The sequence below is a fragment of the Vicia villosa genome, unplaced genomic scaffold (assembly GCF_029867415.1).
Source record: "Vicia villosa cultivar HV-30 ecotype Madison, WI unplaced genomic scaffold, Vvil1.0 ctg.000262F_1_1_1, whole genome shotgun sequence".
NCBI classification, from domain to species: Eukaryota; Viridiplantae; Streptophyta; class Magnoliopsida; order Fabales; family Fabaceae; genus Vicia; species Vicia villosa.
Window position 1 is genome coordinate 400,222 of NW_026705111.1, and position 143,229 is coordinate 543,450.

At 33.4% G+C, this 143,229-nt stretch overlaps 12 protein-coding genes, 4 long non-coding RNA genes and 1 other non-coding gene across 28 annotated transcripts; 7 read left to right on the top strand and 10 right to left on the bottom strand.

The window, feature by feature from the left end:
* Nucleotides 1–5,650: 5,650 nt before the first annotated feature.
* On the top strand, nt 5,651–6,885 carry LOC131626098 (uncharacterized). Of its 2 annotated transcripts, XR_009291042.1 has the most exons (5): nt 5,651–6,021; nt 6,163–6,293; nt 6,390–6,436; nt 6,534–6,602; nt 6,760–6,885. It is a non-coding gene; the product is annotated as an uncharacterized LOC131626098 (long non-coding RNA). The 2 variants fall into 2 exon arrangements; XR_009291041.1 differs by having other exon boundaries at nt 5,651–6,293.
* Nucleotides 6,886–8,502: 1,617 nt separating this feature from the next.
* On the top strand, nt 8,503–9,338 carry LOC131626099 (uncharacterized). The gene is made up of 3 exons (XR_009291043.1): nt 8,503–8,694; nt 8,792–8,889; nt 9,036–9,338. It is a non-coding gene; the product is annotated as an uncharacterized LOC131626099 (long non-coding RNA).
* Nucleotides 9,339–12,128: 2,790 nt separating this feature from the next.
* On the bottom strand, nt 12,129–18,607 carry LOC131626131 (probable protein S-acyltransferase 17). 2 transcript variants are annotated; one of them, XM_058896957.1, is made up of 10 exons: nt 18,400–18,607; nt 18,212–18,305; nt 16,974–17,068; nt 16,717–16,884; nt 16,569–16,641; nt 16,439–16,491; nt 13,742–13,833; nt 13,597–13,649; nt 13,399–13,497; nt 12,129–13,124 (listed from the first exon to the last, which is right to left on the bottom strand). In XM_058896957.1, exons 1-10 carry the CDS (start codon nt 18,546–18,548, stop codon nt 12,843–12,845), a joined length of 1,158 nt encoding a protein of 385 aa, XP_058752940.1. In that variant the 5' UTR covers nt 18,549–18,607; the 3' UTR covers nt 12,129–12,842. The 2 variants fall into 2 exon arrangements, with proteins under 2 accessions (XP_058752940.1, XP_058752939.1); XM_058896956.1 differs by having other exon boundaries at nt 12,131–13,124; nt 13,399–13,524; nt 18,400–18,606.
* Nucleotides 18,608–20,486: 1,879 nt separating this feature from the next.
* On the bottom strand, nt 20,487–23,034 carry LOC131626100 (uncharacterized). 2 transcript variants are annotated; one of them, XM_058896921.1, is made up of 7 exons: nt 22,694–23,033; nt 22,298–22,516; nt 22,143–22,229; nt 21,898–22,044; nt 21,345–21,371; nt 21,147–21,242; nt 20,487–21,053 (listed from the first exon to the last, which is right to left on the bottom strand). In XM_058896921.1, the coding sequence occupies exons 1-7, from the start codon at nt 22,943–22,945 to the stop codon at nt 20,853–20,855; spliced, it is 1,029 nt and encodes a 342-aa protein (XP_058752904.1). In that variant the 5' UTR covers nt 22,946–23,033; the 3' UTR covers nt 20,487–20,852. The 2 variants fall into 2 exon arrangements, with proteins under 2 accessions (XP_058752904.1, XP_058752905.1); XM_058896922.1 differs by having other exon boundaries at nt 20,899–21,049; nt 22,694–23,034.
* A 5,133-nt stretch (nt 23,035–28,167) lies between these two features.
* LOC131626133 (histone H2AX-like) lies at nt 28,168–28,966 on the bottom strand. Its single transcript, XM_058896959.1, has 2 exons — nt 28,667–28,966; nt 28,168–28,564 (listed from the first exon to the last, which is right to left on the bottom strand). Exons 1-2 carry the CDS (start codon nt 28,856–28,858, stop codon nt 28,343–28,345), a joined length of 414 nt encoding a protein of 137 aa, XP_058752942.1. The 5' UTR covers nt 28,859–28,966; the 3' UTR covers nt 28,168–28,342.
* A 2,475-nt stretch (nt 28,967–31,441) lies between these two features.
* Nucleotides 31,442–32,068, top strand: LOC131626114 (uncharacterized). The gene has a single exon (XM_058896933.1). The coding sequence runs from the start codon at nt 31,442–31,444 to the stop codon at nt 32,066–32,068; it is 627 nt and encodes a 208-aa protein (XP_058752916.1).
* A 6,108-nt stretch (nt 32,069–38,176) lies between these two features.
* Nucleotides 38,177–38,902, bottom strand: LOC131626132 (histone H2AX-like). Its single transcript, XM_058896958.1, has 2 exons — nt 38,627–38,902; nt 38,177–38,509 (listed from the first exon to the last, which is right to left on the bottom strand). The coding sequence occupies exons 1-2, from the start codon at nt 38,822–38,824 to the stop codon at nt 38,288–38,290; spliced, it is 420 nt and encodes a 139-aa protein (XP_058752941.1). The 5' UTR covers nt 38,825–38,902; the 3' UTR covers nt 38,177–38,287.
* Nucleotides 38,903–42,398: 3,496 nt separating this feature from the next.
* LOC131626134 (sugar transporter ERD6-like 5) lies at nt 42,399–65,808 on the top strand. 4 transcript variants are annotated; one of them, XM_058896962.1, is made up of 18 exons: nt 42,399–42,508; nt 43,622–43,813; nt 61,254–61,406; nt 61,494–61,553; nt 62,537–62,602; nt 62,697–62,762; nt 62,886–62,961; nt 63,046–63,110; nt 63,247–63,339; nt 63,442–63,522; nt 63,600–63,684; nt 63,819–63,862; nt 63,987–64,049; nt 64,127–64,186; nt 64,651–64,704; nt 65,025–65,084; nt 65,181–65,295; nt 65,408–65,808. In XM_058896962.1, the coding sequence occupies exons 2-18, from the start codon at nt 43,781–43,783 to the stop codon at nt 65,536–65,538; spliced, it is 1,305 nt and encodes a 434-aa protein (XP_058752945.1). In that variant the 5' UTR covers nt 42,399–42,508; nt 43,622–43,780; the 3' UTR covers nt 65,539–65,808. The 4 variants fall into 4 exon arrangements, 2 of the variants coding, with proteins under 2 accessions (XP_058752945.1, XP_058752943.1); XM_058896960.1 differs by lacking the exons at nt 42,399–42,508; nt 43,622–43,813 and adding exons at nt 60,401–60,842; nt 61,003–61,177; XR_009291049.1 differs by lacking the exons at nt 42,399–42,508; nt 43,622–43,813; nt 65,181–65,295; nt 65,408–65,808 and adding exons at nt 60,387–60,842; nt 61,003–61,177 and having other exon boundaries at nt 64,137–64,186.
* Nucleotides 56,138–57,065, bottom strand: LOC131626136 (histone H2AX). Its single transcript, XM_058896964.1, has 2 exons — nt 56,776–57,065; nt 56,138–56,659 (listed from the first exon to the last, which is right to left on the bottom strand). Exons 1-2 carry the CDS (start codon nt 56,965–56,967, stop codon nt 56,438–56,440), a joined length of 414 nt encoding a protein of 137 aa, XP_058752947.1. The 5' UTR covers nt 56,968–57,065; the 3' UTR covers nt 56,138–56,437.
* Nucleotides 65,809–65,984: 176 nt separating the features above from the next.
* LOC131626135 (sugar transporter ERD6-like 5) lies at nt 65,985–69,690 on the top strand. Of its 2 annotated transcripts, none has more exons than XR_009291051.1 (16): nt 65,985–66,344; nt 66,424–66,486; nt 66,610–66,699; nt 66,795–66,920; nt 67,019–67,084; nt 67,189–67,264; nt 67,349–67,413; nt 67,612–67,704; nt 67,813–67,893; nt 67,971–68,055; nt 68,305–68,348; nt 68,481–68,543; nt 68,625–68,738; nt 68,963–69,012; nt 69,104–69,218; nt 69,307–69,330. XR_009291051.1 is itself a non-coding variant. In XM_058896963.1 (16 exons), the coding sequence occupies exons 1-16, from the start codon at nt 66,201–66,203 to the stop codon at nt 69,435–69,437; spliced, it is 1,416 nt and encodes a 471-aa protein (XP_058752946.1). In that variant the 5' UTR covers nt 66,005–66,200; the 3' UTR covers nt 69,438–69,690. The 2 variants fall into 2 exon arrangements, 1 of the variants encoding a protein (XP_058752946.1); XM_058896963.1 differs by having other exon boundaries at nt 66,005–66,344; nt 68,953–69,012; nt 69,307–69,690.
* Nucleotides 69,691–79,088: 9,398 nt separating this feature from the next.
* On the top strand, nt 79,089–81,736 carry LOC131626101 (importin subunit alpha-like). 2 transcript variants are annotated; one of them, XM_058896923.1, is made up of 5 exons: nt 79,089–79,349; nt 79,894–80,448; nt 80,532–80,698; nt 80,822–81,160; nt 81,252–81,736. In XM_058896923.1, exons 1-5 carry the CDS (start codon nt 79,251–79,253, stop codon nt 81,517–81,519), a joined length of 1,428 nt encoding a protein of 475 aa, XP_058752906.1. In that variant the 5' UTR covers nt 79,089–79,250; the 3' UTR covers nt 81,520–81,736. The 2 variants fall into 2 exon arrangements, with proteins under 2 accessions (XP_058752906.1, XP_058752907.1); XM_058896924.1 differs by having other exon boundaries at nt 79,130–79,290.
* Nucleotides 81,737–88,267: 6,531 nt separating this feature from the next.
* LOC131626103 (protein FANTASTIC FOUR 1-like) lies at nt 88,268–89,295 on the bottom strand. Its single transcript, XM_058896925.1, has one exon. It carries the CDS (start codon nt 89,251–89,253, stop codon nt 88,375–88,377), a length of 879 nt encoding a protein of 292 aa, XP_058752908.1. The 5' UTR covers nt 89,254–89,295; the 3' UTR covers nt 88,268–88,374.
* Nucleotides 89,296–91,400: 2,105 nt separating this feature from the next.
* On the bottom strand, nt 91,401–94,894 carry LOC131626104 (uncharacterized). 2 transcript variants are annotated; one of them, XR_009291045.1, is made up of 5 exons: nt 94,721–94,894; nt 94,223–94,347; nt 94,051–94,088; nt 93,432–93,553; nt 91,401–92,604 (listed from the first exon to the last, which is right to left on the bottom strand). It is a non-coding gene; the product is annotated as an uncharacterized LOC131626104 (long non-coding RNA). The 2 variants fall into 2 exon arrangements; XR_009291044.1 differs by lacking the exon at nt 91,401–92,604 and having other exon boundaries at nt 92,620–93,553.
* A 679-nt stretch (nt 94,895–95,573) lies between these two features.
* On the top strand, nt 95,574–98,679 carry LOC131626105 (uncharacterized). Its single transcript, XR_009291046.1, has 4 exons — nt 95,574–96,119; nt 96,363–96,487; nt 96,622–96,659; nt 97,157–98,679. It is a non-coding gene; the product is annotated as an uncharacterized LOC131626105 (long non-coding RNA).
* An 11,459-nt stretch (nt 98,680–110,138) lies between these two features.
* TRNAS-UGA (transfer RNA serine (anticodon UGA)) lies at nt 110,139–110,220 on the bottom strand. The gene has a single exon. It is a non-coding gene; the product is annotated as a tRNA-Ser (tRNA).
* A 5,348-nt stretch (nt 110,221–115,568) lies between these two features.
* LOC131626137 (piezo-type mechanosensitive ion channel homolog) lies at nt 115,569–136,442 on the bottom strand. Of its 3 annotated transcripts, none has more exons than XM_058896966.1 (21): nt 136,055–136,442; nt 135,099–135,179; nt 134,707–134,866; nt 134,438–134,595; nt 133,794–133,950; nt 133,493–133,679; nt 131,957–132,072; nt 131,390–131,474; nt 130,267–130,482; nt 130,007–130,181; nt 127,695–127,823; nt 127,053–127,226; nt 126,647–126,871; nt 124,993–126,474; nt 122,304–124,783; nt 121,001–121,396; nt 119,012–119,170; nt 117,977–118,480; nt 117,687–117,828; nt 117,407–117,551; nt 115,569–117,289 (listed from the first exon to the last, which is right to left on the bottom strand). In XM_058896966.1, exons 1-21 carry the CDS (start codon nt 136,101–136,103, stop codon nt 117,154–117,156), a joined length of 7,356 nt encoding a protein of 2,451 aa, XP_058752949.1. In that variant the 5' UTR covers nt 136,104–136,442; the 3' UTR covers nt 115,569–117,153. The 3 variants fall into 3 exon arrangements, with proteins under 3 accessions (XP_058752949.1, XP_058752948.1, XP_058752950.1); XM_058896965.1 differs by having other exon boundaries at nt 130,007–130,187; nt 136,055–136,441; XM_058896967.1 differs by lacking the exons at nt 115,569–117,289; nt 117,407–117,551; nt 117,687–117,828; nt 117,977–118,480; nt 119,012–119,170 and adding an exon at nt 119,754–120,872 and having other exon boundaries at nt 130,007–130,187.
* Nucleotides 136,443–141,052: 4,610 nt separating this feature from the next.
* LOC131626115 (uncharacterized) lies at nt 141,053–141,874 on the bottom strand. Its single transcript, XM_058896934.1, has one exon. The coding sequence runs from the start codon at nt 141,872–141,874 to the stop codon at nt 141,053–141,055; it is 822 nt and encodes a 273-aa protein (XP_058752917.1).
* Between the last annotated feature and the right edge of the window lie 1,355 nt (nt 141,875–143,229).

The following is a 143,229-nucleotide window of genomic DNA, read 5'->3' on the forward strand; positions in this document are numbered from 1 at the left end:
GAAACCAAGAAAATCACATTTTCGGCCCGTATCTGATGCCAAAAAGAGAATTCCCCAACCAAGAGTTCCTTTAACATATCTAAGGATTCTCTTAACTGTTGCCATATGAGACACCTTGGGTCTCTCCATGAATCTACTAGCAATACCGACACTAAATGCCAAGTTCGGTCGCATATTGCACAAATACTACAATGATCCAATCAATCTCCGATATTGAGTTGGATCCACATCTTGCTCATCCCCACTCTTGGACAGTTGTAGCCTTGCTTCACATGGTGTAATGGCAGCATTACAACGCTCCATTTCACACCTCTTCAAGATCTCAAGATCATACCTCCTTTGGTGCATGAGCAGTCCCATTTTTTACCGTTGGAACTCTATGCCAAGAAAGTATCTCATAATCCCAAGGTCCGTCATCTCAAACTCATTCATGATTTCCTTCTTGAACCTTGAGATACTCTTCTCACAGCTGCCGGTAATCAAGAGATCGTCCATATATAAGCAAAGAATTATCACACCATCAATAGCATCCGATCTCACATAAACACCATGTTCGAACACACACCGCTTGAAACCAATATCAACAAGAAAGCCATATATGTGTTTGTTCCAAGCTCTTGGAGCTTGTTTCAAACCATACAAAGCTTTATGCAACTTGTAGTACCTCATCTCTTGATTCTTCACTACAAATCCGGGGGGCTGCTCAACATAAACCTCCTCATCAAGTGGACCATTTAAAAAGTCATATTTGACGTTCGTTTGATAAATGCCCCAATTTTCGTTGTTCGTTATTCCAGCAACCAAACGGATGGTCTCAAGCCTAGTCACAGGTGCAAACATCTCCTCAAAGTCTATATTTTCACGTTGCAAGAACCCTTTCGCTACCAATCGAGCCTTATACTTGATTATCTCACCTTTCAGCTTTGCTTTCACTTTATAGACCCAACGCACACCAATCGGCTTCTTACCATAAGGTAGATCAACCAACTCCCAAGTGCCATTCTTCTTAACTGATTCCAGCTCCTTTTTCATTGCACAAATCCATCTTGGATCGCTTAGAGCCTCCTCCGTATTCACCGGTTCAGATTTGGCCATAAGCGCAAAATCAACGAAATCACCTTCATTATTGACTTCGTTATCTTGGAATCTCTCGCATTCTTGGAGTCTCAAAGGCAACATCCATTGCCTTGTTGATCTTCTACGATTTTCCTCAATTTGAACTTCAGTTGAGGGATGCGGAACAGTTTCAGGACTGACTGGATCATCAAAAAACAGTGCTGCTGAAATTTCACTTTGCTGTAATCGGTTACTGTAACCGGTTACAGCCTGCTCTGCAGCATTCTTACTCTGTTTTTCCTGCATGTAATCGGTTACGCCAGATTGCACTGTCTGGCTGTAATCGGTTACACTGGGACTGCTGCTGCTATTTTCATCAAAAATAATGTCGCGACTAATTACAATATTCCGATTTCTCGCATCAAACAGTTTGTAACCACCTGTAGAATGATATCCAACAAAAACCATTTCCTCTCCCTTGTCGTTCAACTTCTTTCTAAGTTGACCCGACACATGTCTATAAGCTACCGAACCAAAAACACGCAAATGGCTTAGATTCGTTTTGAATCCACACCAAACCTCTTCTGGTGTAAGCTTCTCAAGCTTCTTCGTAGGACATTTATTCAACAAGTAGAGACCGCTTCTCCCCTTAGTTCCTTCGGTAAGCTTTTACCGCTTAGCATGCTTCGAACCATATTCATAATTGAGCGATTTTTCCTCTCGACAATACCATTTTGTTGTGGCGTATAGGGTGGTACAATTTGACGCACTATACCCTTATCATCACAATACTTCCCAAACACAACCGAGGTATACTCACCTCCACCATCTATTTTGAGAATCTTCAACTTGTGACCACATTGCCTCTGCGCCATGGACTTAAATCTCTTGAATACATCAAACACTTCATCTTTTCTTTTGATGATATAAGTCCACAACTTCCTACTAAAATCGTCAATGAACGTGACAAAGTACCTATTGCCACCAAATGTGTCGACTTGCATAGGCCCATAAACGTCGGAGTACACCACCTCAAGATGTGCTTTGGTCCTATGACTCACATCCTTGCTAAAACTCCTTTTGTGTTGCTTTCCCTTCACTCATTCCTCACACAACTCAGCTGGAATGTTAATGTGTGGCAGCCCGGTAACCATACCGTCTTGTTGCAATAATTTGAGATCACGGAAATTCAAGTGACCGAGACGATAGTGCCATAACCACTCCTCTCTACTTGCAGTTGTAGATAAACACCTATACTCCAATACTCTCAACTCAACTTTAAAAGTCCTATTAGAAGCCATAGGAGCCTTAAGGATCAACACACCACTAGCATCGACAACCCGCAAGATCTTATTTTCCAAACGTATGTTGTAAACTTTTTCAAGCAATTGTCCAATACTTAAAAGATTGCACTTAATACCTGGAATATATAACACATCTTTGATAATAGAATGTCCACCATTCTTCTTCTCGATCAAAACATCACTGACACCTTCAGCCATGAGAGTGGAATCGTCCATAAACTTTACTTTATTTTTCGTCACTTGATTGATTTGCATAAACCAATCTTTTCTCCCCGTCATATGCATCGAACAACCGGAGTCCAAATACCATTCATCTCTGCCTTGGGTTTCATCTCAAACCGAAATCATCACATTTTGCTCCGAGCACAAATTGGTCTCGTTTTCTGCACTACTGCAGATGATGTCCCGTGACTTGCAGCTGTTGTCCAGCACCTATGTATTGCCACCAAACTCCTTAGTAATCATCATTAAGAGTGTGGCTTCATCATCCACCTCTTGTCTTGCAACCTTGGCTTCATCCCCTTTAGATTCCCACTGTTTAGCACCACACTTTGCTTGGAAATGCCCAAGTTTCTTACATTTCCAGCAATGTGTTTTGCTCATGTCTCTCGATTTTCCACCTTTCGCGTTGCTCCGATCACCATAACCATTGGAGTTGCTGCTCTCACCCTTTTTTCCCATCGAAACCTTCCAATTTTGTGAATCTCCTCCACCAAAACTCGGACCACCTTGCTTCCCTTTCGAAACCCATTTTCCTTTCGAACCTTTACTCTTCTCATTGAAACGAGCTTGCAAAGTTATCTCCGCCTTTGCCTTATTGCTTCCGCTCTCGTCCATTCTTTGTTCATGTGCTTTTAAAGAACTTTGAAGTTCATCTTTGTTCAACGCCGCAAGATCCTTCGACTCTTCAATAGCCACTACAATGTTTTCGAATCTTGACATCAAAGAACGTAAGATTTTTGACACAACATTCTGCTCTAAAATAGTTTCTCCACACGACTTAATTTGATTTATCATACACGTAATGCGCATCACATAATCGTTGATCGTTTCCTTCTCTTCCATTTGCATTAACTCAAATTGCCTCTTGTGAGTTTGTAACCTCACCACATTCGCCTCGCAGAATCGCAATCACCGACCTTTTCGAAATTATCACCATCACACAAGAGTGTATCAAGAAGAGAGCTTTGTAGTCTTTCTTCTTCTCTTCTTTGAGTGTAGCTTGATGTGCAGTTGTGGGTTCAGCCCCAAGAGGTGTGACCCCATTGTTGACGATATCGACAACTTCTTGATATCCAAACAAAACCTTCATTTGTTTTGACCACTTATCGTAATTCTTCGAATCAAGAATCATTAGGTTGATAGGGATTCGATCATTGGTACGCATTGTCGCGGCGGAATTGGATCAGAACCAGAGCTCTTGATGCCAAATGTTAGAACATACAAAACAATTAAAGTGTATCAATGGAGAAAATGTTCAATTGAAGAAGATGAATATTAAGAAATTTGAGAGAAAATAAGGGGGAGAGAGAGAGAGAGAGAGAGAGAGAGGGTGAGTGAACAAATTGACATTAACAACAATGAGGAGTAGTGAGCCCCTTTTATAGTACAAAATTACAAGTGATCACAATCACCAAAAGCACTTAAAAACAGAAATAAAACAATTCAGCTTCAGTGTAACCGGTTACGGCAAACAACGTAACCGGTTACGCCACTACAATGTCACTTCTTTTTTCTGGTATCGGGGCTGTAACCGGTTACGCCAACTGAAATGCTAAAAACCAATAGTTTCAACATTATTGACGATGCAGATGAAGTGATAAAAACCTTTGTGTATTAGGACAATTAGATTAGCTTTCAATTTTTTTCACCATAGGAGGGCTGAAGAGATTCATGGACCAGTGACTCTCCATCGTAGAGGTGAAAGAGGGACTCTCCATACACGATGATGACGAGGCACTTATTGAGGTGATTCATTATATTTATATAGAGACATGTGTTGAGGTGTCTAACCGTACGGTATTTCTTGAGCACGATAGAAGTCACGGTCATCATCGTCTCGCATTAAAGAAGGTGGTCTAAGAGTTCTCAAAAGGGTCATTTGACCTGAAAGTACTAGTATGCTACACTGATCTCTTTGCATTTTGATTATGGAATTGAAAAGTATAAATATTTTAATTTGATTTAGTTGTATGTATTAGTTGTTAATTAAAATAACTGATAATTTATGATTTTATTATTACATGATCAAATTCCATCTTAGAAAATGTATCTAGCCTCTTTCATTTGCCCCTTGTTGGTAACATATTTAGCCCTCATCAATTATTCTTTATCTATCTTCCATGAGTGCATAAACATATTTGGAGGTAACACATGGAAACTGGTTGCGGACTTGCGGTTTAGCAAGGATACTAAATCTTCAAAAGTTGTAAAATCAGGAAATCCTAGTGTCGAATTCAAATACTAAAGGTGAACAAATAAAATATTATGGGTTCGAATTTGCGACACTGCACCTGATGTCTCTGAACAAATAACGAGTTTGTTATTTAGTTATAGTTGAACAAAAAGTTATGTGGATTTTGAATTAGGTTTGTCCTAGATTTTAAACTATAGCCAAATTTTAATTGATTTTTAAATTAATATGATAAAAGATGTCAAGGATGAGTCTCGTCTTGATTCCCTTATGTGTCATAAATTGACCTTAATATTGATATAAGTTATTTGATATGATTATTGGTTCTCTAAATTGTTTACCCTTAATTCCTTAGTGTATAAATCGTTAGCTTTAGATTAACTTCCTATTACTATTGTTATTGATACAATGATTATTGATTTCCTAAATTGTTTATCCTTAATTCCTTGGTGAATAAATCATTAGTTTTAAATTGATTTCCTATGACCCAAGAGCACTTGGGTGAGATGGCAAGGATCTCTTCCAGCTTAACCAGAGGTCCTGGGTTCGATCCCGGCCCTGGGTACGCTTCAATTCTAATTGACTATGCATAAATGTCTATCTGATAACAATCATAGATAATAATATTTCTAAAGGAGTTCTTTGGCAAGTGAGACATGTGGCACTCTCTGGTGCTTTGTTACACTTTTTCAAATTTTCTAAACATTCTATTAATGGAAAGTTATTCTCAATTCAATTAATATTATTATTTTTTATTCAATTAATTATTTTATTAAATGAATAAATGCATTTGTCTTAATGAGTGAGAAGCTGAAACATCATTTTTTCTTTCAAGGGTTACACGATAAACATGAATATTTGGGGAAGAGCAAATAAATTGATAAGAAAGTGAAACGCTCGAGGTATCGTATCTCAATACAAATTCAAAACTCAAAACGCTTTCACTCCAACTTCAATTTCATCATGTTCGGAAACAACACATGCAGCGGCGGCGCTCCATTTTCTCTCTCAGTCGTGTTCTCTGCCGTCTCAACCTCGCGTCCATTACAAACCCGACGGCCGAAGAACTCATACGAGTTCTCTTCTCCGACGAACTCTCGGTCTCAATATCTTCTTCTCCTCTTTTCGATTTCTAATTCGTTGTTTGTTGGTTTGATGATGATGGTGATACGGAATCGGTGATTTGTGTTGTTGTATTGTGTGTTTCTGTCCAAGCTTGATTCGGTGAAAGTGCAATGATGATGATGGGTAATGTTTGTTTTAGGGTTAGATCTGTGTATTTGTTCATCTCCATGGTTGTTTTCATAAATCTAATTAGTTTATTGTTATGTTTGAGGGTTTATTTCTGATTTTTATTCTTTTGTTACTTATGGTTAATGTTTGTTTCAGGTTTAGATCTGTGTATTTGTTCATCTCCACGACTGTTTTTATAAATCAAATTATTTCATCCCTTTTCTCTGCTATATATTGAATCAAATTAAGGCTACATCATATAGGATTTCATCTCAGTAGCCAGAAAGGTTTGTGAATGGTAAAATTAAATTATGTGGTTTTTGACATTTGACAAAGGGTTTGGGTTTGTGGTTGATTTGATGATTTGGAGGTTTGTTTTTCAGGATTTAGACTTGATCGGGTTTTACCGCTGACTTTTGAATCTAACAGGGTATGACCGAGTTTTTCTTATCTAAATATGATCATTTGAAATTTGAATTCGGTTTATTGTTTTCTCTTTTAATTCTTATGTTTGCTGATATTTGCAGAGGATGAAGTGAAAGAAAGAGCAAAAAGAGATGCAGCTGCTAGCAAATGAAGGGAATACTCATGGAAAGGTGATTGGAACCGGCACTGTGTTTGAAATTTTGAATTTGTGCATACAAATATATGGTGATATCGGTTTTTAAATGCACTAAATTGAATTAGATGTATGTACATACCTTTGTTTTTCTCTAATTTGGCTTGAACTGGATTTTGTGTGTGTGTGTGTAGGATTGTGTATGAAGTGATGGCTTCTTATTGTATTGGAAGAGAATTTTAATTGTGACATGGATAAGCAGTGACTTGGTTCTGAAATTGCATATGTGCTATGACTGTTTTGGGTTGTATAATTATGCAGTCTATAGGGCTGAATTAGTTCTCACTGCATTTGCAATAAAAGTGTTGCAACCCTGTGCAGCTCAAGGATGGTTGCAATTTCAACCAAGGTATGCAAATTATTGAATTAAATTAAATATTATTTAAATGAATCAATTAATTATTATTTGACATTTTATTCATGTAGATTGAAGTTGTGATAAGCATATGGCATCCAAACATGGTTCTTCTATTTGAAACGTGTCCGGGGTTCGGTTGCTTACCGTATGAGCACATGAGTAATGGAATGTTGACGTGCTATCTAGATTTAGACATTAGCATATAGGGCAATATAAATTCGTTTTCAGGGTTTTCATGTGTTCCATATAAATATTTGAAACACTATATTTCTAGGTGGATGCAGAAAGTGTGTACTGAACTTTTATGTTTGTTGCATTTTAATAATGATTAAAGCTGAGAAAATAATTTAGCAGCAAAGTTGAGTCAACAATTGCAGCAATGCGAGGGCTTTCGGCTACTACGGCTAGAAATCAACCACAACTTACTACTTTGTTTTAACTGGCTGCTCATGAAGCTAAAAAATCAAGTACTCAGGGTTGCATTTAACAGTGGTGAGTGTTGGCTGCCATCGGTGGTTTTTTAAATCACTTCATGTATCTTGATTTATGTAAATCTATTCTTGCGTGCTTGGTTTGAAGTTTTTCAAATTTATTTTTTAATGACATACTCATGGATCATAATATGTTGTTTGCTATTCCTTTCTAGATTTTATTCTACTGCAGATCGATAGGGTGCCCACAACATCAGTGGCCCGTGAACCAGAGGCTTTTCACTATGGATATCATGTACTATAGGTAATGTTGTAGATATTGGTAACACATTGGGCTAGATGCATTGGATTTATCAAAGCCATTGAACTGCCACTTCTGTCGCCGCTGGTAAAGTAAAATCAACCAGAACCACCAATAACATGTTGCAATAATTTTTTATTCGAAAAAGCTTAAGATATAGTTGTTTACCAATATACTTATTGAACGTGTGGTATGCGGTAGAGTATCAGTACTCAAGTGGTCTTTTTGTAAAATGCAGAAAAAGTCAGTTGAACGGAAAGTAGTGCTTGGAAACAATTGGACCTGGTTGTTGCAACTGGTGGTGATGGAACTCTTCCGCTGGCCCGCCATTTAATGGATGGCAAAATTCCTGTCCTTTGATTGAACTCAGATCCTACTTGGATTGATGAGGTATATGATATACATGTAGTATTTGTTTAAATATTGATATATTGGCTTCTGAATTTAGACATTTTGTTTGAATTAATGAATTTATATCTTATTTGTAATAGGTGGAAAAACTAAGTGGTGAGTTTTGATGCTTCTAGAAGTACCGGTCATCTTTCTGCTGCAACTATTGAAAACTTCGAACCAATATTCTTTCAGTTTTGATTCCATGGAGTAGCTAAAACTATTTATGTTTTATGATGCTTTAGTTCTTTCGTTTATGTACAACTTAATGAATTAATATCTTTACTATTATAGATTATATTCTTTGGAATAAGATTATGAAATTTTATATTTGCATCATTCTTTTTTGCCATTGATTTGTGTTATTGATTTGTGCTTTGGTTTGGGGATTAATAGTAGTTACCTTTTTTTGTTGTTTAATGTGGAGACACCACCTCTCATTTTATTAATTTCAGAGACACTGCCCTTGAAAGTGTCAAGCAGCTGATAATGAGTTTAGAAATAAAGCTTGACTCACTTACTGCTTAGCACCATAAAGAGAAAGAGAAATAGAGACTATGCCTTTAAAATGTAGAAGAAACATGGAGAAGTAATACACACTGATAGCGGGTTAAAAGTTGTTTAAGATTTCAATTTCTTTGATATGAATTTAACATTAAAATGCTAACTTAGATTGAACTTTGCAGTCAGATACAAGACAATGAAGGTCGAAAATGATGCAGCTGCTGCAGAAGATATGCAAAAGAATTTGCAAGATCTTAAACAGAGATGTAGAATATTGAAGGTAATGTGTAAATTGTTAAACTTGTGCTTGGACTTGATTTATGCTTCTGTTAGTGTTTTTGCCCATCTTTTTTATTTGGTCGCTAAGTAATTCATCATATGTTGTTTTGATGACTTTTTTATCAACATTGATATATTATTTTGTAGACATTGATTGAAGAAGAACCATAAAAATATCATACTCACTTCATCAATATATCAAGAAAGGGATAGAAGCTGACGGAAATCACGGAATTGAGGAACCTTACAAGAAGGTTCATGCTGCTATTCGTGCAGAATGAAAAAGTCTGGGAAGCAGCCACAAAGGAACACAAGAGATATATGATTTTGATGTTTGTTACTAATCTATTGATGATATGAAAATTCATTTGAATTAGTGGCAGCATATGTGCCATGTTTTCGTGATTATTATATAATAAATATATTTATTTTATTTTGTTTACTGGCTTATTTTATTTCGTTTAGGCACTGAAGAAGTTCACTTATGAAATTTTTATTAGAAAAAGGCGGTAGGTTGGCAGCCATGACTAGAAGTAATGGCAAAACAGTTTTGCATTTTACTGCCAGAAGTTATGAGTTGTTGTGACTTCTATACTATCAGCTTTTTTAATTCTATTAATTTTTTTATAAAAAGACTTTTGACAGTTGTAACATCAATTTATGCATAATTTATAGGTCTGATGATATTCTCCATCAATTCGTTACATAGGTCTACTATATTATCTTTTATACGTATTGAATGAAATTTATTTATTTATTTTCTTCTTAAAATATAAGTTACTAAGATTATTTGAAATGAATTTGGTTTAAATTCTGTATTTGTTAATATATTATATGTTTAATACCATTATTAAATGATTTAAGTATTAAAAATATTAGAGTTATAGTAAAAATATTGGAGTTATAAATAGTATGATTTTCTTTTTAATATTTCACAAAAGCTAAATTTAGAAGTAAAAAATAATAAAGTTGGATCATTTGGTTTATAGAAAGAAATCATTAAATAGAGTTGGATTATTTAGTTTCTATAAAAAAATTATTAAATGAAGGAATTCCAAGTAGAATTGATTCTATAATTTTATATATTTTTTTTAATTCTATATTTTTATTTATTTCTTATTCATTTGATTTAGTTTTGTTAATAAATTGTAATTATTAAAAAAATAAACATAATAGATGTGTATTTGGTCTTTTGTTTTCTTTTAAAAAAAATAACCAAACATTTTCGAAATTATATCAAATTGTTTTTTAGTTATAACAATCAAATATTTAATTTAACACGTTTGAATTATGTCTTGCTATTTTTCTTTCGTCTTTTAATTTAACACGTCTGAATTATGTCTTGCTATTTTTCTTTTGTCTTTTAACTCATATAAATACTAATTTTTTATAGCATTAATATTTTTATGATAATTAATCATTAGTATAATTTTAAAAATATTTGCTTACTATAAATTTTATATTAGTTTCATAAATTTTAAATAAATAATAATAAATAATAAATTTCAATTTTAAGTATTTTTTAAATATTCTAAAACATTTAACCCGTGCCTCGCACGGGTCTAAATACTAGTAACTAGTAAGAATATTCCTATCAAATTGAAATTCCTTTCTAATTGTAAATCAATTTATAGTTGGTTAGAACGTAAAAAAAACATGGAGTGTTTGAAAAAAAATTAAAAATAATTAAGTTGTGAAGTTTTATTATCAAACTAACCAACCTTCCATAATAATTCTCAATCTAAATAATGTTTAAAAAAAGTGAATTAAAGAGGAGACGTCACTTAAATTGACGTCTTCTATATTGTTTTCAATTTTTTCTATATACCTACGAATTTTTCTGCGGATTTGATGTTTCCTGCGCATTAACTCGCGGATTTACCTGCGGATTATTTTACCGCAGGAAAACCCGCAGGTAATGTAACAGGAAAATTCGATAGTAACTAAAATATATAGGAGACGCCAATTCAAGTGGCGCCTCATTTTTAATTCACTTTTTTGTTGAAAAATGGTTAATATTGAGAATTATTGGTTAATTCACTTTTTTTGTTGAAACATGGTTAAAATGAGAAAATATTTTTGTATAACAAATTCTCTATAAGAGTAATGCTATGTTGACAATTACTCCTACTCACAATATTTACAACCCTATATATTTTTCACCGTATTTATCTGCACGTCTTCTATAATGTTTTTAACTTTTTCTATTTACTTACGGATTTTTCTGCAGATTTGATGTTTCTTACGCATTAACTCGCGGATTTACCTGCGGGTTATTTTACCGCAGGAAAACCCGCAGGTAATATAACAGGAAAATTCAATAGTAACTAAAATATATAGGAGACGCCAATTCAAGTGTCGCCTCCTTTTTAATTCACTTTTTTGTTGAAAAATGGTTAATATTGAGAATTATTGGTTAATTCACTTTTTTTGTTGAAACATGGTTATATTGAGAATTATTGGAGAAGGTTAGTTAGTTTGGCGATAAAACTTTAAAACTTGGTTATTTTTTTAAAAAAATAGTTGAAAGATTTTTGTATAACGAATTTTCTATAAGAGTAATGCTATGTTGACAATTACTCCTACTCACAATATTTACAACCGTATATATTTTTCACCGTATTTATACGGTGAACAGTATTTTTTTAATAAAATACAATTATTTTTTAAAAATTTTTAAAAATTTATCAAACTATTTTATAACAAAAATATAAGATTATGTCATTAATCAACTTCACAATTGTATTAATTATAAAAATGTATGTTTTTAATCTATTATTTTATTTATAATTTATTAACCAATAAATTACTTACTATTAATTAATTATATTCTCACACTAACTTATAAATGTATTAACCAATTTTTACACTATATTAATCAATTTTATTTTACTCTTTAATTTTTTTTATGTTTGAGAACTCATTAACCAAATTATAAATTTTATTAATCAACTTTATACATATTATTAACCAAAGTTGATTTACCGCGTAAGATTTAATTTTTGATGTCAGAACACTCAATAACCAAACTATGAACTATATTAACCAATATATATCACTAAATTAACCAAGTTTATTTATAACTTAAAACTAGTTTTTTATGTCAAGATATATATTAACCAAAGTTTTAATATTTCATTGTTTTAATATTTCATTGAAATATTTAGTTATAGAGAAAAATACATTAATATTTCATTAACTAAATTAATTTTAGAAAAACATACATTAAAAAATCAAAATAATAGTATATGTGTTGGTGTCAATATAAATCTAAACCCTATAAGGTAGGATTAAAATTGAAATTGTATGGAAAAGTATATTAAAGAAGGATTAAAATTGAATTTTTTTAAAATTGTAGGAGTGTGGGATGCCCCTTATGGGTGCCTGGTAAAATCCTTGAAATAAAGTTAACTTTGTTGATGGTCTATTTAGAAACTCTATTTGGAAAATAAGCAACATCGTGCGTTCTTGACTCGATCATTCTAGGCGTTCACGTTCATCTTTAACTCCGCAAGAAAGACAATTACAAATCAGAGACTCCTTCATGATCCTACCATTCTAGCTTAAAAATAAGTAAATATCAATTGACCATGCATAGCTCCACTGACATTATCAGTTATTCTCTATAGTATACTGTATACCTTAAGTTTGAAATGAGCAATACCCCTAGTTACCAATATAAAATGTAGTGTGTATACATTTCTACTTCTGTTAATATGAAACAGTACAACGCAATCAACACATCCACAGACACAAGAACTATCAAATAATCAACTTTCAATCTAAAACTAGACCTGAACTCCTTCAACACAATTAATACCATATTTCTGGCTTTCACATTGAATTATGGGGTAGTCTAAAGAACTGTATAGACATACCCATTTAAAATCATGTGCAACTAGCCACCGAGACCTTCAATAGCGCTATAAAAGGAAATGTGTGTTAGGAGCATACTCACCTAGACTTAAACTTTGTTTGTGTAAAGGACTGCCTTGTAGAGAGAGGTGAAATAACCTCGTGAATATTGTGAAGGAAACCTTTATTATAAACATTATTCTTAACAACTACCACATCTTCTAGAGGTGATCTTCGAAAGAATGCTCTCCATTTGCTGCTTGATTTGGGCTGTTTTTTTTCACTGTTTATTCCACTGATACTTTGTCTTAGCGCTGCAGCACTGGCCTGCGCTTCTTTAAACTTTCTCTGCCAGTCCATGTACTCTTGCCACTTAAAGGTCTGAGATATAGAAAGAAATCGTTAGTGGCATTGAATTCCAATGTCACCAGTGCCTCTGATAAGTGAATGTGGACAATTTCCAGCTAAATAATGGTCATAGTGGTAACCATACGCCTTTAACTCGACAAAATATAGGAATAATAATGAGATCCCTACTGTATGAGGCTTTATGTTTTACATGAACAAAAGAAAGTATAGCTTGCTATTTTCGGGCTCCTCGTAAATTACTAGAATTTAGTTACACAGTTATTTAAAGGCCATATGTTGAAAGTACCTCATTAGTGGTAGTGTTGCTAAGGCAAAGCTTTGCATGGTAACCAAAGAATCCAGCTAACAGCATCCCAACAATTGCAAGGAACACTATAAGAAGAATCTGTGTGTTGTAGGATCCCAACAACCACTAAAATTGAAAATAGGAAGTCAAAATAGAAATAGAAATAAATGACAATCAAAAAGTATTAAAAAAACTCACCTGTGCAACATGGGGAGCTAAATCCCAAAAAGAATTTTCTATTCCATAATAGACTGCAAAGTTCAGATAAGAAAAGAAGTTTCAAAAACAGTAAGAGAAACAATATGATCTTGGAATAAATATTTTACCTGTAAATCTATATTACCTGTTAGAATATAAACAACTTTCAATTCTTTTAGTCTTCCTGCGAGTATTAAACAAACAGCAACTGTTCCATACATACATAAAAGGAAATGCCTACAAGACATGAAAGAATCACAAATAAGAACTTAAAATGAAGAATGCATAATGTATTGCATATCAATGCCAGAAAGGAAATCAGGCACTAAAATTTGTAGTGCTATGAGAAACTAGAAATGAATTTAGACTTTTAATATCTATTTTACCTATTACACAGAAGGAAACAACTTAAGTGAAAAACATTTGACTGTGCAAAAATAACGAGTAAAGATCCTCTCCATTTCTCAAAAGAAATGGAGATGTCCATTACTATAATTTTAATGTATAAATGTGTAATTAATGTCACAACTTTTAGAAATGCGTGCAAATATATCTTTTATTTACACTAAAACTATAGTAATTGACACCTCCATTTCTTTTGAGAAATGGAGAGGATCCTTACTCACTGGTACAGGACATGTAAGTGGCATGAGTTGAAACCACATTGAAGATAAAACAAAAGAATTATTCAACCCACGGCAGTTTCAATGGGAAAGAAACACTATTGAAGATGTGTGTGTTCTTCTCTAACAAAGTGCAACCAGGCGCTATCCCGGGATTCTCTCCCGGTGCGGCAACCCTCCGCTACAGAGGAGCGGCTCCCATCCCAGTTTTGGATAGCGGCCGGGAAAGCTGGGATAGCGGGTTGCCGGAGCAGAGACGAAAAAAACCTTTTTACCCTTATAAAATTTTAAATTTGGAAAATTTATTATAGTCGTTCGTGTTTTCTCCTCTCATTCGCGTTTTCACCTTTCTCCATTGCATTTTTTCTGTTTGCTGCTTCTCGCATTTTTCGCCCACTGCTTCTCTTGCCCTTACTCCTCTGCCCAAAAAATTTTGAATCTACATTAAATATATAGGTATATTATTCATATAATTAGTCCAAAAAGTTATCCTGATAACCGTTATCCCATTTTTCGGATCGGTCACTCCGCTCTGCTATCCGGGATTAATAACACTGAGTGCAACTAAGGATTGCAAAAATTTTGCATATTTCTAGCCATAGCAATAACACCGGTGGCCCGAGTAAAATTTTTGTCCAGATGTTCATAAAATTTTCGTCGTCTAGTTTGAATAAATCCAGTGATTGAAAAGAACCGAGTCACAAAAAAATGAAGCATCCCATTCACTCCAGCATAAATATGCTTGCTCTAAGTAACTCAATGCATAATAAAATAGTCTCTGATGGAACACATCACAACCATATAGCCATCAAGGCTATAGTTTTAAACACAAGATTTACCAAGCGGAAGACCCAAATTATGAAAATGTCCAGAACCCAGCATAAATAAGAAAATAAGATGGAAGAATTAGTAACACGGCAGTTATATGTTGTCTAATGGAGCAGTTATATGGACTTCTTAAATCCATTATTAGTGATCGAGAATCGAGATCCGGCATTCTTCGGGTATTTCTAGAAAAAGCTTTTCATATTGCAGGAGGATACTGTCATTAAAATGATTTCTTTCCACCACCCATAAAACTGATGGGCAGACTGAGGTCTAGAATAGGTATTTAGAGATTTACTTGAGACATTTGACCGCTAAACAACATAGATGTTGGGCTTATTGGATGCCGTGGATTGGATTTCGATACAATACTTCATTTTCATTAGAAGTTTCCACTAGCAAAAAACCCTTTTGTAGTCTATGAAAGGAAGCCTCCTACCTGTCACTGGTTTTTCGAAGAATGAGACTGAGTTGAAGTATTGTCAAGGGAGTTATTTGAAAAGGATGAAACTCTAGTTCAATGGAAATATAATCTACCTAGGGCACAATATCAAATGAAGAAATGTGAGAACTAGAAAAGAAGACTAGTACAATTCAATGGGAGAACGGGTCTTTCTAAAATTGTGGCTCAAGAGACAGAATGCATTTCTAGAAGGACCCACCAGAAATTGGCAGAAAAACTGTTATGGTCCTTCACAAAAAATAGCCAAATATTGTGAGGTTGCATACAAACATCTGCATTCACCTCATTCCTTCCTAGGTACATCGTATTCTTCAAGTCTCACTCCTTAAAGAGGCTATCAGAGACAAGGATGTGCATTCAAGAGAAACTGATCCAATTCGAAGGTGTTGATATTTATACTGATCAATCATAGAACAAAATTTCCAAATTCCAATTCAGTCCAATTAAACTTCCTTCCATGTGACTTGTCGAGTGGTATCTGGTGTTTCTCAAGATGGGGAGGTGATTCGCAATTCGGGGTTAGTCGGGGAGAAAGGCAAGGACATGAATAATACCACTTTGGACTTTGGAAGATGACCACACTCTACTGGCTCAATTTCCTAATCTTAGCTTTGTAGACAAGGCTACAGGCGTAGTGTTAGAGTCCAAAGTAAAAATGTGGACCAGGTTCAGGATCATGCAGAATACAAGCCTAAAATGTCCCTTGTGTACTCTAGGAGAAATCAGAAAATAATAAGGGCACAAGTAATAAGGCAGTTATATGACAGAACAGTTATTTAGTAGTTATTTAATTGTGTATTAGCGTGAGTAGGACTAGGACAGGTATGTGTGTGTGTGTGTGCTTTTTTTGTATGGAGTTCTATAAAGTTTCTGCTATAACATAAACTCTATCAATAACAAGCAGATGCACCACATATAGAATAGAACTCACCATAAAAGAAAAGCCATGAAATATCGGGTGTTTCTCTCCCCAATGCAATTGTTCTGCAAGCAAAACAAATTATTAAATAAGAGCCACTTAAGTAATCTTATAAAGATGGGAAATTTCAAGGATTTCTAACCATCCATCCACAGTGGTGATCAAATCGTGCAACACAGCGATTACAAATGCTGCAGTGCTTTGATCTAGCAGGTCTGCAAACAAAATTAAGACAATATTATAGATATGTTCCAATATTTCACCAAATTCAAAACTAGCAACGAACTCACTTTGGAATTTTGCAAGTTGAACATTCTTTTTCTGAAAAAATGATGTTATCATACGGATAAGCAGCGAGATATTGAGAAACATTCTCAGCCTTTATTGTCCCAGGATCACAAAAGCTGGTCAAGAGAAAAAGCAGGATTCCAACAGCAGCTGCATAGAAGCTTGTGTACCTATGGTCTAACAAAATTCAGAATAGAATAATGGCGAAGAAAACATAAAGCAAGAAAAGAGTACAATTACGGCGTTCCGGAAACCCTACTTGTGAGTTGCACTTAAATAGTATCCAGGGATATACACAAAGGAAGAGCTGGCAACGAAATAATATGTAAAGCTGATTATCACAAGATATATAATCTGCAATAAACACAAATTTGTTTAACAAACCAACACAGATAAACATAACACAAAAAATTGATGTTTCAATAAATATTTTAATATTTTCTTAGAACAAAATCATTTGGTATAATGCCACTGCTGTTTCTTAGAGTCCGTTTGTTACACTTTTTTTCTAACAGAATCACTTTTTTAAACAAATAATCACTTTTGAAAATTTATATGTTAGTTACAACTTACAACTTTTTAAAATCTGAAGAAAAAAAAACTCTAAAAGAAGCTTCGGTTGAGAAACTGTTTAAAAATAACTCTAAAGGAAGCTGTTTAAAATATAGTAGCTTCTCTTCAAAATCAGTTTATATAACTGATTTTTTTTAACTAATTTTTATTCTGAAGTACAAACATAAAACAGCTTCTGGTTTTCTTAAAATTCTTTAAAAAAGAATCTCTAAACTATTGAATACCAACCAAAATCATTTTTTGTATGATCTGTAAGAAACAGAATTAAATCATATAAGTGCTTATTATTTATATTAGTGCCGATGTAAAAAAAAAAACTAAATCATATAATTGCTTATGTAAAAGTTATTTTTAGAAAAAAATTAAATCAAGTCTAATTGATTTCAAACACTAACTCTAAGCTATTTTCATAAACTACCCTATAGAGCTTATGAAAATAAGTTGAAAATAGTCTAACAGTATGTCATAAGATCTTTCTATAAGCTCTTGGAAAGAATTGTGTGTGTCGATTCAAACATGTACTTCGGATCTGTTCAAATGGACTTATTTGAGCTTGTCTACTGTCATAAGTCCTGTGACACTGGTTGAGAGACTTAAATCAAAACAGCTTATGACATTTTTCATAAAAATAATTTTAACTTATTTTTATAATAAATTCTACAAGATAACTAATGAAAACAACTTATAACATATATAAAAACAGATTAAATTTAATTTATCTTTTGTTATAAAAATAGCTTGTTCGTAAGCACTTATCAAAATAAGCACTTGTGCTGTAAGCTGCAAAATAAGATGTTTATCCAAACATGACCTTAATTTACACAATTTGGTGTGATTGAATGTCAATTTAGATTTACAATACATAACAAGAGAATGAACATGATGAATCTAACATCACAATCAACAATTAAACAAATCAGAAACCTGCAACAGAGGATTAGGACGATCGCAGCAGTAATATTCAACAGAAAGCACCGCATCCGTACACTTAGAGCCAAAAACAGCGCCAACAAAACGCCTGAAAACGAAAGCGAAAAAGTGAGATTCAGAAATCATGAAAACACGAAAACTAAAGATTGATAGAAAGAGAGAGAAAGTTAGTTATAGATTACAGGAAGTAATCGTAAGCACCGAAAGTGAGAAAGTAGTTAATGCGTTGAATGAAAGTTCCATCGAAAATAGGCCATCGACCGCATAGGAAAGAAACAACCACCAACGCAGTCACCAATCCATGGCATGCCAATAACAACCCTACCCCCATTACTCAATTTTACACTACCCGATTTCGTTTCTTCGCCATTTTTAACTTGGTTTTATTTTATTCATTTTATTATTTAATTTTACTAATATAATATTATTTCCTCTTCTTCGCTTGGGTAATTTAATAGTATTTGTCTTTTAACGTGTACTAGTACTGCTGAAGGAAAAGAAAAACCTCCATACACAGTGTTTTTGATTTTTTATTTATTTATTTGAAAAGTTCAAATTAAACTCAGTTTATTCAATGGAGTGGAATAATCATAAATAAGATACTCACGTCTTTGATTAATTTTATAATTTACTTGAAAAAACAACTTCAACAAGATATGGTGCTTTTCTTAAACTGAGGGCTTTCTTAAATTGAGGGTTAGTAAAATTCTTTGATACATGTATATAAAGTTCGATATATCCACAACATAGATATCAGTTTTTGTTTGTTACAAATAGTACATGTTCAAGATTTTTTTATCTTTATTGAATGTATTTTACGAACTTTAAATATCGGCTTATGATTTTCTTATTTTATTTTGATAAGGTTTGTTATATTAGTCGTAAAGCGTGTTTGGATATATTTTGGGAACAGATCATTTATTGTAAGGAGCTTTCAAAATTCAAATTCTGACATAATTTTGTTATAGATGTCTTATTTGATATATTTATATGTGTCAAGATATCTGTCGAGATATCTGTGAAAAAAGAGTCATGTGTGAATTTCTTGACTGACCCCCTATATGAAAGGAGATTGACACTTAGACTAACAAATGTTCTTATATACGGGTGAATAGGAAGGGAAAACATGCATGTATAGACTTGATTAGGATTTCCCTACTAATGGGAATGGAGACTATAGGTTTTATTGTGAAACATGTAATTATCAAAGCCACCTCAAATAGAGTGGTCAAGTAGGAGAAAGTGTATTCCTACAATTAACACCTTTTTATATCATTTATCTATGGCATTTTAATTTTTTCATGTAAATCATTTATAGAAAGTGCAAAGGTTAATACATAACAATGTAACAATATTGTATCTCCTAAAATAACAAAAAAAAGTTTTTAAAAAAGATTAGTTTAGTTTATAGTGGCACGGCGTCTTATATATAATATAAATTATTATCAGAATAATTCTTTAGATAAACTATACCTGCAGTTAAATTATTGCTACTATTGATATTAAAATAAGAGTTTGAGAGCTAAAATATAATAAACAAGAATTCAGAGTTTAATATCTAAAATATAGGAAAATATAGTAAATAAGAATTCATATTCTAAAGGAGTTATCAATTATTAAACTAAGAGTTTAATTGTCATGTATTATTAATGTAAAAAAAATTATATTATCATCAAACTACATTTATTCATAAGTATAATTTTTGAGATGGTTAAGAAAAAATTCTTATATTAGCGTAAATATAAAAAATATTAACTGATATTATTATGAAATATTGTTCAATTCAGAATTAAAAATATCGATAAAATTAAGATATAATGTTTTGATGTGGTGGATTTGTGCTTCTGATACGTGAGAGAGGAGGGTGACAATAAAATTAGCACTTCAACACTCAAAGATTAATGTATAACTGAGTGAATTTGAATCATACATTTTTCTTCACATGAAATCTCTTATATAAGGAGATTAGCATAGTTGTTCAAAATCTAGATTAGATGTGGACTTTCTTTTATTGAACCTTTACCTAATACAGAACAGTTGCTTGTCGTGGCGTGGTAGCGAGAAGCGGGTCGCAAGGAAATAGAAGAAACATTTCATTCTAATTGTGATAAGAGTAGATATCATACAACAGTTCTTTTAAAAATAAAAAGAATGCTTTATTTCTTGTTACCATTGATTAACTTCTCAGTCAAGTAGGATACACCAAATAGCCTCAAGACTAAGATACGTATCTAACAGGTGAGCTTAATGCCAGTGACAATGCCTCAGCTACACGATCAAAGACTGAATTTCTTTGGTTAAAATGTTCAGACAATAGTCAAGCCCTTTCTAATGCATAACCATACATGTGTTTAAAAATGTTAACAATAATGAGTTATTTAAGTATACCTCATATATATACAAGTTTATTTATATTCATGAAAACTAGGCCTACTTAGCAGGGTTACATCATAAAAGAACTGCACTTATATACTTCTTTCCGTAGTAACAAAAGCTATTCACATCCCTCTTGCAGAAGATTTTAGCAGCCTAAAACCGAATGGAAGCTTTTCGAAATTTTAATCAATAAACTAGGAGACGAGAGAGCAATATCAAGAGGGTGAAGGAAACTGTCGACAGGATCCAGTAGCTTCAGTTATAGATTTGAAACATCGATACAATTCTCTATAATATCAATGCAGGATCCTACCGAACTTCCTGCAGACATCGCCTCAGCAAGCTTAGCTCGAGCTACTTCATGTCGACGCAAGAGTAACACCGTGTTTAGCACAGACCATCTAACTTGAGAATCCGCCTTCTTCTGCGTGAAGCCTAGCCCGTTGAGCAAAGAATCTAACTATTCACAATCAAGAAAATTATAACCATTAATCTCAACTCCCTCGACACATTCCATCTGTGATCTCATGACAAAAAATCGTAAATTACAAACCTTTCTTATGTCATCTAGACCTCCCTCAGAAAATCCGTATATAAGATACTCGGTGCATACCCCGGCCAGGGCTATACATGAAAACTTGTTCAATGTCTAATAACACAAAACAAAGGTTTTTTCACATTGTTAAGCTTCACATCATTGATTAAAGCAAACAAACCATTGTAAATAAATGTCTGTAAGATAGAAACATACCGTAGCTGATACTTTCCCCGCATTAACCTGCATGACAAGAAAAGTACAAGTCATCAATATCTATAGTTTCAACTATCACAATTGACAGTCTACTCAGTAAGCAAACAGTTCAAATCAAGTTAAAGCAAGTATTCTTTCAATCAAGGTCGTCTTTGAGGGCGTGTAAGACGGGCTACAGCACAGGGTCCAAAAATGTTCACAATTAAACTGTGGTTAAAAAGGCCTTACAAAATACTTGTTATGATTAAACCATAACCAAATAGGCCCGTATTTGTTTTTCCAAAGTTAAAATATGATAAACTTACACAGGACCTCCGAAACCTTAAGATGGACTTGTTTCCATTTACACAAATATTACGGAGTCACGCGATTGAAATAGCATGCATCGTAAAGACATGGTTTTGCTGCTAAAATGTGACAAGGGTCAAACCCGGTGGACTAGAAAAACCATTCATGCAGACGATGCGACCCTAATAGATACTTTCTCTATATTTCTAGTACCTTGAAAGTAAAATTAGTGCATTAAATATACAGAACAAATAAAGCAACCAACTTCTTCAACAAACTCGAAATCCACAAACGCCGTGCCTGCTTGAATATTGAGAGAACCCTCCTTCTTCAGAGCATCCAAACTAGAAACTGAATATCCTTTAGGAAGTATTCCAACTAGATACGCGATTAAAAAATGGCCAGCTTCATGCTGCATTATCAAATTTTGTTATGGTTAGTTACTTCATGATGCAATTGATAAGAAATAAAATTAGTTTAATTTCAAGCAATAAATAACATGAATCTGACTTGAATAACTCTGTTATGGTATTTCTGACTGAAGTTGTGACCAATTGTATCAACAACCAAACTACCGATACCTCCACCAAAAGAAACCTGCAAACAATCAATTCGATGAGCATAGAGTATCATCGTCGATAACTCGAAAGGAATCAAATGCTTACCAAGTCAAAAGTCCAGAGAAACAACAATCCCAATGATATATAGAAGATTTGTTGTTTGGAAATTCCAAGGATATTCCAAGCAGCAAAAGCTCCAAGAATAGAAACAATAAGCAAGTTTCTCTCAATGGAACCAAGAGTTGTATCCACCGGAGATAGAAGAGACGCAGTTTCTATTCCATTTAACTTTAATTCATCCAATGTGTAAAGCCTTTGAGGAACCTGCACATGAATTCATACAACTAATGAAGCAAACCACAAAGACTAACCATAATTTTGAATTGGATCCCCTCTGGCACAACAAGGTGCAAGAGGGGATTCAATTCCAAATAACTTGGATTCTCTACGGCTGCTGCAGTATCTGCAATAGCTGTAGAGGTCCAATTATGAATAACCAACCTGCCTGGCCGCGCCGAAAGCTCGAAGCCCGTTGGGATTGCCTTGAAAATCCTTGACAAGTGCAAGAGCAGCTCTATCATCCCCTTTGGTTAGCTCCTTGTCTACACTTTCCAGTAATTGTTGTCTAGAGCTATAAGATCCAACTTTGGTAGAGCATTTGATTGTCAACCTTGCAACAAGTTTTGGTTGCCCGGAGCATGATGGGAGAGCCACGCCCATACAGACTCTATGCATCAAACCAAGACCAATCATTTAATCAAATTCTTGAATGAAATAAACTACTTCTTAGTTTTTATTTTATTATTTTGATTTCCAGTCCGCGTGTTGTGTTTGCATTGAGTGTGTTCTCCATCACATAAAAATAAGATAAATAAGCCATTTCTTAAATTAAAGAAAAACAAGTTGCTTGTCCTTCGTGTTAAATCCAACAATTACTGTTGTTCTTTTTCATTTTTATTGTGACTTCTATTATATTTTAATAATAATTATGGTATTAAATATTTTTTAGTGTAAATTTTTAGCGAAGGACGTGGTGGTCCAATATAAAGTAAGAGAAACTTTGACACCATTTAGGTGTCCAACATCCTATGTATACTGTGTCAAAAAAAACATCCGTATTTATATACTTTGTAGTTACAATTTCAATTTTTAATTAGTTTTTTTCGTGTAAAATTAATAGTTATAGAAGATATACTTTAATACCGTGTTTGTAGAGTTTAATTTTGGTGTTACTATAACACAACTCAAACGATTTACTTCCTCCCTTTAAACCACACGTGTTTTCAAGGTCATACCGCCTTTTCACTTACAAATCAATGTTAGAAAATAATCCCTGTAATTTTCCTCATCCGTGAACTCAAAAATAGGCATTAGCGAAAACGAAAAATATAAGCTTAAAGACATAAATAAATCTTAACGTGGAAAACCGTCTCAATATAAGAAAAGAAAAATCACAGAACTCTTAGAGCATAATTATCGGTGGTTGCTTAATAAAATAAGGTCACCCAATGTCAGAAAATAATAATATTTAAATAAAATGGTTATGATATCATTAAACCATGTTTCCTTCTGCCGCACCGTGGCATTGACAGGTTTTTGCAAACTTTTTTTCTTTTAACCAATCACAAATTGAATTGGAGTATATTGTAGTATTAGTGAGACCCAATTTAAAATTTTAAATGAGTGTTATGGATATATGAAAGATGTATTTTAATCAATTAAATAATTAAAAACTATAAAATAATATAATCTATTGAGTGGGATCCATTTATACCACCAAATTGAGTGGAATGGTTGTGGATGCTCTTAGGCCTCTTAAACTTCCACTATAATGATAATGGGAATACAACAACTTCACCCTTAGGTGGAACTCACTACAGTGTATCTCCCAATTTACAATAAACACTCACAAAGAAACTCTCTATGAAGAACAATTTTCTCTCTCGAGCAAGGCTCTCTTTTTCTCTTGCTTCTTGTTCTTCTCTTTTGGGTTGTGATTTGAATGCTTTGCTTATGGTCCTATTTATATGAGAAGCAAGCCAGAGGTACCTTACATGCATTAAAACACTTGTCTTTTGCCTTCCATGCAAAACACCAAGTGTTCTTAGCAAAACATGCACCATAACAAGTGTTCTTTGCAAAGCATGCACCATAACATGTGTACACCATAAACCTTTCTACTTGCCATCACATGAACCTTCCATTGTATCAAATGTATGTTGGTCATGTGGAAATGGTTGGATCCCACAATCAAGTGATGTTTAATTAAGTTAACCTCACTCATTATATATTTTATGTTCGCACCTGAGATATCTCAACAAATTGTATAAGAAAAGTTTTAAAAAATATTTTTTAAAAATAAAATATCTAGTATGTTAGAATTTCTATTTTGTCATAAATGTGATGAGGAATGTGAATAGGTTAGATCGGCCTACATAGGCCTATAGCTTGACCTATTTAACGACATGTCTAATCTATTTACTAAAAAGGTTATGTGTCTTTTTTAAAAGTCTATTGTTTTACACTATTAAATAAGCATATGAAGCCTTGTAATTCGGTATATAATTCATATATATCAAAAATATAAAAATAGCACAAACATTTCAAAATGTAGATGCTAACCCTCAAAAGTCTTCTCCTTCCCTCCAAAATCAAACTCCCAAACGGATCCTTAGAAAAGTGATTGAATCCAAATGAGCTCTGAAGTTGCAAGAACTACGCTACAATATTCAAGCTTTAGTGTTAGAGTGAGAGATAATCGGTTGCTTCTTCGTCCACCAAGAAATGAGTGTGTGACCTAGAAACAAACAAACTCTAGAAGTGCAATGTCTATCACCAGGTTCAAACCCCTAATAAATATCACTGAGATGTGAGGATGTGTTGTAGGTGCTAGATGAAAACTCTAAGATATGGCGACCTTAAGAAATTTGAGGATGTGTTTGACAACATCCTAATGAGGGTGTTGTCATGAACGGACATACTTTGTTAACAGCAAAGAAAATGTCAAGTCTAGTGATGGTAGCATATTCTAAGGCTCCAACCACAGACCTCTTTTTTTAGACAAAATTAACAGTAGGAAAACCAACATATGTGAGACATGAGGAAGCTTGGGGTTGAGGTGACAAACTTGGAAACTTTTAAAGGCCATCATTGCCCAAACCCACCAAGAAGTGGGACTTCTTTAGTGGCGTGTGATTTAAGAAGGCATGTGGCGGGATGAAATTTCAATAAGGCTTTGTTGTCATTTGTAAATTTGCTAACGCTCATTAAATTTCTTGTGATAGTAGGTACATGGAGTAAATTATGTAAAATGAGTGTAAAGGATGTGTGGAGTGGTGAGGTAAACTTACAAGTGTCAATCGAAGATATAGAACAAATTATGTCCATTGCCAACATAGATTTGATCTAGGCCTTCAAAATGAGAGAGTTGTTGAATGTTGCCACCATTAGTAGTTACATGGTTAGAAGCACCATAATCTGGATACTTATTGGTAGCAGAAGTAAGATCTGAGTTGAGATACAGTGCTTGAGGAGCTGATGTGAAAGCCATAGGATTTGTGTAAACATGTGAGAGAGGTATGGGTTGCACTTGATGTGAATTTAAATGGGAAAACCAGACTGTTGAACTAAGTTTTATGCAGGAATCATGTAAAATGGATGAGGTGTAGAGTTTTGTGTAGTGTTGTGAGGCATCATCAATTAAGGCATAGCTAGAAGTGACATAAAGGGATATGGCATGTGGAATAAGGCCATGGAGGTGGCTTAGAGTGAGCATGTGGAGTAGGAATTTGTGTGTTATCTATATTACAATGAGATCTTGGGGTGACATATGCTTGTGACTTATCTTTAAGAGTTGGTAGGGAAGAAGTCTCTCTTGAAGCGATGATAGCATATGGATGTTTCATGGCCAAAATTTCTGCATACTTGACACTGAATTGTGCCACCTCTACCATGGCAACCTCGATCACCGCTGCCTTCACGTGATTCATTGATGTCATGGTTGGTTTAGTTCGCATGATCAAAGGAATTAGAGTTTGTCGTAATGAAGTAAATTTGAGGATCAACTAATTGAGGTGTGTCATTTGGAGTAGATGACTTAGATTCGCATTCGCAGTCGTAGTTGTGTTCTTGTGAAACTGATTCAGTCATGACTCATGACAATGAGTTTCAACTTCTTCGAGGGAAACAAAATTGAATTTTATTATGATGAAGTTGATAATATATTTGAAATCTTGAGGTAATCCTTCGAGGATAGCATCAAGGTGTTTATGTGATGAAATCACTTCACCAATTGCATTGGTATATCCAATCAATGTTAAACACAATGGAAGAACTCAAAAATTGTGTTTTTTCAGTTTTCTAGCTTCGTGTGTCTAAGTTCAAATCGAAGTTGGTTGAGCTACGTCGTTGTGTGTTGTTGAAAGTATGCATGAATGTTGTCCCAAAGCATCAATGAACTCTTGCATCCATTGACATGATGAAGTATATCACAAGAAATAGCTGATTGCAGTGTTTAAAAAATTGGACCGAACCAATCAGACCAGACCGATCAGATCGGGAACCAAAGGGGTCATCAGTTTAGTTTGATTGTTGGACCGAGTATGCTATTGAACCGGTGAGAAACAGCCAAAATCGGTCGAAATCAGGAAAAATATCGGTGAACCGGCATTTTTAGAAAACCGACCGTTCAAATGCATGTTATTTTTTCAACACAAAACGACGTCGTTTTCATAATTTTTATTAAAAAATATAATTAAAATATAATTAGACTTTATTCAAAATGTATATGAAACAACTTTTCCCTCTTTTGCGATTAGACTTAGTTTAAAATTTATTTTAAATTTATATTTTGTATTATTTTATTGTGAGGGATGATTATATTTAGAATTTGGATGTAAAGAATAGACATGTGAAATTATAATATTTTGAAATTTTAAAATTTTGTAGGTGTCGTGACATTTGTTAGAGATCAAGACATCTGATTCAATTGATTTAATAAATATATAGTTTTAGGGTTTAATATACGTACCTCCTGCCAAATAGGCGAGATTTGATATTCCCCTTAAAAAAAATTATGATCTCCCCCTTAACAAACCAAGATTCTCTCACTATAGTCCTCTTAGTCCACTGTTTAAGATAGAATAAGATAGAATCTTACTACATGGCATTTGTGTGGCTTTTTCTTTAATATTTTTAAATCCACGTGGCGCTTGTGTGGCTTTTTTTTAATATTTTTTAATAAATATATAATTTTACAATAGAGATCGGTTTATTCAACCGAGTTATTCAGTTTAATCCAATTTAGTTATGTGATTCGACCAATGACCTAGTGGTTCAACCAATGATCCAACCGATCCGATTTTTAAAACACTGATGAATTGCATTCATGCAAGTAGTTGATCTTATTGTTCCCATAGCTCAAATTTAGGAGAATTTCGATTCTGAGTCATATCATCAAATGAATCAAACTTGATTGGAATTGTTGGATTCAGCAAGAATCTTACCGAGATTGTGAGCTTTTGATTACATGTTTTACCCGTTGACACTACATTAGATAGTTCTCTAAATCAAGCTTTTAAGAGATGGTGAAAACTGAGTGTTAGGGAAGAAGGTGCAATATGTTACACTAGCGTGGGACGACCAGAAACCTCGGGATCGGAGGGAGCTTCCACTAATACCAAGTTAGAATTTCTTTGTTGACATGAATAGAAAGGGATATACCCTTTCCTTTCTATCTATCTCACACACAAACACACCCCATGCTCACCCTAACTTTCTTCCCCTTCTCACTTCTCTCAATAAAAATCGCCTAAAGAGAGGTGATTGAAAGATAAAGGATTCATTTCACATCTACATGCAATGGGATAATTGCAAAGCCAACATAAGGTTATGTGCCATGGTCTTGTACAGCTTAGCAGGGCAAGATACTAAAAGCGTTTGCAAAAAGAATTATATAGAACAAAATCGTAATTCAATTATATTTGATGAAACAATGTTCTCCATTAATCTCCTTGAAAGGCTATAGTACAGAAACTACCAACTTCATAGAGAAACTGGATTCCTTTGTTATCAGAAACATAAACCCAAAAATTGTATATTACAACTACACGACAAATTTAAACTACAACTACTCAATAACAAAAAGAAACCCTAAAATTCTTGAGAAGCAGATCCAATTTCTCCTTTGCCCTTTCCAACCTTCTTAGGTAGTAAAGTCGAGTGAATATTAGGCAAAACACCACCATTAGCAATGGTTACAGCCCCCAAAAGCTTGCTGAGTTCCTCATCGTTCCTTACAGCAAGCTGAATGTGCCTTGGTACAATTCGATTCTTCTTGTTGTCCCTAGCAGCATTCCCAGCCAATTCCAAAACCTAAATCACACATAATTGAAAATTTCAGATTCCGATTATCATAAAACCTAAAATTCAAAACACAGATCCATCAAAGTAAAATGAAACCAGAAAGAAGCATACCTCAGCAGCGAGATATTCGAGAACGGCAGAGAGGTAGACAGGAGCGCCAGCACCAACACGTTCGGCGTACTTTCCAGCCTTCAAGAATCTTGCAATTCTACCGACTGGAAATTGAAGACCGGCCTTTGAGGATCTTGAAACAGATTTGGAAGCCTTTGGCTTGCCCCTTCCACCCTTGGTTGTAGAACTCATTTTTTTGTTGATTGAAAAAAAAGCGAAACCCTAAAACTTTGATTCGAGATTGGAATTGAGAGAGCGAGAAAACTGTGACAACTGATATGGCGAGAAAGGATTGTTAGGACTTTCGGTGGGATGTTGTTATTATATAGGACTCCGTATTCAGTGCTTATTGGTTGATAAGGTGAGGCACGGATTGCCAGCGTGTCATTTATATTTAGCACCGCGGGAAACTATTTTCTTTCATTTTATTTGAGGGGACTTTCGAACTAGCCGCGCCCTATTATTCCTTGGATGCGGTTTTAATTTTTGAAAATAAATTACGATTATGAGTTTAAAGATAGTGCACTGACAGTGTAAACAAACTTTACACATACATCCAATCAAAATCATTACACTTGTCATGTCATATTAGTTTTTTTTAATTAAAATTGTGTTTTAATTGGATACATGGTTGTGATTGGTTGACAGTGTAAAAATATTTTACACTGTCAGTACATATTCCTATTTCTCTTACGATTATATTTGATTTTCAGGTGAAAATTAATTTAAAAAGTGAGCAAATAGTTAAATCTGTCCCTTAAATTATAAGATGATATCAATATAGGGAAGGGTTGGATATTGAAAATGTTTCCAGCAATAAATATGTTTTTAAAATTAAAATATATCAATAATTAACTTTTCAAAAAAATTATGCAAATAAATAATCAGATTTCAAAAATGATTTAATTAGACATGTCATCTCATATGGCGCATGCACCTAAAATTGTACTTAAAAGTATGAGATAGTGCATGCATGTATTGTTTGTGAGGAGGCGTCATCTCATATAGCGCATGAGTGTATGTGTTTTCTATAAATAATACTTCATTCATCCACCATTCTTCACACATCTTCTCATTTTTTCTCTAATTTTTTCATCATGACATCTAAGATGATTTTCACAAGAGATGAATATGTTTTTTTCTCGGCTACCAAACCTCTAATTAAAATAAAATTTTGGCATGAGTGTCTTAAGAGAAAGTTGATCTGATGGTTAGACGGGTACATCAAGATGGCGAAATCATAAGAAGAATTTAGAGACAAAGAACAATCGCCTCACTTGCGACCGAAAAACCTCAACGTTGGTGTGAGGATGTCAAAAATGACACGGACGTAATGGTGATGATGCATGGATTACATGAAATTGTTTTCATAGTTAGAATTCTTAGATATTTTGACGTGTTTGCTAAGTTTATCTAAGAAGGGTTTAGTTTGTTGTAATTAACATGCTTAATGAAAAAAAGTTCAATTCAGATCTAAAAATAAATTACCAAGTGTCCATACAATTTTTATGTTGTTGAGCTTGTAACATGGGTGGAACAATTTTTCGTGTGTGTCCGACATGACGGCATATACCACATTTTTCTTTCTAGCTTGTTAGTCGTGTCCATTTCAGTTGTAATACGCTTGCTTTTGGGACGATCATTTTTCTTCCTTCACATTTGTCGATGTGCCAAACAATTTCCCCTTCATATGCAGGCCAATAATCCTCTTTTACTACCACTGAAAAGTCATTGTTGTACACGATAAGCAAGGTCTCAGCCTTGTAAGCGAGAGATAGAAGCAATAATGCATCTTGATGAGCAAACGAACATGTTACAATGACATGGGAGAAAAGGTATACGAAAGAAAGGCTTGAAATTTTCTGCAATCGCACTAACGAGAAGATAGTAGAACAATATACTCTAGTCTTGACAGTCTCTCATTGTGGTCAATCAACACCAGATGGACTTGATTAACACTTATGATGAAGAATTCACTTTAGAGTGTTGTAATACAGCCTTAAAGGCAAACCAAAAGCAGAATGATTTCGAATTAAATGTAGTAGTTATGGAGATTTCAAAGCATGGTGTTATGAACATAATGACGAGGAGGACGACAGCAGGGAAAATAATAATGGCTTGGATCTTTCTTTAAATAGGTTGGATCTTAATAGAGGAAAATCTAATAATAGTATAGAGGGCCTGCACGAAGGAAATAATCCCAATGAGGAAAACAAAAGAAGGACTACACGTAGCAAGATTAAAGTAGGAAATAGCAAGAAGAATAACAATCTGGCGACACGTGGAAAGCTGAAATTCAAACAGAAGAAAGTGGGAAGTATGACTAAAGAAGCAGAAAATACGTGGGAAAGGACAGCATGCAGAAATCACGAGGATAGCCACCAAAATGAGTTATTTAATATCACCAGAAGAGAGAGAATAGAGCCAAAATTGGGAAGTCATGAGCATGCAAAGAAGGAGTACGTGAATAGTGATAGAAGTGTTAAAATGGTAATGGTGGACAGAAACAAACAAGGCAATGAATATGGTTTCAAGTATGACGTGAATGGAAGTAGACCCCCAGATCCAGTGGGAATAAACCAATCAGGTTTATTGCGCAATTCAGGCGGCGAAGACAATCAAGATATGTGCTTGGAAGGTATTAAGGAGGAAGCTATTGTTGTCCATAATATAGACTTCGCCCAATAGGAAATTTCAGTGGACGGGAAGAGCATCAAGCTTTGAGGTGTTGTTCCTTTTAGTGCTGGTTATGTCTTTTCTGAATCGTGTTTTATGATGAACACTCATATAAAGTTGCTTGTTTGGAATTGTCGGGGTGCGGCTAGTAAGGCTTTCTACAGATACAGTAAACAATATATGGATTTGTACAAGCATGACCTGTATGTTGTGATTGAAACAAGGAGTGACCCTAGTAAGCTTACTAAACCTATGAAAAGATTGGGGTTTGATGACTGCATCAGTATGAAGAATGTTGGCTATTCAGGAGGCATTTGTGTAGCTTGGAAGGCAGACAAGATGGTGGTTAATCTCTTGCATAAGGAGACACAATTTATTCATTGTCGGATAAAAGAACATGTTGTAAAGGAATGGTTATTTACCGCTATTTATGCTAGCCCAAATGATAGTATTAGAGGTATCCTTTGGGATAAAATCTGCAGCCTGTCTAAAGACATGACGGAACCGTGGCTCTTGGCTGGTGATTTTAATGATGTGGCTAGTAGTTTGGATAAGAAGGGAGGTGCACCTGTTTCTCATCGAAAGTGCAAGCTGTTTATGGACAAAATAAATAACTGCAAGCTGGTTCACTTGGAGACTGCGGGACCTAAATATACATGGAGAGGGTCGTTGTTGGATCCACGACGGTCAGTGCATTTACGAGAAGCTAGACAGAATTTTGAGTAATGAGGAGTGGAGGGTGGAGTTCCCAGATGCTCAAGCCAAGTTCCTCACGAGGGTATATTTCTCTGACCATCATCCTCTCCTTATAACTACTAAGGTGTGTTTGCAACAGAAGGTGCCGCGTACGTTCAAATTAGATAGTGCTTGGATGACGGATACCGATTACGCAGTTATGCTAGGCAATACTTGGAAGGAAGGAGAGAATTTGCATGCTAATCTGCAGAATGTTAAGAATAAAATTCAGAGTTGGAAAATCCACACTTTTGATCAAGTCATTGGCAGGAAAAAAGAAATTATGGCTAGGCTTAATGGTGTGCAGATTTCTCTACAGCGAAACTTCAATGCAGTGGGTTTGATCAAATTAGAGAAGAGCTTGCAATTAGAATTGAGCAACATTCTTAAAAAGGAAGAGTTAATGTGGTTCCAAAGGTCTAGAACGCAATGGCTTGCGGATGGTGACCGTAACACGCGGTATTATCATCTTAAAGCTATTAACAGAAGGAGAATGAATAAGATTACAATGCTTAAAGATGATGATGACAGTTGAATTGAGGATAAAGAGAAGTTGCATGATCTTGTGAGCAATTTCTATAAAAACCTGTTTACTTTGAAATACGACTGGAAGGATAAAAAGAATTTCGTGATCTCGTTCCCGAGCCTGAGTGAAGCTGATATTCAGAAGCTTGCTGAGCCAGTAAAGGATGCAGAAGTTAGAAAGGCCTTGTTTGACACGAAACCGTGGAAGGCACCGGGTCCAGATGGATATCCAGCTGGCTATTACCAAAAGTCTTGGGATATTATAGGCAGGACAATTTGCGATTTTGTCAAAGAGGTTTGGTGCAACCCTGCGAAGATAGGAGATGTCATTATGACCGATATTTGTTTAATTGCGAAGGTGGATCATCCTCAGTTTGTTACGCAGTTTCGGCCAATATCGTTGTGTAACACCAATTATAAGATTGTAAGTAAGATTATTGTTGAAAGATTGAAAAGTTGCATGAATACTCTTATCTCCCCTTTCCAAACCAGGTTTGTTCCTGGCAGATCTATCCATGGGAATGTTATTATAGCCAAAGAAGTTATGAATATGTTTCATAAGAGAAAAGGAAAGAAAGGACAGTTTGCCATTAAAATTGATCTTTCTAAAGCTTATGATAAGCTTAATTGGGGTTTTATTTGGCACGTGCTCATGGAAATTAAGCTTCCAGCAGCCATGATAAATGTGATTATGCACGCTGCTTCGAGTGTCCAAACGAATGTCAAATGGCATGGAGCTAGAGGTGAGTTCTTTCGTCCACATCGTGGCATCCGTCAAGGGGATTCTTTTTATCCCTATATTTTTGTGTTGTATATGGACAAGCTGTCCCATCTGATCGAGCAGGAAGTTCGGGCTAAGAATTGGAGTGTAATTCAAATGGGAAAACATGGGTGTAAGATTTCACATCTCATGTTTGTCGATGATTTGTTACTGTTTGGAGAAGCCAACAAGAATCAGTTATCGTGTGTCCTTAAAACGTTTGATAAGTTTTGTCAGTTGTCAGGACAGGAGGTTAGCAAGGAGAAATCTAACATTCTTTTCTAAAAGAATGTGCCACGCAACATTAAATCTAAGCTGGTGCAAGTTTCTAAATTCAGGGAGACGGAGCCGTTTGGGAAATATCTTGGCGTGCCGTTGAGTGGGAGAAATCTGAGGAAGAATGACTTTCAGTATCTCATGGAGTAGGTGGAAAGAAGGCTAACAAATTGGCAAACTAACATTTTATCTTTTGCAAGTAGAGTTACTTTGGCGAAAAGCATTATTGAAGTTATCCCGGCGTATGCTATAATGACTAATGCTCTTCCGATAGCGTGTATTGATGAAATTCAAAGGCTGCAACGTAACTTCATTTGGGGGTATACGCCCGACAAAAAGAAACTCCACACAGTTAATTGGGAAACAATCACTAAACCTAAACATCTTGGAGGATTAGGGATGAGAGATTTAGAAAACATGAATAAAGCATGCTTATTGAAACTCATCTGGAAGTTGGTCAGCAACTCTAATGATTTGTGGTGCAGAGTTCTCCGTGGTATCTATCTCGATAAAAAGGATCAAAATAATTACAAAATCAGGAGCACGAATTCAAGTCTATGGAAGGCGTTATACAACATGATGCCGCTTATTGCAGATACAGGAATGTGGAGCATAGGAAGTGGTTCCACTGTCGAAGCTTGGAGAGGCAGTTGGTTTACCCCTGGTGTTTGTATTGATAATCTTGATGTCCAGATTCCAGCGGCGCTGCCGGGAGCGAAAGTGAAAGACTTGGTGACTAATAATGGTATGTGGAATTGGGAAATTTTACAGGATTGGATGCCGAAGGAGTTGCTTTTGAAAATGCGTTCCATTCTTCCGCCTTGCATTGATCACGGTGACGACAAATTTATTATGGTTGGAACCGAATATGGGTCGTACTCTGTCAAGATTATGTATGAGGAGTTGATGAATATTGGTGATCAGCAGTGTAACGATGTGTGGTCTAGGCTTTGGTCGCTGAAGGTGCCATAGCGGATTCAGTATTTTATGTGGAGGTTCTTCCACGATAGAGTATTGACTAATTATAACAAGAGCAAGCGTGGATTGGGATCTACAGTCTGTAAGTTGTGTGGGCACCTGCGGGAGACGAGTTTGCATATTATCCGAGACTGCCCCAAAGCCATGCATTCATGGAAGAATTTGGTTCTGAGGAATTTGTTGACTACTTTCTGCAGGCAGGATGTGCAGATGGAGATTGGTTTCTAGTGAACTTGAGTCCCCCGAATAGTGTCAATTCAGATTGGAAAGAGATTTGGGCTACAACTAGCTACTATAATTGGTTTTGGAGTAACAAAGAGGAGCATGGAGAGGTGTTTGTCCGGCCTTTTGATCCTGGAAATTTTGTTGGTATGAAATGTAAAGAATACACGGATGCGATGCGGATAAATAGAACAGTTATGGACTGTATTCAAGTTTCTAAGATCCTGTCCTGGAGGCCCCCTAGCGTGGGGTGGGTGAAGTTGAATACGAATGATGCGTGCAAGTCTAATTCGGAGGCTGGTTGCGGGGGGTTAATCAGAAACAAGGATGGTGTCTGGTTAGGGGGATTCTCAAAGTACTTAAGATATTGTAACATTTTTCTGGCGGAGTTGTGGGGCATGTTCGAAGGGCTTAAGCTTTCGCTGTTTCTTGGGTTCCGTAAGGTTGAGGTAAATGTTGATTCCACCATGGTTGTGCAGACAATAGATGAAGGAAGTTCTAAAGATAGGAAGAGTCTGGCTATTATTGCTCAGATTAGGAAGTGCTTGTTAACGTTCGAAGTTGTTCGTGTGTTACATTCTTATAAAGAAACTAACAAATGTGCTGACGTGCTTGCGGGAATTGGATGCAGTCCGTGTCCTGAATTTATCTGTTTTAGTACAGCCTCTGACTGCATTATTAGGCAATTATTGGAGGATTCTTGTGGTGTTCCTCATGTGAGGGTTGTGTCGGTGTATTTTTTCGTGTTTTTGGGCCTTTGGCCCTCTTTGTAAACAAAAAAAAAACCATAGGTAATACTAAGAACTCATCTTTTTCTTAATTAGCTTCTCTCCGTCAATGAAACATTTTCTACTATTTTTCCTCACTCTGCAAAAATATTAAGTCTGAATTCATAAATTAATGCCAATCTAAGTTTGTGATATAAATTAAACAATAATGAAACTTTAGAAAGAGACATTCGCATATGAGTTTATTTTGATATTCAATTAAGTTAGACGTTCATTCAGCCAAATTATTTCTAAGATTGTACATTGGCAGAATTTCACCGTTTAGAATTAACTTTCAATATCCTTAAGAAAAAAAATTATGTTTGTAAAACACATATAATATTCTGGAAAGTAAAACTATGACTACATAAAAGAAGTAGAGAAACCCTAAAATTCTTGAGAAACAGATCCAATTTCTCCTTTTCCCTTTCCAACGTTCTTAGGGAGCAAAGTGTTGTGAATATTAATGGTCATAGTTCCTAAAAGCTTGCTAAGTTCTTCATCATTCCTTACAGCAAGTTGAATGTGCCTTGGAACAATACGAGTCTTCTTGTTATCCTTTGCAGCATTCCCAGCCAACTCCAAAACATAGATTGAAAAATTGAGTGGACATCACTATGGCCATTTTATCATTGATGTGTGGACATCCTAGGGACATTTTCCCTTTGCGTCGAGACAATTGAAATTCTTACTTGTTGGTGTGGACTATTTTACTAAGTGTATGTTTGGTTTGACTTTTTGAAAGGCCTAAAACAATTTTAGAGGTGTAGAATTGATTCTGAGTAATTTTAAGATGTTTGATTAGGTAGAAGTATAATTGATTCCGTCTCTACTTAAAGATAGAATTTGTAGCTTATGTCTCTAGAATTGATTTTGGATGATTTTTACACTCTAATTTATTATTCAACTCACTTTTACCTAAATGTATCCAAACATAAATCGATTCTGCTAAACTCAATTATGATATAATCAATTCTATTAAACTCAATTCTTCTAAAATCAATTCTGTCCACCGCCAATCCAAACATGCTCTAAATGTATTGAAGCATAAGCAATGTTGAAGATCACAGTATAAAAAGTAAGTCGCTTTTACTTGAAACAAATAATTTGCAAATTTAGTTTACCAAAATGCATAATCTCAAATAACAGGACTCAACTCATCAACTCCATAACATGTGAATTTTTCCATCAACCGATCATTCAAACCAATTTCATTTTGGTCAAGAACCGTTAAACGAATGGCCAAACCAAGTCCGCCAACAAATTTATCCTATATGGGATCAAGAAAAAACTCTATAAAACAAAAAGTATATGGCCTAAATAGTAGTAAAAGGTATTCATGTTTTTAATTTGTCATTAGCATTATTATACTACTCCTTTTATATCTCAACCTCATTTATTGATCTATATTTAAAGATCATGCCTACAAGAACTAGAGTTACTATGGTATTGCAACACGGGTGTGGATCCTCTGACTTTATTGAGGGAACTGCACCCTACCTTTCACTCTATCTCTCTCTAATAACAAGTCTTTCTCATCAATTTTCTCTCCATTTTTCTACCTCTTTTTCATTTCTCTCTCATGAAATAAGCCTAAAGTTAAGAGAAGTTAGAGGAAAGGAAGTTAGAGAATCTGGTTCCCTTGCAACACAGCACCTCACTCTTCCAGATCTCCCATCTTACTTATAAGCATTGTACTTACTATACGTTTCCTTAATGAATTAAAGAAAACGAGACATACCTCAAATTTGTTACAAATATGTTTGATGAAGCTAGTGAAATGGCTCACATCTAAAAGTTTGCAGCAAAGCACAGTGTTGCAAGGAGGTAGAACCCTCTAGTGGTGCCATGAGAAACATCAATAAAGTAGTAAGGTGTCACTCTTTTTTACCTACAAGCGCATATTTTTAAGGAGGTGTCTTATTTACTAAGACTATGTTTGGATATCACGAAATAAACGGAGCGGAATAGTGTGGAGTGGGGTGGGATGGAGTGGAATGGAACGGAATGAAGATATCATTCCATTGTTTGGAAAATTTAAGACGGAATAAGACAAATTGTTCATTCCACCCAAATCGGAGGGGAAGGAATATGGTGGTAAGTGATGGAATGAAATCCATACCACTCCTTTCCGTTCCGCTCCATCCGTTTTTAAATTATCCAAACAATGAAATATCATTTTATTCCACTCCATCCAATTCCATCAAACCAAACAAAGCCTAAATGTGTCTCCCTTACAACTCAAATATCATTACACCCTTTGAGATATCGCTTCACCATATATTATATCCATGGGGTATCAATACACTAGTCGTGGTATCATTGTGTCTTCACGTGCATCATAGCATACTAGGGATATCATTATTCATAAAGCTCTCACATATCACTTATGACATCATTATTCATAAAGCTCTCCCATATCATTTGTGAATATGTCACAGTGGATTGACAAAACAATGTTATACTTGTTAAGGCTCGCCTAAAAGCAAAACTGTTTGAAATTTAACTGATTTAGCGGCCACATATGTTTATGCAATCTGAATAATAAGGATGTTCAGGATAAACCGATAATGAAAATTTTGAATAGACCCTCAATTTTTATAAGAAATAATATTTGGTAAAATTACATATGATATAGAGCCAAAAACAGACTAAGACTACCCAACGAGAAGCACGGAAACCCTAAAATTCTTGAGAAGCAGATCCAATTTCTCCTTGTCCCTTTCCAGCCTTCTTAGGGAGCAAAGTATTATGAATATTGGGCAATACACCACCATTAGCAATGGTTACAGTTCCCAATAGCTTGCTAAGTTCTTCATCGTTCCTAACAGCAAGCTGAATGTGCCTTGGGACAATACGAGTCTTCTTGTTGTCTCTGGCAGCATTACCAGCCAATTCCAAAACCTAAATCACAAATAATTAAAAATTAGAGATTCCAATTTTCAAATACATCAGAAAAACCCTAAAATTCAAAACAAAATTCAATCAAGTTCCATAGAATTAAACCAGAAGGAATCATACCTCAGCGGCGAGATATTCGAGAACGGCAGAGAGGTAGACGGGAGCACCAGCACCAACTCGTTCGGCGTATTTTCCGGCCTTCAAGAATCTTGCAATTCTACCAACTGGAAATTGAAGACCGGCCTTTGATGATCTTGAAACAGATTTGGAGGCCTTTGGCTTGCCTCTTCCGCCCTTGGTGGTAGCAGTGGAACTCATTTTCAATTGATGGAAAAAAGAGAAACCCTAAAAACCTTTGAATTGAAAATTAGATTTGAGAGAGCGAGAAAAGTGAAGACTGAGAAAAGTGGGATTTTATTATATAGGACCCAGCACTCTAAGCTGATTGGTTCAGAAAACGAGACACGGATTGCTAGCGTGGCATTCCTATTTAGATTTGCGGGAAACTGTTGTTTTAGGCGATAAAATTAAGTTCTAATTAGGCGTGCCATATTATTTTGCCTTTTTCACCACGGTGGAAATAAACCAGCCTTGGGTTACGATTTTGTCTATATAGGCTTAGATTAACTGAACTTCATTAAAAAATTAGACTATTTTTTAAGTCTATTTAATTAAAAAAGATTAGGCCATAAATTATTAAAAAATCTTTTAAGTCTATCACATACCTATTAAATAAATACAAATAATTTTGTTATTATTATTATTATTATTATTATTATTATTATTATTATTATTATTATTATATTTGTACTTTGAATTAAAATACAAATATAAAATTTTGTTATCTTGAAAATTTTAGAAAAATAAGTTAAATATTTTTATAAAAATATAGAAAAAATTATTTTAATAAGTTATCTTAAATAAATATTATCTCCATCTTATGTTAATAGGTAAACTTGAATAAATCAATGTAAATAAAGATTTAGATTCGTTGATCATGAATTTCTTAGTCTATTTAAATTTTAGTTGAATTTCTTATTTACAAATGTTCGAATAACATAGACTTTTATGTAGGCTAATCAGACTTTTGAAAAGGCAGACTCAAACCTAAAAATAAGCATATGATAAGCCGTAGGCCAAATTTAAGCTTTGAAATTTTCAAAAGGTCAGACTCAAACTTGATAAAGTCTAACTCGGCATAGTCTAATTCCAATCCTACTTTTCACTGATGCTATTTTGTTTTAATTTTTAGATGGAGTAAGATATAATTTTTCGAGTTTATTTTGTAATTTTTTAGGTTTTAATATGAATGTTTAATGCGAGGATTAAGATGAAGAAAGAGAAGTTGAAAGAAGATGATGAAATGTCAAACAAATATTAGGTGTTGGTGGTTTATTATTAAATTCAATAGAATTTTAATGTTCAACCATTTGATCTATTTTAATCCGATCAAATGGTTAAATCTTTTTAAAAAATATTAGGTGTTGATGGTTTATTGTTAAATTCAATAGAATTTTAATGTTCAACCATTTAATATAGAAATAAATAAATAAATATTTAATAGAATTACTATTAAACTAATTGATAACTATTTAGTTTGAAATAACTAAACAATTTTAAAAATTAATTGATTATTTAATTTAAATTGATTACATATTTTAATAATTAATTGAATAACTATTAAATTAATTATTATTTAATTCGAATTAGTTTGAAATAACTAAATATTTATTTATGTGTTATTTAATTTCAATTAAATATAATTTAATTTAATTCTATTTGATTAAATATATAAATTTATTTCTAATTTGTGTATTATCTGAAATTAGTAAATATTTATTGGGTTAATAGTAATTCACCCCTGTAATGTTAGTGAATTTTGCTTTTCCCCCTCCCTACCTTTTGGCAACGGTTTTTTCAAAAAAACCGTTGCCAAAACCTGCCTTTGGCAACAGTAGGGGGTAAACCGAAACACGCTCATATTACAGGGGGTAAACTACTATTAACCCATATTTATTTGTATGTTATTTGAAATAAGTAAATGTTTGTTCTAAACTATTAAGTTAAGTATTCATCATTAAGAATGTTAACAATAGAAATTGATCATTTGTCTAGTTGTATAGTGATTATCATTTAACGGACTTAGGTTCGAGAATCCACTTATACAAATTTTATATTTTTTGTTTTAAATTTAGAATTATTTAGTATTATTAGAAATTATGGAAATTAATTGTCATGAATGAATGTTGACAAAGTGGTAAAGACTTAAGATGTTGTTTAAAAGTCTTGTGTTTGATTCTTTATAAGAAACAATTTTGACTTTTTTGATATTATTAAATCAGTATCCATTTTTTTTTATATTATTAAATTAGAATCCAATTCAATTTTATAAGGGATTAAATCAATTTTTTTTTGTGAGAGACTAGTTTGGATTGTGTAATTTTTGTGAGCGATCAAAATGGGTCTTTACTCTTTAATATATTTTAATCAGTTCAAATGGTTAAATCTTTTAAAAAGAATAGGATCCCTGATAGACACTCAATAAAATTGCACCACCTTAGACATTTAAAGTTAAAATTTAACGAAATGAACTAAATTTATTAACTGGGTTAAATTTAAGAGACTAAAATATAACGTTTATTAACCAAGGACTTGGGCTTCAGTGGTAAACAAGTTCCTGCTAAGGGACGAAGGTAATATCGAGTTCAATTCTTGGTGGAAATAATAATTGACCAGTGTTGTGACCTCTCGGCACGAGCTCTGTATTACTAGGCCCCCATTCCACTAGGAACCAGAGTGCGAAAAAAATAAATAATATAATGTTTATTAACTAAGAGATCAAAATGAAATCATAAATTAAGTTAAAAGACTAAATGTCTAATTAAGCCTAAAAAATAAATTTGTTTGAGCTTTAAAATAAAAAAATAGTATTAAATATTTCACTTGATTTGTGTCGAAGTTTTTAACTTAATTTTAGATTTTACTTTAATTTTTAATCTCATAAACATTGTAGATTAGTCTCTTAATAAGAGTTTTGTTAGTTAATTTAACCACTTGTGTTAAATTTTGAGATAAAATGTTAACTCATGGTGATGTGGCATTGCTGACTCAACAAACATGTTATATCAATATTCTATCATTAATACAAATAAACTCATTTGTTTTCTTAAGTTTATATTATTTCATATTTATCATCTTCAACATTTGTATTCTTCCACTTGCATCTACATAAATATTCTTCTTCTTCTTCTTCTTCGGAATTTATGTTTTAATGTCAGAAAAATTCAACACCTCTTCAAACAATCAAAGTTGTGGGACATTTAGATTTATGCTTAGAAGAAATAAGAGGATAAATGTTTTTGTTAAAAGGTGTGTGTTCTTCGTACAGTTACAAATATGAACAATGTGAATGTTGGAAAAATAGTCTTGAGGTTGTAAATGTTATGAAAATCAAATAGAAAATTGATGTAACTTTTTCATGTGATTGTGAGATGAAATTGTTAATGGAAGGGATATGAAGATTGAATGACAAAAAAAATAAAATTTTCAAGTTGGAGAATGAGTTATGAGATGTTTTAGATTGAGATAATATGTTTTGAATTTCTACTATTTTGTTTTAATTTAAGAATTATGTTGTTATGAGAAAGGTGTGACACCGTGTCGCTAAATTTAAATTATGATGCCTCTAGAATAATTGATGTTTCAGTATATATTTGATGCGTCCGGAGATATATGTCAAAAATCCGAAGGCATTATACTATTTTTGTGTGGCGCAATAGAAAATTGTGGGGTGTATTAAGAAACTCTCGTATTCTTTTGAACCTTTTTGTTATTACAATTTCCTCAAGGCCCATTTTCTTTATGCAAACTCTATAGGCCCATTTGTTTCACTATAAAAGTACCAATTTTATCATCAACTCATGTCCTCTTGATTGAAGGAGCAACCTTACATCCTTCCTTTTTCGGTTTCATCGCATATGCTTTGTTCCATCTTGATTTGCGGTGAGTCCTTTTTCTTTTTTCTTGTTTTGCTTGCATATCCTGCGTTCTTTATTGCAAGACTTTTCTGTTATTTTTCCAATTATTTGCATTTTTTATTCTTTATTTTGTTAGGTTAGCTTTTTCTTTCTTAAATATCGAGGAATCTAAACCAAAAACAAAAAGATAAGCTTAACTGAATTTATTTATTTATTTTTGTTGAAATGATTTAGATCTCAATGATTTCTTACTCATGATTTATGTATGTTTAGATCTTTGATATGTGATCAAACATATTCATAAATAATATGATTCTATCGTTTAGATTTACAAATAACATAAATTGAAATATGATGGAACTTATTTTATGATTTGATGCAATTGGTAAATACTATTTAGCCTATTTTTGATAGGGTTAAACAGTGTTTTCAAAATCGGATCGGTCATCAAACCGGTGAGGGTATTTAGTCACTGGTTCATTAGTTGAACCACTGAGTCACTGGTCGAACCGCATGAATAAATCAGATTAAATCGGATAACTCAGTTGAATAAACCGGTCTCTATTGCAATACTATATATTTATTAAATCGATCGTACCAGACGACTTAGTCTCAAAAAAATATCACAACATCTACAAAATTTTATAATTTTAAAATATCATAATTTCACATGTTTATTTTTAACATTCAAATTAAAAATATAATCATCACTCACAACAAAATTATACAAAATATAAATTTAAATAAATTTTAAACCAAGTATAATTAGAAAAAGTTATTTCAAATAAGGTTTGAATAAAGTCTAATTATATTTTAAAAGAGTATGCACTTGAACCATCAGTTTTCTAAAATCGTCGGTTCATCGGTTTTTTTTTCCTGGTTTTGACCAGTTCTCACCGATTCAATAGCATATCTAATCCAACAATTAAATCAGACCGGTGATCCCTCCAATTTTCAATCTGATCGGTCTGACTGGCCGGCTCGGTTCGGTTTTTAAAACACTAGTGTTAAATATGTTTTTTTTTCTCTTAAAATTATCAAATTAGACCCTTATTCCTATTATTCCTTTTAAAAATATCATGTTTTATTCCTTTTAAAATTATCGTATTTTCCTTTTGTAAATGGGAATTGCTTGTAGGTGAAGTGCTTGAGTCTCAAGTGGAACAAAACGTGAAAAGTATGCTTTAGAGTTGTGGATGGTAGAGATACGATGATATGATCAAAAGAGACAACTTCCAAACCTTGTGATAAAATTTCATCACATCTTAGTCTTCAAAATCAAAAGCACCAAGTTCCCATGCTATTGAATTCTAGTTCTAAAAATTCACAGGTATGTATACATATTTTACTTTTCAACGATCACAATTGAGTTCCTTTAATCTTCTTAATATTATGACACAATGTAATCAAAATTGAATTCAATCAATTGGTTTGATTGGTTGAATCTCTTAGAACATAAAACTTGAACTTGTGAAGCAATAGAGGTTTTAGTGTTTGTGGAGAAGATAAAGTGAGAGAATATGAGAATATTAGACAGAATTATTGAAAGTGAGAAATTAAATTTTCATTAACTTTGCAAAGTATATAACAAATGGTATTTAAACAAGCATATTACAATAATTGAGATCCTAAAAATAAGCAACTAAACAAGCTGAAAAACATAAAATGCAATCATGTAACCAGTTACATCATCTCATGTAACCGTTACCACTGTAAATAACAAACTAAGAAATTAAATTCGTGATCATGTAACCGGTTACATCATCTCATGTAACCGGTTACCACTGAACCAAAATATTTTATTAGCTTTCTAGAAGTGCTTACTTCAGAAGCTGAAGCTTGCAATCCACCTCAAGTAGTCTATTACATGCATTTGAATTATTATACTCATCAACTAACACACCACCTTAATTCATATGCTCCAAGTTCTCCACGCCCATGCTCCTGAATCTTTTGAACACATCATTTGTGACTCCCTTTGTCCAAAAATCCGCAACTTGGTCTTCACTTCTTCAATATCTAAATCTTAACTTGCCTTCACTCATTAGATCCCTCAAGTAGTAAAACCTCATCTCAATATGCTTGCTCATCCCATGGACAATTGGATTCTTAGCAAGATTAATCGTCGAAACGTTATCAATCAAGAGTGTGATAGTCTCACCCTCATTGCTGTCCAGCTCCTACAATAGATTCATTGGCCACACGGCTTAGCACACACACAGTGACGCGACAATATACTCGGCCTTACAAGACAAGAGTGCAACTACATGTTCCTTCTTAGAACACCATGAGACTGATGCTACTCCGAACATAAAGATGTATCCGGCTGTAGACTTACAATCATCTTTATATCTGCACCATTTGGAATCGCTAAAATCGAGTAAATTGTATTTCTGCCCGTATCCGTCGTGGGAAAGAGAATTTTGCAACCAATATACCATTTTACGTATCTTAGAATTCTTTTGATTGTTTCCAAGTGAGACACCTTCGGTGTCTCCATGAATCTACTTGCAATACCGACAGTAAACACCAAATTTAGCCACATATTGCACAAGTAACATAATGACCCAATCAATCTCCTATATTGAGTAGGATCTACATCCTGCTCATCCTCACCTTTGGACAATTGTAGCCTTGCTACAGCCGGTGCTATGGCAGCATTACAATGCTTCATATCACACTTCTTCAAAATTTCAAGAGCATATCTTCTTTGATGCATTAGCAGTCCCATTTTTGACTTGTGGAACTCTATGCCAAGGAAGTACGTCATAATGCCAAGGCCACTCATTTCAAATTCTTTCATAAGTCCACTCTTGAACTTATAAATAATCAACTAATTGTTGCCCGTGATCAACAAATCATCCACATATAGACAAAGTATGATCACACCTTCACTTGTATCCGACTTCACATAAATTCCAAGTTTATACACACATTTCTTGAAACCAACATCAACTAGGAAATCATCTATCCATTTGTCTAAGCCCTCATAGCTTGCTTCAAACCATATAATGCGTTTTTCAACTTGTGGACCCTTCCCTCTTGATTCTTCACAACAAAACCAAAGAACTGTTCTACATACACCTCTTCCTCAAGCGGACCGTTAAGAAATGCAGATTTCACATTCATTTGATAAATGGACCAATTGTTGTTATTAGCAATGCCAATAACTAGTCCAATGGTCTCAATCTTAGCATCCGGAGCAAATATCTCATCGAAGTCTATACCTTCTCTTTGCAAGAATTCCTTTGCAACTAATCGAGCCTTATGCTTGACTATTTCACCTTTGGGATTTGCCTTCACTTTATAGACCCATCTCACACCGATTGACTTCTTTCTTTCCGGTAGATCGATCAACTTCTAAGTACTATTTTTCTCTATAGATTCCAGCTCTTCTTTCATTGCACAAACCCACTTTGGATTTTTTCATAACAATAAGATTTTACCAAGGTTCAACCATAAGCTTTTATTATTTTGACTTTGAATTTACTCACGAAACACATCCAAGAACTAACACCGAAATGAATACTTTTCGAATATGATATAGTCCTATTTGAAGAGTTGAAGAGTTGATGGAGGATTTAAATGAAAGGTTAAAGGTTTTGAGACGAGACTTAGAAACGTAGCATATTTTTTCAATTAATAATGTATCAGATACATATCATTTCCGATACTCATATCTTGTTTAGGGATGTAAATGGATATCCATGGAAACAAATACTATGATATTTGTGTCTGCCCCGTTGAATAAATATGATATTTGTATCCGCGTCATATCCGTGCGGATATCTGTTAAGCGGGTACTCTGTGGGTTTTAAGGTATCCGCGAATATTTACAGATATCCATGGATAACAATTTTTTTCTATTTTTTTGTCCAATCCATATCTTTTTTTCCTTCTAAATTTACAAGTATCTGCGGGTTTTAGCATACACAAAAAGTTATTATCACACATGATCCATACAATTCGCTTTCAATTTAAGAACCAAATTTCATCACATTATTTTCCTTCTTTTTTTTATCCAAAACATAATATTCATATATTTCATTTTTTAACCTAAATAAATAAAAGATACTCCATTCGTTCCTTTTTAAGTGTCATTTTAGCAAAAAGTTTTTCAACCAAGATAATAGATTGTTATCATACCCTTATTTATTTTTCTCTTTCCAAATAAATTCAATCACACACTCTCTTTTTCCAATAACTAATTGAAAAATGTGAGGTGGGGTTATTGAGAAAATAAGGGTATAATTGACAAATTATAACTGATCGTACCTGATCAGAAGGATTGTCAAGGCCTGCTCGGAACTGGGTCTTTGAGAAATGAAGGTGGGTGTACCTGGAAGGCACTCCGATGCCAAAGTAAGAAAACGAGCAAGGGAGAGCAAGTACAAGCTAAAGGTTAAAAGAGAATGAATATCTGACCCTCTAGTGAAAGAGAGAATTTATAGCCCCCAGCGCTGGGCCATGATCTCGCTACTGGGCTGGATTCCCAGGCTCAATTATGAGACTGCCAGGTTTCCTAGGCGGAAATATCGGAGATGCGTGAGTGCTCTCCGTCCTGGTCAACCACTCTAAAGTTCAAGGGGGGCACAGTCTTTTAGGGACTACGTGGACTCTGTATTATTCAGGGGGTTGGGTGTGAAGGGACCCTGCGAGGAGAAGAGTCCTCGGAGGGCAGGTGCTCGGAGGAGCACTTGTGCCGGGCATCAGATGGCTCGCGGGGAACAGTTATGCTGGGCACGGAGTAGGGGAGCACTGCTCGCTCTTTGTAGGCCATGGGATGGTTTGGACCCCCAAGGTTAAGTGGGCCGAAAGTAGATTGGGCCGAATCTTGGCTCAGTCCAGAACAATGACATTAAATTATAAAACAACACTTAAATAGGAAAAAAAATCTTCTAAAACGACACTTAAAAAGGAACGGAGGGAGTATTGTGATTGTGAGTTATGGTAGAAGAACGGACGATGAACGAATAGGAAGGGAGGCACTAGTTAGATAGAGGAAGGGTGGTACTTGTTGGTTGGACGATGAAATTGTTGAAGTGAAATATGGAGTATTAAAGAAATTTAAATATGAAATTGTCAAATAAAATTTGTATGAAATGAGAAAGGTTTTCTTCAATTAAAATTTCAAAAAAGAAAAGAAAGAAATATAAAAAAGACAATTTTAAAAAAAAAAAATTAAAAAGTCAGAGTAGTAAAACTAATAATATTGAAATAATTTTATAATTTATTAAGAGATACAGATATCTGCGGACACGAGTATCATTAAACCTGCATTTAGGGGTGTTCAAAACCAAACCAACCCAATAGAAAACCGCAAACCAAACCAAACCGAAACCGCAAAAAACCGCATTTGGTTTGGATTAGTTTGGGTCATCTTATAACAAAACCGCATGGTTCGGTTTGGTTTGCGGTTTGTATTTTGTAAACCGAATCAAACCGCATTATGTTACAACCTAACTTTTACTTAAGTCAATTCCAACCAAACTTAAATCTATTATACCTTAGCATTAATTACGAACAATTTTCTCATCCTTAGACATATAATTTCAGTCCTGATCTTCTCACATCTCTAATAACATTATCGCACCTTATTTGCCACATAAATCTTCCCTCTTCTTCTATAATCTCTACTCTTATATTATTTCTTTTTCACCTTCTCATTTTTATGTAAATGTTCTGTATTGCAGTTTCGTTTTTATCGCAGATCTTTTTCTCTAATCTCTCAACTTTTTTTTCACCTTCACTAGTTTCTCGTCTCTTCTATTTTTTTTGCTTCATTATAATAATTTTTATATTGTTTTATACTATTGTTTTATGTTTAATATTCCACTTTTGTCTAATTTAATTTTTACATATTAAATAGAAAATTGTTGTCAAAATATGACAAGTTTTGTTGTTATTTGATAGTGTATGAATGTCTAAATACAAAATTATGTTCTCATCTATATGTATATGTATGGCTCAATAAAATATTTGTAAAAAACCGAACCAACCGAACCAAACCAAACCACATTAGTTTGGTTTGGTTTGGTTTGAATTTTTTTTAAAAGCCAACCGAACCAAACCATACCGCACAGTTTTTTCTCTTGCGGTTCGGATGATTTTTTTCGTCAAAATCGCCCAAACCGCACCGCGAACACCCCTACTTGCATCTGTATTCATTAACAAACAGGTATTTAAATATTTATTTATTTATTTTATCCGTGAATATCTATTAAACTATCCGCCCCATATCCGTGACGGATTTTATCCACAAATATTTGCCTATACTGATTTTTTGTCATCCCTAATTTTTTTCTTACTTCATTGTTGCGACAAAACACAACATACGTACCCGCTGAAAACCCAAAATCTTAAACGCTGACTGTAATTTAAAATCTTACATATTGATATGAATGCTAACAACACTTTCTCTTACACATACACTTTTAAATAATTTTTTATTCGATAAAATTTATATGGGTTCTACCAAATTTATACTCGACCTTTTTATTTAGCGATTCATATGAATTTCAATCAGTAAAAAAAATAATACAATAGTGAGTGTGTTGTTAATAGTATTCATGTTGATATAAGTAATTGTGTTTGTTTCCCCATAGATTTTACTAGATTTTTTTACTCAAGATCTTATACTAGATATGTCCACTTTATATAGTTTTCATGCTCTTATAAATAATTATTTACTTTAAGTTGAAATTATTCGTTGAAATGCAACCGAGATGAAATTTAACCTAAGGATTAACTTATGATAACTCTATCATAAAGACTCAATCAAAACTTGATATAACTATCTAAGATGTTGTATAGGTTCGTAAATAGTTTTTATGTGTAATAGAGTCACAATTGTTTTATTTTATTTTTTATTTCAGAAGATGCAATGTAAGCAATACATAAATGGTAAAAAGAAATATGGTATTGATAATGCCAAAGATCAAAAAAGAAAATCACCTTCTCCTGTCTTATGTTCAATTCCATCAGATGGAAAAAGGACTAAATATGATTCCCCTGCCCAAAATGATAGGGTTGATTTTTGTTCTATTTCTAGACAAGACTATTCTCACCTAAGTGACGTTGAAGATTATGCAAAGCGACCAAATTATCTTATGAAGGAAGAGAACTTTTACATTCATGCTGGGGATTTAATGGATAATAGTTATTCTTATGATATCGCGACATCAATCAAAGAGAAACTAAAAGAAGAAGACATGGAATTCGCTGACTCTCGGAAGAAATTTTTACCTTCTAGGGGTAGCCATCTTCCAAGACCATTTATTCCCATAGGACCTAGGTTTCAAGCTGAAGTTCCTAAATGGGAGGCCTCAACCAACATAAAACAATATGATAGTGATGATTGTTTGAGGTGGTTAGGCACCCAAATTTGGCCAATGCCTTCTTTATCTAGAAATAATGCAAAAAGTATTGAAAAAGGTAGGTCCGACTCAATCTCGGGCGAGAACCTTGAATCAATTGATCGTGTTAAAAATCATGGTGAAGCTAGAGAATGCTTAAAATCGAAGGTTAATGACACTTTCTCGAGTTGGAAGTTTGATATCAAGAAAGAAGATGTGTCAAAATCATGGACAATGGAAGAGGAGAAGAAATTTGATTATCTAGTAAAGTTGAATCACTTATCAAGCGATACAAAATTTTGGAAGCTCACCATGGAGTACTTTCCATCCAAATCTATTGAGTGCATGAAGAATTACTATTACAATGTATACATCCCTAGATGCATGAGTATAGAAAATAAGATCTCCCTTTAGCACATTTGATGGTGAATCAAAATGATAACTAAGAGATTGAAGGTGCATGTTCATCTAAAGGTATGTCTATGACTTCAATTGTCAAAAATTTGAAAATTGCAATATTGAAGGTGTTAGGAGCTCCATACCTAGCTCATACATCTTCAATATCAATATCATTTAGAAGAATGTGTTCTAAATTCTTAAAAGTTAAGTCTCTATAGTTATGCATAGTTGATATTTTAAGAAATTTTAAGAAAAATTGGTCCACTTTTTGTATATCAATTAATTGTTGGAAATTGTGTTTTTATTGTAGTTTGTCCTTAGCTGTCTAATTGCAGTATTTGAATTGTTTTATTGGAGTCATAGTATACTATAGATCTCTTATTGGACCTCTTGCATTGTACATGTCTTCAGCTGCGTTTGATTTGTTAAAAAAAAAAGGAATTCAATAAAATAACTTTGTTTGTATTCTGTTTGATGTAGAAACTAATGGGACAGAGCAAAATATATGATAAGAGATTGGACAAAAATATGAATTCTTGTGTCTTACTAAACTATAAGACAACTTTTTGTTCCAAACACAAATTATAAAAAAAAAAGTCACAATATAAATTAATCTCTCTATTTAATATCTTTAGGTTTAAATATGTTTTTTTGTCCTTATAAATATCTCAAATATTAATTATAGTTACTACTAAAAAAATGATATTTTTTTATCCTACAAAATTTTTATGCATGTAGTTTTAGTCCCCCTTATTTTTTACAATTTTGAAGATTATTTAATTACCTTTTAATTTTTAAAATAAGAATTTTTTTAAATTTAAAAGATAATGATAAAAATTATGAAAATCTCAAATTAAAAATAAAATTTTGAGTTTTTTTTTTTCAAATAACTTTTTATAACGTTCTAAACATGTCTACAAAATAATTATTCAAAAATACACATTGATTTAACAACATATACTTAAACTACGCACATAATAATTTTGTAGAGACCAAAATATACCAATTTTTTTTAGGAATCAAAAGCAAAATTTGATCATTTATAGAGACCAAAAACATATTTAACCCATATCTTTATTCATAAATATAATTCTCATTATTTAATATTTTAATTTATAAATATAATTTTAATATTTTATATATCAATAAATAATATTATAGTAAAACTTATATAATTTTTGTCTGCTGCATTGACATATCAAATAAAGTCAAGTAAAAAAAATTATCTCTTCATCTTTTCTGTTTTCCTTCTTATTATTTAATATTTTAATTCATAACAATTAAAAATTTTAATATTAATAATTAATTATATAGTAAAATTTATATTATTTAGTCAAATACATTGATATATAAAGCAAAATAGAGAAAAATGTGTCTAGAGTATCGACCATCAAACACAGTACAATACAAAAAGTTATCTTGTGTTCTGCATTGTCTAATACCGTTTTGTTAAAAACTTCTTATTTTACAAATCAAACGCACCTTTCAAATTTGTTTAGGCCCAAGAGTGTCAGAGTGCCGTGGTGGAAATTCTACCTTGAAGTTTGTTTAATTTTTCAATTTTGGGAGAAATTTTTACTATGAAAAAATAATCTCTCTATTCAAGCCGGTAGATTATTATGGGAAATTCTTATTTCACCCTATGCTTTTCTAGTCCACCACATGAAATTCCACAAATGTCCCCTCAAAACTAGAAGTATATTTTCGATACGCACCAAAAATTGAAAAACTCTAGATTGGAACCGGAGATATATTTTTGATTTTGTATCGGAGATATAAATATGGTTTTGTTCTAGACAAGAACCAGAATAACATCAGTAAATAACACCATTATCACAACAAGCAAACATTACATAAGGAATTGTAACATAAACACAGGAAATAAGAATTTTAACAACAAGCAAACATTCCAAATCAACGTCCGCGTGGACGTTGCAACATCATGATAATATCATCGACCGATCTTGAAATAGTCACATCTAGCTCGATTAGAACTTTCTCCTCGAAACTGGTATAAGTATTCCACATAGTCCGCATATCAGCGATGTTATTTAGGTCACGGTTGATGAACAGAAGTTTCCCCTCTGTATCAAGAGATGGCGAGTGGTACTTGATCTTTTCAACTTTGCGATTGTCGCCATAAGGTACAACTTCCTGCAATGTTATATGCACTTCTTCAATTGGAGTATACATGATGATCTTAAATTCCCGTGATGATGTGGCGCCGGTAAAGTGGACAACTCCAACATGCCATTCGATGTTCATTTTCATGTTCATTTCTGGTTTTTGGTGTTGTGTTATGAAGAAATATGACAAATGAGGTTATTTATAATAGGTGGATGCAAACATGAACCATACAAATCATATATACTTTTGTCAGAGGGAAAACTAGAAGTGTAACTCCAATTCAATATCGGAAATATATTTCAGGTTAGTGCCATAAAGCTGATAAAACAGAGCAGAAACAACAACATTAGAAAATAGACTTCATGTATTGAAATATTATATGTTGGCCAAACTACAAAAATGACTATATTTCCACAGCATAATACATGAACAAGATGACATTTACGATAAAATGAGATCTAACTACGCAAATGACCCGAAAAAATTTTTGTCGTCCAAATCCACCGGAGACATCCCTTTTGACTTTTCTCTATTTTTTTCTATTTCCATTTTGTTCAACTTGTTGTAGTCTTGCATTCTTTCAATGAATTGGCCCGGCCAAGTCTCGGATGGTATGATCAAAAGGAGACCATGCTGGTTACTGTTTTGGTCTATATATAGTTGCCATAATATTGAAAGTATACTTCCAGTAATATATAAATAACAAGGTGGTATCATTTCCCGCTATACTAACCGAGAATATATTTCCGGTTCTAAATCGGAGATATATATCCGTTATAGTTTTTTACATTTTGAGGAGCCAAACCCAATTTGGCCTATTTGTGTCAAATATGGTGCGTACCGAAAATATATTTCCCGTTATTACAGGGGCAGAAACGGAATTGCACGGGATCTTTCTTAGGACTATGGGGTGGAATAAGAATTTTCCATTATTTCTTCCATTTCTCTTTCCTCCAAATTTGAGAGTTTGAAGAAAATGATAGAAAAAGTAGGGAAGAGTATTGTGGAATATAAAACTATTTTCTACAATTTTTTGAAAAAGTATTTTTTTTAAATGACTTTATCATTAATATAATTTTAATTTTTTGAATTTAAAAAATTTATCTAATTTTTTAATGAATTTTCTAAAACTCATACAAAATTTTTGTTTATTAATTTTTTTGTTTTAGTTCATATAATTTTATTTTTTTTGTTTCGATCATTTTGTTTTTGGTTATTGTTCATTTGTTTTAATTTCTCTAAAAAAAACGAACTCAACCTTTTTCTTTTACTTATATTTTTTTTTTTGGATTTAAGTGTGAATGTTCGGTCTTACATCGATTATGAATCAACAAAATATTAAGGGGAAATATTGTATCAAAATCTCTTGTAGTCTTGAATCATTGACTCATTATTGCTTCAATGTTTTTTTAGATTTCCCCAACAAATATATATGAAGGTAGTCTTCGGTTACCATAAGGTCTACGAAGTAGAGTAGAATGGCTATCAAATTGTCGGAGATGGGGCGTTTGAAGCCCAATGCATTGTTCATGATTCATCAATGTGTTGATTAAGCGAACTTTGAGAAGAATTATGGTGCAACAACTTCCAAGGAGGTCTTTGATATCTTGGAGAAAAGCTGTGAAGGAGCCGAGAAATTCAAGAAGGTGAAGCTCCAGACGATACGAAGGCAATATGAAATTTTGCAGATGGAGGAAAGTGATATTGTATCATCCCGATTTTTATTAGTTATTTTATTAATTATATTAATTGGTGTTTTTATTAATTATTTTATTTATTTAATTATTATGTGATATGATAATTATTTAATTATGTGTGTAATTGTGCTATTAGGTTAATTAAGTTATTAGGGAGATATAACTAATTGGGCCTAAGTGGTAGAAATATAATATTAGGTGGATTGGTGGATTAAGCCCAATTAACTTAAGAGAAGATAGTAGGAAAATAGGGTTTTAAAGGTTACACTATCTTTTTGGGAAAGGAGAAGAGTAGAGAAAAAAGAGGAGATTTTGGGGATTCTTGAAGAAGAAGGAGTTTGATTCAAGGTAAGGGGGAGAATTCCATTATCTTGATTATATATGTATGCAATGTGTAGTAGTGTGATAAGTATTTATTCCTAAACTTCATAGAGTTCATAATGTTAGGGTTTGTGTTGAATCAATGAGATTTTATGATCTTGTCATGTTTAATGTGTTATATGGATGACCCATAATTAGAAACATGAATAGGAACCCATAACATGTGATAAATTACTGTTGGAATGAGTTTTCGTTGGTAAAAATCAGAGTTGGGTTGGTGTTGGATGTGCTGAAAACGCACAGATTTTTTTGGTTCTGGTGTTGTTCGTCGGACGAGCATATGGCTTCGCCGACCGAGTGCACGTTCACATGTGTGCGCCAAGCGAGCGTAGCGGGCGAGGGGTGGCCAAGTTTTTGTCTTGGAGCGCCGGGCGAGCGAGGTATTCCGCCGGGCGAATATGCCATGTTTTGCAAAAATTATAACGTGCATAACTTTTGATCAGTAACTCCTTTTCTTGTGTCATTTGAAGCATTAGGAAGCTAATGTAAATATCTATATGATAGGATATAAATGGTTAGCACTTGATGAATTAATTATGATGTTGTTGTGTGAATAACATATGATTATCTTTATGTTCTTAGTGAATTAGTGGACTGTGGATGACAATTGTTGGCATGATAAATGTGGTATGATATTCATGATGAGTGTGGATGAATATATGCTAATTGATGTGCATCGTTGTGATTGTTATATGATAAGTGTGTTTTGTACAATTGGTGGATAATTCATTGCGTGAATTATTGTGGTATGCGATATGTTAAGATTGTATGGATGATCTTAATTGCATATATTTTGTGATAATTGTACATGCATTCATGGTGGCTTTGATCCTTGTGTGGAAACAAAAGTGGGTAGCTTTGATCCTTGTGTGGAAACATAGGCGTGGCTTTGTCTCCTTTGTGGATTTGGGAGCGGTGAACTAAAGGTTCATATTTTGAGGGCTCTGATCTTGTCCGGATCGGAAGCGTGGCTCTGATTTATAATCGGGAGCGGTGAGCTTGATACTCACATTGTACCACATGCATTGAGTCAAAGTAATTGCATTCGAGTCGGAGTAACATCATGCTTTACAATGCTCCAAGACTTTTTAAATAATTTTGAACCAAAGCCATCTACACCAAGGGCTTTGAGATCTCTAATACTCTTCAAAGCATTTTCAATCTCTTGTATAATAATAGATGTGAACAACATTGATATTTGGTCCATTGTAAGTTGTTTCCCATCCCTCTTTGCAATAATGTCATTACCTTCCATGTTTAACTCGGTAATTCCCATCAACTTTCCATAAAAATCCAAGACTTCTCCTTCTATTGCTTCTTGAGTGGCAAGGATAGTCCCATAAACTTTGCAAAGGTTTTTTCATATTAGTTCTCTTTTGCTTGCTCTTTAGGATTGCATAGAAATATGAGTTATTCCCATCCCCAACCTGATCCAATCAATCTTAACCCTTTGCCTAAGAACTCACCCCTTTGCCTAAGAACTCACCGGAAACACCAAAGAAAAAAAAAACAAAGGTCTATATATAATTGTAATATGTGTATTTTAGTCTACCCAATTAAAATCGTGCTTAATATATGATAGAACATCTTATGCCCAAGTTTGAGGTTTGATAATCCATCATAAACTACATTTCATTTCAATTTCCACGATTTTGTTAAAAAAAATTGATTAGCATAACCTATATAAAGAGACACTTATTGAATGGAAAATAGCATCAAAACAATTTTTTTTGGAACACACCAAGTTTCTTTCATTCATGATAAACAAATGTATTACAAAGAAACATCGACAAGTCCTCCATGTATCCAATAAGACTTTTCCAAAAAAATCATTATTTGACGTGATTTTCCAGTGAACAAATATTTTCGAAAGCAAGATTCAACATGTGAAATACACCATCCAATTTAGTTTGTGTCATCTATCACTTGATCAAAACCAGTGCAACCAATTTGGAGTAACGAACCATGTATTTTACAATTGCTGCAAAATAAACCCTAGAATTCTTGAGAAGCAGATCCAATTTCTCCCTTTCCCTTTCCAACCTTCTTAGGCAACAAAGTCTGGTGAATATTAGGCAAAACACCACCATTAGCAATGGTTACAGTTCCCAAAAGCTTGCTCAGTTCCTCATCGTTTCTTACAGCTAGTTGAATGTGCCTTGGTACAATACGATTCTTCTTGTTATCCCTAGCAGCATTCCCAGCCAATTCCAAAACCTAAATCACAAACAATTGAGAAATTCAGATGCCGATTATCAAATATAATGAAAAAACCCTAACATCCAAAACATTACAATCATGATCGATCTAAATGAAAGCAGAAAGAAGCATACCTCAGCGGCAAGATATTCGAGGACGGCGGAGAGGTAGACGGGAGCACCGGCACCAACACGTTCGGCGTATTTTCCTGCCTTGAGGAATCTAGCGATTCTACCGACGGGAAATTGAAGACCGGCCTTTGAGGATCTTGAAACAGATTTGGAAGCCTTTGGCTTGCCTCTTCCGCCCTTGGTTGTAGAACTCATTTTCTGATCGGAGAAGAAATCGAAACCCTAAACCTTAGTTTGTGAGATTCAAGAGACTGAAAATTGAGAAGGCGAGAAGAGAGTTTTGATAATGACTTAACTAGTGGAATGTTCTTATATAGTACCCCCATCCTTTGTATTTATTGGCTGAGAGGGGTGACGCACGGATTGCCAGCGTGGCACTATTTATTTAGAATCGCGCGAAAGTATTCATTCCGTTTTTGGGTATTTTCGAACTACACGCGCCATGTTAATATTTTTTTTATTGAGTTGGTAAAGACGTAAAGTCATAAAAATGCTTTAGTATTTTTTATCGATATCTTTATTATTAAAAAAAATTGATTCTAGCGATCTATATCAATGAAAATGTTTTTTCCATTCTGTGTATATTTGTAGGCAGGGGTGATCAAAACCAAACCAACCCAATAGAAAATTGCAAACCAAATCAAATCAAACCGAAACTGTAAAAAACTGCATTTGGTTCGGATTAGTTTGGGTCAGTTTTTACAAAACCGCATGGTTCGGTTCGGTTTGCGGTTTGTATTTTGTAAACCGAATCAAACCGCACTATGTTACAACCTAAATTTTACTAACTCACATTCAACCCAAACTTAAACTTATTATACATTATCATTATGATTACAAACAATTTTCTCATCCTTACACATATAATTTCAGTCCCGATCTTCTAAAATCTCTAATAACATTATCACACCTTCTTTGTCACATACATCTTCCCTCTTCTTCTATAATCTCTACTCTCTTATATTCTTTCTTTTTCACCTTCTCATTTTTATGTAAATGTTCCGTATTTCAGTTTCGTTTTTATCGCATATCTTCTTCTCTAATCTCTCAACACTTTTTTTCTTTTTCACTTTCACTAATTTTTCGTCTCTTCTATTTTTTTGTTTCGTTATAATAATTTTTATATTGTTTTATGCTATTATTTTATGTTTAATATTCCACTTTTGTCTAATTTAATTTTTACATATTAAATGGAAAATTGTTGTCAAAATATGACGAGTTTTGTTGTTATTTGATAGTGTATGAATGTATAAATACAAAATTATGTTATCATCTATATGTGTATGTATGACTCAATAAAATATTTGTAAAAAACCGAACCAACCGAACCGAACCAAACCGCATTAGTTTGGTTTGGTTTGGTTCGGATTTTTTTTAAAAGCCAACCGAACCAAACCAAACCGCACTATTTTTTCTCTTGCGGTTCGGATGGTTTTTTTCGTCAAAACCGCCCAAACCGCACCGCGAGCACCCCTATTTGTAGGTGTCAGTGCTATAATGTTAGTCAAGTATATTGTTCATTCAAAATTAGTTGCTTCTTGAGTTGTTTTTAGCTTATAGCAGAACAACTCAACTCTTTTTCTCTCTTAAACTTAAGGGTCAAACGAAACGAAACCAAACCTCACCAATGATTGTTAAGTTGTAAAGAAAAGGTCAACATTTTTGTTAATGTAAAAACTTATGGCAGCGTATCGTTGTCTATTAATTTTTAGATTTACAAGTCCCCGCAACAAATGTTGAAGCACCTAAGTCATCTTTGATGGATCTGTTTGAGTAGCGTCAAGCTCGCAAGTTCTTTATTTATGTCCAAGATTATGAGGCAAAATGATCCCAAATCTCATGAAAGACTTGATTTGAACCAAGTTACACCAAGCTACAAGAGCTTGCAATTATTCAAACACCATTCTTTACTTTCACTACACGAAAATATTAAATTAGCCAGGTGACTATGCCAGGTGTTTTTCACCTCGTTAATTAACGCACTTGCGGGGTGATATTCACCTCGCAATACTTTTTTTATATAAAAAAAAGATAAGATTTTCCATCTCGCAATAGATGAGGAAAAATTTAAAAATTTTGAAAACAAAGTTGCGAAGTGATAAACACCCCGCAATGGTTTTTAAAAATTTTGGGGGGAAATTCACCTATAAAATTACTGTTGCGTCAGTGGTGGTAGGGAGCTGTATTGGCACGTCAGATTTTGCAAGGGGAGTTGCACCCTGCAACTCCCAATGGTAAAAAAAACATTGATTTATTCTCTCTCTTTCCATTGTAACCCTCTTCCTTCTTCATATTGCTCTTTTTATTTTCTCTCAAACCTCTCTCACGAGTTTCATATGTTTTCTTCTCACACCTTGTTTCCAATCAAACTCTCATTATTTCTCAATCCAAATTTCAACAAAATCACATATTAAACAGGAACAAACAAACAATTCACAGTAATTTCTAATGAAAATAAAAGGTTGAGATGGAGATAAGGTGTTCCACTTCTTCGCCACTTTGATGAAGAAATAATGATTTGAATGAATAGATGAATATGAGTAAGCCTTTCTTAAACTCTGACTTTTTTGGTGACTCATTTGATATTAACCCGTCCCAAAGAAGAGATGTCCTTATTTTTATACCTATCAGTGATAGATAATTAGCTCAATATTAATCCAAGATTTGGAAGGCAAAAAATTACCCATTTCCTTGTGACAAAGTATTTAAGAAGAGTGAGTTAAAATACTAGAAAATAGAAAGACAAATGTTGACAACAATGATTACTGCAAAGTAATTGAGGCCATACATTTATGGGCATATAGTCATGGTAAAAATGAACGAGTCATGTTGAAGATATCTTTACATGTTGTGAACATTAAAAAAATGATTATCGCAGTTATACATAACCCCTCTCTAATGAGGTCGAGGACGCGCATATCCTAAAAAACTTTTAAGTTGCCTTTGTTGGTAACCTTCATCTAGAAGATTTCCCCGTATGGACATGTTACCATCATCAACACTCATATAGCGATAATATGTGCCACTAACTCTCTAAAATGCAAACTTGTTTCCATAACTTTGAAGAAGGTAACATAAAGATGATGCATGAGCCTACCCAAGTTTTTTGTAACCAACTACAAATACCTCTTTAAAATGCAAGCTCATTTGCATAACGTTGAATGAGAGGAACCATAAAAATGGTACATGAGCCTACTCAAGTTTTCCGTAACCAACTACCAATAACTCTCTAAGAAACTGATTCGCCAATTTTTCACGAGAAAAAACCATAAAGTATCTAAGTCCATTATGTTTAATGTTCTCCGAGGATAACCTGAGTCCTTGAGAAATTATTTGACGTGATTTAACGTGCCAATTATTAAAGTGATGTAAATGTTAGAAAGCACACTTGCAGAGGTGAGGCGACGATAAAACAACTGAAGGAGAGACAAGATGCTTTGAAGACGCTTGCCAAGGGGGCAATCATTCAGGTTTGCACTTAGCTTGCAGAAGTGGAGGGTTTGAAGCAATTAATTGAGAAAACTCGTGATACCTAAAAAGGTTTGGAGGAGCGGATCTCCTTGCTTAAGGACGAAGCTGTGGCGATCTCTTCCATCATTTTGAGATCTAAACGTCTCAAAATACCCTATAATTAATTCTAGACTTCTAAAATTGCTTTTGACTCTTACAAAAACCAGTTGAAAGATGTTATGCTATTAGGGCAACTCTTCCTAAGTGAACTCAAAGCTCAATCCACATTTTAGATCTATCCAACTTTAAAATCAATCTCGCATACAAACCCACATATGATAGACACCTCTTGCATCTTGCTATCGTTGTTCTCTTACTAAAGCATTAGTTTTGCATGTACCCACTCTTTAGTTTACATTTCAACCATTTTCTATATTCACGCATCCTCATCATATCACACACACGTATCTTGACTTCTCATCGTCGAAACCACCGTGCGATTTCAAAATACCAATTAAATCAGAATCACCGATATCTCCAGGCAGCGCCACCGCAGAAACGATGTTCGTTAAAAACAACACTATCCAATTCCCCACTACCAGTTTTGCTCAACACCATAGGTATTCACTCATTCACAACTAACTTTTTCATTCATAACTAACTTTTTCTCTGTAGTAACAAGACTCGAGAGATTAGTCTCTGCGGTTGCGAGCAGATAATATCGTTTTTATACATGGATAAAAACTATAACTAATCTCTGAATCTCTTTCCTACTAAAAGGATCGAATCTTCAAATCCTCTTCTATTCAGAGGAAATGCCGAATCGCAACAGCGTAGTTCCGATGATGATGACGGACAGAAGCAGAAGCAAAATGCAACTTCTTCTGTACCATCACCGACTCTCACACTTACCACTCTTGTAGCCGTTTTTGGTTCTTATGTTTTTGGAACCGCGGTAAGCTAATTTGCTATTTTCTTTCAACAAAATGCATTGCAGAAAATCTCAATCAATTACTGGTTTTGTTTTGCAGGTCGGGTATTCGTCCCCTACTCAATCTAGAATCATGATTGATCTTAATCTTGGTGTAGCGCAGTTTTCAATTTTCGGTTCAATTTTGACAATTGGAGCTATGATTGGTGCTATTGTCAGTGGTACAATAGCAGATTACACTGGGCGACGTCTTGTAAGTTTCCTCCCGTGTTTATTTTAAATTGAATGTTGTTGTTTTCCACTTTAATTGAATTTGGTTATATTGTGTTATGATGAGTAGGCTATGGGATTCTCACAGCTATTCTGCATTTTGGGATGGCTTGCCATAACAATTGCAGAGGTATGTAGTTCATTTCTTCCACTTTATTCCTGAATTCCATAGTTTTTGGTTGTGACTTCATCTCGTGAGAACAGCCCTACTGTAAAGATTGATCCATTTGGTAGAAGAGCCTCATGGCTTAAGTATCACATTATGCTTTCTTATTTACTTAATGTTGGAATTATAACATTTTCTTTATGCTTGCGGCGTTCATACTAAACGAACATGGCTAACGCAAGTACACAACTTATGTTTATTCCAAGGAAGGGGTAAAGGACTTCCATGGAAATGATATTGCGTTGGATGTGTGGTAAGATTGTATGTGATAATATTAGAAATGACAATATTAGAGAGAGGCTTGTGGTAGCACCTATAATAGAAAAGATGGTGGAAAACAGACTTAGGTGGTTTGGGCATGTAGAGAGAAGACTTGTAGTTTCAGTTGTAAGGAGTAAATCAGATGGAGAGGACTCAAACAACTAAAGGTAGAGGAAGACCTAGAGAAACTATAAGAGAAACTATTAAATATTAATATGAAAGATCTCGATATTAACGAATTGGATAAAAACATGGTATTCGATAGAATATTAGAACGGAATTTGATCCATGTAGCCGACCCCACTTAGTGGGATAATGCTTGGTTGTTGTTGTTGTTGCTGGAAATTTGAAGTATAAGCCATGATATTAACTAGGAGAAGTTGCACTTAGCTCTCCTAAGATATGCTATACACACGCTCTTCTATTTTTTTAAACAAATAATCAATTGGATCCTTATTTGTTGAAGAAATTGCATTCCCCTCCCTTTAGGTTTGTTTAACTGACACCCTTATTCTGAGTGTAATTTAGGGGACAGCAATGTCATTTACAAAATATAAACAGATAGACAAAGTTGAGCTACAAAATGAGACCTACTAAGATTCTATCAGTTGAATGCTCTTCTTATTTCCACGGGTTTCCTCTAGTTCAGTTGTTGATATCTAATCTTTAGCGGTGCTTATTTGAAGGATGCTTGGTGGCTTTACATTGGAAGACTGTTGGTAGGATGTGGGATAGGCCTGCTATCTTATGTGGTAATTTTTGTGACATGTTATTTGTTATGATTGCAATTAAAACGATATTCAGTCACCGAAAGAATACAAGTAAATACTTTCCTTTACATAATAGGTACCAGTTTATATAGCAGAAATAACACCAAAGAATCTTAGAGGCCGATTCACTGCAGTTCATCAGGTGAAGCAATATTGTAATGATATAATATTAATTTGCTCTTTTTGGTGTACCTTGTATTTTAGTATATATCATTGTAGCACTTCCAGGCACATTTCAAATCTCTATTTGATTTTATTTTGACAGTTAATGATTAGCTGTGGGATGTCATTAACTTATCTTATTGGAGCATTTGTAAATTGGCGGGTTTTGGCTATAATAGGTAACATTCTTCTTTCTGGTGTTCTTTTCACATAACAAAACCAAGTGTTTGTTATAATTCTCATATTTTTCGTCTCTATCTCAGGAATTGTTCCTTGTCTTATACAGCTTCTTAGTCTTCCCTTTATTCCCGATTCTCCTAGGTGGCTGGTGAGTTGTCCGTGATATGATTGTCTGGGGCCGTATGTGTTGGACACGGCCTGCCCAAGAAGTTGGAGTTTTTTCATCATTAGTTTTGTCTTCGAGTCGAGATATGTCATCAAGTGATAGTCGTCATCTTCTGCAGGCAAAGGTCGGCCGCTTGAAGGAGAGTGATTCTTCATTACAGCGCCTTAGAGGAAAAAATGCTGATGTTTATAAAGAGGCCAATGAAATCCGAGTATGTAATTACTTTTTGTACTTTAGAATACACTCTTGTGTTGCAAAAGGAAAAAGCAAATTAATTAAAATATCATCTTATGAATTGTACTTTTATTTGTAGGATTATACCGAAGCCCTTCAGCAACAAACAGAGGCTAGCATTATTGGCTTATTTCAATTGCAATATTTGAAGTCCCTTACAGTGAGCTGTCTAAATTAGTCCTATTCATGGATCATAATTTTTTTTGCAGACTTATGATATTCACCTACTTTGTTTAGGTAGGACTCGGCTTGATGATACTACAACAGTTTGGAGGGATTAATGGCATTGTTTTCTACGCAAATTCTATATTTACCTCTGCTGGTATGTGCAGGTTCTTTTCTATGCTAATACTATTTTTACTACTACACGACAAATAAAAGAAAACAAATGCAAAAATATTAGATTTACAACGACATCATGATTCGCACAACTGCAAAATTTCTTATCCATGACAGGGTTCTCGGAGAGTATCGGAACTATAGCAATGGTTACTGTTAAGGTTCTTAATTCTCTTTACACAGTTTCATCATTTATGTTGGTCTAATTCTGTATAAGAGAATGGACTCACACTTCATTACTGACTCCTGAGTTTCTTCAGACAATTTCATCATTTGTGTTTGTAGATTCCAATGACAATTTTAGGAGTAATTTTGCTGGATAAATCTGGAAGACGACCACTTTTACTGGTAATCTGTTTGAGATTGTATTCCTTATTTTGCTAGCTTTTGTAATTTCTGAATCCGAAATTTTGACTCTTATACAGTTGTCTGCAGTGGGAACTTGCTTAGGATGCTTCCTCACAGCCCTATCATTCTTCTTGCAGGTTCTTCTAATACCAAAATATATGCTCTAATAAATGTTTTTCGGATGAATTATTAATAAATGTCATGTTTGGAATGACTTATTTAAGCTTATCTACTGGTACAAGTACTTGTGAGACTGTTTTGGATTTTTTACAAAAATAACTTATAACTTAATCAGTGTTATCAACTAGCGGCGCCATGGCCGCTATGGCGGATATACATGGCGGTTATTGAGCTTGCTGCAATGGTAAATATTAGCCGATATTGTGAGTTTTTCCGCCATAATCCGCGCAAAGTGGCCGGCATGGCGGGATTTTGGCTCTCCGTCATGGACTGCCATCCGCCATCAACAACACTGAACATAATTTAAACATCTCTTTTCTTTTGTTATAGAAATAGCTTATACATTAGCACTTGTATGCCATACACACTTAATAAAGTTGTTTATCCAAACAACATTAATAGTTAGACTTGTCTTGTGCAGGACATACATAAATGGAAGGAAGTCAGTCCTATTCTGGCACTTGTTGGTGTACTGGTAATAATGCTTATGCAATCATCCTCATATAAGTCGAATTTTGGACTATAATGTGAAATCTCCTAAGTGATGGAGTAAATAGTTACTCTATTTTGCGAGTCATTAAAATCTTAGTCAATTGCACAATACTATTAGAATTTCTTGCACATCTAATGAAGTTCTCACTAAAACTTTGATGATGTGTGATGTGCCCCATTCTCGTAGATTTTTTCAATGGCCTTGAATAGTTGTACTTTCCTTCACGTGATAGAAATGATTTTAAGACTTTGAATCTATTGACAAATAAATATATTTCTCTTTTTAATTTTGTTAATGACCAGGTCTATGTTGGATTTTTCTCGCTAGGAATGGGAGCAATTCCATGGGTTATAATGTCTGAGGTAGCTTCGTCTTAATATGCCTGAACTAATGAAAATACAAATCCAAACATAATAATTCCTCAGCATGATGATGAGTGGTTATATTTCTTTTTCCAGATATTTCCTATTAACGTGAAGGGTTCTGCTGGAAGCTTAGTAACCTTGGTTAACTGGTTGTGTTCTTGGATTGTATCATATGCTTTTAACTTCCTCATGACTTGGAGTTCAACAGGCATGCTTGCTTTTAATCTTCATATTCCTCGGTTCTTGAATGAGTTTAATTTTTTTAATTATGTAGTACATATATAAGAAATGAAATTGATTATTGTGTTATGTTTGGCCAGGAACTTTCCTTGGATTCGCTGTTGTATGCGGCTTCACTGTTATATTCGTAGCAAAAGTAGTTCCTGAAACCAAAGGGCGTACACTCGAAGAAATTCAAGCTTCTTTGAATTCAAATTCAATAAAGAGATGAATTCAAAATACACAAAACCCAGTAAGAAGTTTCAAAAATGGAAGATTGATTCTAAATGAAGCTTCCATGAAACATCCTTGCCCATACAAAGATGGAAAAGCGCGAAAATTGCATTTGCAAGTCTCACAATTATTGTATTGTAATAGTGTGATTTTTACTTCTTTTTTTTTTCTTGACAGAATGCGATTTACACATCCTTAGAAATAGGTCTTAAATTATGCCAAAACATCTTTGTTTTCTTTTTTGGAATTTTATTGGTATTATACTCAACTAGTTCTGTACCTTGTGTAAATTATTTTGTTTTTATGTGTATTATTTTGTTCTTTTAATAACTGTTGAAAAAAGTCACATAAAATAATATCAAGTTCTCTCATTTCTCCTCCACAAATTTTGATAGCACATGCTGCATATGTTACATATACATTAAAATAACTAAATTCAAAGACAAAATGATTATATATATACCACAAATTTTGATAGCACATGGCATATGGTATCTATAGAAAAAACAATTTATCATCCAATACAATAGCTTAAACAAAATAAGTTCACGCTTTCTACAACAAAACCAGAGCCAATCATTTCATCACATCATACACATTCATTTTTTCTTCTTTGACAGTACCTTAGATCCTGCTTCTGAGTTCTGAGTGTAGTTTGTCATGGACAATGGAAGTACCGAACCAATTGAATTTTCAACTCATCTTCTTTCTTCCATTCGCGAAGAAGCTAGTTCAGCACCAACTAGTATTCTTATACTTAGTACCCTTGTTGCTGTTTCTGGTTCCTATGTTTTTGGCTCTGCTGTATGTTTCCATTGACTCCATGCTTTGGGGGGGTTTAACAAACAAGTTTATGATGTATACTAACACTCTCATCTTGCAGATCGGGTATTCATCCCCTGCTCAATCAGGAATCATGGATGACCTCAATCTTGGCGTAGCTGAGGTTTGAACTTTCTTTCAATATTTGAATCAGTAATCACCAAAACACTTGCTTATATATTATTATCGGTTTCATTTGGCTTCGATTTATTAGTCTTTCTAAGTCAAACTAGTTGCATTTATGCAGTATTCAGTTTTTGGTTCAGTGCTCACAATTGGAGCGATGGTTGGAGCCATTGTTAGTGGTAGTATAGCAGATTATGCAGGTCGTCGACTTGTAAGTTTCTCCAATTCAGCGTATATTTCCTAAAATGTGACCGCAATTAATTTTAATCTTGTCTTATTTATTGTTTTTTCAATTTGGTATCATAGGCCATGGGATTCTCACAGCTATTCTGCATCTTGGGATGGCTTGCCATAGCATTCTCAAAGGTTGCTTGGTGGCTTTATATTGGAAGACTATTGATAGGATGTGGAATAGGCCTTCTATCTTACGTGGTAAATTGCATAGACTTTTATTGTCATAATTACAATTCAAATGATACTTAGCCACTTCAAAGAATTACAACAAATAGGTAGTTCCCTTTCAATTTTAGGTACCGGTTTATATTGCTGAAATAACACCGAAGGATCTTCGAGGGGGATTCACTGCAATTCATCAGGTAAGTAAAGCAATACTATCCATAGGTTGCGTGATTTACCACCTATGTATTACATATATGATACATACAGGCTTATTTAAAATCCTTATTTATGATCTTGACAGCTAATGATTTGTTTTGGAATATCATTAACTTATCTTATCGGAACATACTTGAATTGGAGGGTTTTGGCTCTAATAGGTAATGTTCTTTCTGGTTTTCATTTTCACAAAATGAACTTAAGAAGTCTTTGCATCAACTCAACCTTTTCTTTCTATATTTCAGGAACTATTCCATGTCTCACACAGCTTCTGAGTCTAAACTTTATTTCTGAGTCTCCTAGGTGGCTGGTGAGTTTTTCACGGCTGTTATAGGTTTATCGCTTGGGTTGGACACAATTCAAATAAGCTACTGAAAATTTTCATAATTTGCGAAAATAAAAGTGATTGTATGTAATCACAAGTGTCATTATTGTGTCAGACGTGCCTTTATTATATAGTTTCGGTGCTGCATCCAAAAAGCAAGTGATAGTTTGCAATCTTCTGCAGGCAAAGGTTGGTCGCATGGAAAGGAGTGAATCTGCGTTACAGCACCTTAGAGGAAAGAATGCTGATGTTTCTGAAGAGGCTATTGAAATTAGAGTATATAATAAACGTTTGTTCATTAGTGTTGATTTGTGGGTTATAATAACCTAGATAGGAAACAAGAAAAAAGTGTTAACATATTTTATACACTGTACTCTTTTGTAGGAATTTACAGAAGTCTCTCAACAGCAAACGGAAGATAGCATCATTGGATTATTTCAATTACAGTATTTGAAGTCGCTTACTGTCAGATTTCTATACCTAATTCATGCATCTTATCTTAAAATTTTGCAGATTCTTATGGTATTTAGTTACAATGTTAGGTAGGAGTTGGCCTGTTAATACTACAACAATTTGGAGGGGTTAATGGCATTTCTTTTTATGCAAGTTCTATATTTGTGTCTGCCGGTACGTGCAAGTTTCGTTCATGCTTCTATTAGATGACCTATGTAACCGACACTTCTCATTGAAGACGTGTGAGGTGTCTGATACTGGCACAATTGGACTATTCTATTTTCTCAAACTATCATCTGTGTCAACGTGTCTAGTGTCCGTGTCATTGGTCCATTGCATATCGCGCATGCAAAGAAGGTGATTACAAATACATTAGATTTATAACATGATTCTCATGAAAGTGAAAATTGTTATCCGTGGCAGGGTTTTCAAGAAGTATTGGAACAATAGCAATGGTTATTGTTCAGGTTATAAATTCTCTTCATATAATTTATTTGTTGCTTTCTTCTTAATGATGACGAATAAGACGAGATAGATGTCAATTTTGGCAAGTCATTATCCAGTCTCTTCACACTATTCAGTAATTTCTCTCTTCATAGATACCAATGACAGCTTTGGGAGTAATTTTGATGGATAAAACTGGAAGACGACCACTTTTACTGGTAAAAGTGATCGATATTTTGTGCCTTCCTTTTCATGCTATTCAGTAAATTTTGGAATCTGAAATGCTTACATTTATACAGATCTCTGCATCAGGAACATGCTTAGGATGCTTCCTTGTATCCCTGTCATTCTTTTTACAGGACTTGCATACGTGGAAAGAGTTCAGTCCTATTCTTGCACTCGTCGGTGTACTGGTAATGATTTGTCTGATCCTTTCTATTAGATTTTTGTATCGTGCCTAACTAAATCTTTACGCAACAAATTTATAAGGAGGTGTCATTTTTTATAAACTCTTTTTAGGTCTTATCTAATTTAATGCAGCAGCCGGACTTGAGTTTTTTCTAAATACTTCCGCTGATTTTTCATCAACCTTAATATTTGAATTCGTGAATCTTTCTCACTTATCAGGTATATACAGGTTCTTTCTCACTTGGCATGGGAGGAATACCCTGGGTTATAATGTCTGAGGTAATATTGCTCTTTCCATGCTTGGACACTATATGAAAAATTTGATTTTAATATAAGTTCTCATCTTGACTAGATAATCTTTTTTTACCAGATATTTCCCATCAATGTGAAGGGTTCTGCTGGAAGCTTAATAACATCTGTTCACTGGCTGTGTTCATGGATTATATCCTATGCTTTTAACTTCCTCATGAGTTGGAGTTCAACAGGTAGGTTCCGAGTAACTCCTGATCCCTCAAGCAGAAAGAATGCTTATCAAGTGTTGAATAAGTTCATTAATATGTTATTTTTGACCAGGAACTTTCTTCATGTTCTCTAGCATATGTGGCCTTACCGTTCTATTTGTAGCAAAACTAGTACCGGAGACTAAGGGGCGCACGCTTGAAGAAGTTCAAGCGTCTCTGAATCGATATCCAACAAAGAGATGAATTTGAAATGACACTGAGAGAGAATTGCATGCATTATAAATCCAAGTAATTGTTTTAAACATGGTAAATTATAGTGGCGCATAGAGGTTGAGGAAACAAGCTTGTCCATGTTGTGTTTTCATTCACAAAATTTGAATCATACCATTTTCAAATGGAAGTGTTTGTCATTCTTTAAATAAATACTATGTATTCCTGTATTGAACAAGAGGGCAGTCACCTGAGTTGATGAAGTCATTCCCTGCCTCTTCTGGTACAGTTCTTCTTCAAAGTATGAAAATGAATATGTAAAGACACTCGAATACTAAAGTAAGGTAAGGTGTAAGGTGTAAACAAGATTTAAGTGAGATATCAAGTGTGTATACTTGGGAGACAGAACCCCCCCTATTTATAGTGGTTTCAAACTCTGATACAGACCTATTTGAGTTTATCCTACTCGTAGAGCCGTGGCATCATAGTCGGGGGAACACCTCGATACGCACAATGGTTAGGACACACCCAAATTCTAATGCTCTTATCGTCAAGCACATCAATCACGAGATTCAAATACGAAGAAAATCAAGATAGATTAATCAAAGGAAGAAAATAATATATTTATTATTAATTTAATTGAAATAAAATTAATGTACAATAAAACACGAAAAAATAGGAAATAAACACATTAAGAACGATAAACAAATAAGACACAAGACATTTAGTAATTGTTATTATCATCATTGGCTATTTCTTTTTCCAATACATGCCTCTTGATGATCGCAACATCCTTGGTGAACTCTTGAACAACCAACAACCAACAGTTTCTTGAGAGATTGCTGAGAGAGTTGAGAACATTACTTCAGAAGATGATCTTTGATTGTCCTTGCTATCACTTGCTTCTATTGGAATAATCTCTAAGTTCCCATTATCAATTCAGACCTTGATCAAACTTAGAGATCTCAACTTTAACCACGAACTTGGTGATTAGACTTCCGTAGGGTAATCTTGATGGATTTCTCCTTTAGCGATTGACCATGCAGCGAATCATACTATATGCCCAGTTGAATTGAAAGTTTCGAGTAAGCAACCACAAAGGTGCTACATCTTCTTTTTTGGAGTTCATCACGACTTTCCTTCCCCATAAATAACACATGGGTCATAAGGTGATGCACGACTCAACAAGTTTCTTTCAAGGATTTCGTCTTGAGAGGAAGTTTCATATACCTCACTTGGTTAATGACGAAGCTTCCTATCACAACGACATGATCGAATTTGATAGAATCATCAAGAGCATTAACATTGTAGGTTTTTTCCATTAGCAGGAACTTTACACATGATCTCATGGTGAAACTGATCTTAGTTTCACCAATTCTTGATGTAATAGATATGCTTTCATACTTGAGGTTGACGTAGAAAATTTGAACAAGTCTTAGATACACCCGACCTGGTTTTTCAACGAGGAATTCTATGAGCAACAGCAACCCACACAGATGTTATCATAAGAAGAAAAATATGTGACGGAATTTCAATTCATGTAGAAGGACTTGAGCACTTGACGTTTGGAGAAATATTTTTCTTGCACTTACAGGAGAAGAAAGAAGAAAATTTAGGAGAATGAAAGATTAAAAGTGTCTACCTTTATATAATGATTTTTTGAGCTATTTTTGTCAAGGAAAATCATATAAAATTATGTTGATTTTATCCAGGAAGAGATTGATTTGCAAAACTTTCCAAAGTTAGCTCTCTAATCGATTAGATCTTAAGAAAATTTTATTTCTTCAGCGCTTCCAATCTGATGATTTGATTTGATTGAGATTTGGAAAGAAAATAATCCTTGGCTTGATTGATATCCTATTGAATTACTGAAGAATTGATAAAGCAAAAATGATTTAATCAATTAGGCCCTTAGGAATAATCGATCATAAAACACTTTTCAAAAAATTCTAGATACTCTTTAAAATCCGCGTTGTTCTTTTTTAACTTCTCACTATCTTTATTGAACTTAACATTTAACTTAAACATTTTTTATAAGTTAAATTTATCACCTCAATACCATCTTCTTCTCTAGGGGCTTTGAAGCATCCATGTTCTTCTTTGTCATATTCTCTTCTTTTAGAGGATACTTCAAGAGAATCTTCTAACGTGTTGTCGGGGATATTGTTGAAGATGTCTCTATATGGCTTCCTTGAGGTTATATCATCTTCATGTGAACAATCTCCAAATGTTGTTTATGATCTTTTAAAGATTCTACTTGATGAAGCTTCTTCATCGATCATTTCTTCTCTTCGAGGTTCTACAAGATGAAGCTTATTCCCCATTTTCATCAGATGATGATTCTTTTATTGTGCTAGTTCTTTTGAAATACACCTCAAGAGGGAAAGAACATGGCTTCACAACCAAATCTAGGGTAAGAAAGTCGATTACGTAAGGGGAAGATATTAGCATCCCTCATGTCCGTTGTACTCAACGGGATCCACTCTTGTTGTTCTAATCAAAGAGCGAGTAACTTACTAAGAGAATGAATGGTTAAACTGATTAAGGGAAAAACAAAAGTTTTTATTATTGAGTTAGTTTGAGTTTTGTAACTCAGTGCCTACGTATCCCAAAGGGAATTAGAACTCCGTAGTTCTTCTAAAAAATGTTTGTTTGTTGTATGTTTTTTATAGACGATGCTAAGTTCACATTCTAGCAGTTAACATTTGTCGCTCTCGTACATTAAAGACTTACGCGTTGTTGTATTGCGTAGAAATGAATTAACATGTCATTTTTTGTTGAAAAGGTTTTAAAGATAAAAAGTCCCTAAGGCAAAATGATTTGGATTGAGTGGAGTGTTTTTGTTAGGAGAAATATCTTAAGTGGTTTCCTTAAACAAATGATACTTAAGTCTTTCCTCCTTTAATTTTTGAATGTGTTTTGGAATTATTAAGTGTTTTTGGATTTTTTTGATAAGAAAAGAAGTTTTTGTTTTAGATGCAAATGTATAAGAAATAAAGTCTAAGGGGGAACTTAATCCTAATTGTTTATCATGAAAAGATGGACCTAAAGTTGGGATGAAAGAGAAACTTCACACCTAAATTTTATCATGTATCAATGATCCTAAAGTTAGGATGAAAGGGAAATCCTAAACTAATATTGTCATGCTTGGTTTAACAACCTAAGGTCTAACTTAATGCAAATTAATGAAAGATTAAAAATGAATCAAGAATTCCTAAGGGAACATGGATAAACAAAGACACCAACAAGTGAATGATCATTTCAATCATCAAGCATTATGATCACAAGTCGTAAAGATATGGCACACACAAGTGGATATGACATAAAAACAATAACACAATCAAATTAAATTAATCTACAAGTGTATTAGAAAAGTGGACTAGTCTTCTAGACGACTAATTAGAACAATTAATCAAATATGTCTCACTGTAAGAAAGCCCAGGATCAAGCTATGAATTGTGCAAGTGTGCATGTGTTTTGGGAGCCCAAGTGTGGTTAATGGTGATGCATAAGGCGATCGACTTACATGTATGAAAATGGTTTGTTTTTTTGGTGTTTAGGTAAGAGTGAGAATTGGTTTTATGTTTGAGTATGGTTATGGAGAGTTCATGGTGTAGGTGAAGTTACAGGTCTGATTTATGATGTTGTTGCATTTTTTGTGTATGAACGGAAAAAGTATGAGTTTGAAAGTTATAGAAGGGTTTTTGGTTTATGAGTGAGGCTGAGTTTTGAGGGATTGTGAGTAGAGGTTTGAGGTGATTTTGTTACTATTTTTTGGCTACTGATATTTTTTCCTGTCACTATTTTTTTTGCTGTATGTTGTATTTTGGTGGCTTCCTTAATGAATGAGAGACAAGGGAGACTATATAGTGAGATGGCTTGGATATATTTCTAGGATTGTATGAAGATGAGGTTTGGTTTGGGATTATTTTGGAAAAGATTGTAGTGGACTTTCATGGGAAAGTTTTTGTCTTTGCCATTTTCTTGCAATTATTCGGTTTTTTTCATGTGCCAATGTTTGTATTTTTCCCTCTCTTTTTCTTTTGAATTTGGACTGATTTTGTACTCTTATGGCTTGTTGTTTTATGGACAGATTTGGATGAAAATTGAAACAAGTTTATGGACAATTTTATGGCATGATTGGAAGAATCGATCAAGTTCGAAGATCATGGCATTAGAACTTACGAATTTTCATGTACTTCTCTTGTAATGAATCCTTAAATTCAATGTACAAGACCAAATTTCCCTAATAACTCTTTTCTTTGTGTAATGATATTGATGAAGTGATGAATGGATATGACTGATATTTGGACTTGAACATCGTTGAATTCTTTCATGAACTTGTAAACTTGAATAAATATAAATGATGATCTATGAATGATGCTCGGAACATTTGAATGAAACTTGATCTATCCTTTGTAAAATCGACCATTAACACCAATAAAGAACAAATATTGATTTAATAATGACCTTCACTTGAAACTTAGAATCTTGCTCATGAATAAAGTTGAATAATACTTGAATGATGATGAATGATATGACTTTATGAACCCTTTTGGATGAATCTTTGTTGAAACTTATTTGAAACCCTTGGTTCCATGTATGAATACCTTGCAAACTTGAACCTTGAATCATGTTTAGATGATACCTCGATCAAAACCTGTCCATACATACCTTAAATCAACCTTTGTGTGCACCTCAAGCTATCTTGATAAATTGAATCTCCATAGACCTCATATGCCATGCTTGATTAATGAAACCCTAATATAACGATCGAATCTCAAACTATAATGCCTTATACTTGAAGCCACCAATGATTGAAGAATCATGCACAACCCACCATGTCTTGAACAAATGATGAACACCACATAGAATAAGATGACTTGATTCATAATCCACAAAGAAAGTCTTATATCCAAAAGGAACCTTGAGAAAATCACTTGATTATATATCATGAAAACCAAACTTGGAATGTTGAAAGAGAGAGACTCAAGATATTCATGAACCCAAACCCTAATTCAAGGTATCATCAATTGAAATCTTAGTCATTAACCTTAGGTAGGGAAATGAACACTAATCATTGGTTATGATGAATTTGGATGAAGAATAACCCTTGTAGCTTGAGGAGAAAGAAATCTCTAATAACCATGAGCCAAAATCCTAATTCACACTTCAATGCTCAAACGAATAACCAGATGAATAAGTTTTATTGATGAAGAACCCTCAAACGAACGGGTAACCCTAGCTTACAAAAATGTTGATTCTTTGAACCCATGCATGATATGCAAATGAACTAATGAAAATGAATGCAAAGCCTAAGCCAGATAAAAGCAAAACTCAATAGGGTAAAATTTAGGGTGCAACAACACCATTTTACTTGAAGCTTAGAATGAGGATTTTACTTAACCCTTTGTGATCTCGAGAATCTTTGAAAGTACATATGTGTTTTGTTTTTCTTGTTTGTACTCTATTTTAAATTTTGACTTTAGAATTTTGCTCGGAGTGCAAAAGTTTAAGTGCGGGGGTTGATTAGTGTATTTTAATACACCACATTTACCTTGTGTTGATGGATTTCTATGACTTGTTGCTTTTATTTTATTGCTTTTAGCATGTTTCCTAAGTTTAGAATCTTCGAGCTTGAGAAGTTTGAATGCAGTAGAATGAAGTAAAATGTTGTGAGAACCTTGCTTGGTTGAGTAGCTTGAATGTCTAAGGAAGATCACAAGTTGAATTTTTTATTGTTGGGTGCGTTTTTAGGCTAATGAAGGAGGAAGAGAGAAGGTTGTGACACAAATTTATGTATCAAACACGTTTGAAGATGTATCTCCTAACCATCCACAGAATTTTGAATTAATGGCTTTTATAGAGATGCATCTATACGCACACAGAGATGCATCTTCAGATTAAATTTTGGCAAAATAGGGTGCCTCATGAATTTGCTTTGAGGAAATTCTTAAAAAATGTGCTCATAAGAGATGCATCACCGGGCGGTAGAAGTATTTGGGACTTTCCACGATGGTGTGGGAGCACGTATAAGGGTTGGAAGAGCATCCCACTTAATATAGTAAAAGCATTCCTTTCGGTAATATAGAAGGACAAAATCTCCAAAAGGAAATTTCTTTTCTCACCCTTAGGGTGAGGCTCACACCTCTAAAATCTTGAAATTACCCTCATAAATTAGGAGATGCATATCCGAACGCACCATAAATCACTACATCCTTTGTAAATCAAACAACCACCCCATATTTGACAAAAAAATTAGTCCAAAGATGCATCTGTGAAAATTTTAAGGTGTTAATTCGGAGATGCATCTCCAAAAACACTCACGAAGCCATTTACTACACATTTTCGTTGAAATTGGCGCTGTTGCCGATGACTCTCTATGGATTTTAACAAATATTAGAGTCATATGAATTAAATCTTCGCGTTCTGGCCATTGCGTTTATGCATTTATGGTCTTTACGCGGCCTAGCATAAATAACTCGGTTTTCTAAAAAATCGACTTTAATGCAAAATTTTACCTTGCCTAGAAGTTGTTTGACATAGACTTCTTCATTGATGTATCCATTCAAGAATGAACTATTGACATACATTTGGAATAACTTCACATGTTTACAAGTTGAGAAAGACTCATTATGGCTTAAAGTAAGCACCAAGAGCAGATGGTTAGATGAATTATGTGAAGAATTTTCAATGATGATGCAAGGAGAATTCGAGATGTCCATGATTGTTAGATGAATTATTTTCTTGGGCTTCAAATCAAGCAATTACAGAATGACATCTTCATCAACCAATCTAAGTATTACAAGGAATTGTTGAAGAAGTTTAATATGGACAATTGCAATAAAATAGTTACTTTGATGGGTTCCGGAACATATGTTGATCAAGACGAATCTGGTGTTCCTATTAATATCACAAAGTATCGATGTATGATTGACTCTTTACTTTTTTTGACGGCAAACAATCATGAAAGCATGCTTAGTGTTTGTCTTTGTGCTCGTTTTACCGTGACATTTAATCAGAAAAACTCTAAAACCCTAAATTCCTTGTTTATATATTTTATTTCATTTATTTCCTGTTTTCATATTTTCGAAAAAATCTATAAAAAATTGTAGACTCTTAATTTGATATTTAGTTGTATTTTCATATTTTTATACTTTTATTTCAATAGTTTTTTTTTTTTAATTTTCCACTTGTTTTTCTCAATAAAGACATTGTTGAAATTTACATATTTGTGCATTGCTGAACTAAATTAAAAAAAAACACAACAAAACTCTTTACGGACGTGCATATCCGTAAAAAATATATTTCGTAAAAAAGGTTTATTTCGACATGAACCTTAGAAATTAAGCATAATAGGATGACTCACTCGTTTGTATTCAATTTTATGAAAAATATGTGCGTCCGCAGATTAATTTCTGAATTCTATTTTTTTTAGTTCTCCTCAGAGGTCTTTAAGAACCTATAGGTGCTGGAAACATGGGCGAAGCCAGCGCCCGGCGAGGTCGGGCAGCTGCCCAGGCTCTTCCTTCCTAATACATCTATCATTCTCCACAACCTCCGATCTAAGCCGTCGGAATCGCTTTCTGCCATCTCAAAGAAACTACCGCCGCCTACAAACAGCATCTCCTCAGCACCGATAACATCTCCTTTTAATTTGTCTTTTGTTAATTTTTCTTGGTTCACTCTTTGTTTGTGATGCAGTTGATTTGAGTAAGAGAGATTAACAAGAAGTTGTTTGATTTTATTTACAGTGAAGAAGAGGGAAGGGAGAGAAGAAACTTGTTAAATTGAAAGGGGAAAAGGGTTTTTACTCTACTACAGTATATGTTCTTTCTGTACTAGAATATGTGTGGGTTTTATTTTTCTTTATTATTATCATAATAACTGCCACACGTCAAGCACACATTGGCTTTTAATAAAAGGCTTTGAAAAAGTCAAAATGTCATTCTTTTCTATGGCAACGTTAAAAAAATATGGGAAAAGAAAATAGATGAATGGTAAAGTGGGATGGGTTAGGAATCATCTCGTTAGTTCTTCCTTTTTGGAATTATGTTTTTATTTTATTTTATTTTAAATTAACTCTTTTTTTAAGGTTTAGAGAAATTTTAGGTTTTAGTTTTTTTTTATATGATCCTATGTATTTTTTATTACACTCCTAATTTATTTAGTTCAAATTTTAGTTAACTCATTTTAATCAATTTGGTTATTTTAATTAATTTAATTATTTGAATTTATGTTTTTTTTTGCTTAATTAATTTAGTTTATATTAAATTTCATTTATTCTCTTTTAATTATTATTCTAGAAATATAAAAATATATCTTCTTTTGTTTCAGTTATGGATAGTGATAATTTGAAGTTGATTTTAGTTTCTTTGTTATGAGGTTAGTTTGAATTTGAAGTTCATTTTAGTCTCAATATTATTAGGTTTGTGAGAATTTGAAGTTTGATTTTAGCTTTATGATTGTTATGGTGGTGATTCAAATTCATATACCTCTCTCGATAATGATTCAAATTCATAAACCTAAGAACAAAATTTTCGTTACAAGAAATTAGAGTTTATTTTAATTTTAATTTAACATTTTATATTGTAGATTAACTTTGTTTGATTACAGTAAGGTAGGGAGTGAATAGCATAAAGAATTAGGGATTTACAAGATCTGGTTCCAAGTGTTAATAAGGTTTGTGAAAATCGTGTAAATTTTGCTCTAAATCATAAACTTGTGAAATTTTAATAGTGCTTGATTTATATGAAATAAATCTACAAGATATCAAAGGGTGGTATGTTTTGTATGATATGTGTGACAGCAGAGTTGTTATGTTACACGATTGCTACTTTTCTCCTTATTACTCCTCTCCGAATTTGTAATTACTCTTACTTGCATTGTATGTTAAATTTGCTTGCCTATGTTTTTTAATTCTCACTTTACGGAATTCTATTAGTTATGTTTCAGCTCATGTAAATTTGCGATTTTTAAATATTTGCCCAGGTTTCATAATTTTTTTGACTTCGTCACTGGCTGGAAAAGAAATTCCCTAGGACCTGCTTGTTTGATGAGAGTAAGGGAAGAAAGAAATCGGGACGAGAGATTAAGAAAATAAGTGTCAAATTAATGATGCTTGGTTTGCAAAAAAGGAGTGAAAAGAGAGTCTAAAATTTTGTGGACCCCACATACAAATCTTTTCTCTCCCATGGTGCAAAGAAAAGGAAGAAAAGTGCTAAATTTGTTGTCTTTCTCTATTATATCCTTGTCAACAAAATATTATGGTAAAACAATTTCATTTTATTTCAAAATAATTACCACATTAATACTAGTCTGGTAAGGATTTAATAATATCATTTATGATACTTATGTATTAATAAATAATATAAAGAAATTAAACTAGAATAGTAGATTCTATCCAAATTTATGAATTAATTATTTAGTTAAAATAAAATAAAATAAAGCTACATTTAAATTATATCCAAATTAGTAATTAAAGTAAGTAGGAAATTTTAATTCATATTTAATTTTTATTTAATTCTTAATTAAATTAAAATAAAAGGCACATTTATTTTTCTATTAAATTAATTTAAATATAATAAAATAACATAAAGATATTTTGGTCTTTTTAATAGTTATACGCACTTTTTTTCTCTTTCTATTTCTATTTCAACCAACAATGCATCATATCACTTATATTTGTCTCTTTTCATACTCTTTCTCAACTTTTTCTTTCTTCTCACTTAATTAAGACCCATAAGATTTTAAAATGGGTGAAGCCCAATTGGCGCGGTTTATAAATGAATAAGGGCTGCACTTCCCATTCATCACTCTTCTGTTTCTCCCCCTACAACTAAAATCATGGCGAGAACTGTGAGCTATCGCGATGATTTCATGCCTGGTATGCTTCATCCAGCTTTGTTTACGCAACCGCCTCGTACATTCCAATATATTCCCGGGGTAACGTAATCAGAATCTTGTCTTGTGTTAGGGTTTGATTTTGATAATGTTCTTCTTTGATCGGTTAAGTGCGTTACAGAATATGCATGTGAATTTGAATTCGTATCTTGTCTCATGTTAGGGTTTGATTCTTGTTAATTTGAATTTAGGGTTTAATTTTGATAATGTTCTTCTTTGATTGGTTAAATTCGTATCTTGTCTAGTGTTAGGTTTGATTCTTATTTGATGTACATTCCAATATATTGGTTAAGTACATTCCAGAATATGCATGTGAATTTGAATTGGTATCATGTCTAGTAAGTGTTAGGGTTTGATTCTTGTGAATATGAATTTAGGGTTTGATTTTGATAATGTTCACCTTTGATCGGTTAAATTCGTATCTTGTCTAGTGTTAGGTTTGATTCTTATTTGATGTACATTCCAATATATTGGCGGGGTAAAGTATATGAATTTGAATTTTTGATATTGTTCTTCCCTTATTTGATATATATGAATTTGGTTGTGCCTTTTGTTGATGATCTGTAACTTTATCTTCTTCATACAGGATGAATCCTACCAAAACCTGTTAGATCTTTTATCATTGTATCAAACCAAAACCATCACAATGACGGATGACATACTTGTCCAACTCCAATTCTGCTATTATATTGGCTGTGTATTCTCTGAGAGAGACAAATCTAATATAGACAAGTTTATCAAATATGGGGCTTTGTCTCATGTTATGAAATTTTTAGACAGTTCAACACCAACTCTCCGTTCCATGGCTGCCTGGGCAATGGCCCATTTAACATCAGGGCATATCAATCATATATATTTGGTAATTTCTGCGAATTTGGTTCCCAAATTGCTAAGTTTTTTAGATTCTGGACCACGTTGTGAAGAAACCATTCTATGGATACTTGGAAATATTATTGCTGAGTCGAATGAGATAAGGGACTTCTTTGTTGAGTGTGGTTCAATCACTCATTTGATGAATGCAATAACAGACGTTTCCAACTTGAAACGGGCAAAAATTGCCACATGGGCCTTTTCCCATGTGTTGAGAGGAACGGTTGAAAATTTTGAAGAACAAGAGAATTTTGAAATTCTTTTTAATGAGGTATTTCTTAGATTTTTAAAATTTTGAAGTTTTCAGTTTTATATCTTATTAACCACTAACCATATTTAACCATTCTTTGTCAGATATCCACTTCAATTAATTTGCTTTGGCCACCTTCAAAGTTAACTTCTGCAGAAGCTGTTCTGCACTCAATGGAAACTATGTTCTGGATTGTTAAGACTGCTTCAAATCAACTTATAGAACATTTTTTTATGGGTCATTTTGATGATATTGTAGAATTGGTGGCTAAGTAGGTTAATATTTTGTATTTAGTTTAAACTATTATTCCATAATTGAACTGAGTTTATTTTTTTTCACATTGGATTTAGTTTAAATTATTATTCCATAATTGAACTGAATTTTTTTTTTACAGGGAAGATGTCTCTTGGGATATCAAAGCTGTAACTTTGAGAACATTAGGAAGAGTAGCTCTCATTATTACAGATTTTCGGAACAGTGGTAACCTGATCAGAACAGTGAAAACTATGCTTGAGGAAACTGACAGCTTGCCCACTTCCATCCTAAGGGAAGTTTGCTGGCTAGGCTCTATAATAACGGCAGGGTCCGTGTACCAATTAAATGATATCATAAATTTGGGGTTTTTTCCTCCCCTTTTTCCACACCTGAAAGAGGAGCGGCTTGAAACAGACATTGTGAGATACGGCTTGAGAGGGATATTAAATGCCACAAACGGTCCTCAAACCTTTATCCGGTTAGTTTTTTAACCTATGTTTGATGATGCTTAAATTATATTTTCCTATGTATTTTCCCAGCAATTGATACAATTCCATGTTTACTTTTAGTAAACTTTGCACTCAAGGTTTTGTTGACATCATCTGCTCAATACTGAATCGTGGAGAGTCCAGAGTTATTGTTTGCAATTGTTTGGATGGATTGGATAACATCCTTTCGGTGGAAGGAAGAGGAACTCAAAGTTGTAGCATCATAATTGACACTGGAACATTGCATAATCTATGCAGTTTGATGGAAAGCAATGATGATGAGATACGCACCAAGGCAGTAAACATCGTTAAATCTTTCTTTCCCCGGATAAGTACGATCCAGGCATGATTGTAAGATTTCCAAGAGTTGTGGCGATGGATCTTCAAATTGATAGATAAGGCATGATTGTAAAAGTTTTTGAAAGAGTTTTCACTAGTATTTTTTTTGAACCAGAAAATGGTAGGTAGATGACTCTAGATATGCTAGCTCAGGCAATAGCCCTCGTATTTAGTGTGTTTGCTTTGATGGAAAAACATAAAATGTAATTTCTTATTATGTTTCATTATATTTTTTAGAAGCACTATAACAATCAGTTCCTCAAACAATTTTTCACTATCAGTATTTTTACCATTTGTTTTTTGGTAAATATGATTTACACAGTTTAAATACCAGTATTTAATTAATTATTAATTATTTGTAATGATTATAACCAAATGTCACGCTTACCATCAGCTAAAAGCAAATAAACCATAATTTTGAATGTTTATTAACATGATTCTCAAGTGAATTTTGAATGTTATTAACATGATTCTGAAGTGTTCTAAAGTGTAGCGAATTGTGTTTAGTGCATGATTAATGAGTTTCATCCATTGATATCAATTAACCAACATCTTATAATAGTTATTAACCATCAACTGATATCATGCTTAATGCCAATTCACTTAATGAGGCAATATGCATGAAATGTTAGTATGAATTGACTCCATAAAGTGATAAACAATATCCGATCCAAGTAGCGACCGTGTAAACTAATACAACAAAGTATCAACAACACATGATAATTAAAGGGATGTGAGGCTAGGTGTTATTATGTTCCTAAGCATTATTAATCAAAAGCAGTAAAATACCAATGAAACAAAATAAAAAAACTCATCATTGACTCTGTTCCCAGAAGGCTTGAAACTGAGTCTGCATCCAATCTGGGTTGATCTTATTTTAGTATACTGTTGGATTGAATTTAAGCTTTTCTATTATCTATATGTAACATATTTCATGATTTATAATTGTAACTTAAAAATATAAAGTGCAACTTGCAGAATTACATATTGTACAACAAAATCAGAACAAAACTAAAATAACGTCATACTATTAGGTGGTTAATGTTATCGGATTGAATTGAATTGGTAGATCATTCTCCATGAGTGAAACATCTAAGTTGTGCCGCTGATACAAAAAGTGATGGATGAACAAATAATAACAATCAATAAAAGAAAGTTTAATGTAAGACACGCCAAAGGTTGGCTGAATTCATCAGTAAGATTTTTAACAATGAGATAAAAATAATTCAGAAAAAAAAAAGATGAATCCAAATATTACCTCATTGGGGGTTCATGTACTCTTTGATCATATTCCGAACATGTTTATCCTCATTAAGTATGACAATGAAGCATTGGTGGTACAAAGTTTGATACTTGGCACGACAGGCAAAATATTTTTTCATTAGTTTGTCAAGGTTTGTAGGATATATTAGTGGGTGATCCTCGTCAACCTAATGTAAGAGATGAGAAATATGGCAATTATCATTCAGATGAAAAGTTATAAGTCATTAAAGATAAAAAATATAAGTCAAGAGTGTACTTACTTCTTTCATGATTTGTCTCAACTCCGCAGCCGTTATTCGGATTTTTGGACAAACAAATAGTTGAAGTGTTATCACATAAGATAGAGAAATGTTGCCTTCCTTAATCTAGTCTTCCAACTAACTTTTTATCCACAGGCTATTTTTGGACAAACAAATAGTTGAAGTGTTATCACACAAGATAGAGAAATGTTGCCTTCCTTAATCTGATAGTCTTCCAACTAACTTTTCATCCATAAGCTGCAATGTATTCAACTTCTGCTTTTGATAGAGCTATTGTAGATTGCCTCTTGCTAGACTATGAAATCAGATTTTCAACTAGAAATTGAAAGCTTCCACTGGTGCTTTTTCTTTCACGTCAATCTCCAACATAGTCACCATCACAATAACCTACTAATTTGTATTCTTTTGATTTTTTATATAACAAACTAAGGTTAGTAGTACCTTTCAGATATCTAAAGATTCTCTTAACAACTGTTAAATGAGATTTTTTAGGATCTGATTGGAATCTAGCACATAAACATACACTAAATAGAATGACAAGTCTAGAAGCAATCGGTTACATAAGAGAACCAATCATACATCTGTATAACTTCTCTTCGACCTTCTTATCAGTTTCATCCATCTCAAGAATACACATTGGATGCATAAGAGGCTTAGCCGTTTTACATTCTGATAAGTCAAACTTCTTCAGAAGCTCCTTCGTGTACTTGCTTTGATGAATATGTATATTTCTTCTGAACTTTGGTTGATCTGGATCCCCAGAAAGAACTTTATCTCACCCATCAGACTCACTTTGAATTCTGCCTGCATAGACTTAGAAATTTCCTTGCAAAGAGAGGCATCAACAAAATCAAAAATAATATCATCCACATAAATTTGAACAACTAGAATGTCATTTTGGAATGATTTGAAGAAAATAGTTGTAACAACCATTCCTCTTGTAAAATTATTTTTCAAAAGAAAATTGCTTAGTCTTTCATACCATATTCTTGGAGCCTTTTTCAAACCATACACTGATTTCTTCAATTTATAAACAAAATCAATATTTTTATGATTTTCAATACCGGGAGGTTGATGAACATAGACTTCCTATGTAATGTAACTATTCAAGAATGCACTCTAAAAATCGAGGTTAAAGTAGCGTATTTTATTTTTTTATGATCTATTACCTCAATTTTTCTAAAAACCAAAAGGTAAAGTAGCATATTTTATTTTTTTAATTTTATTATTTATGACCAATTTGATGAAAAAAATTAAAAAAATGAATATTTATCGTCCATTTATAAAGTAACAATAGTCAAGACATTGCCAACTCATTAATCCACATGAAACATTAGTGATCCGCGTGAAACTCTCACTACCCAATCAAAATGTGAATGCCACAACTATCCATCTTGAATGCAAAGTGCTGAAATTTAAACTTAGCATATTGAAAACAATAATAATGAAAGCAACTGCAGGAAAATATTTCAATGTTAGTTTCTTAATTTAATCTTTTATCTAATAATTTCTTGTTAAAATTGTTTAATGTTAGTTGAAGTTGTATCAAGTAAAATGTTTATATTGTTGTTATAGAAATTTAGTATTTAACGATTCAAGTTGTATCAAGTAAAATGTTTATATTATTGTTGTTACCTTTTTTTTTGAAATTTAATGTTTAAGTATTCTATTGATTTTGTTTATTTGTTGTTGTTGTTTTAACATTTAAATATTCCATAAATTTTGGCTTTATAGCTCTCTCATTCCTAGGGGAAAGGGGCCCTATTAATCCAGAGTTTTGAACTGAGGTATGAACACTGGCCAAACATTGTTCCCACGAGGAATCGAACTCGGTATTCCCCAAGTGTCTTGTGTTTTTGTTGTTATTATAGGTGTTCTTGTTGATGATGATGAGGAAGACTTGGAATTTGTAAAAAAAATTAGTGCTTTACAAATAAGAAAAAAAACAGGTTAACGTTAAAATTTTGTAAACACCACTTTACCCCTCGATTATAAGAAAAAAAAACAAGTTAAAATTAAATTCAAAAAATGCAGTTGCTAGGGAGCGAACCCATGACCAGTGCCAATTTTCCCCTTCATTTTTAAATCCCTGAGGTGATAAGTGGAAACTTTTCATGTCTCCATTCATTACCTCGCTTGTGTAACCAAGATTATATCCATTTCGTGTCTGAGGTTAAAAGCACTTTTTGTAGCAGTGGATACTGAGATTCTGAATAAACAAATCAAAGAAGTTGAAGCTACATCCAAAGCTATTCTGAGGATAGAAGAGGGATCTTCAGCTTTTCAACCAGCTTTTGTAGATGGTGATGAGAAGAAAGAAACTACTGCAGGAACTACTTCTGAACATGCTACAAAAACTGTTTTAAAATCTGCTGTTGTAGATGGTGATGAGAAGAAAGATACTTCTGCAGGAACAACCTCTGAACATGCTACTGAAACTGTTTTAAAACCTGATGCTGTAACTAATGGCACATGTATGTCTTTGAGAACAATCTAGACTATTCCATTCCCCTTAGCCACATATCACCAACTCCTTCACCTAAACAATCATATGAACATACTCTATGAGAAAATGTTATGACTTCGTATGACTCAGATTCCCTAACCATTGCACAAGTCCTGGATACCTTTAATGCATTATTTGTACTACATGATCTGTCTATGCATTTAGGTGGTGATTTTATCTTAGAACATGAGCTACCTTGCCTTTGAACACCATGACTGATCCTGATCAGTTCATGAAACTTATACCAGAAAATCTCGATAATCCTTAATAACACACCACTTCTTCAACCAGTCCCAAATTAACCTCATCCTCTAGATCTGATTCTTCACAATCGAATCTTTTACCTATTCACTCCAAACTTCTCCAAGCTATTACTTCTGAGGTGAACTTCAGACTGGAGCAGAACAAGACATCCAAGCCCAAATTCACTCAATAATCATCCAAGACCAGTTTTTCCAAACTCATCATGAAATAAAATTTGAATAAATGAACCTAGACCTAGCTAATCATGTACCCGGACCTCTTTAGACCCTTCCTGACCAAACGCCACCTGAACCACAACCCAAACCTCATCATAACCCTCTTCAACAAAAACTGAATTTGGAACTAAAAAACATACTAGTTCCTTTCTTTAAAGAAAGAACCTCACCTAACCCTTCACCCCTTCCAAAATATGTCCCTTCAAACCTTCCCTTCTTTATTCAGAACCATTTGGAAGAGTATAGACCCGTTCTCTGGGATAGAATGCAAGAATTGGTTCCTGAGAGACTCGCATCATCTATCTTTATGGTTTATGCTGCTAAATGGGATTCTCTCACAACCATATCAGGAAGCTTTGAAACAGATATGTTGATGCTTCTCTCAAAGACTCACTTGTGCTAAAAGTTCTCTGCAACGACTCTTTCATGGATATCTATATAAGGAGCTGAAGATTTGAAGAAATACAAAACACTACTCCTTAACAAGAAAAAAGAAGTTACTCTGTCAAAATAAAGAGCATAAGTTAACTTAGAACTTCTTACCAATTATATATTCTTAGAAGTTCTTAGGTCTTAGATTTTTATGTGTTGTATTTTGTTTACACCTCTGATTGTATATCAATTATAATTATCAAACTATCACTATCATTTATCTTCTAGATAGATTGTAGGAAGTCTGTTGCTTGTGTGCTTGAGCATTTGGAAGTTTCTTGCTTGTGTACTTGAGCATTGAAGTCTCTGGCTTGTGGGATTGAGCATTAAAGTCTCTTGCATGTGTGCTTGAGCAATTATAAGTTTCTTTCTTTTGTTCTTGAGCATTGAAGTCCCTTACTTGTGTGTTTGGCCATTGAAAGTATCTTGCTTGTATGCTTGAGTAATTTGTAATCAGATTCGATTATAGTGGAAATCTCTTGGAAGTGCAAGGGGACTAGACTACTTCTAATTTATAGGAGGAACTAGGATAGTTGCTTGTGTATTTTCTTGCGCTCTTCTTTATTTCTGATCAATATTATTCCGCTTCTATAATCATTAGACTCTGATCATATAATGAACATTGTGGTCAGAATCTGACAGGTGCTTTTAAAGAGAAAAATTAGGAAAAGTTAACATAATTCAACCCCTTCTTGTGTTTTTATCACTTTCATCACTTTCAGGCATCAAGAATTGTGTGCCATCTTCAGTTGTAACCTTTGGGGTGTCCATCATTTTAAGACTATTTTCCAAGTTTTACTATCCATGGGCTTGAGAAAAGCAATCACACAAGCTTTCCAACAATTATAGTTTGTGCCATATAGAATGGGTGACCGATTTACAGATTCTCCTTCTTTAGCATTGTCCATTTTGAACAGAATATATAATTCCCCTAGAGCTCATCCTACCAGAACATGGTGCATGCCCTGATGCCAAATGAAATTCTAATCTTCGGATGACAAGATGTCACACACATTATTGTAACAATGTGTATGACAAGTACAACACATAATCAGTAAAATAAAGACAATAAATAAAATAACGCAAAAATTGGTAACTCAATTCAGTGCAAAGTCACATACATTTGGAGGGTGTTAACCCAATAAAAGAAAATTCACTCTTAATAGTCACAAATATAAATTGGTATGATTTGAACTCTCCTAGTTCAATGTCTCTTTTCTTAATATTACATATGAATTTATATTCAAGACTTCTCTAAATATGAGATCTCTCATTTTCACTCAAATATTCACCCAATTGTTTGGAGAGTTACAAATATTTATGAATGATGAAACGAAATTACAACTCTAAATACTCTATTCTCTCAACTTAAGAATTAGACTCAAGAATAAAGTATTATTAAACAAAACAACAAGACTCAAAATAAATAAACACGTCTAACTTGTCTAGCTTTATTGTGAAAAGTCTAAACCTTTACAATTGAGCCTCCTAAAAAATGTTTAATGCAAAATGTCTCACCCGCACGGACGAACATGTTACTTTCTTACTTAATCGCATAAAAGAAACAACCAACTGATCTAAATTGTCCATTTTTTACCCATATTATTGGTATAAAGTATTCATCTATTTTATCCATAATTAATCTTCCTTGAGAAAGTTCACTATCCAATTTCTAACCATTTTGTCCACAAAGTTAGAACCTAATACGTCCATGTCACATTTAACATACTTGGCCAATCAATATAACAAAGTAATCTTAACAAGTTCATAAATATTATTTACATGTTAATGAAATCAACAAAAGGAAACATAGCCTAATATGTTCAATTTTTATTTTCTCTCTTAACATAACAATGCTTCAAAAATTTGATCATTCTTAATAAATAAATAGTAGAAAATTAAAAACATAAGTCCTCCCTAAAATATCACACACACATTCGAATTTGGTTCCCATGAACAAGAAGATGTTGTTGATTCACCATTTCATGACACCTCCTTATTCCTTCATTACTATTTCCCACTACCATAGGAGTTCCCATATCTTCTTCTTCTTCTTCCTCCTCCTTTTCAACTTCTTCTTCCTCCACCTCTTCAACTTCTTCACTATCTTCTTCTTCTTCACTTTCTTCTTCTTCATCACTGTCTCGATCTGGTATCAGATGCAATGTCAACCGTCCATCATGCCGCGAAGCATGAAGAATATCCGGTCGGTGTATTCTAACTTCCGTTAACTCCAACCTCCCGTCTTTCCTCACCGGCCTCAGATAAAAACTAGGTTTACCATTCCGATTCAACGACGGAATCGGCGGCGGAAACGACCTCATCGAATTTCCTCTACTTTCACCTCTTTTCATCGTAATCTTCCTCCTCCAAATCTCATCATTCTCATCACTATTCATCCTCGTATTCATATCCATTCTATCGTAATCTCTCCTCTCATCACAACTCTCGAATCCAAGACTTTCAGTGCAAGACATCAATCCATCAACATCACCGGAAACAAATTCAATCCGCGACGGATTTCGAGAATTCTCATTATTGTTTAGCTTCAAATTTAACATCGTGGTTGATTCAAGAACATTCGGAACCGGAATCTTATCGGTGATGATAGTAGTAACCAGAGCCAATCCAGGACGAGAAACTGAAACTGAAACTGAGTGAGATTGTGCAGTAGTGACGGTGGTTAGATTGAGAAGAGATTGAATATTTTTCTTGAACAAGTTAATAACAGAATTTAGAAGAATAGGAATAGGGTAATATAAAAAGAGAGTATTTGTATTTGTATCTGAATCTGTTTCTGTCATGGTTGAGTTTTTTTGCTTGAAAAGAATAGGGTAAAAAAGAGGTGAAAACTGAAAAGTGTTATATAGTTAGAAATGATGTAATGTTAATGATATATTATGTTATGATTCATGATGAAACATTGATGATGGGGTGCCAAAGAAAATGATGAGGTGGAGAGTTTGTTATTCAAGAAATGAGCTGGATGGGGTCAGTAAACGGTGCCGGGACCCACGTTGGATTATTATTTATTTAATTAGTAATGAGTGTGATTCCCTTTAAATAGCAGTTTTTATTGTTGGTAATCTGTTTTAGTTGTATGGGTTGAATTTAACAGTAAGATTAACCTCTTATTAGTGTTATGAGTTTTAGATAGAGTTGTATATTGGTTTGAATTGTTCATTCAATACGTTTTTGTTTGTTTGTTAAGGGTGGATGATGTCCAGCTGTTTTGGAAATTAAAAGAAAATGAAAAATGGAATTTTGGATATTGCCGTGCTATTTGATTTGACTACATCACTTTTATAAATATCAATAAATGGTTGTGAAGTGAGCATCACGTAAATTTGTATCTATGTGTTAATGAGAAATGCTGAACCTACACCAAAAGTTACATATACACCGTATATATAGAGTTGTTAAAATGGGCTCGGCGCCATTGGACCGGCCCATAAGCCCTACAATTTAGCGCGGGTCGGGCCGCAAAATATCTTAAAAAAAGATGACCTTGTCTTTTTGGGCCAGTCCACCGGGCCGGGCCAAGCGGGCTTCGGGCTAGTCCATTAAAAAAAGATTTTGATAAATTTTGGAGAAAAAAGATTGAGATAAGATATGATTTTATAAATGTGTTTTCAAGTCATAAAGAAAAGTTAAAGAGAATCAACATATATTTTCAAAATGATGTGATCAAGGAAATGGTTGTGAGATGTAGAAAAAATTTGATAAGTATTGGTGATAATATTAAGTTACTTTATACTTTTATTGGGATGATTTTGTGGTATTCATATATATATTTGTGGATAAATATTTTAAACATCACTTATATACGTTTATGATGACTTTTTACTTATGTTGTATTGCATTTATCCATTACATCCTTTTTATAAAATTAAAATTATAATATTGAAATACTGGCCGGGCTGGTCCATCGGGTCGCACGGGCCTTTGAAAAATGGGTCGGGCTCACTCTATGTGGCCCATTTAGCAATTGGGCTGGGCCGGGCCAGCCCATTAAAACGCGTTGGCCCACCAGGCCGAAGCAGGCTGGGCTGGGCCGGCCCATTTGACAGCTCTACGTATATATGTACACTTACCTATACTTTTTGTTTTGTTTAATAATTTTTTTGTATTGATTTTTATGTGACATAAAAAAATGATTGGAAATGGACTATGGTGTAAGATACGGTATAGGTTTATGAGTGTAAACATAGCACTCCTGATGTGTTAATATCTCTTCTTCGTAAACTTGAAAGTCAAGTGTTTGAGGTGTAGTTGGTACACGTTTTTTCTTTAACTAATGTTATAAAAACTCAAATTTTTGACAATTTATAAGGTGAAAAATATTTTGAATATTTACTCAATGATTTAAAAATAGGATTGATCATCAAATTGGTGGGTATATTGGATCTCTAGTTGATTGGTCGAATTACTAAATTAATGATCGAAACGCATGATTAAATTGAATAATTCGGTTGAATAAACCAATTTTTATAACAAAATTATATATTTACTAAATCGGTCGAATCAAATGATTTAATGTCTAAAAAATTTTAAGCTTTAATTGCAAATAAGGGATTGTTCCAAATAAGTTTTTGAATAAACTCTAATTATATTATATTTTATTTTATTTTTAAAATTATCAAAACTGCAGTAAAAAAATGCATTTGACCCGTCGGTTTTTCAAAACAACCGATTTATCAATTTTGAGTGATTCTAATTCATTCAATAGCATATCCGATTCAACAATCAGATCATACCGTTGACCCTTTCGATTCCCGATTCGACCAATTCGACCGATTGGTTCGATCCGATTTTCAAAAGTACATACTAGTGTTCACCATATTTATAAGGTCAATAATATATGTTTTATTATATTAGAAAAGTTTTTTCAATTGAAGTTATAATAAATATTAAAAATTTACACTCAATATATAACAAGATATTTATTTAAAGGTTAACTATATTTTTCATCCTTATAAATAATTTAAATGTGATTTTAGTCTCTATAAAAATTTCTTCTAATAATAGTCTTCTTAAAAAATTTCATCCACACTTTTGGTCCCTCCTGTTAAATCTATCGCTAATTCAGTCGTTAAGTAGAAATTGTCGCTAAAACTGTCGCTAATTCGGTTGTTAAGTTGTAAAAACAGTCGCTAAGTTACGGGAGGGATAAAATATGTGGATGGAAATTTTTAGGAGAACCATTCTTTAAAGAATTTTTTTTTTAAAACTAAAAGTGAAATATGAGATATTTAGGAAAACCACCAACATATTTAACTCTTTATTTAATATACACAATTTTTTAATAAAAATTATAAATAAGATGTAGGTTATTAATTATGTAAAAAAAAATATATATCATTTATTTCAATTTTTATCTACAAAACAAAGACATGGTAATTAGAATTGTCAAATAGGCCGATTTGGTCCAACCTGCTTCGGCTCGTCCTAACCCGCTTCGGGTTGGTGGGCCAAGATGTTTAAATGGGCTGGTCCGACCCGATTGTTTAATGGGCTAAAGAAAAATGAGTCTGGTGTATTTTTTAGTTCAACCCGTATTTTAATATTATGATTTTAATTTTATAAAAAAGATGTAATGGATAAAAGCTACCTAACATAAATAGAGAGTCACCATAAACTTAGTTAAGTGATGTTTAAAATATTCATCAAATCAACATCCATATTATGGATTATGCCAATTATTTCAATTGGCCCAAATCCCTCTTAGGTATAAACGGTCCAATAAGCATTGGTCCAATCCATAGAGCTAGTTGGAGGACATATCCCCTTCGACCGGGCACGACTAACCTTTAAGCCTCCCATAACTGAGGACTATCCGAGCACGCTTGGCTTCCTTCGGCAACGGCTAGTTCCTTACGTCCGGCCAGTTAAGACCTAGTCAACAGTTTCCTATATTTTGGGCCCTGGATTTACGCCCAGACCCACAAATATAACATGACCCAATCTACATTAAGGATAACACTATAAATAGCCCTCTACCTCTAGAGGGAAAGATAATTCAAACTTTATCCAAACTCTCATATTTTCTATTGTAACTTTGTTTTCCTTCTTACTTTGGCATCAGAGTGCCTTGCAGGTACAACCCCCTTTTTTCTCGACCATCATCGAAGATCAAGCTACCTGTTGTCAGCCACCTGTTCAGAACCACACACGCACGCACACGCACAATTAGGATGAAGATATATTTTAAAGTATTTTTGAAAAAAGTTGAGAGTTGAATATCATGTCAATAAATAAAATTTTATGAGTGTAAATTTTATAGAAAATTTAGAGAACTATTAAATCACAAAGGATGAAAATCTGAAGGCTTAAAATCGCTCAATACGGATCAAAATCAAACACAAAACCAAAAATACAATTAATCAAAAACGTGATTAATGATATATATACGAAATAAGAATTTAACAAACAATTTTGATATATTATTTCAATATGTTTGACAATTCCTCAAACAATAATTGATTTTTGTGAGGTCATTTGATGTATGTGTATTGGTCAATTTGAAAAAATAATTTGAGAGAGACATATTCAAATTGTTAAGATGGCTGAAAATCAATACAGATGAATACTTAGCTTAGCTACACGTAGTTGAAGTGCTGCACGTGGTGGTAATATTTGGATTATATTAGCCGCAAATATACTTTAAAAGAAAATATCAGAAATAGACAAATAGAGAAAAAAACTAAGATTTGTACAATTAAAAAATTAAAACCGGAGAGGAATTTAAAGTCAGGCCCCTAAAATAATTTGATTTGTCAATTTTTATATTAAGTGGTCCATTAGTCCAGAATCTTATATATACTTTTCCAAATCAAATTTCCATATTTCAAAATATTAACAACTTTTTCCAACATCATTTATTCTATTTAGAATCTCAATACAAGGAAGCTTCATAATAAAACCAATATTATAAAATACTCAGGCCCCTAAAATAATAACCAGTGATGGCATATATGCATACCTCAAACCATTATCACCAAGACCATCCAGCCAAACTATAGTAGCTTGGCATTTTCCTTTAGGTCTCACTACATGTGTCTTAACAACTCCAAAGTGGCAAAGTTCTTCTATGAGTTCTACTACCTTCAAAGGAAACATAAAGTATAAACACATTTGATATTTCAAAATGTGGTATAGAAAAAATGTAATGATAAATCAAGATTTTAAATAGTGATCATGTTTATAACTTGAACAAGAACTAGTGATCTTACAATTTATAACACGACTAAGGTGATAAAAGATGAGATATAGAACAACATAAACAATAACTTGACCTTACAAACAGAATTGTGGGAGGGCAACATGAATTTGGTTATTTGTTAAAAAACTAGTGCAGAGTAAAATATGAATTCATTGTACTCTTTATGAAACTTCTTCAGCAATTCAACATATGCTATAATAACAATATCGTTTAAATTTGTGAACAATAATAAGACATTGCAGTGAGTTCATATCTTTACGCCCAATACAATAGTTTTTTAATAAATATGAAACATTTAACATAAGTGGGAAAATTGAGTAACAAAACATTTCTCACTTACAAATAAGATACATTCATGATTAACAAAATCAACACTCACATTATCAATGTGCAAGCAGAGAAAGATTGTCGTAATCCCTACAATAGTAGCAACATATAACACATGCATTAGTGAGAATTAGAGATTTTAAGTAAACTCCTCAAACTAATTCTTTAAAAATTGTTATGTTTATTCCTTCCTCAAACATAATTTCTTAATTAATCTTATTCACCTTTTCTTAAGCTTTACACTTGATTTTCTGCCCATATTCCAAAAGTAACACCAGCCCCCCTTTTGTCTATTCCATTTGACTAAATCATACCACTTAAGTCCATTTCCATTTTTCCAAATTGATATCTACACAATTCAAAACTACAATCATTAGAAGCAAATATAGTTTAACATTATTTATAATTCAAAATTCAAACACAACTTCAAATCATAGTTAAGAGGACCCATTTCAGATATCTAAAAGAAAGTCCAAAACAACAATGTTATCAAAATCATAGAACCCAATTTTGAACCAAGACACTAAAACCCTAAAAATTATTATGATTAAACACACATAAAAAACTTAAATCCTAGAAAAATAACAATTTCACATATTATAAATGAAAAATTATGTAGTAATTTTTCTAGTTTATGAAATCAACACAATCAAAGAGTTCAACCATGAAACTAGCAAGAGAGACATACAAGAGAGAAGAGATAGGAACAAGGTGAATCTTACCAGAAGAGAGAGATAGGTTGAATTGATAAAAGACAAAGGATAGAGACGAAGGTGATGAAGACCGACATGAGAGGCAAGACGCAAATCCAAAGACGGCAGCGTAAGAGCGATATCGCTGTTGCAGAGAAACCGGCGTGAGAGAGATGAACTTCAATCTTTTACCCTTTTACCCAATGTTTTAAAAACCGGACCGGTCATCAAACCGGTAAGGTTACTGGGTCACTGGTTCATCGGTTGAACCATTGGGTCACTGGTCGAACCGCATTATCAAACCGGATTAAACCGGATAACTCGGTTTATAAACCGGTCATTATATAGGTATAAAACCGGACTATATAGCTATAAAACCGGTTGAACCGGATCATTCAATATTAAAAAATATATAAATAACACTTAAATTTTTGAAAAATATCATACCATAAATTCATTAATTCATAAATTAAAATTCAAATTTAAACATAAGTCTAATTGCAAAACAAAATAATACAAATTACAAAATACAAATCTAATTGCAACATAATTTTATTGAGTATTTTAAAACAAAAATAACTCCAATGTCTACTAAGTACCAAGCATATTAAAGATATAATAATTTTAAAGCAAAGTACCAAGCATAACAAATTAAATTTTGTCCATAATCCAAATTAAAGAACCTCATTTATTGATAATGACTCCCTTCTTTGTCGTATTAGCCTATTAGAAGTTGAATTCACAAACTTTTGATATATGAATCAATTTTATTTATGATATAATAATTTTTTTCACAATTTTTTTGAACTCAAATTAGAGATGAAGCTTTCATCCAAATTAAATATCATTATGTCCCACTATATCTGTGTGATATGATATCTTGTCCTTCAATTTCAATGGTGCCGTCCTTTTTAAATGTGTTTTGTCTCCATCCCAATCATTCACTTGTGAAACAAAATCACTCATCACTACTCCCATTAACATTGCCTAACCCACTTTTATCAAATATTAGAATCAAAATATCAGAATTAAACTCACTTTGAACAAACCCTAGTTTTATCAAATATCAGAATCAAAATAAAAGACTAAAGAACATATCCAGACGGCGACGGGGATCTTCGGCTGTTCGTGTAGTCGTCAACGGTGGAACAAATGAAGACGGCGGTGGCGGTGGCGGTGGTTTCGGCGTCACTCTCCTTGCTGCTATTTTTTTCTGCTGTGTTGTGGCTTGAGTAAATGTGAGGATGAGAGGAAGGGAACAAAGATTTTGTTTTTTTTTTTCAATTGAAAAACTCAAAACGTCGTCCTTTTGAGTAAAAAAATTCAGAAAAAAAAAGACACCTGCTAAGCAACCGCCGTTTTGCTTGAACCACCGGTTTTCCGGTTTTTTCCGGTTCTGCCCGGTTTCTCCGATTTTCTTCCCTGCAAGGTAGTTCAATTTTTTCTAGGATTTAAGTTTTTTATGTGTGTTTAATCATAATAATTTTTAGGGTTTTAGTGTCTTGGTTCAAAATTGGGTTCTATGATTTTGATAACATTGTTGTTTTGGACTTTCTTTTAGATATCTGAAATGGGTCCTCTTAACTATGATTTGAAGTTGTGTTTGAATTTTGAATTATAAATAATGTTAAACTATATTTGCTTCTAATGATTGTAGTTTTGAATTGTGTAGATATCAATTTGGAAAAATGGAAATGGACTTAAGTGGTATGATTTAGTCAAATGGAATAGACAAAAGGGGGGCTGGTGTTACTTTTGGAATATGGACAGAAAATCAAGTGTAAAGCTTAAGAAAAGGTGAATAAGATTAATTAAGAAATTATGTTTGAGGAAGGAATAAACATAACAATTTTTAAAGAATTAGTTTGAGGAGTTTACTTAAAATCTCTAATTCTCACTAATGCATGTGTTATATGTTGCTACTATTGTAGGGATTACGACAATCTTTCTCTGCTTGCACATTGATAATGTGAGTGTTGATTTTGTTAATCATGAATGTATCTTATTTGTAAGTGAGAAATGTTTTGTTACTCAATTTTCCCACTTATGTTAAATGTTTCATATTTATTAAAAAACTATTGTATTGGGCGTAAAGATATGAACTCACTGCAACGTCTTATTATTGTTCACAAATTTAAACGATATTGTTATTATAGCATATGTTGAATTGCTGAAGAAGTTTCATAAAGAGTACAATGAATTCATATTTTACTCTGCACTAGTTTTTTAACAAATAACCAAATTCATGTTGCCCTCCCACAATTCTGTTTGTAAGGTCAAGTTATTGTTTATGTTGTTCTATATCTCATCTTTTATCACCTTAGTCGTGTTATAAATTGTAAGATCACTAGTTCTTGTTCAAGTTATAAACATGATCACTATTTAAAATCTTGATTTATCATTACATTTTTTCTATACCACATTTTGAAATATCAAATGTGTTTATACTTTATGTTTCCTTTGAAGGTAGTAGAACTCATAGAAGAACTTTGCCACTTTGGAGTTGTTAAGACACATGTAGTGAGACCTAAAGGAAAATGCCAAGCTACTATAGTTTGGCTGGATGGTCTTGGTGATAATGGTTTGAGGTATGCATATATGCCATCACTGGTTATTATTTTAGGGGCCTGAGTATTTTATAATATTGGTTTTATTATGAAGCTTCCTTGTATTGAGATTCTAAATAGAATAAATGATGTTGGAAAAAGTTGTTAATATTTTGAAATATGGAAATTTGATTTGGAAAAGTATATATAAGATTCTGGACTAATGGACCACTTAATATAATTTGATTTACTACTAAATTAAGTAGCTTGACATGACTTAAAAATTGACAAAAAGAATATTTATATGACATGACTTAACAATTAATTAAGATTTTTTTCTTTGAACATCTACACAAAAATTACCATTGAATATAATCATTTTTAATCTATATATGTTTTAATCTAGTAAATATGTGTTTTAACTCCTAATTTATGCTTACTATATTTTCTTTATTTTAATCTATGTGACCAAAGTAACAAATATTCTAAGCTTGGTTTTGTTGCAGCTCATATCATATCAGCTCCTAGAATCACTTTCTCTTTCAAATGTAGGGCCTGTTTGTTTTGGCTTTTTTTTAAAATGATTTTTATAGTGTTACTAAATTTTGCGAAAATTTTTTTTACAAAGAAACTTTTTATAAAAGCTTCAAATAAAAAATCTGTTCGAATAGTTATTCTTAAAATGTGATTTTAGGTATTTCATCTATTTATGGGGAAAAAATTTGGATATCAAAATTTCAAAAAATCACTTAATTTTGAAGCTATTTCAAATAGATTTTCATAAAAATCATTTTTGAAATACAACTTTTTGAAAAAATTATGATTTTGACTAAGTTTTGGTCTTCAATTATGTATGTTTATGTTATATGATGTCAAATTAAGTGTTTCATTTTAGAAAAAACGAATATAAAAAAACTTGTAATATTTTGAAAAACGGTTTTAGAAAATCTATTTTCAAAAATACAAAGAAAAAATCCATTTTTTTAAAGCTGAAACAAACTGGCCCGTAATTTATGCTCCTAGAATCACTTTCAAATGTAAATTTTATCCTCTCATCTGTCAATGACACATATAATTTATATATGATCAAGTTTATTTTCACTAAGAAGAAAAATTAAAATGCGGTTATTTGTGCCGAGATGTATGCAAATTAGCTTTGGAAATGGAAGAAGCAAGTTAGATTAACAGAAAGAAATGGTACTTGATTCAGCTCTGTCGGATGACCCAACTAAGTCCAATGGTTGCATATATGAATCTTCATTTTACATCTTACATTTGTTGAACTAATGTATAAAGCCTTTTTTCTTTTCTTTTTTAATGTATTATTATAGTTAGTATCAAGCTACTCTGGTTGTGAAAGAGATGTAATAGCAGTAATACTTGTTGTTACTATTAGTAATGTTTAAATGATAAGATCTTTTCGGTGGCATGATTTTGGTTTTTCTATAGGCTATTCTACATTAGTTTTTTTATTTTAATTAATGTATTTAGCGGGGGTTACAAACCTCCGTAATTTGTTTTAAAATTAAATGTAAAATAAATAACGACAGTTGGAAACCGTCGTAACAAACTTTGAAATCAAAACACAATAAAATTCACAACAGTTCAAAACTGTCGCAAATAACTATTTAAGGCGGTTCGCTACCTGTCGCAAATAATTACGACAGTTGGTATGGCGGTTTTAACAACCGTCGCAGTACGGTCTGGCGACACACGTTTTTACGACAGAACCACAACTGTCGCGACTTGCTATTTGTGGCAGTTCAAACTGTCGTAACTTGCCAAAATTAACCGTCGCAACTTGCTAATTTTCTTGTAGTGCCTATTATCCATATATGTCACCACCATCTTACCATTTTCTAAATTTTAAAGTATTGGGTCAATTTGTCTTGTTTCCTCCTGAATAGGACCGGTCTGCTTAGGAATACCAAAATCTCGTTGGAATACCTTAACAGTTTGGCCAAATAAAGATATTATTCAGGGGTCTGAATTACTTGTGTCTTAGCAAGTAAGGAGTTGGTCATTGGCATGCATCCATTGGAACCAAACCAAAGCTTTGTCTTCCATGTAGAATGAGGCGATGTGAATCCTTTGATCCTCTAGTGTAAGATGGTAGTTAAAAAATTGATTAATCTTGAATATCCAACCCAATGGGTCAGTGCCATTGAAACAGGGAATGTCAAACTTCATGGTGGTTGATGGAAAGGATTGGATTTTTGCTCCAGGTGAAGTGGACGGTGAAGTAAATCCGGAAGGGGGGAAAGCCTATTCGCAGGTCATGAAATTCTAATGTGAGAGTGTTGATGTTGGCTGACACACTAGCTTGAAAGGATTATTAGCTGAGGATGAGTTGGTTAATGGTGGTGGTAAGTTTTGCAATGGAAGGTGGTGGTGACGTGGGAGAAGTCATAGCAAGCAATGAAAGCGCCAATTTGTTGTCTATGAACAATCTATCAAACAATATTTATTAAGATGTTTGAGCCTGCCCACATTCCTCTTAGCCCTGAGTTGAGGAATCTTCTCTTCCTCTTCTCAATTTGCACCTCTCCTGCTACGTGTTCTTCCTCTTCCACTTGTTCCACAACATACGAGGTGCGAATCTCATACTTCTCTAAATAGTAGACCACTTATTTTGAGAAACTCCAACAGAACATCAATCCACATGAGAACATGTAGAAAACATTCCAACCTAGTACTTGAATGCTCAAGTCATCCTTAAGAAAGCAGCACGACTAGTCCAAACTACGAAACCACTTGGACTCATAAGAAACCAAGAAATTGTCAAATCTCACATGAGCTCCATCAAAAAAAATCGTGCTTCCTAAATTATAAGTAATTGAAGTTTTTCATTAATTACTAACTCAAGTTCAAAAACTGTAAATTGTAAAAGTGGATTGCATATTATACATAGAGTAGATATATTTATTATATCTATAAAAAATCAAGATAGTGGTCAATAAGATAAGAAAAGAAGGTTTATTGAATGATTTCAACTTTGCTATTGTTAGCTTTATAAGAATGGATCGAAATTTAGAAACTCATAATCTAGTTGGCTTAACTTTGCATTTTGGTTCTAAAACATGAATAGGAGGGATTCCATTCCCTGTGTTTTAGTCTAATTAAGTTTTATTTTCATAAATAATAATAATAATAATAATAACAAAAGGAGGTACAATTTGGATAGCATTAGTGAGTAGTTTAAAAAGATGCAAAATAAATTAATTGACACAGTATTTCATCTTAGATATAATTGTAATGCTTAAATTGATGTACTATCTGAATGCTAAAGTATTTAAAAAAACTCAGTCTTTGAAAACATACATAACTTTTAACAGAAATGTTATTCTTACACTAAATTCTACACCTACATTGTATGTACGAACGACACTGTTTATGTACGGACGAATACTATTCATGTATGGACGAATACTATTCATGTACGAACTTTTATTTTTAATACCTGGACGTGCATTAACCAACTTCATTACTGCATTAACCAAGTGTTTACACTGCATTAACCAAATTTGATGACTGCTAAAACATATTTTTAATGTTGCATTAACCAACTTTATTACTGTATTAACCAAGTTTTTACACTGCATTAACCAAGTTTTGTGACTGCTAAAAATTATTTTTAATACTGAATGATGCATTAACCAACTTCATTACTGCATTAACCAAATTTAATGACAACTATAAAATACTGTTGAGTGTAATGTGTAAATATTAGTATAACAATTAAGTGTATGAATAGCATTACTCAACTTTAATTGGAGTTTAAAATTCTAATATCAAACCATAAGTAAAATTGTCCCAGCATTTAGAAAGCAAATGCCTCATTCAACCTAAACACTTACCAACTCTATCTATCCGATGCCATGCTCATTATAATCCTCTTCATAATGCTCAGTGACCATAAAAAAATGAAATAAAAAGGAAACGATTTCTTAAAATCTCCGACAAACCAAATCAAAAGCTTTGTAATTTTCCAATCACATCACAAGAATAATTACTTTTTGCATCAGATATTTAAAAAGATTTTACAATAGATTACAAAGCTAACTAAAACTTATTGAATGAAAATAAAATTCAAGAATATATTTATGGATAATTTCAAACATTAGATATAAAATTTGGAACGCACCCTGCCAACCATATCAGATCAAATTAATTTAAGAGAATTACTAGTAAAAACTAATAGAATAGAGAACCTTGTTAATACAAATTTCACATAGGGATGTGATATAACTTGTGATTGAAAGAGCCGGCGAGAAATGAGGCCATAAGAGAAGAGTGCACCCACCCTACTTTATAAAAAAAACTTATTTATTAAAAATACTCCATAAATATTTTTTTTCAAGAGAAATTAGTTAAACACATTCTAAAATAAAGAATAATTTTTAAAAAAGTTATATTAGATTTAAAGATTAAATTAATTAATTTTTTTCATAATTATTGAATAAACGTTTATAAAATAAATAAATCTATTAGATTAAGTATTCAAAAATTATTTAATTCTAAATTTAATTATTTATTTAATATCATAATCATAATTATTTTTAGAATTATAGGCACAAATGATTGTGATTGATTAATATTGTAATATGATTTTAAGATGATACGTGGAATATAAAACTGATTGAATTTTGATATAAGAACTTAATTAAAAATAAAAATATATGGTTTTATTTTTTTATAACAATTAAAAAAAACAAACTCAAAATGATCCAATTTAATATAATATGATTTTTATATAAATAATTTGTTTTAAATGTTAAAGTAAAATTTCCAATGAATAATAATAAATACTCTTTAATTTTTCATTTTAAATATTATTTAAATTTTTGATATATTGTTTATTATTAAAAATTTTAATTTATCACAATGAATTAAATTAATCATTGATATGTATTTAACAAAAAAATTATTATTTTCTACGAAATAGTTGAAATAGTTGTGTTGGGGTTAAATCATTTTCACCCATAGTAATTAAAAATTTGAGAGAAAAAAAAAAGTTATTTACAATAGTTGCAATATGTATATTAAAAAATTATACTATTTTCAGCGACAATATTTATCATTGCGATGATTTACTTTTTTTTCAAAAATAATATGAGAACTTAAATTAATCGCGGCTATAAACATGGATTTTTACTTTAATAATAATAATATAAGTGTGAGTTTAAACGTCTTGTGTGTAAGAGAATAAAAAAAAAAAAAAGAGAAAACTTAAAAAGGACATACGAAGAGAAATAAGAGAGGAAAGAAATAATTAATATTTACAATGTTCCCCATCTATACTTTATTTTAAAAATAATAGCACATTAAATTTTTATTTTAATTTTTTAAAATCTCACGATATATTAATTGTCATATTCAATACATAAATTAAGAATCACATAAAATTAATTGTAATAAATTATTTTAATTTAAAATAATTAATTTTTTTAATTAATTTATGCTAAAGGTACCAATACCCAACTATTTATCATGGATATTTAACAATTTGCCAAGAATATATCAGTGTTATTGTTATGCATGTAATTGGTTAGTCATTATTAGTACTCATGACTTCAAAATTCATATTTAATACATGAAAATGAAGAACACTTTATTATGTATGACTTATTTAATATTTAAATTTTATTTATTTGTTTAATTTAAATAATATATTATTTAAATACTCTTTTGATCTTCTATTTTGATCAAAATAAGGTATTATTTTAAAATTTAGTTTTTTAGTCACTCATTTAATATTTGTTGGAATCACTGCTAAAAATAAGACATTTGGTTTCAAGATTTTACATCAAGTATCAAGGTAACTGATGTGAAAAATATTTGTCAAAGAATTTTACATCAGATTTTATAACAAATTGATGTGAAAAAAAATTTGATTTAGTGATTTACATCAGACATTTAACTCCACTGGTTAGAAAAATATGAAAATAGTGACCTAAATATGGTCTGTGTGCTGTGGAAAAAATGTGCAAAATAGCGACATAACTTTGGTCTGTGTGGTATTTGAAATTTATATGGAAAATTAGATAAAAAAAATTACAGGTTAAAATAGGAAAAATAGCTATTATACGCTGAAAAGCAGAAAATATATTACTTCGGGCAAAATGGAAAACCAATGTAAAAACTCATCTATTAAATCGGGAAAAGTGGAAAATCGATGTGAAAACTATCTATTACATCAGGCGGACAGGACAACCGATGTAAAATATGGTGTATATATTTTTTTATAAAAAAAATTGCATTATTTTTCACATCAGACATCTGAATTCAACCGATGTCGTATGTTAATTTTTCACGTCGGACCTTGGCCCGATGTAAAATGTCTCTGACTTGTTACATCGTTTGGCTTTATATCAGGTCTAGGCCCGATGTAAATAATACTTTTCGCCCGATGTAAAAAGTACTTCCTGCACTAGTGAATTTTATTGGTACTTCTTTAATTTTGCATATATGGCATCCTCGATTACAATGTGGCAATGGTCAGTTAAATCTAAGTAAGCCAAATTTTTAATGTCATTAACATAATAATTAATTATAATTAAATTTTAAAAATTAATTGAAAACATTAGAAAATCAAAATAGAAGAAATAAAATGAAAATTATTTTCTTTCTTTTTTCTCTTTCCTTTTTTATGTTTTTATGTAGATACAAATTTATTATTTTTTTAAAATTAAACAACAACTTTATTTATTTGACCTCATATCCTTAATAATAGGGGTTAAATTACATGGCAGATTTTTCTCCATCCAAATTCTATTTTGAGCTCTAAGAGCATATATGACTAATTGATGGGTCATTTCATTATACTTTTTTGGTGAAACTACACTTAGATTTTGTAAGCGTTTCATTTTGGATCTAATGTGTCTATTAACCTTACAAAACATGTCTCTCTCTTCTCCTTCATTGTTTATCATCTCAATTAGGGTTTTGCAACCAGATTCAAACTTAACCTCTGTAAAACAACCTTCCTCAACTAGCTCAATGACTCTTTTCATCACCATGGCTTCTGCTAATTTAGGGTTGTCTACCCCCTCAACTTCTTTGTTACAAGCCATAAGAATTTCACCCTTCTCGTTACGAAAGAAGATGTCGTAATCTCATTTCCCTTCCTTCACCATGCCTATATTTGTATTACATTTAGTCCAACCTTCCATAAAAAATTTCCAACCTTTGTCTTCTTCGATCTCCAAGTATAGAGCTTTACCTAGGTTTTTTTCCTTTGATATCCTTATCTCTACCTTCAGCTTTTTTAATTTGATTTAGATTTATTAAATATGAAACATCTAATAATGATACTTAAAAATAAAGAAAAATAAAATAAAATATTTAAAAATAAAGAAATAGATATAATTCGCATGAAACAACAAATTAAATATAAAGATTGAAATATATGGATGTTTGCGAGTTTTGTTATTTTGAATTGTATAAAATCTAATATTTGAATCAAACAATAATCTTTGATTTTTGTTGATTATTTAATATCCAAGTATAGAGCTTTACCTAGGCTTTTTTCCTTTGATATCCTTATCTCTACCTTCAGCTTTTTTAATTTGATTTAGATTTATTAAATATGAAACATCTAATAATCATAATATGATACTTAAAAATAAAGAAAAATAAAATAAAATATTTAAAAATAAAGAAATAGATATAATTCGCATGAAACAACAAGTTAAATATAAAGATTGAAATATATGGATGTTTGCGGGTTTTGTTATTTTGAATTGTATAAAATCTAATATCCAAATCAATCAATAATCTTTGATTTTTGTTGATTGTTTAACTCATACTTTAAAAATCTTACTTGGCATTCTCATAGTTGCACCTGACACCCCATATATTTTTATAATGCCCATTTTGCCCCTCTCATAATTTACCTCTAAATGATTTTGAAATTTTTTTTCTATGAAACATGGAAAATTTACTATAATTGATTCCGAATTAATATTGGTTTGTTGTTACTATAATTTATTATTGTTATGAGATGAAAATATATTTCGAGATTTTCTGGGTTGAGAGATTAAAATTGATTTTTTTATGTGTTGTTACCTTGTTCGATTATAGATTAATTGATTAATTTTTATAAATACGACATATAGAATAATATAGAATATCCATATAAAGTATTATGATAATTGGCATAGATTCATAAAATAGTACGTAGTAGTATAATAAGTATGTTCGGTTACATCATGACAATCAAGTTCATCTAAATAGTATATGCAACAGAATAAGAAAACAATTAGAATGTAATAAGCATCCACGTCATAGATCTTCATGTCATCTTCCCATTTCCATTACCTATCATTTGATCATACGAAAAATAAAGTAAATATGGAGTGAGTAATAATTCCAATGGATCCTCATTACAATCATAAGTTCACTCCAAGGCCATTTACCACACTTGTAACATATTACCTCTATCATTAAGGATTTCATATTATTACCTGAGATACGCAACGTGTCAAAGGACACCGGGGCATAATCAATCCCACGCACTATAGAGGCAATTACATATTATCTCCTACACCTATATGAATCCATAGATCATAATCTCAATAATCCCCCACAATCTAAGTCTAGTTAATGGGATCATCAACATCTTACTACAACCCTATGAGGCTTCAACTTTGTTTTTGGTTCATACAATTACTATATGCATTGAGAAATGCCACTCCTGATGTACATTCGAGTTCATCACCCTTTACATAATAAGACCAAGACAACCCTTTAATCAGTATACATATTTTCCTCAATATACAAATGAGTTAGAACCCGTCATTAGAGATGCTTTCCTCCCATTATTCTAATCATTTACGTTTTTCACCTAGTCATTTTTGATACTTACCTATCCCCTTTACACATGTTTCTTAACCAATCACGATTGACCATTCTAAGAAATACCACCCAAGTTCATCACTTTTCACTTCATTCTTCGACCGTTATTTTTACATGTAATTCTATTACTTTATAATTTATTAAAAGTTGGACTGAGCCATGAAGAGGGCAGGGTGGGAAATGAAATTGGGCCCATTACTACTTGGCTCTAATATAGGCTAGAACATGTAATGTGCCCTAGTGGCCTCCTGGTACAAAAACTAGGGGCCTTTACGCCTAACTGTAATATAAGATACATCCAATAACACACCAGACCCTAAACTTCATCTTCTTCCATGTGTACCTGCAATCAAACGAGTTTGCAACCCTCCTCTCACCAATACACATCACTCAAAACAATATTTTAATATCATATTAGTGCTAGGAATCAAAATTCATCTAATTAACACATAATCAAAGAATCCAACATGAATTTCTACCAATTTCCTTATGAAATGGAAATGATACTAATTCAATATACCAAATTACAAGCTTAAGATTACCCACCTTAGTGCTTTCTTTCTATCTTCTTTGACTTGATGATCTAGTCCCACGGTACAAGGACCTTGAAGCTTGAACGATAGCTTCTCTCTCTCTCTCTCTATCTCTCTCTCTCTCTCCCTCTCTCTATCTATCTATCTATCTATCTATCTATCTCTCTTTATCTATCTCTCTATTGTGTCTTCCTTATCTCTTTCTTCTCACTCTCTATGTAAATTTTAATTGTAACGAAAGAAAAATGAATGAAATCCTCTCAATTCTAGGCTTTTAAACACATTGATAAAAGACCTAAATGCCCTCTTCTAAAACCTTATTGCCTAATTTTTCCTTGGTGTCTAACCAAATTAGAACTTCTAATTTGTGACATACATGAGGTTTACTTAAGTTAACATATTTGATTAACGAAAATATGGGGTAATACACTCCCTCCCTTAATAAAATTTCGTCCTCGAAATTTAAGAGTTACCTGAAGAGGTGTGGGTAATTAGTATGCATTTCTAATTCCAATTCTCAGGTAGATTTTCCTGGATGTGATTCCCCTATAATAATTTCATAAACAATATCACTTTTCCTTAGATATTTCACCGGATAGTCCATCACTTGGCTAGGTTGAGGTTGAAAAGTGAGATCTACCATAATCTTGATTGTCTCTAAAAGAATAGGTTAAAAAGGATTTGGTATGAATTTCCAGAGTTGAGACACATAAAATATATCATGAAGTCCAAATAAGGGAGGTGGTAATGCCAATTGGTAAGCCATTTCTCTTATTCAACTTATGATTTGATAAGGCCCAATGTACCGCAGACTCAATTCTTTGTCTTGAATGTCCCTTTTAACCCTAGTTTAAGAGTGACTTTCAAGAACACATGATCTCCTTCATCAAATTCTAAAGTTTTCCTACGCTGATCCGTGTAGCTCTTTTGGCGGACCTGGGCTTTTCTCATTTTTTCTTGAACTACCCTTATTTTCTTTGTGGTTTCTTAAATTATCTCACATCCTAGAATACCTTTATCTCCTAATTTTGTGCAACATAAATTGGTAGGACACTTCCTCTCGTACAAAGATTCATACGGTGTCATAATTGTTATTGTATGCAAATTCAATCAATGGTAGGTGTTAATTCCAACTTCCCATATCTTCTAGGATACAAGCCCTTAACATATCCTTACTAATTAAATGGTCTTTTCTATCTGACCGTTTGATTGTGGATAGTTGGTGTTTCTAAGATTCTACCTCGTCCCCATTGCATGGAGAAAAGCCTTCTCAAATCTAGAAGTGAACTTGGGATCGTGATCGGACATAATATTCATTGGTACGCCATGTAGTATTACTATCTTCGCATTGAAAATTCTTGCTAAATGGAGGGCTCTATAGGTAGTATTAACCAATAAGAAATGAATTGAATTGGTCAACCTGTTCACTATCACTTAAATTGAGTCATGCCCACCAGGAGTACGAAGCATCCCCACTATGAAATTAATAGAAATAATTTCCTATTTCCATTTTAGCATTTCCAGTGGTTGTAACATGTCAACGGGTCTTTGTTGATCGATCATCACTTGCTGATATATCATACACTTGGACTCGAATTCAGCTATTTCTCTTTTCATGTTAGGCCACTATAAATCTATTTTCAAATCATGATACATCTTAGAGGAACTGGGATGAATGGTAAAATCACTCTTACGAGCTTCTTCAAGAATCACCTTCTTTAGTTCTAAATCATTCGGGATACATATCATTTCATTGATAAGGACTTTGTATGTCGATCGGGTGAATCTTGGTTGATTGGTTTTAGCTTGCAAGCCTGCATCCAACAACTGAGCTTGTCATACTCTTTCTCTAAAATCACTTATAATACTCATTTGAATTGTCAATACTCTTTCTTGAGTCCATGTGAAATTTAGGTTGAGGTCTCGGAATTTCTCCAACAAATTGTATTATGATATCATTAGTTCTATTGCATGTAATTCATTTTTAAGAAAATCTTGGTATCTGGTCGCAAGGCGGATACCAAGATTTCAAAAAAAAAAATAATAATACACACCCTAATCCTTTATTTAAGGCATCGCAAGAAAACTTCGTATTTTTGTGCAGGGTCTTGAATAATAAACACATGAGCAGTGGTTAACTTCTTCATCTTTTGAAAGCTCCGCTCGCACTCGATATCCCATTGAAATTGAGTTTCCTTACGAGTTAGTCGAGTTAATAGCATGGCTAATTGAAAAAATCACATATGAATATTCGGTAAAATATCATGAAAGTCTCAAGAAACTTCTCACTTCATATTCGTTTTTGGGTCCTTCCAAATTTAACACCGCTTCAACTATGGAGAGATCAACCACTTTTCCCCCTTGAGAGATTATATGCCCAAGAAATTTTACCCACGACATCCAAAATTTACATTTATTGGATTTGGAAAAAAGTTTCTTTTCTTGTAAAACCGAAAGTACAATCTTAAGATGCTTTACATGCTCCCTTGGAGTCCGAGAGTAAATTAGTATGTCATCAATGAAGATTACTACGAATTTATCAAGATATGGCTAAAACACTGTTCATGTCGTCCATCAAAATGGTCGGGGCATTGGTCACTCCAAAGGGAATTACAAGGAACCCATAATGCTCATATCGAGTCCTAAAAGTGCTCTTTGGCATGTCAGAACTCTTTACTTGGATTTGATGATATTTGAACATAGACCAATCTTCGAGAATACTCGGTGTGTGATTTTTCTAGTAAATTCGAGGGCATGTCTTATACCTTTACAGACACATATCACTCAACTCAGATTCGACGAGCTTTCACACTTTCTCTCTTTCACAACTCTGAAGCTTCTAGTTACTAGCCACATTATCTTTGACTTTAAAGCTTCACTAGAACCTTGAATCCTCTTTAGATGAAGCTTGAGATAACTCTTCATAATAAACATTGTCATCATATACACTGTTTGATAAGAGATCTTTACTGACTTTATCAAACGTTGCTTGACATAAGACTATGTCCTCCACATAAAGGCTTTGATATCTTGTTCTTCAAACACCATAACTTTAAAAAAAAAAAAAATCAAAAACTCATAATTTTTTTGAAGAATAATAATTTATCTTTTATAATTTATTTTATCCAATTTTATAAGTCTCTTATCCTTTATTTTGTCCAATTCTATAACTATTTCTTAAATCAAACGTATACTAAAACCGATTTGATCTTTAACTTTTTTGCACATTTAGAAACAAATGATTGAAAGATATAAACTTTTTAGCTCCCAAAGTTTCATATATTTTTCTTGATTCCATATCTCAAATGCACTATGAGTTTTTAAAGATGCATAGGCGTTTGTTTCATTTTAAGAAAATCATTTACATAAATAATTCATCCAAAGTATAATATATTTTGAAAACAGTATTTCGTTAATGCTTTACTTATATTTGAGAATTGGCATAAAGAGCGAAACTCATCAAAGTCATGAAATGATTCTAGGCGCAAGAAAATAGACTGCCGAAAATAAAAACGTCGACAGCAGGGTTCGAACCTGCGCGGGCGAAGCCCAACAGATTTCAAGTCTGTCTCCTTAACCACTCGGACATATCGACGACTTGTGCATATCTGTTAGCAAACTGTATACGTCCTTAATGAATAATTGAAACTGCAGAACTCGCAATGCAGTGATGCATCAAAAACAGTTGCAATATAACATCCTAAAGAGTTCGAAAGTAGCACCCTCTATGAAATAGCAGTTCCACTCCCAATATTCATGTTACATCTTTCTCTCACTTGATTCTTTGTCGTCCAAATACTACAAGCATAAACAATTTTTCATTCATAATTCACGTGTTTGCAATCACTTATTCAAATTAATTTTAGTGTATTTTGAATATTTATACGATAAATGTTTATGAAAGATAGTTTTAAATACAAATTAATTATTATTTATTTTCTATTGTTGATTAATGTTAAGAGTCCCACATCGGACAATATATGGCCTGAACATGTCCTTATAAGTGAGGGCAATCCTCACCCTACAAGCCGGTTTTGTAGGGTTGAGTTAGGCCCAACCACACTTCTTAACATGGTATCAGAGCCTGGTTTAAGATCCGGTGGGCCACCTTCTATGGTTTCCGCTATCGGGCCACCCGCCATTATTTCCACGCTTCAGTTGTCTAGTCCTGGGCGTGAGGGGGTGTGTTAAGAGTCCCACATCGGACAATATATGGATCCTCACCCTACAAGCCGGTTTTGTAGGGTTGAGTTAGGCCCAACCACACTTCTTAACAATTAACTATTGAACACATTTCAACATAAAACTTTAATTATAACATTTTTAAAAGAATATAAATTCTATATAGATTATTGAATATTTTAAAAGCAAAGAAATAATGAAATAAAAATATTTTCATATGATTTTGAGATCGTTAATTTATAAAATAAAAAACAGAACTTCACGCCTCGGTTTGGTACAATTTGTATTTTGCAAACTAAATCAAATCAAGCTGCATTACGTTACAATCTAAAATTTACTTAACTTACATCCAACTCAAACTCAAACCTATTATACTGCAGCCTTATGATTAAGAATGATTTTTCCTTCCTCACATTTAAGGTTTTAGTTCCAGTCTTTTCAAATCGCTCATAGCAGCATCACATCTTCTTTTCATCTTCTTTGTCATTTACATCTCACATCTTCTTCTTTATTACCTCCTTTTCCGTGTTCTTCTTTATCATTTTCTTACTTTTATGTTATTGTTCTTTTTAATTCCATTTTTGTCTTATCTAGTTTTTGTATAGTAAATGAGATATTTTTGTCTAAATATGATGAGGTTTGTTATTATTTAGTAATGTATGACCAACTAAACACAAAGTTATGTTGTTCTCTATATATGTATGAATGACTCAATAAAAAAAATTGTAAAAACAAAATCATCTGATCTAATTCGAACTATGTTGGTTTGGTTTGGTTCAATTTTATTTCTCAAAGTCAACCGAAGCAAACCGAACCACACTTTTTTTCTCTTGCGGTTCGAATAACTTTTAACATCAAAATTGCCTAAACCGCACTACAAACACCCGTAGATATAAGTGTCATTGCTTTTTCATATGATGGTGACTTAATACTATCAAAATTACGGAAAAACACTAACACCCCTAATTTGATTTTGATATCCTCGTATATTTTAAGAATGTCAAAATTATTCATGTCATTATTGACCAATTTAAAAGTTATAATTTGTGCGGAAAAAAAATACTTTCAGAAAATAGTAACCGCAAAAATCTAGTAGTGTTATTAAAAAATCCGATAGATTTTGTACTCATCCAAAAGAAGAAAAATATAGTTAGTTAAACATGTTCTTCTTGCATGCACATGAGATGAATGGTTCTCCTATAGATTTTACCTAGTTCTTCACTAGTGATTTGGTATGTTTATTAACATGTGTTGTATGAACTTTTGAAATTTATAATTGAGTTATGATGTATCTATGAGTATTCATTATATGTTTTAATTGACAAATATTTCTCTTTCGGACCGAAGTGTTATCATAGGCACAACCAATTGGGGACACCATAGTATTATTTTTATTAATGTTCGTTCTAATACAACAAATAGGAAAAGAGGGAGGAAAGAAAAATTGACTATGGACTGTGAAAGCGAAGGAAACTACAAGAACCAGAAATTGTCTCAAGTCACTTGTAGTAGAAGAATTAAATGCCCATTTAAGTTGAGATATGTGTCAAACAGTAGTGGTTAGAAAATAATAGTTAGATGTGGTATTCAAAATCATGATCTATCTAAGGATTTAGAGGGTCGTGATATACTAGGTCTAAAACCTGATGAAAGACTGTTTGTGAATGACATGACAAAATATCACATAGCGTTGAGGTTCATAGTTGTTGCATTGAAAGATATGGAGGCTATACGAATCTACTACTAGAGGTCCATACACAAAAATGCAACATCTATTGACCTTAATTCATGATGAAAAATATATATGTAGAGCCAAGAATGGGGAGGAATTAGACGTTATTGCTGATATATTCTGGACACATCCTAATTCTGTGAAGCTGTTGAACGTGTTTCATTTTGTCTTGATCTTTGACTATACATGTAAAACCAATATGTATCGGCTCCCAGTACTTGATATTTTGGTGTCACGTCAACTAAATAGACTTTTCTCGGTTGATTTTGCCTACTTGGAACATGAAAGGGAGGCAAACTTCATATGACCACTAAAGAAGTTAAATAAGTTGTTCACATCATAGAAGTTTCTTTCCAAGATCATGGTGATGGATTAGGAACTTGCACTAATGAATTCCATTGAAGTTGTGTTTTAGTCCTCATTTCATCTCTTGTCTGTGTTCCATATTTCAAAAAATGTTAGTTCGAAGTGCAAGGAGTACATTAAGGCTAATATGCAAGAGCATGTTATGATTATATGGACCATATTCATGTATTCAAGTACGGAGTTTGAGTTTGAGAAACATTTGCAGCATTTTGAGGTAGTATGTGTTGATATCTGATTGGGTTCTATGATACGATCTCAAGGTATTTGAGTTTGAGCAATAGTTGTAGCATTCCATAAGTCATTGGTTCGGATGCAACTAGATGATGAAGTTTATTAAAACAATCATTTGTATTCTAAGGTATTTTATGACATACTCACAGAAGTTAGAAGTTTACTGCAAATCTCTAGTTTAGATATTCAAGATCGTGACAAATGGATGACGATTCTTGACATGGGTTACCCTATTGCTTCTAGATAAAGTGTGATATTAGTCTCACTGTCCAACAACCTTAAACATCAGTTTTGTCTCACTTTTTGGTATCTCTATCTATGTCTGCGGGTATACATAAAAGTTGATTTTGTTAACAACAATCGTTGGGTTTAGATGAAGTTGAAACATGATTGTTTAATGCCTCCCATTGATAGAATATGTATTTATTTGTTAAAGAATAATTGTATATAAGTCTCACATGGACTATAACATGTAATGAATTATAAATCTCAACATATATAATACAGTCCTCGTAGTGCTACTCTCACACGGTTGATCTCAATATCTTACATGGTATCGGAACAAGTAAACATTCAAACCTAATTAAAATTCCTGCCTCTGTAGTAGTTCCTCCCATAGTGTCGCCGATGTCGCTGCTTCTCCTCATAAGTTTTCACCGCCACCGCAATAGCTCCTTCCCCTTGACCACCGCCGCTTCTCCTCAAAAGCTGCTACCGCCATCGCAGTAGCTCTTCATCATGTGTTGTCGCCGTCTTAGTATCACATAATGTTGCATCGTCATTGTCGCAACCTCTTTCATTACCCTTCCTCCACCGTCTTCTCCCTCTTTCCCTCTAATTGCGTCGCAGCCAAATTTCCTTCCCTTGCTCTGATCACACGGTCCGTACACATCATGTCTTACTCCTCCAACAACGAAATAAACAGAGACTCCTCCTTCCAAGATGGAAACCCCAACACCACCTTCATCATCCTCTGCCAAGCCAAATTTCATCAGGCACTCGTTGTTTCCAATATTAGTAATAATATTCCTATGAAGCTTGACATGGAAATTGATCGCTATGGCACATGAGCAGAGCTATGTCGTGTTCATGCTCGCTCTCACTGGGTCCTGCAAAATATTGTGCCTTCAGAAAACAAGCATCCACCACTTGTCATTAACCTCAATTATGACCAGTGGGCCACACCATCCTTGGAGCTTGGCTCCAAAGCTTTGGATGTATGGAAGCGTTTGACTTGCCTCTACCAAGATAATTAGAATGCACGTGTTGTCACTCTTAAGCACAGATTCTCTGTATTTGCATGAAGAACATTTTAAATGTCTCTACTTGTTGTTAATGTCTAAAGACGCTTTCTGACCAATTCTGGTATGTCGGTGCTCCTGTAAATTATAAGTATTGAGTAGTGCGCCTAAGAGGGGGGTGAATTAGATACTATAAATTTTCTAGGTTTATGCAAGGACGATTCTTTACTTACTAGTTTACGTAATGTGATGAAAGCGATAAAGTGCAAAAAGATAAAGAACACCAAGAATTATCCTAGTTCCCCTTACAATCCGAGAGTACGTCTAGTCCCCTTACAACATGTAAGAGATTTTAATATTGTTAGATCCTTAGACAAGACACATATAGTCTTTCTACACAAGACTCTAACCAATCACTAAGGAAACCACACCTTATGATCAACTAAGTTGAAATGAGAACAATCCTCTCTAATTCAACTCACTTGCTTCCAACCATCTTGGACAACAAGATATCTACACCAACCAAGTAGAAAAAGAAAACAATTATTTCATTTCCACTCTCTTATTTCCAACAATCCTAAACAACAAGGTACACACAATTTTGAATTTTACAAGAAGTTTGAAGGTGTAAGATGTTTATCGATTATAAGAATTGATATTCTATTTCAAGTGTACAATTCTCAATATGGTATACAAGTGCTCAAAGAATATGATGCTGAAACTTCTTGGACTGTTATGAAAATTGTATGCAGCAAATTTCAATGAAAGTTTAGGAGACAATGCACTTGTGTTTGAAAAATGAGATGAAGAATGTATTTGAATTGTATTGATTTGAAATATGCACTATTTATAGGAGTATCAAACCACTTTGAATGAGTGCATTTTGTTTAAACAATGCAATTTTTAAAGGTGCAAAATCCAAATGAGTTTGAATTAGAAAATATATGAAAAAATTAACACAAATGATGTAACGGGTTACAACTGAAGCGCTGCCTTAAAAAAATTTGAATTCTACGGAGGTGTAATTAATTAACCAAAATGTGTTAACCAGTTAACACATTCAAAACTAGCCACTGGATAGCTTTTATAGATCATGTAACTCGTTAACCAAAATATGTTAACCGGTTAACACTGTCCCAAAAAGAAAAAAAATACTTTGAAAATTATTTGAAACTTAGTGGCAATGAAATTTTAAATGGGTAATGCATATGTATATATGTATGAATATGTTGAGATATTTTTTAGCACAAAATATATATTAACTCTTGATCCATAGCTCTTTATACATTGATATTTTGCTCATCCGTTCTTGATACACGTCGTAACCATGGTGGTCCTCACGGTAGAATCACACAAAGTTCTCTTGTTTGGCATCAACAACAATCACAGCAGCAATATCCCTATCACCAACAGTGGGGTTGGACTCCACCACCGTGGACCATGCCTATGTGTCTGTATCCTACTTCTCAACAGACTCGCCCTTCTTCCCCTCCCCATCAACAGGGCATTCTGGGCCAGTGTCCTTAGGCTTACACTGCCACTGTTTCACCGGCGTCCATTGACATAGAAAACAATAAGGGATGAAATGAGTGAACTTTACCTTAAATTGCAGCTTCTTTTGCTCCCTTTGATGTGATAAAATCCAAGAATGTTGGTTTGGAATCGAAAAGTTGGTTGAAAATGAAATTTCATTTTTAAGGATTTTTGATTATGGAGGAAGTTTTAATTGTGAGATAGATAATCATGCAAGGTGGTATATATTCAATTTTCCGTTGGAGATTTACAGAGATACATCTCCGAAAAATATCACTGATAGAGTATGAAATTTTCTAAATGAAATTGTTGTGAAATGGCTTCAGGGGTCTGTTAGGAGATGTATCTCCGAATTAACCTCATAAATATTCGGAGTTGCATCTTCGAACTAAATTTTCTTTAAAACTGGTAATTAGTGCGTTCGGTGATGTATCTCCGAATAAACCAAAAAATATTTTAGAGTTTTTAGAGATGCATCCCACTCCATAAGAGTGCAAAGAGAAATTTCCTATTTATTTAATATTTATTTACATGATCCAAATACAAAACACCAAAACCAACTATCTCCTTCTCCACGTCTCCAACTCCAATAGAAGGAGAACACGAAGAACATCATAAGAGTATACCTGAGTTTTGTTGAAACACGGCCTTCTATTTTCTTAAGACATATTAACTAAATAATGTATACATTTTACAGAAAACATGCCACTTAAGGAGTAGCAATGTAGCATTACATATATAAGCAAAACAAATGATTTTTTTATGCAGCCATATTTACACTAACCACACAAAAAGTTATAGAACATAAGCATCAGGTAAATAAATGATAATTAATGAAAATATGAATTTAGATTGTAATTTGTGATAAATAATCAACCAGTATCACATTTACCTTAATAAGCAAGATAGTTTGGTTTCATTAATCCTAACCTGCCTTAAGCGCATATTCGACCTCAACCTATTCATGATTAGAGCATGACATAGCCTGGAATCAGAACCATCAGTAAACCACGTTCAATATATCTATCACCTGTAAGATCCCAAGTGACTCCTGATAGTTTGTAAGTGGCCAGCTCCATACAGTAAAAGATATAATCCGAGAATGATATAGTTGAGCGGCCTTTACATGTTTGTTGTCTTCCTGGTTTGCCGTTTCCATCTGAGAGTTAGATCATGCTCAATTATCAATATTCTGCATGTTGATGCACCGGGAGTCTGAAAATCGCGTATTTATTCCAAGAAGTTATTCAGCCTGGGTATACTCTAATAACATGTGTGGAGAGCGGTAGATTTTAACAAGCGTCCAATACAGAATCTCTTCCACTTCAAGCTCTCCTCCTGCTCTTGCAGCATATATATCTTCACATATTGCCATCAATCTACATCAATAAACATATTATAGAAATCATCAGAACCCGTTCATTTAATTTCCCAATAAAACAGAAGGGATCCCATTGATGACCATTCATTATAATATAGCTAACTGTTAGGGGTACCTGTCACAAGAAGGAAGGTTCTCAAAAGGAATTCTCATCCGTAAATCAGAGCATTGTAATCTGATAAAACGTCCAACTGCAAGCACAAAGGTGATATAAAGTCCCCAGATGCTGAACTTGCTTAGAGTTTCACCGATAATGCCCTCTAAAGCAGCAAAGAGAATAGATAAATTGGTATTAGTTAAGATATTTGATCATATCTTAGAAGAAAAGAAGTTCTGCCTCAATTCGTGGATATCGACAAGATAGGTAGTTGTAGTAAAGCTTCGGTTGAACTTACGAGGGGTCTCTTCAGATACAATTATAGCCATTGGTCCTGGGAACTTCCCACATCCGTGGGAATCTGAGATGTCGAGATCATAGAAAGACCACCACTCTGGATCCCCGCGGTTAAGGACAAGATCCCCACTAACCAGCTCCACCTGCAAAGACGTTATGCCCGTTATGATCTGAGCCAGTCAGTAAATGAAGTAGCAGTTCAATTAATAATACTAGGAGCATTTTTTTGGTCTTAGATTGGATATTTTGTTCAAGCCTAAAATTAGGTCAATGTAAGTTAGACATACATACCGACTGTTCCAGAGACCGCACATCTCCAGACCCTGTGACCCGAAAATATCTAGGATAAATATTGTATACCGGGAAACTATTGGAAGTACCATTGAAGACTCTGGCCACTTCATAAGATGTGGGAAGATCCTGCTCCTGTATTGTTAATTCATATTTCACTACTTCCTTTCCTTTAGGCCTATCTCTGGTGAATTCCCAAAAGAAAGTAATGTCCATATTTGACCCAAGGGACTTCATAAATTTAGCCTGCACAACAGGTGGGACATGCCACAATCTACTTGCATCTGATTGGCAGCAAATTAATTGAATGTCATTGTCATTGTATGCACTAAGATAACCCAGAGGATCCAAACTTGTGCGAGCTTCAAGCCTTTCCCAAGATATCTTTTCACACAAAGTAGTCTCAAACAATGTCAACCTCCCACTTAATGTCTTTATATCAACCCGAACACTGGCATCTTTGATTGGGTTTGCAATATTTGTTGGGTTACCACTACTGTACATCTGTCCAGAAAATGTAACTTTGAAGAAATGATGCAAAGTGAGAGTTCAATAAATAATTTAGGGGAACAGTGTCCGATATTACTGTAGTAAGTAGCCACTCTATAATTGATGTAAAAGAAAATAAAGTAGTATTTAACAGCCTTTGGAAAAATATCAGAATGGCAGATCATGTCAGCCTTGGTATTTAAATTTGAAATATGTACAATTGCATTGTGAGTCAAGACATCTTAAAACTATAATCTAGGCTGAACCACTGAGTGCTACATTGTTCCCGAAAAGAAACACTGTGTTGGTTGTAGTCATGACATGTCCTATTAGGAAAAGGAGCAAAGATCTAGCCATATTTTCTACAATATGTGCTACACCAACTTTATCTCTAATGATATTATCTCGGGAGTCCTAAGCTTACTCTCATGGTGAAATTTTACCGCCCAACACTTCATCTCATACAACATTGTCGAAACAAAATGAGATTCATAGTTGGAACTTTTAATTTTAACAAAAAGATGATATTAGAAATTTTATTCTTACCAGCATTGGAGCCCATATAACACACATTAAAACAAAGAATAAACATATCCCACCGCAGAACTTTGTCATTTTTGTCTGCCTTTGTCCTTGTTGGTGGCTGGCTCTATTCAAAACCGCATCGCATTTGACAAGAAACAAGCTTGCATGAATATCTTCCAGCTAGAAAGAAAGTTAGATTGTTAAAAAGATATAAATGAGATAAAAACGCAAACTGCGTATGAGAAGTAGATAACAAAATACCAAGTCTACATGTTTAGCTGATATAGGAGTTATGAATCTAAGTTGTTCAATGAAAAACATCAATTTGCTGGAGTACTAATTTCATGAATACTAAGATACTTGTAACTGTTTAGAGTTCCACATCGGACTATATATGGCCTGAACATGTGCTTATAAGTGGAGGCAATTCTCACCCTACTAGCCGGTTTTGTAGGGTTGAATTAGGCCAAACCACGTTTTCTTCACAGTAACTATCAAATTTTAGCTCAGGTGCCTGTTTCTGAAACTATTAACATCCCACTATATTAAGATTTTGCTATAAAAAATTACAAGCCCATGAATGTATATTTCCATAATATGACAAATCTACAAAATCGGCGTAAGGTGAAAGGTCTCACTCTATAGAAAGAAACACACACAAATGATAAACGTATTTCCTTGATTTGGTAAATAATACATGAGGTATTTATAGAGTACAAAAGTACTATTAGTAAAAGATAAAAAAGGCATAATTGAGAGAATAGAATGAAATCAGTTAGATTGAATGCAACTGAATTGAATGATCTTGTTACATCACACAGTATTTATAGAGATACTGCTGTGCCAGCTCAGCCCAGAGAGTTTGTTATAGTCTAACAAACTCTTTCTAACTAACTCTATTTTACTAACTTAACTGTTCTCTTATAACCTGAAAATCAGAATAATAATTCTCCCCGTCAGAGGAATTATTCTCCCTATAAATGTTATGTCATAATGTGATAAATACACATAATGCTGAATTATTATTAACATAATGCTGCTGAATTATTATTTATATCTAGCTATAATGGGCTGATGATTTTGTGCTGATTTACTTGAAATTGAATAAATTCCAACACTCCCCCTTAAACTGGCATGTCTATGTCACTCATTGCAAGCTTGCTCACCATGTCATCGAATTGTCTCTTTGAAAGACTTTGTGAGATTGTCTGCTACTTGACTTGTGGTTATACATAGGACATACAAATCTCACCACAATCAATTTTCTTTAATTAAGTGCTTGTCCACTTCAACATATTTTGTTCTGTCGTGTAGGACAGGATTATTGGCAATGGAAATAGCTGTTTTATTATCTCAATAGACTTTGATTGGTTTTGGGCTAGAGATCTTCAATTCATTCATAAACTTTTTAATCTAATATTCCACAAAAACCATGGGACACGGAATGGAATTCAGCCTCTGCAGTGCTCCTGGCTTCAACATTTTGTCTTCATTAATAATATTTTTTAGTTGTGACGGCTTATTTTCAATGACTGCTTTCCTTCTTTGGTGCTACCCAGACAATTTTGGTATGCCAAAATTGTCCATCATGTAGTGACATGTTATAGTCCTCTTTCTAATTTCTATAATAAAATTAAAGCTTTAACTTAATTGTAATATAGATTAATGGAAGTTTAAATTATATCATAAACTGTTGAGAAATTGCTAGATTTTGTTGAGAAATTGCTAGATTTTTTTCTCAACATACTAAGTCAACAGTCCCTAATATTCACATTTCACTATTAATAATAAGACTCTTGGATTTATTTCAAAATGATATTTTCCAGATTTGCATTAGATGATCCATCACGGGCATTAATGATGTCCAAATGTTCTACCCCAACTGTTCAAGAATGGCAAAACAAGGAGCTCTATATTAATATGCGAAAGGCATAACTCATAATATAACAGTAACATAAATAAAATATTATCATAAAGAAAGAATATGGAGACTGTTGAGCACGTACATACCTTTAGCCAGTCATACATAGTCAAAGATGTTGTCGTGCAAGACCAATCTAGCACACATCTCAATTCATAGAGGAAAGGTATAGCTCGATAAAGTCGAAACCCCAAAACATAAACTCGTGAAACACTACTTGTCAAAAACTGCCTGTACAAAGTGCTTTTGTGTGGAATCCCAAAATGAATTTGCATTGCTTGCAAAACCAGTGAAATTGCTTTTGTAAAATAAATGGCACGGAGTGCTAATCTTCCAGAGTATCTGTGCAAAGGATCCATGTCCCAGGCATATTTCGTGATTGAACATGTGAAGAGAACAAGGTTGAATAAATAGAAAATAACTTTTCCTGTTGCAAATGAACAGAGGTATATAATTCGATCCAGCACGATCAAGAAAAAGACAACCTGCAAGAAACAAATTTTACACTGAGTAACTAGCTAGAGATAAGATTTTATTTTCAATGTGGCAGATTCAAAAAGTTGATATTCATTGGTCGAATGGATCAAGCAGTGGAATGTATTAAACTATGCATCTTATAAAAACAAATGAAATGGGTGAGAGTTTGGCATAGAAAGACACTACCAATATTTGAAAATTTATGAACAGAAGTTATGTGAGCCCTTGGAAGAAAAAAGAAATTAGCGGTCTTCTGGTGCTGTTTTTTCTTTTGGATATCCAAACGTCTAACCCCAACAACCTTTCAGCTCATACAACTTTTTTGTTTGGTAGCATGTTTATCGGTTTCTTTTATGTCTTCTGTTGAAAACTTGAGGTTAAACTTATCTGATACATTCCCCTAATCTGTGTTTATGAATCTATAATAATGTTTGCAATATTAATGAAGCATGAAGGAAGATAAATGTTGTCATCAAATAATTGAAAATTGGCAAACTTTGAACTAATGAACTTATAAATGCTTTCAACGTAAAAGGTAAGACTATGTTTGGATTGATAAAAAAGGATGAAATGAAGTGGAATAAAATCAAATAATACTAGGATTGATTATTTTGACTGTTTAAAATAGGAACGTCATTCCTTTGAATACTCTTTTTTTTCTTCCCCTATAATTCACAGGATAAGGGGTGAAGTGAAACAAGTCATTTTTTGTGGTGTTCCATAAAAAAAAAAATCCAAACAACAGTAATATTATATCCCTCTCCATTCAATTCCTTCATCATTATATATCCAAACATAGCTTAAGTTCCATCAACAGAATGATCAGCCAAGAGAAACCTCGTAATAGGACTTGCAATATCTGATACAATTTACAAATAAAGCACCAATGTTATAACGTCTGTGAGCAATTCTTACCATGAGAACCGATACAAAATCTTCTGGGAACTGATCTTCAAGCTGGTAGACTTCAAGAAACTCGCTGTTAGCTTTCATAACTGATTCATAAAATATAGCTATTAAGAAGAAAACAGCCAAATCAGCTCCAAAGATGTAGGCGTACAGATCAATTTCCCTTTTCCCACCACCAATGATGGAAATTACTCGATATGGAAACCCAATTTCTTTGAAAATACCAATGTGTTGAGCTTTCCGAATCTCATTGGATACATCCTCTGCTGGAGTTAATGAGCTGTACCATTCTTCAGCGGTAAACTCAATTGAAGGGGAGGCATATAACACCTCAAAAACAATAAGACACAAGTTTTCATTCTCTTCACTTTTTTCGATGCTCTGTACACGAACCCTACTTGCTGAGTGCAACTTGAAAAGTTTATCCTCCCTGCATCTTCTATTGTGCAATATCTTCAGTGACTTATTTATTCTTGATTCGATTTTCTTTGGCTGAATTCCTTCTTCAGGCCACAAGTTAACTTCCATAGACAACTGCACAAAGTACGGGGGTGTTTCTGCACCCCAAGTTAATGATCTCCAGTACCTACAGAGGCTTCTGACCAACCGTTTCAGTGCATTTTTCAGTGGTAAGAATAATCTCTGTAATCTATCTTGGAAGGTGGAGCACTGTACATCCTCTGTGAAGCTTTGATTTCTTCTCTTAAAAAAGTTGGATTCTGCAGCGATTGTCCAACCACCATCTTTCACAGTTATGGAGGTTTGCAAGAGAGTGAATATATATACTAGAAAAAATGGTAAGTTGTTTGTAACAAAAGATGATGTTATTTTTTTCGCAGGGAATCCCAATTCTTGAAGCAAGCTCATGCGGAATTCAAACTCGGTGTGTTGAATGATGATTTGATACAAATATTGAAGCAAAACGCACATCTCAGTGTAAATCAGCATAGTAACCCAAAATATGTAACCGGGACCAGTATTTTGACAAAGAGCATATAAAAAGAGAGCTGCTAGGTAGACCATAGAAAGTATACTGAAGGACCATAGATATATTAGAATAAAGCAGCAATAGCAAACAACGTCATTATTCGACCTCATTCGGGACCACATATAACGGAAAATAATGCCAATTTGAAGGCAAGCTGTATCAGGCACCGTATGATCATTAAGAGAGTGTATGGAAAATGTAGACTCCAGAGGGTCTGCACCAGTATTCAGATTCTCAATCTCATAGTACTCTTCATCATCAGATGAATCCTCGGTTGACTCTAGCTCTTCGCGTTCTATCTTCAGATAGTTCATTAGATTGCTAACTGCCATATTTCCAAGTGACTGCACCTGAGATACTCCTTTTCCTATGAAATGTACAGCTGAAACTAAAGCATTTTTCCTAACTCGAAGTTTATAACGATTCCTTATTTTTAAATCCAAATCACCATTGCGTTCAGTTCTATCCTTTACGCCAACAATTCCATGAGGTGAATCCATTGGGTGCTTCCAATATTCTGGTGCCAGTGACCTTGGAGATTTTCCACTCAATAGAGATTGATGCACATTATTTGGGCCTGTTGACTCGGTATGTATATCAAGATCTTTCTTCCAGAATTCGTTTTCCCTATGAAAATCTAGGGAAGAATTTCCTCTTTCTCGTAGGCCATCTATTTCGAGAGAAGCATTACTACAGTTTGCATCAGTGCTCATATTATGGAGCTGATCTTGAAGGTTTAGCATCTCTGATTTCATCTTTTCCACCTGCAAGCTTCGGGCATGCTTCAGCTCTGCAGTTTTACGTGTGTGCTGTAACTGAGCAGTCTTCCAAGCAGCTTTCTTCTCTTGTTGCCGCAGTATAGCACCGATCTGTTCTTTCTCAAGATATTTTGATACATAAACAAATTCTGGAAATGAGAACATGTATGACTGTAGTGATACTAACATGAATATGATGATTTCCACAAATGATGATCTTGATGTAATTCGAAAACCATAATCATATTTGTGAAATCCAACCAATTCATTTATCCGTCCTACGGAACCACTTTTGATCTCACTAAAGTCACCAACAAAAGGAGATTGATATGCAAGAGATAGGACGATAACAACGAAGTTGTACATCCTTAAGTACCTAAAGATTTGATTTCCTTTCTTTAGTATTTTTAGCCTCATTCGGAAGAAAACTAGAGCAAAACCAAGATAGCCAAAATGCAGCATGTCATATTCAAGAGTTCCGGTAATCAAAATTAATGAAAGAACAAAATCTAACAAGTGACAATAACCATAAAGCCTCAAGTGGTCAAGAATTGTCCAATATCCTTTTGTTTCAAATGAAAGATCACTCAGTACAGATGCAGACTTCCACTGCAACAGTATTTTCTGATACATCTCTAATCCAGTGAGAGTAGATGCCTGATCAGCCCGGAATTTGAAACATGAAAACATGAAAACCACATAATAGCTAATAAGCATACGAGGATCCTCAACAATAATTCCTGCAGTGAAGGCACTTAAAATAAATTATTAGGGAAAATTATCACGTAACAAATAGCAAAACTCTCCAGTCCTGACTTATAAACATTCTCTAGTGTCAAAAACAGGGTTTGGGATTGTTATACATGTGTTACATGTTTATCCACAAGACATATACCTGCTGTCAACTATCTAAACACACATAAAGAAACATGCATTAATGGAGAGATACCTAGCCAACATCTTTTGCAGTAACTGAAATATATATCTGATACTCGCCAACAGTCACGGCATGGTACTTGTTCGCCAATCTGTTGGTGTGTAAAAGCAAAATGCATCCAGATAGCCAAGTACTCAATAGTGATGATAGAAGCAAATAGAAAAACAAAAACAGGCCATAACTTTTTAATGAGTAGCCGATGTAGAAGAACACAAGCAGCAAGTGATGCTATATAGAGCAAGGAGATGGCATTCAACACAGCAAAGCTAGCAAGAAGCAAAACAATCATGTTGATTTCAAGACCAAATAAATTGAACATGTTCTCTGTCCAGAACTTCAAAGATACTTTTAAAACAGTCTTCTGCATTTCCAGCCTCTCTTTTCTCAAGAAAAGAAGCCGCTTTCTGTTCCACTTCAAGCTATCCTTTGAACTCCCCCAGAAATGCAAAAGTTGATTTTTTTTTACACCGTCTCTTTGCCCTGAATCTGCCCCTAGGGATAATACAGAATTAACTGTTGGCCATGAACGACTTCTTGTACCTCTTTTAATTGTTGGTGAACTAGGAGTTTCATTAGGACCTTCAACTGGACCGAATAGAGAACAAGGCTCATTCCATCTATCTCCGTTTCCGTTAACAACTTGCATCTTTTCCAACCAACGAAAAACATTGTATTGAAGTATACATGCTACAATAACCACAACCTTTCCCCTCAACCCTGACTCTAAACCTTTAAAACCAGGCTTATACAGCTGTAAACCCATAAGTAAGGATAACTGACAGTGAGCTTGACCAGGAAACATCTCAGCTTGATCTCCCCACATCTGGAAAAGATATTCCACCATTATAAGAAGTCCTGAATAAACTAGAAATACTTTTGCAGGGATCTGAGAAGACTTTGGTAATCTTGAGAAGTTAAGTAAACCAACAAGATACAGGAAACCAAATGCACTTATAGGTGATATAGATGCATAAAACAGGGCAACATATAGAATCTTATCAGTATGCCGAACCAACAGACGTCTGGTAAAAGGAAAAGGTCTTATTTCAGGTGCATCAGAGTTACTAGACCTAGAACTTTTGCTCTGCCTCCTTTCATAGCTATACAGCTGCATCACTACCAAAACAGCCAAGGGTTCCCAAATGTTTTGTAACATTGAAGCTTCTGGGTTATAGCCAAATGCAGTTTGAAAACCAATGATCCCAGGAAACCTCATCTTTGAGCTGGAAAAGACACCAACACTGTAAATTGAGAAAAACACAAATATAGCATACAATTTCATAGGAAACCAGAGATGCTTTCTTGTTTTCCCTGCAAGTTGTCTTCCACTTATCCACAGTAGAAGAAAGAATAAGTAACCAAATGAAGCATAGTTCGGTGTGCAAAGGTATACGCTGAGTAGAATTGTCAGGAAGGCAATGTATTTACCACATGACCGATAAGCAGAAAGGAACTTCTGTCTTATAACCTTCAAATATGATATGGTCTTCCTCTCTGAATAATTAATAGAATGGTTAGAATATTGACATCCACACTTCGTCTAAATATGTAACATAACTAATCAAGCAATGGAAGTATTATTGTCTAAACACAATAAGAAATGGATATAGAAAAATAAAATGATACGAAAATACTAGGGAATAGTCGGTATTTGCAATAGTTGTACCATGAGTTCCATGGCTTTCACTAGATCTTGGACTATAACCCGATAAACAGACAGGTTTGATCAAGCCAGCTCTCAAAATGTTAAACCCAACTGGTGGGCAAGATGTATGTCGCACAATAGCTGAAAATATAAGAAGTGTTTGAAGCCCGTGATTATGAATTGCACAGAAGCAGGCAAGAATCGATATTTTGAAGAAATCCATTGAATGAATATGATTAAGCATGCCTGCAACATTCACATGAATAATAATATAAATAAATAGAATGACTTTATTGAAGGAAACACAATTTAAATATGGACCCCGAAAACAAACAAATGTCCGACAGGCATAATGAAAGTATCTTTTTTCTGTTTATCGGCATAACAAAAGTGTATTTATACATTAACAAAAGAAGAAAATGTTTACCTAATTGTGAGAGAATTTGAAAAGCATATGAACCCTTCTGGTCTAAATTTTTGAAGATCAAATCAAGTCGAAGAATGAACTGAAGTGCAAATTGCGTCTCACATAAAAGGATAACAGCTTGACGTAATTTGCTGTTGATTGCATTGCTTAAAAGATAAATTAAAAAGAAAATCACTGCATGCAGAAAGTGTGCGCAATCAGTAAATTAGGAATACTGACACGGTTCAGACTATTCCAAAGACAACACTACAAAAAAGTTTAAATTTTATCAATGTCCAGCTAGTTTTAAACTCTCTTTTCTTTTAGCAGAAAAAAAGTTAAAGTGAATAACCAACGTTTTGAAAAAACTTATTTTTAAACTCTCAACAATATGAATAAACAATAAGTTGCAATTCACTATAGAACTTATATTATTTACTTTAATTAAAAACGTGAGTTATTTGACAGGTGGAACTGTGTGGTTCACTTATATTATAAAACACTAATTGGGTATCAAAATTATAGCCTACAAAACTGATGAGGTAAAGAGTGGATCCACCTCTCATGCTTCCAGAAAATACAGATAAGAGCAATTCCTCATTAGAAGTATATCAATAAACAGATTTATAAATAACATAAGAGGAATCTGAACATTGAACTTACTATAAACAGCATGAAAAAGACCGGGTCTTATTGCAATCAGAAATATCAATGTTAAAATTATAACATGTGAGCACTTGCGTAGTCCCCAAGCTATTGTAGCCACAACTAATACTGTCGTGTCTTCTTCCTCTAAAAATTTGACAACAGAAAGAAACAGAAAACAGTAAGATTTTTTATCCAATGCATACTTAAATTGTATTTTCTTATTGACAGAAAAAGTCTGATGAAATATAAGAGTATACCAAAATTTATAGGACACGTGAGCAGAAGCCAATGCACAATACAAAGTTAAATCGAAAGACTACAAAGAGACATTTAAGAACTCTTCATTTCCTCTAACTTCATAATAATTGCAATCATATTTTACAAACGATGGTTGAAGGATTAATATGGGAGCTACCAAATTCCTGGAAAACTGCAATGCCTATACCTATTTAACATATCTTCCTGTTTGTGATGTTCTCAAAAGTCACAATGGCAAAAATTAGCAGCATGTGTTGCTATGGCAATGGCATTACACGGACTATGATTCATGATAAAAAAATACATATTTTCTTCAAGGGTATAAAACATATAAATTGTCCAAGATGCTACTGTTCCAATTCGAAGAAAATAAGTGCCCAAAATCTAGAAATGATACACCATATGGACTAAACAATTTGTTGAAGTATATCAGAATCATATAACTGTTATGCAGCCATTACATAACACTTATTGTGCAGCAGTTACAAAGATTAATGTCAATAGAATTATTCTCAATTAATATCACGAGAAATTATTTCCCGTATTATTAAGTCAGATTAGTATACAGATTAAGCCCATGCAAGAAAGAAAATTGCATGGTTCAGCCAACCAGCTTGGTTGGGAGGCACTTTCTTCCTATCATTGGTCACAAATCGAATGGCCAGAATTAAAATCAATTGGTGTAGTCAGACAAGATATACCTTCAAGGAAAAGAGAAGGAAAGCTAAATCATAGGAGACTCCAAAAGTCCAGAAAAAGGTGATCCCAAACTCGAGAAATGGCATGGTTGCTCAATACCATGACTAATGAAATTGGAGAAATTTTTATGTACTATGCCTAGGAGATGTGGGATGTTGTGAAAGAAACCTACTCCAATGTGGACAACGTGTCTGCAATACTTGAAATCAAGAGCATATTCCATGATTTGTGACACGGCGACCTCAGTCACAAGTTGTTTAAATATTGAGCATAACAGGCAACAACTAGATATATATGATGAAGTTGAATATAGTTGCAAAGAGGATAAGAAGAAGTACAAATACATGGTGGAGAGAGATAGAGTTTACACATTCCTAATGGGTTTTAACATAGAACTTGATGAAGTTCGCGGAGAGATCCTTGGAATCAAACCCCTTCCAAAAATTTGGGAAATATTCTCAAAAGAGGGAGGAGAGCAGGAGAAAACTGATGTTTGTAAAATCCACTGCAGCCCCATCTATCGAAAGCTCTACAGTGGCAGCAAGGAGAAATAGCCCCATCCCTTTCAAAAGAAAACTCACCCCTCTGTGAGAAACCGGGCCAAACCAAGGACACATGTTGGACCGTTCATGTCAAACCCTCCGAGGAAAAACAGACCAGAAATCGAGACAGTAGAGGGAACAAAGTCAAGCTAATTCATAACTTATCTCTATTCAGCAAGGAGCAAATGGAAACTTCACAAAAATTTCTTCAACAAACCCTTGGTACAACTACTGTAGCACAAAAAGATAATTTTTTGCATGCTCTAAATACCAGCAAGAAATAAACAAAGTTCATGGATTATTGACTCAAGAGCATCTGACCACATGATTGGAGACTAATTCTGTTTAATAGCTATTCTTCATGTCAATAATTTTACAGCTCGAATAACTGATGGTACTCTTTCTAAGGTCATGGGTAAAGGTTCTGTCATTATTGGGCAAAATATTATCCTAAATCCAGTACTCTATAATCCCAAACTTGATTGTAGTTTGCTGTCCATTAGCAAACTTACAAAAGATTTGAAGTGCTGAGTTAGGTCAAACTCTAATAAAGTGTGTCACTAAATTAATACAAAAGATTTGAAGTATCTACATTTTAAGAAACCAGTATTTTCAAGATGGCAGTATCAGTAAACATGAATTTAAATGTGTTTCGTAAATGAATTTCCTCCCATGAAGACATAATTAGAAACTTGGCAAGCTAAACAGCTAAATGTTATCCAACTTCGTTAGCACATAACTTCACACAGGAGAATATGGTTAAGCACTGGGAATCATAATTTCACACAGTAGCTCGCGTAGTCAATTCATGCCTACTATTTTTCTCACCTTCCACAACAGATTCATCAGCTGTTAATTGTCTTTGATCAGTAATGCATAATAACACTGAATTGTTTACAAGATTGCACACGGCGACAAGAAAACCAAGACCAAATTGTGCAAGCAAATAGTATGCCGGGATAGGGTAATGCCACAAGCCTATAGTTTCCCATATCTTCATATCCTGCAACTGAGGAACAGAATAATAACAACAACAGAAAAAGATTTTAGTAGATTTCTAGATCCCTCAAAGCCACTAGAAATTGTACCTTCCTAGATTTGTTATTGGAGGCAGTGAGCGCTACGTTGAAGATATATGTGCTAGCTGCCCAAAGAAGAATGAAAACAAGAAGCAAACCATTCAGTTGCTGCAATCGAAACATGGAAGGGAAGGCATACAAGATGTATCCCACATAAGCAAGCAACCCAAATGAGCAGAGACTTGCAAAGTGGAAACTCCAGAATGAAAGAACTAGCAAGGAAATCTGCCAGGTGCAACAATTAATGCAATCAATCAGCTTATAAAAGTTTTGCTCAAGTGTCACATATAGTGAGACTGGGCTCACAACTCACAAGTCACAAACTACGAAGCACTTTGTTATATGGACAAGAATCTTTGTTTTATGGACAAGAAATCAGAGTTTGGATTAAAATTTCAATAGATGAGATACTTGAGGACTATAAAATTCAATTTTTATAATTTAAAAAAAAAACTATTTTCGAGAGGGTGATAAAATAAGGAACAAAAACTGCAATTTAGTCAAATAACAATGTCAATATTACCATGAGAAAAATGAGATATTATAAATTTTAAATACTATACAATTGTATATCCAAAAAATTATAAATTCTTTTTTTATGGTCAAATGCAAATTATAATTTCTATCAACTACATTTTTTAAAAGGGTAGTAGATCTTTTTTAATTTTATTTTAACATTTTCAACACTATAAAGTATTAAAAGTATGTATACTAAGTATATGTAATTAACAAGATAATTATTCAAAAAGATTATAAAATTTATAAGAATAAAACTCATTTCATGGCCTTAATTTTTTTTAGTGGGGACAAGACACTACTTTAAGTGAGGGCATAATTAATAATGCAAAATAAATAAATAAAATCGTGGGGGCAGGTGCTCCATTCCTTCTTTGAGAATAATTGATGATGGGGACATGAAATCATGGTTATCGGTTGGCTAGTGAAAATTATTGGTAATTACCAATTCAAATTTCTCACCCTCGCACTCATATTAAATCTTTACCAAAGAAAAAAAATGGATAGGTGCCAACTCTTGTTGAAAATAATTTATGTTACTTCACTTGTTACATATATCAGGCCAAGTATGTGATGTGAATTGTACATGGGAATTTAGCAACTAAAGCATGCGTACCGGAAAGCCATATGCTAGAAAGTTAATACTAAACGTCTGAGAAATAGCTCCTTGCAATATGAAACTTCTATGCCTCATGCCAAACCTGTCATAAGATTAAAAAACCAAGAAATAAAATATTGCTTGAAACAAAGATAGAAGGCAATGAGTTTGACTAGATAACAGATAAAAAAGAAGGATTGAATAAACAATTATTTCGGTAAAGGAGAGTTCAATTTGAGCACATTGTTCTATGAGAAGCTTTTTAGCCAAGTGAAAGGAGCAATTTAAGTATTTCAACTTTCATTTAAAAAACACTTAAACTATTTTGCTTCAAACATGCAAAACAAAAAAAAAAACAAAAAAAAACAAAACAGAGGTAAAGTCCAATAAGGAAATACTATCATGAAGCTATAGGTCCTACTACCTGACTCTAGGCTAGATTCTCATCCCAATAATGTGTCGATCTTAAGGGACGGCATAGTGCTACAAAGCTTCCACTGTGGTGGGGGGTCCAAATAAGAATCAGACCCACTAATGATCGGAAAGAAAAAGGATCAAATGAGGATGTTGCATCTAGTTAATTACCTGTATTCATGAACAAAGAGAGAACGTCTTGTGGGAAGAAGTTCCTCTGTCAAATCATTTTCTCTTGTTGATGTGATGATTTTCATTTCGGCTAGCTCATTTCTGATCCAAGATAGCTGGAACAAAGGGCAAATGAAAATAGGTGACCTAGACTACAAGAGATTGTTACAAAATAGGGAAAATATCTCATAATATATCAATTGTATCTTAGAGTAATCAATAGACGGACTTAAGAAACGCATAGCTTTCTGTTGTTGTTGTATTCTTAATTTATAGTCAAAGCTCCCAAACGTTGTTCTTGGTGGATTTATTGAAGTTTTGCAACATTTGAAAGGAATTTCCACTAATCAATCAAGTGAAATTCTTTTAAGTTGTCCAACCAGCTCTTTAGGTTAATGATCATTCTAGCGATCTTGCTGAATTCTATTTCTACCAATGTTCATCTCTTTGACATTTTTGACCTCCATTGAATTCCAATAACGTCTTGTGGAGCTCATATTATATTTTTCTCTTTACTGGTTCATTTGTAACATGTTATGTGCATATCAGAAAGGTACAGATTTCTCCCATGCCCATTTAGGATTCTACTATTGTTGGTTTTCAGAGCAATGCAACATGACTTGCAACATTGGCTGCGCTCCTTTAAGAACGTTTATTGAGAAATCTAGTATGACTAAAGCTAGTCTTGCACCAATTTGGCAAAAGATTTAGAAATTCCATCTATAGGTTAGTCTTTCAAAAACACATTTTATTCCTTGAAAGTGCAAGAGTCCATACACTCTGATTAACTAATTGTGTTGAGAATCCCACATCGACTACCGATATAGCCTAGGTTATGGATATAAGGCTAAGTAAATCCCCACCCCACGAGCTGATTTTATGTTGAACTAGGTCCTAAGTCCAAATTATGAAATGGTATTGTAGTCTATTCTAGATTTATTATTGGTCAAGATCTTTGTTATTCCACCTGCAATTGTCCACATTCTAGATGTCCAGTCTTATGTATAGGATGTGTTGAGTTGAGAATATCACATCCAACTAGAGACATGGCCTAGGTAAGGTTCATAAGGCATTGAGCAATCTCCACTTTAGAGGCTGATTTTATGGGATTGAGTTATACCCTAAGCCTAAACTCAATGTATATTCCCACCCACCCCCTTACACATTGGTAAGTAATACCTCCGAAGTCTGAACTCAATTATAAGCAAGAAAAAAAAAAGCGTCTACATTTGTTGGACTCAAATATAAGCAAATGTCAAACTAATTTGTCCACATTTGATGCTGTTATTTCTAAAATAATCTTAAGTCTTTAATGTTGTGAGTAGATGATCATTATAGTTAGAGGTTAGTAAATGCACTTCCCTTTTTACATGAAAACAAGAAAATTAAATGCAATTAACTACTATCTTAAAAAGTGTGAAACTATTTATTTATGCTTATAAATGAGTCCAAGAGTAGTATTTTATATGATACAAATATTGACTGCTTTTTCAACAGTAGAACAGTGTTATTTATAGGAGCATTATCTATTCTTACCATAATATAGAAAAGTAGAAGTGAAAGAACAGAACAAACTTCTGACCATTCTGACTTTGTAGAAAGTTTGAATAGCCCAAAGTGGTAAAATATGGACCTAATGTTCTCTGGGAATTCAATAGGAAGTTGGTATACGTACAGCAAAATGATATTGAAGCCAGCATAATATAGAAGGTATCTCCACCACCTTCAAGTTCATAAAAACCACAAACCATTGAACCAATTAAATTCTATTTGTAATTTATACTGGAACAGTAAAATAGTACTATCATCTTTTTTTGCTTGGGGAGGAAAAGCTTACCGAAAGATACCTATATAATTGCTTGTCCAAGACCAATCTACTAGCCCTATACTGCTGCAAATGAAAAAAGGTAAGGAAACCCAAGATGCATGACTAATCCCAGCAATTAGTTGTATAGCAGGCAACAATAAAAGACACAATCCCTTGAGATGAGATCCTGCAACCCAAAAACCAACACTATCTATAATTATTCTGTAGAGACAGAAATCAGTTTGTTATATTTATTAGTGTTAACAACATCATGCAACCAAATAAATTAATCATTTTAACATAAGAGCAGATGATAATCTTTTAATAAAAAAAAAAGTGAGGATTTAAATCTTAACCATTTCGGAGAACCAGTCATCCTATTATTTCTAACAGTGGTTTTATGACAAATCTCGTCTCTATTTCAAAACATAAATTTTATTGAAGAAAACAAATCAAGTACATAAAGAGGTCAGCAAAACCACCCTTGAAAACAGAAAAAGAAGACAAAAAGGAAAAGAAACAGCCTAGAAATAATAAAGAATGCAAGAACAAGCCTTTGTATATCAGTGATGGTGAGTCCCTTGAAACAAACATGGGCAAAAGATGGAGATGCCATAAACAAAACTCCATCCCAAAGCAAGAATAAGGGAAAAGAGATAAGTTTTACGACAAACCTATCGGCAGAACGGAAGAGCATAGATGCCCTGAATAAAAATTTCTCCATGCCTCTTGACCACATCCATTTCCATATATTTCAATTAGAGAAAGAAAGGTTGCTAATACTTGCACGACCAAAAAATAGTCAATAGGCAAAGTCCTCCAAGACTGCACTCTGCAAAATCATTTCATACAGCATTTGTAGACTTGTAGTATACTCTGAGTGGTGATACACTGAGGGAGGGAGGGAAATCATAATATACAAAGGGTAAGAACAAAAAACTACCTTATGAATCCAATTAGCTGAGCCCACTGAGCATCAGCAGTACTCCACTGATCCCCCTCGATGGCCAAAACAACATGAAATATGGCATGTGAGAGCAGCGTCAATGAGGATAGTATAAGAACAGACCATGATATCAAAGATTGTTGATGCAAACGAGACCCTAATTTGGAGAAGAAAACAAGTCATGAAAATATAACAATTATATCTGCAGTTACACCTAAAGTATAACAAAAGCACTAGCAAGTGGTGAAAGGGTAGAAACAGAATCGTAAATGTAGCTCATGTAAGCATCACTTAATTCCTGATAGGACACCAAATATTTAAGTTGTCAGAAAAAGGCAAAAGACTCTCATGTTATTAATAGATACCAAGGATCAGAGCAAGCATCCCACCTTTTCTAGGAACAGTGTACTGAATGTATAGGAATGCTACTAGGTCAACCAAAGACATCAAACTCCAGTTAAGTATAGATGCTGCATGAAAATGTCAAGTGCAATTTAGAGAGTAGAAGTTGATACAAAAAGCAAAGTAACAACGGTGGATAGCCAGCCTTACAAGGAGCTTCATGTGATTTCAAGCAAACCCATTCAAACTTTAGATGGAATTGCTAGTATAAAGTTGTAAGTTGTAACTATAAACAAGTGTTTTATAAGTTGCATCGGCATTGTCCTATACAACCAATGTGACTGTTTGGGTAAAGAATGGTATAATCATACTTGATCATTTCTAATAAAATAAAACCCTAACATCCTAAGTATGGGTTTTTAAATATACACCATTAAAGTAAGAAATAAAGGGTTGTGTAAATGTGATGTGGCCACAAAATAAGAGAGAAACTATCCAAAGTGAGTTGCATAAACTATTCATGTCCATTGGAGATGTTCTTATGTACATGAAGCAAGTATGGAGAAAACTATAATGCAACTAACTAAAATTCCTCTCAAATATTCGAATTCAAGCTGCAAAACTTTGACACTTGAGATTGAAAGTGTGACATGTTGGACACCGGTATGACACAGACACTACACATGTTGTTATTAAATCTCATCAAGGTTTTAAAAAACTATATGTAACCGTGCAAACGGACGGAAGAGAACGGATACCAATACCGTTATTCACTGTTTTTATGATAAATAACAAATGCACACTGCGACAACCGCAATTAGTGTTGCAACACATGTATCGACCGAAAACGCGAAAGCCTATACGACAGCGGTAAAACCTTGCATCCCATCACTTCCAATCTTTAAAATTATTACTCGTGTGAGTATCATACAATTCAAGCGGCAATATCGAGACGCGTTAAACGTAATAATGTGAAGAAAAGTGAGGGATAATAGGATCAAACCTGTAAGGAGAATGATAGGTAGAGCGAATCCAGGTATAAACCTAATCATGATTAAACGTAATCACAATTTCATTTGAAAAAGCTAGAATCAGTGGTTACATCATAGTGTGGAGCAACACAAATCAATCTATAGAAGCCATTCCTTTGGTGAAACCCTGAAAATAAACGCGATTGAAGGCTTCGCTTCTCATGGCAATGCATGTGGAGAATCGAAAAACGAAACCGGATAATGTTGCCGTTGAAGACCGGAACGGAAAAGGAACGATGCGAGATTCGAATTGATGAAATGCGGATGAATGAGATTTGAGACGCGACGAAGCGTGTTCTTCGCTTACGCTTTGTTGATGAGTTGAGTTTCCCTTTCCCTCCTGAATTGGATTAACTGAATTTTCGTTACGAGAGAAATCAATAAAGGGTAATTTCGGTACTCTGATTCTTTTAGCTTTCTTTCTGTTTCTGTCATAGCATAGACGTGATCAAAAACTGGGAGCTGATTCAATGCGATATTACAATAATAACCCCTGAAATATATTTAAAAATGTTTTCTTGGAAACATTTTCTTATATTATAAAAATAAAAATGTTAGTTGCATTATTGTGGCCTAGTGGATGATGTTAATCTATTATCATGCTTCTGATTGGCATGATTTGTACGTTTGATTTGGTTTTAAGAGAATTTGATTTACAAAATGATTAAAAATGTGTCATTTGATTTGGATTAGATTTTCATATTTTCGTAATATAGTTCAAATCGAGAAATAATGAGTTAGTATAGATTGAATTGATTGAACATATTAGAAATAAATGTGCAAATATTTTTATAAAAATATCTAATTTACATCAACTAATTTATTATAATGATATAAAAATTTAGTATTTTCGGTTCTTCATATAGATTTTGAATGTCACAAATAACTTTTATTTTTTTCTTCTTAAGTTGAATATCTTATACTAGTTTCAATAATAATAATGGTATAAATTATACTCCCTCCGTCCCAAATTATAAGAGAAAATCACTTTTTAGATTCATTGAAGAATTAATGTATCTGGTCATTATATAGACCAAATACATTAATTATTCAATGAATCTAAAAAGTAATTTTCTCTTATAATTTAGGACAGAGGGAGTATAAACTAATTCTACTCCAATAAACGATCTTCCGAGTATAATTTTTTAAAAGAGAAAGTTAGATACAATTCTTTATGTATGATTTTTATTATTTACCCGTGAAAATATGACAATTATATAATTTTCTCCCAGACATATGCAACTTCCTTCTATTTAACATTAAGTTTTTTCCTTTTTCAAATATGTTGTCCAAACTAATTAACATTAAGTTTCATTAATTTGGTTCGATTTTGATCTAAACTAAAAAAAAATGTCCAACTCAAACGCCATGGTTTGGCTTGAATTATTAATTCGGACTTATCCGAACAAATGAACAACCCGAATGACTTGAGTCTATAAAAGATGGCCAAAACAAATATATGGATATATGCAGATAAAACTTAATGATCGATGTATTTTTCAATTTGAATAAATGAATATCTTTTTAGTCAAAAAAACAGAATAAAAAAAATTACTATGCACTACTAGTATAAAAAGTTTTACATTATCAATTCATCATTATTATCCATTTGACATTACTTTATAAGTGATTAAAATAAAAGTTAAACTTCACTCAATATTTAACGTTTATGATTAATTAACAGTGTAAAATAATGGATTTCAATTAAATTTATAAGTTATTAGATATTATAGAATTATATATATATATATATATATATATATATATATATATATATATATATATATATATATATATATATATATATATATATATATATATATATATATATATATATATATATATATTATGGATGCAAGTATGGATTTGATTATCCATTAGTTTATAAATTATAAAAAAAATTTAAAACATTTACTATTATTGTTTATTGATTTATTGAATTTAAAATTGTTTATTATGTAGTATAAGATGGAACTACCTTTATATTATACTATTGAATTTAAATACCACTGTGTCACATGTTACACTTTTTTTTAGACAAAATAGGATATCATTAAAAGAAAAGAAGAGCAAAATACATAAGGAGGGACCAAGCCAAAACCCTTTAATGACAAAATCTAATTCTAGGGGTACCCGTCTTGTCTAACATATACTCTTTCATGATATCATTAGGAGTGGAGTGGTACCAAGTAGTAGTATTGCATTTTAAACCTATCTTTGCCAAATAATCGGCACAAAAATTGGCTTCCCTAAAAATGTGTGTAATCATAAAATCAATGTTAACACTGTAAGCCTTACACATAAGCCAACGAGTTCTGAGTTTCCAAGGCACTAAGTTGAGGTCTTTGAAAGTGTTTACCACTAACACCCAGTCAGACTCAAGCCAAAGATGAGAGAAATTCAGCTCTTTAGCTTTTTCCATGGCCATGATAGCAGCAAGAAATTCAGAATTTCCTGGAGATTCACAACCAAGAGAAGCACTAAAACTGAGGATATGATTAGCACCATGATCAAGGAATATTCCTCCACAAGCCGACTTCCACGGAGAACCCTCAGTAGTACCATCAATGTTGCATTTTATCCAACCAATAATCGGAGGAGACCAAATCACATTCACAGTAGTTAAAGATTTCTGAGGATTGATATTAATACCAAAACCTTTGAGGAAGGAAAAGTTGGAGATGTCTGAGTTTGAGCTTCTTTTGCTATTGTTGCCAATAATTTTAACCGATCCCATGATTTGAGAGAGGCAAGTTTTCCATTGAATGTGCACATCATCAAACCTAGCCCTGTTCCTAGCATTCCAAACATTATACAAAATGCCAACAATGCAAGCATTGATTACTGCTTTTGACTGAGCAGACCAAGATTGATTCAAGATCTTCTTACAATCCTCAATGCCATTAATGCAAAAATTAAGACGAAGGATTCCCTCCAACCAATGCCACAAATTTTTTATATACTGACAATCAAAAAAGAGATGGAAAGAAGTTTCAGAGCTTTTTCTACACAGACTGCAAGAAGAAGGGAAAGAGAACCCACGAAGATGAATGTTCTCGTCAGTTGGTATCTTATTATGCATAAGCCTTCAAACCATCATAGAATGAGAGGGAGGAGAATCAATATCCCACGGAAAACTCGACCAAGAAGAAGAGGAACTGGGTTTAACAATGTCATTGTAAGCCTCCTTAATAGTGAGCATACCAGTGGTAGATTTCTTCCAGACCAAGGCATCAGGAACATCTAAATCAGAGATACCAATGCCAGAAATAAGACTTAGTAAGGAAGGAAAAGCCATTTGAGTATTCCTACTAATAGTCCAGCAGTTATTATGCCACCAGTCACTGACCAGAGAGGTAAGAGTGCTATGAAACCTTTCAGGTATATTAAACCTACTAACAAGACTTACTACAAGCCAATCATCAAGCCAAAAATTAACATTTTTCCCATTACCAATAATCCAACTGCAATTATCAAGCAGATATTGATGAGCCTCTTTGATCCCAATCCAAATAGAGGATTTAATGGAGTATTTTATAACTTTGCCATTCCTTTTAACCCTTGCCTTAAGAAGATTACACCAACTGTAATTGTTGTTCAGAAACTTCCAGCATAAGTGCATGTTGGTTGCAGAGTTGTAAGCCCTTAAAGATATAATGCCCAGTCCACCTTCCTTAAGACTTTTGCAACAAGTCTTCCAAGCAACAGCCACAAGCTTCTTGCTGTCTATACTGCCACTCCAAATGAAATTCCTCATCCAGCCCTCAATCCTTTTAATGATACTGCCAGGCCAAGAATAAACAGAGATTCAATAGATCATCATGCTGAAGACAATAGCTTTCACCAATTGAACCCTACCAGCCATAGAGATAAATTTAAATTTCCAAGCTGCTAGCTTTACTCTAATATTGTCTGCAATCTTTTGAAAGTAGCAAGCTTTTGGCTTCCCTACAAAAATAGGAACACCTAAATAAATAAAAGGAGGGTTGGAAATTGTGAAACCAATAATGCTAGCCAAAAGACAATGTCTAGAAGCTGTCATACCACCTTTGTACTCATCTTCACTAACAATGGTGTTGAAATCTCCAATAAAAGACCAAGGTTGTTCCAATGAAGCCTTCTAGTGATGTAATTAGTAGATGCATAAACAACAGAAAAACCAAACAAAGAGCCATTTACAATAGTAGAGAAAGAAACATGCTGGTCATCAGAATCAATTATAGTAGGATCAATGCTAGTTTTACAAAAACACCAAAGATTAGGAAGATTACTAATCCTATTATTAAAAGCAAAAGGTTTCATATCAAACCTGGCAAACCAAGTTTTAGGGAATTTGTCAAAATCCATCCATGGCTCAACAATAAATACAAAGTCAGGGGAATTTTTATGAATTAATTTCTTAAGAGCAAGCCTTGAGGCATTATTAGCAATACCTCTAATGTTCTAGTATAAACAGATCATAAGGTAAGGTTAGATTTACAAGACACCAGTCTTGTCTTTCCTAAAGAGAAAGTTTTCTTGTTCTTCCTTTTTTTAGATGTCACCAGTTGGAAATCCTTTTCCTGAAGTAAGTCTACACCATGGTCATCTTCTTTATCTTCTTCAAACATGTTTGCCCAAGATTCTTGAAGAAAATATGTGATTTGCTTTTTATGAGCATCATCAATTTGTGTTTCAGGAACAATGTCTACCATTTTGGTAGAATCTATATATTCACTTTCTGAAGTTCCTTCATCCTCTGTAGCTGGGCATGTAACAAAATTAACCATGATGTTATTATTATTATTATTAACAACAGGTTGCAACACAACTACCTCATCAGAATTTGTTGAGTTAGCGACTCCCTCCTGGTTAGGTTTGCTTGCTTGAACATTTTCTATTTCTTTTTCACTTTGGGATTCAATATCTGCAGCTTTCTTCCTGTCCTTCTCTAAATCCATTTTATTTTGCTTCCTATCCACCTCTTTGGTTTAACCAACTCCTTTTCTTTTGCAAGAGTGAATAGAGTGCCCAATGCAAGAGCAAAAAGAGCAGAAATCAGGAACTTTCTCATACTTTATATCAACAAAAAACGTAAACCCAACCCTCTCCACTAGGATTTTGTACGAGAATTCTTTAGTGAGATCCAAATCCACCAGCACTCTGACAAAATGCCCAAACGGTCTCTCAAAAGCTGATTTGTTTGAAGCTGAATTTATACATATTGGAGTCCCAATACTACTAGCAATAGAAAAGATTATCCTTGGTCTCCAATATTCCTGTGAAAGACCATGGATTCTTATCCAAACCTTAGCAGAAGTTTGTTTGAGAGTTGATGGAACAAAATCCTTTGTCCATGGAAAAAGCTTGAGGATCCCTTGTGGAAGAGACCAAGCACTAACCGATCTGACTCTTTGAACATCCTCCAAGGAGGAGAAGGAAAATTCAAAGAACCCTTTGCCCAAGGAAGTTACTCCCCACTTTCCGATTGCCGGCCAAAGCTCCAGAAGCTTGTTTCTCAGATTTACCACAGTTAGCGGGGTCGCACCTTTCGACCAAACAACTCTACCGTGGAGGTGATGTTTACATGCTTCTACACCCAATTTATACTCTTCTTCTGGAATTGTAATTGCCAATCTATCCCCTTTCAAGCAAGGAGTGGGAAATTGACTTAGAGTAATGTTACAGACATTATCGAAAACCACCGAAGCAAAAGACTTCAACTGCTTTTTCTCCAATGGTATGTTCGTGTTAACTGTTTTAGAAGAGCTCAGAGGTAGACAAGCTTCTGGGAAAAGCGTAGCGACGTCCATGTTGTAGGGATGAGAGAAGAATAAGGTGGAGGAGAGGGAGGAGCTTGGCACCGTGACACAACAAAACTAGTCGTTAAACTAGCCGTTATCAGTCATAACGGCTCTAGCTAACGTTTGATCACTTCTATTCTATAACAATCAAGTCAGTAGTACTCCTTCCACTTTGCAAGAGATTTTTTTTTAAATCATGTTACACTTCGTTAGCATGTTGATGTGCCTTTTTCATATATCTCCTTCTATGTGTTTCTATATTGAGTTAGCCTTTTCAAGTTTTAAGTATGGTTTAATTAAAATATCAAGGTGTAGATATTACTTCGTCTTTTCTAAAATAAATGTCACAATTTGAAAGAAAAAAATTATCCTAAAATACTTGTCACTTTACATTAGCAATGCAATTTTATATTTAATCTTCCAATTGTACTCTCTAATAAATACTCTTAATTTATTGTTTCCTCACTAAATATTAATGTTATTTCGAATACACTAATAGTTAATCACGATAATTTGGTACAGTCATCATTCTCTCTCTTTCATTTATTATTGTTTCTTAATCTGTATGAAGTGAGTCATTGTGACAAATAATTTGGAACGGAGGGAATATATGCTATCTATATAACAGGTTTCTATGTATATATATATATATATATGAAATGTATTAAGTTGGAGAATTTTTAAAATAAGATATTAAAGAATTAAATATTAACCATTGGATTAGATATATGGTCTTGATTAAGTTACGTAACAATAAATGTTCATCAAGACCATCTATCAAATTTAATAGTCAGCATTTAATCATCTTATTTCTTATTTTAAAAACTTTCTTACTTGATTCAACCAAAGAAATTTCAAACTAATATTTCTATATAAACTGTTTTGGTCGTCCATAAGGCTCATTTATCGGGGTTTGATAGGAATATTACGAAGGAAAGCACAAGGAATAGGTATGACCTTACTCAAATCATGGACATGTAGTTTCGACCTCATGTCAACTTGCAAATGTCAAATCTAATGGGACCACGATCTGCACTAAATTTCAGAATGAGCGGAAGCAATGTTAATTGTTTTTCCAATATAAAACTCTTCATACACTAAGAATTGGGTATTCTAATCATTCTGACACTCATATGACTTCTCGTTTATTCATTGACTTTGGTATTTGAAGTGTTAATCTTAAAAGTCCACCCGATTTGTTATGTTGGAAGTACACTCATCCGCACCCAAATCCTATCACACTATGTCATCAATGATTTCTAGTTTCTTAACGAAATAGTGGCGTTGTATGTGGGAAGAAAAATATGAGATGGATCAATTGCAATATGAGTTTTATGAATTAAAAGAACCATATATGTCATGAT

What these genes read in the sequence shown, in the direction of transcription:
- LOC131626131 (XM_058896956.1), bottom strand. Translation starts at nt 18,548, where the DNA reads ATGGGGGTAGGGTTGTTATTGGCATGCCATGGATTGGTGACTGCGTTG. An exon ending in TATTTAAGTGCAACTCACAA is followed by an intron (nt 16,885 to 16,973) that starts GTAGGGTTTCCG and finishes GTTAGACCATAG; the next exon opens with GTACACAAGCTTCTATGCAG. An exon ending in ATCACCACTGTGGATGGATG is followed by an intron (nt 16,492 to 16,568) that starts GTTAGAAATCCT and finishes TTTTGCTTGCAG; the next exon opens with AACAATTGCATTGGGGAGAG.
- LOC131626100 (XM_058896921.1), bottom strand. Translation starts at nt 22,945, where the DNA reads ATGATTGGTCTTGGTTTGATGCATAGAGTCTGTATGGGCGTGGCTCTC. An exon ending in CTTTCGGCGCGGCCAGGCAG is followed by an intron (nt 22,517 to 22,693) that starts GTTGGTTATTCA and finishes ATTCATGTGCAG; the next exon opens with GTTCCTCAAAGGCTTTACAC. An exon ending in ATTTCGAGTTTGTTGAAGAA is followed by an intron (nt 21,372 to 21,897) that starts GTTGGTTGCTTT and finishes CTTGTCATGCAG; the next exon opens with GTTAATGCGGGGAAAGTATC.
- LOC131626133 (XM_058896959.1), bottom strand. Translation starts at nt 28,858, where the DNA reads ATGAGTTCTACAACCAAGGGTGGAAGGGGCAAGCCAAAGGCTTCCAAA. An exon ending in TCGAATATCTCGCTGCTGAG is followed by an intron (nt 28,565 to 28,666) that starts GTATGCTTCTTT and finishes TGTGTGATTTAG; the next exon opens with GTTTTGGAATTGGCTGGGAA.
- LOC131626114 (XM_058896933.1), top strand. Translation starts at nt 31,442, where the DNA reads ATGAACACTCATATAAAGTTGCTTGTTTGGAATTGTCGGGGTGCGGCT.
- LOC131626132 (XM_058896958.1), bottom strand. Translation starts at nt 38,824, where the DNA reads ATGAGTTCCACTGCTACCACCAAGGGCGGAAGAGGCAAGCCAAAGGCC. An exon ending in TCGAATATCTCGCCGCTGAG is followed by an intron (nt 38,510 to 38,626) that starts GTATGATTCCTT and finishes TTTGTGATTTAG; the next exon opens with GTTTTGGAATTGGCTGGTAA.
- LOC131626136 (XM_058896964.1), bottom strand. Translation starts at nt 56,967, where the DNA reads ATGAGTTCTACAACCAAGGGCGGAAGAGGCAAGCCAAAGGCTTCCAAA. An exon ending in TCGAATATCTTGCCGCTGAG is followed by an intron (nt 56,660 to 56,775) that starts GTATGCTTCTTT and finishes TTTGTGATTTAG; the next exon opens with GTTTTGGAATTGGCTGGGAA.
- LOC131626134 (XM_058896960.1), top strand. Translation starts at nt 60,784, where the DNA reads ATGTTCGTTAAAAACAACACTATCCAATTCCCCACTACCAGTTTTGCT. An exon ending in CTTATGTTTTTGGAACCGCG is followed by an intron (nt 61,178 to 61,253) that starts GTAAGCTAATTT and finishes TTTGTTTTGCAG; the next exon opens with GTCGGGTATTCGTCCCCTAC. An exon ending in CCGATTCTCCTAGGTGGCTG is followed by an intron (nt 63,111 to 63,246) that starts GTGAGTTGTCCG and finishes CATCTTCTGCAG; the next exon opens with GCAAAGGTCGGCCGCTTGAA.
- LOC131626135 (XM_058896963.1), top strand. Translation starts at nt 66,201, where the DNA reads ATGGACAATGGAAGTACCGAACCAATTGAATTTTCAACTCATCTTCTT. An exon ending in ATTATGCAGGTCGTCGACTT is followed by an intron (nt 66,700 to 66,794) that starts GTAAGTTTCTCC and finishes TTGGTATCATAG; the next exon opens with GCCATGGGATTCTCACAGCT. An exon ending in GAGGGTTTTGGCTCTAATAG is followed by an intron (nt 67,265 to 67,348) that starts GTAATGTTCTTT and finishes TCTATATTTCAG; the next exon opens with GAACTATTCCATGTCTCACA.
- LOC131626101 (XM_058896923.1), top strand. Translation starts at nt 79,251, where the DNA reads ATGGCGAGAACTGTGAGCTATCGCGATGATTTCATGCCTGGTATGCTT. An exon ending in CATTCCAATATATTCCCGGG is followed by an intron (nt 79,350 to 79,893) that starts GTAACGTAATCA and finishes TTCTTCATACAG; the next exon opens with GATGAATCCTACCAAAACCT. An exon ending in ATTGTAGAATTGGTGGCTAA is followed by an intron (nt 80,699 to 80,821) that starts GTAGGTTAATAT and finishes TTTTTTTTACAG; the next exon opens with GGAAGATGTCTCTTGGGATA.
- LOC131626103 (XM_058896925.1), bottom strand. Translation starts at nt 89,253, where the DNA reads ATGACAGAAACAGATTCAGATACAAATACAAATACTCTCTTTTTATAT.
- LOC131626137 (XM_058896965.1), bottom strand. Translation starts at nt 136,103, where the DNA reads ATGATTAGGTTTATACCTGGATTCGCTCTACCTATCATTCTCCTTACA. An exon ending in AATTATATAGGTATCTTTCG is followed by an intron (nt 133,680 to 133,793) that starts GTAAGCTTTTCC and finishes ATGAACTTGAAG; the next exon opens with GTGGTGGAGATACCTTCTAT. An exon ending in TCTTTTTCATGCTGTTTATA is followed by an intron (nt 127,227 to 127,694) that starts GTAAGTTCAATG and finishes TTCTGCATGCAG; the next exon opens with TGATTTTCTTTTTAATTTAT.
- LOC131626115 (XM_058896934.1), bottom strand. Translation starts at nt 141,874, where the DNA reads ATGGACGTCGCTACGCTTTTCCCAGAAGCTTGTCTACCTCTGAGCTCT.